The sequence below is a fragment of the Brachycentrus maculatus genome, unplaced genomic scaffold, assembly GCF_059751285.1.
Source record: "Brachycentrus maculatus isolate JH-2025_06_01 unplaced genomic scaffold, ASM5975128v1 h1tg000105l, whole genome shotgun sequence".
NCBI classification, from domain to species: domain Eukaryota; kingdom Metazoa; phylum Arthropoda; class Insecta; order Trichoptera; family Brachycentridae; genus Brachycentrus; species Brachycentrus maculatus.
This window is the reverse complement of record NW_028280859.1, coordinates 3,269,801-3,385,615: the sequence shown is the minus strand read 5'-3', so window position 1 is coordinate 3,385,615 and position 115,815 is coordinate 3,269,801. Positions and strand designations below refer to the sequence as shown.

General features: G+C 33.2%; 7 protein-coding genes and 1 non-coding gene across 18 annotated transcripts; 4 read left to right on the top strand and 4 right to left on the bottom strand.

The window, feature by feature from the left end:
- Nucleotides 1–6,605: 6,605 nt before the first annotated feature.
- TAF1C-like (TATA box-binding protein-associated factor RNA polymerase I subunit C-like) lies at nt 6,606–9,453 on the top strand. The gene is made up of 3 exons (XM_088258927.1): nt 6,606–7,055; nt 7,565–7,774; nt 8,029–9,453. The coding sequence occupies exons 1-3, from the start codon at nt 6,767–6,769 to the stop codon at nt 9,375–9,377; spliced, it is 1,848 nt and encodes a 615-aa protein (XP_088115053.1). The 5' UTR covers nt 6,606–6,766; the 3' UTR covers nt 9,378–9,453.
- A 762-nt stretch (nt 9,454–10,215) lies between these two features.
- LOC148310168 (mitochondrial import inner membrane translocase subunit TIM50-C-like) lies at nt 10,216–17,506 on the bottom strand. The gene is made up of 7 exons (XM_088258997.1): nt 17,273–17,506; nt 16,964–17,147; nt 16,717–16,888; nt 15,301–15,434; nt 13,972–14,197; nt 12,040–12,163; nt 10,216–11,460 (listed from the first exon to the last, which is right to left on the bottom strand). Exons 1-7 carry the CDS (start codon nt 17,412–17,414, stop codon nt 11,270–11,272), a joined length of 1,173 nt encoding a protein of 390 aa, XP_088115123.1. The 5' UTR covers nt 17,415–17,506; the 3' UTR covers nt 10,216–11,269.
- Nucleotides 17,507–17,715: 209 nt separating this feature from the next.
- On the top strand, nt 17,716–20,877 carry RpL24-like (ribosomal protein L24-like). The gene is made up of 3 exons (XM_088259000.1): nt 17,716–17,837; nt 18,406–18,728; nt 20,315–20,877. Exons 1-3 carry the CDS (start codon nt 17,757–17,759, stop codon nt 20,481–20,483), a joined length of 573 nt encoding a protein of 190 aa, XP_088115126.1. The 5' UTR covers nt 17,716–17,756; the 3' UTR covers nt 20,484–20,877.
- A 6,022-nt stretch (nt 20,878–26,899) lies between these two features.
- On the top strand, nt 26,900–28,763 carry LOC148310166 (neither inactivation nor afterpotential protein G-like). The gene is made up of 4 exons (XM_088258999.1): nt 26,900–27,128; nt 27,215–27,398; nt 27,606–27,828; nt 28,486–28,763. The coding sequence occupies exons 1-4, from the start codon at nt 26,991–26,993 to the stop codon at nt 28,619–28,621; spliced, it is 681 nt and encodes a 226-aa protein (XP_088115125.1). The 5' UTR covers nt 26,900–26,990; the 3' UTR covers nt 28,622–28,763.
- A 1,420-nt stretch (nt 28,764–30,183) lies between these two features.
- On the bottom strand, nt 30,184–35,905 carry Zip88E (Zinc/iron regulated transporter-related protein 88E). The gene is made up of 5 exons (XM_088258998.1): nt 35,586–35,905; nt 32,457–33,071; nt 32,162–32,374; nt 31,575–31,731; nt 30,184–30,985 (listed from the first exon to the last, which is right to left on the bottom strand). Exons 2-5 carry the CDS (start codon nt 33,036–33,038, stop codon nt 30,972–30,974), a joined length of 966 nt encoding a protein of 321 aa, XP_088115124.1. The 5' UTR covers nt 33,039–33,071; nt 35,586–35,905; the 3' UTR covers nt 30,184–30,971.
- Nucleotides 35,906–40,588: 4,683 nt separating this feature from the next.
- Nucleotides 40,589–57,552, bottom strand: LOC148310164 (OTU domain-containing protein 7B-like). Of its 3 annotated transcripts, XR_015837433.1 has the most exons (8): nt 56,798–56,945; nt 55,560–55,692; nt 54,297–54,545; nt 52,477–52,666; nt 51,574–51,840; nt 49,997–50,168; nt 43,001–49,056; nt 40,589–41,826 (listed from the first exon to the last, which is right to left on the bottom strand). XR_015837433.1 is itself a non-coding variant. In XM_088258961.1 (7 exons), exons 2-7 carry the CDS (start codon nt 55,684–55,686, stop codon nt 47,572–47,574), a joined length of 2,490 nt encoding a protein of 829 aa, XP_088115087.1. In that variant the 5' UTR covers nt 55,687–55,692; nt 57,389–57,552; the 3' UTR covers nt 40,589–47,571. The 3 variants fall into 3 exon arrangements, 2 of the variants coding, with proteins under 2 accessions (XP_088115087.1, XP_088115086.1); XM_088258961.1 differs by lacking the exon at nt 56,798–56,945 and adding an exon at nt 57,389–57,552 and having other exon boundaries at nt 40,589–49,056; XM_088258960.1 differs by having other exon boundaries at nt 40,589–49,056.
- Nucleotides 57,553–58,320: 768 nt separating this feature from the next.
- Nucleotides 58,321–104,126, top strand: Crag (DENN domain-containing protein Crag). Of its 9 annotated transcripts, none has more exons than XM_088258988.1 (33): nt 58,321–58,532; nt 58,830–58,978; nt 62,683–62,847; nt 63,853–64,180; nt 67,323–67,482; nt 67,789–67,980; nt 68,090–68,191; nt 69,672–69,844; nt 70,539–70,630; nt 72,278–72,399; nt 72,788–72,899; nt 73,603–73,682; nt 74,998–75,162; nt 76,276–76,510; nt 77,884–78,156; nt 78,809–78,885; nt 79,885–80,051; nt 81,886–82,076; nt 82,811–82,942; nt 83,970–84,076; nt 84,264–84,363; nt 85,221–85,329; nt 86,980–87,180; nt 89,227–89,301; nt 90,119–90,205; nt 92,114–92,343; nt 93,587–93,666; nt 94,932–95,111; nt 96,698–96,788; nt 98,301–98,528; nt 100,721–100,868; nt 102,281–102,397; nt 103,291–104,126. In XM_088258988.1, exons 2-33 carry the CDS (start codon nt 58,843–58,845, stop codon nt 103,487–103,489), a joined length of 4,854 nt encoding a protein of 1,617 aa, XP_088115114.1. In that variant the 5' UTR covers nt 58,321–58,532; nt 58,830–58,842; the 3' UTR covers nt 103,490–104,126. The 9 variants fall into 9 exon arrangements, with proteins under 9 accessions (XP_088115114.1, XP_088115113.1, XP_088115112.1 ...); XM_088258987.1 differs by having other exon boundaries at nt 89,215–89,301; XM_088258986.1 differs by having other exon boundaries at nt 83,970–84,085; nt 89,215–89,301.
- TRNAS-ACU (transfer RNA serine (anticodon ACU)) lies at nt 101,170–101,242 on the bottom strand. The gene has a single exon. It is a non-coding gene; the product is annotated as a tRNA-Ser (tRNA).
- Nucleotides 104,127–115,815: the final 11,689 nt, after the last annotated feature.

Genomic DNA, 115,815 nt, shown 5'->3' with positions numbered 1-115,815 from the left:
GGTTGCACTTTATACATAATATACTTCGAGTGAATTGTCAACACCGTGTTGCGTTTACAAATAACTGAATGTAATAGGAAGCAGTTTTATTATTATTATTGATCCATCACACAAATCTGTTATTTATTTCTGTTCAGTTTAAATTTGTATATAAATACATAAACGTTTTGAGTGTGTCCAAATACTTGGACCACAAAATCTGGATTATCTCCAATTGCAGGAGTTATTTTCATATTATTTTTTGACATCTCATCAAAGATGAAGAAGAATATGGAAGTCTGGGCATTTACGGGGCTGACGACCGTCATAGGCTGGTTTAAGTGATCACTTTACACACGTGTAACATTCACCAATTCTACCCATTATTGACGACCACACTACTCAAATTCTCGCTAAAAAAGCTTACAGCTTCTTTACATCTCACCAATAGATGTCTGTTGTGAAGTTCTAGTGATTCAAGAACAAGGTTTCTAAATTGGTTCATATATATATGTATTGAACTTCCGAGAATTTGAGAAGTGTGGTTGTCAATAATGGGTAGAATTGGTGAATGCTACACGTGTGTAAAGTGATCACTTAAACCAGCCTATGACGGTCGTCAGCCCCATAAATGCCCAGACTTCCATATTCTGCTTCATCTTTGAGACGTCAAAAAATAAATACATAAACATAAAAGCTAGGACTAACCTTATGCACTTCTGCTTATTTTAAAATATAAGTATAAATATGATGAAAAAATGGTGATGGAAATTTGCCACACATAGAGAAATTCGTCTGACCCAATGGCGCATAGGGCACCGAGTCCGATTGGCGCAGTATTAACTTGATCGTTAACTTTATGATTTCAAGGTGATCAGTCCAGTGCTTCAGATTGTTAGAAATGGGAGTTATGTATATTATTATATGTAGAGAACTTACTGTATATTTATTACCAAATATTTACATGTTACAGTCATCCGATAAGCTGTTGAATATTGTCTCATCACAGTACTTTCATTTATTGGTTAAATTATGTAGGATAGTTAAATTTTAAGCAAACTTTAAGCTACTCACTGAATTAAATTTAATTTATTTTAAATCTAAATTTAGTACAAGATAAATACATTTTTAATATGGTAATTAATTAACTTGTCAGGGATTTTTTTAACACCCTGTTAAACTATGTTTTATTTTTCCCCTCTTTACGTTTGTTTTTTATTTTCTCAAGAATATGTTACAATATTTTTGTTTTGTTTTTAAATATCAGTTTATTTTTAAGTGAAATATGATGTAAAGAATCGTAGAGTTACCATATTTTCATATTTTTTGGGACACATTATTACATTAATTTATTGCCCGTTTTAAATTATATTTTTACTGTTACATGAGTACATTGTTATTTTTGCTCAACACTATCAGTTATCAGCGAAAGATATTGATAAAAGTCAATTATACTCTAAAATTTCACAGCTATCAGACTTGCAGTCGTAGGCTAGCGTAAAATTATTATGGATGAAAAAATAAACAAACATGTTTTAGAGCAGTCTTTTTCGGCGTACTGATGGCTACTTTAAGTATTACTTGGCCGTGCTGATATTTTAATGATGAGATATCGCTCACTCCTTTCAAGAACGTCATAAATCAAAAAACTTGATTTTTCAGGAGAACGTTTTTAAATTTTAAAAATATAATACAATGTGTTAAGAATAAATATCAAGCCACTTACTGAACTTTTTACTGTGCAACAGATCTTTTTAAGTAAAACCTGATGGTTTTTTCTCCATTTGAAAAATATTTAGTTTATTTAAAAAAATAATTAAACAATACCTTTTCTTCAAAATGCAAAAACAACACTTTCTGCCCTGGAGCGGGTAAATATTAAGTTAAAAATATGCCTCTTTTGCTGGGATATAGTACATTTTCTGGGCATTCCGAAAACATGCACAACTGAAAATTGACAAATTTTGATTTATGACGTTCTTGAAAGGAGTGAACGATATGTTAGAAAAAAAGCATGTAACTGTTGTGAACCCTAGTTATTGTAACGTGTAAATTGTAACAATCTGTCAATATTTGTATTTGCGAAAAAAATTCTATACGAAATTCATTTTATTGGTTTGAAATAAGTTTTACTTTTAATACCTCAACTACAATGACATAATATCCAACAAAATGAGAGGGTCAATGATTTTCTTTTTATCTGTAAATATGGTAAAAGCTCATTTATACATTCCTCGTCATCATTAAGAAGTTCAAACTCGGAAAGTGAGTGATGTCATTGAATGTAGTATGAATTATCAATCTTTTTTGCAGTCGCAAGGTAAATTTCATGCGATATATGCACAACCCGACCCCAAAAAATTACAGACTACACCAGAAACATTTTCAAAAATGTTCATCCTTGAATTAAATTACAAATCTACTTGACAGTGTTGACCTTTTTGTTTTTTTTTTATGAATTTCATCATCTCAATAATTCCTTAAAACTTTTAATAACATGTTTCATTGTATGTATCTAAAGAACTTGATTTTTAAAAACTTTCAGTTAAATTTTCATAATAACAAATCTATCCCTAAGCCTACAAAACTGACTAAACATGAAATCATTTAATTGATCTTTTCCTTTGGGAAAACTGATAGTGGATTTTTAAATACATTGCTATCATAAAAGTTACCATAAAAAAACGAAACCCTTTACTAACATACATATGTATTCGTTCTTATAGTAATAACATCTTCCAATACCAAAAATACCTCAAATACAAAATGCTTATGAAATAATTTGAAGACAAATTGTATATTTTTTCATATAAAGAGGAATACATATTATGTATAAATATATAAAAGTTATACACATAAATAATGATCACTTGGTTTTTATATTTCTGGAGTTGTAAAACTTTTTCCTACATCAATGCATGTTTGATATGAATGTAATAATATGTATTGTATCGCAATCATCCAACTTGATTTTCATGGATGCATTTCATTTTTTTCTGGATAATAATCTCATTGGCACTCGCATTTGCCAACGTTTTATAAAACCCATCATTTGAAAAATTTTATATCATTTTGAAAAACTTTCTAGAAATTAGGTTATTAAATTTAATAAATGTAATGTATGTATAAAATATTTTCAAGAGTAGCTTGTCTCCCTTGTTATAATCTTATAAAATAATACTTTCCGAGCAATATTATTAGATAAAATTATGGAAATAATAATTATTATAATGTGAGTTCGATAATATGCATAAATGAATTGTATCACTTATCTGCGATTAGTTCTCAACTTTTAATCTTTTGGGACACACTTGAACCGCTATACCATATAATTATTATAAATAGTAAAGTCATAATAATTAAATGCACAAAAGTCTTGGTTTTACTTTAATATACAATACATGACTACCTAACAAGTAATGGGTTCAAATGCACTCCTGAAAAAATCATAATGTCGAGTTGTGACGCTAGTTGCAAATGAGCAATTTGAGTTGAAATTTTTACTTGAGTTGAAATGTTTGAAACCTAAAAGCTGTAATTGATTTTCGAATTATAGTAAAAATATTAACTACGGGTATTTAAAAAAAATGATGGCATATTGTAAATTGCGAATGTATGTTTAATTAATTTTATTTACTCAACTACGTACCATTTATAAATATATGGATGTATGTAGTACCAAATATTATTTATTATGGAGTTTGATATACTTTCAATAACTTTTTTCTCCAGTGTATTAAAAAAAACTAACATTAACCAAAAATATACAGTAGCATAAGATGGGAAATTTATGATTCTTCACGAAAATTTTAAAGTATAATTTCCGCCTTGTCACACTTACATTCTACAAGTATATCATTTTTATGAAATAATACTTCTGATGGAATAATTTCATAATGTCTTTTCTATATTCATTTATGTGTTTGTAATTGATAAGTTTAAAATGTCTGCTAGTGAGTTTTTCAGATAAAATGACCCGATGAGTGGGTTAATTTTATTTTTATTTGATTAAATGTTTTTAAAATTAAATCAATGTCTTTATAGAAAATAATCACTTAACATTCATTAGCAGAAAGGTTATTATTGCATAAAAGTGTGTTTTGTGAATATTAGGATCTCGAGATTTGCCATAATGTATAACAAATTTGAAATAATGTTATCAACCCTTTCACAATATGTGTTCTAATAAAATATGTATGTACTAGGTAATTACTATGTATTTGTTTGTCGTAAAACATACTTAAAAAAGTGCCTTCTAACTTTAATTCATTAATAATAATAATAATTTTAGAAAAGCAATAAATATAATCAACTGAAATTTAATGTTTATAAATTAATAAATAAGCCTTTGTTCTATTTATTTTTTAAAAATCAGTTTTTAGTTTTTTTAGTTTTATGTATGTTTCTCTGTGATTGTAAAAGTTTTTTCTTTTCTTTTCATCACCTGTTTTATTGTTATATAATAAAACCTTTGATTGTTATAAATGTTTTTTATTATTTTCTTTTACACACTAATCCTTGGTTCTCTCTCTAGGCGGAAAATAGAAGAAGAAAAAATCCTTACTGATACCATCTGTAGTAAGTTGAAATGATTATTTTTTTGACTTTATCATCAGCTTAATCGGTGAAGTGTCTAACTCCATCTTTAATTATTCCAGAGAGGAAATAGTTAAAATGTTACAAAACGGGTAGTTGCAAACCATTTGTATCTAAAGGTGGGGTTGACCGGAGTCATTTCGTCGTAACGTAAATATTATGTATTACAAAATATTAATCTATGACAAATAATTCATTATTTTTGACTAGGAAACTGTCTAAAGACATTTGTTTTTGCCGACGCTTCAAAATTTAACAAAAATGTGTCGCACTATTATCATTGAATAAATTTGCGGCACAAATAGCCACCTCTTTATTAGGGTGATGCTTCTTAATGTACGATGCAACAGTTTCTCATGCTTTCAGCATTTCTCTTATTGAGCTAGTAGATTGTTGCTCTGCTACTTCCTCCTCCCCCAATTAAAAGCTCACCTCCGTAGTTTCTTGCTGTGAACCACGATGCAACTCCATAAGCTCGTCGATCAGCTTTTGGCTATGTTTTTTCAAAAGCTTTTCAATATCGTCGCTATCCACCTTGAGTCCCGGCTCACAGGTGAATGTCGTGAAAAAAAGACCATTCTCTGTAAACCGTTATACGAATCATCGCTCATTGAGGGAGTAATTTTTTCAGATGATTTTTGCTTACTATGCGAATTACCTGTTATGAGAGGTTCCACTGTACTTATAATATATGGCTCAAATCTTTTTTTTTTTTAAATAAGTAGGTACTTATCTATTTTCGAAATTATTTTGTATTAACTAGCAACACTTAACTAATTCATGGGTGATGTTTCGTCACTAACATTACTCTCGAACGATCTATGACAGCATAAAATTTAATTTGATTAATAAGTTTTAAAAAATGCATGTCATTAATTTTTAAATAAATTTTAGGCATGCGCCTAAAATTTCGAGGGTTTACAAGAGGAAAGATACAGTGGTATATAGTAAAATGTAGTACAATCAAAGTAGAATAATAAAATATTTGTATGCAACTCAATATAAATAAAATAAAAAATAATTTTACAGTCATAAAGTGAAAATTAATGATTTAAATAAAAATTTCTTGCTTTTATAAATTAAAAAAAGGTTTTGATAAAACTTGCTTGAAGTAAATAATTATTTTATGCTAAGAACAGATAAAAATAAAATAAAAGATAGCACGTTATTTAAGAGTATTTTTTTTTCCGTGCTGACAAAAATGTTCAATATAAAATAATTACAAGAACCAAAAATAATAACATTGTAAAATAATAAAAAAAATAATAAAATAATAACCAAATAAATTAAAGAATTCGAATAAATATCCGCAATCTCGCTAAAAATATTATCAATATTTTGTATTCTTGGTAAAGTTGAATATTTATCATGATTCAAAAAGATACAAAGGACAAGAAAAAAATCAGTGCATCTAAAAATTTTAACGGCAGTATTAAATTTGTAAGGTTTTATAAATCTATGAGCCATGCGTATAGTGAAAGGTTTTATAAAGAACAATTAAGTCACTAACAAATATTTTTCTGCAATGTGATTAGTTTGAAGAAAGGTTATGCAAAATTACAATTGATATTACATAAAATACATAGCATAAAATTAATGAATATCAAAATTTCATTTGATATTGTGCTTACGTAAATTATAAGGTATTTGAAATTTATTAATTGCAAAGAAGAAAATGGATATTTTGTGGGATAAACTAAGGGTGTTTGTGCACTACACGGAATTTTACCGTCCGGCAGTCCGGTTTTGAAAAATGAAAGCGATTACGACAGTTTAGCGTGCTCAAATTTACGCGCAACATGTTCACGCACCGATCAAGAGCACCGATCCGAATAAAGATGGACAAAAGCAAAGCCAATCCAAGCCAATAATCGTTTTAAAACGCTAACTGACGTGCCGGACGGTAAAATTCCGTGTAGTGCACAACTCCCTAAAACTCTTTAAATGACTACTTTCGGTATATAAATAATGTCGGAACAGGCCACAGGAACCACGTGCTTCAATTTTTGTTGACATGTTGGTATACTGCTATATCCAAAATTGCTGTCAAATGTCAACAATTGTCAATGTAAACTCGTGAACTGGTAGTTATATAAATTAGTTAGTCTGTGCTGGTAGTCCGCGATCAATGTCATGTTTTTTTTATTAGCTAGCGTATAATAATAATAACAGAAAATAAACAAAGAAAATCATGACAAATCCCAATGCCTTAGGGTTCATCAAAAAGGTTTCTGAAAATGCACCAACTTTTTACCTCCCGCATCATTTATTTTTGTCCCAAAACTTACATTCAAGTTTTGTAAGTGATGATTTTACCGAAACGGCGTACAAACCATTTCCATATAAAGGTACGCTTCCTTCTCCGATTAATTCACCTAGTGCCGAAAAAATAGATGACCTGTACTGCCAATATACCCAATCCAAAGAAAGCTGGAAAAGGAAACTAAATGTTTTGAAAAATGCTCACAAGAATTTAGCAAGTAAGTTTTTAACGCTTGCATATAATATATAATATAATATAGTAGTTTATTTATTGATTTGGCGTTTAATTTGTAGAACTCCATTTTAATTTATGTATTACTTTTTAAATCAAACACATATTTTTTAAGTCTACTTAGTTGTATTTTATTAATAAAAACACATAAAATGTTGTCTCCCATAAATTATTGCTGCACATGTTAAAACTATCACTTAGAATTGTATAGCTACATAAGGACTGTCCATCTGATCTTCACATTCGTTTGAAAATGCCATAACTTGGATAAACAATTGTGTTTTTACTAATAAAATACAACTTAGTAGACTTAAAAAATCTTTGTTTGATTTAAAAATTAATACATAAATACAATAGTTACCTGGTAGTAAAAGACCACGATTCCGAAGTATGAAGTTACTTTTTTCTGAGACATAATTGCTTCATATTGTTGTAATCATTTCCTCTATGAAGGATTTGTTTACTATCTATCATTACATTGATTTAATTTTTTAGATGATAAAAAAATATCACAAATTAACTTGCACTACACTGGAACAGCAAGTATTCCACTCTACTTGTTAAAGTTTACCAGACTCCTTAGAGATGATCCTGACCCTTTCTTTGACAGTAATTATAACTGGTACTTGAGTGGAAAAGGAAATTTAAACATTATAAATATTGAAGAGCAAACACATTTACTTAAATCATCACGGAATGAACTGAGTAAGTATAATATATTTATTTGAAATGCATAAGAGTAAAATAAAAATGATCAGTTAACAGGGTGATAAATCCAGATTTTAGACCGATTGGCTGTGTCCCTTTTGAACTTTTTTTATGCCTGCAAATGTTGAACGATAAAAATTTTTGAGATATAAGTTTGTTTAAAAAGTAGTAGACTTACTGAGTCCAGCGTTTTCTTAAAAACCCATCATTGTTTTCACACGATTTTAAATTAATTTTTTTATTTATTTCAGGTGTACAAAAATTTAACCCATCTCATAATAAAATAATTGAAAGTGAAAATACTGCAAAATTTCATTGCAAAGATAAAAAGATCATTCTCGAAACTATATTTCAACAATGTTTGGAATCAAACATTATAGGACTTCGCCAAAAAAATAAAATACACTTGATCGAATATAAAAACCACTGCCAGAATGGAAATCTCCAGCATATTAAGACCATTTATGCAAAATTTCCATTTACTAGTATTGCATTTGATGATTGTGGCAATGTGATTTATTCCGATGTGAATGGGGCGATACAGATGTATGATATAGAATTAGAGGAGACAACAAATATTATAAATAATGATTCTCAAGAGAAAATAATTAATAACTGGTCTTCAGTCCAGCTACTCGATTCTAATTCTATATTTCATACAAATACAGAATGTGTAAAAATAATTGATAAACGAAATACACAGGATTTGGTAAAAATCTCACCCTTACTTCAAATGGACTGTGATAAGATAATGGCTTCCAAAATATGCCGTCACAACCCTAATTTCATTTACTTAGGAACGATACACAACTTACTCCTCTGTGATATAAGATATTTAAAAGAAAACACTATTTTATCTAAATGGACTCATGGATTGAAAACTCCACCACTTTTCATTAATTGCCAGATGTTTCAAGATAGAGAAATTACAAGCGTTAGTGGTCAGTTTTCGGAAGATGTAACTATTATCACCCATTCTTTAAACAAATCGGCGGATTTGTCAAATAAAAACTCGGAGTTTTATTTTCCGTGGCATCCTCCTAACCTACAAAAAACACTCGAAAATGTGCAAATGGCCGGATTCTGTTTAGATCCCACCGCCAATTTGAAAAAAAGATTACAAATGTCAAGAACGGGGTCGGTATTTTACAATAACTTTCGAGGGAATATAGATCTACTTTCTTTGAATTCTTTAGGAGATATTTTTTGTCAAGAACTTTACTCCAGCCGTGAAAATATTTTAGACGATGACATCAATACAAACCTCCAACGTTGGGCCGAACAATTACTTACAAATCGATTCCCTTTTGTAGTGTCTCAACAGATTAATATGAGTCATTTCCAAAGCTGCATGAAGAGGCCGTCTAAATCAACAGTCGGAAGAGCACCATTTAAAGGTTTGACAATAGATAACAGGAGTTGGAAGCGATCATTGCACGGTTTAAATGATTACGCAGATATGTGGGCAAATGAATTGCTCAGTGTTTGGGAAATTGATGAAAGTTCTAAACAAATTGATGATTTAGTTCCTGCTCCAGTTGATACTAAATTCAAAATTAACACGTGGATGGACCAATTCGCTTTAAGTGATGAAGATTAAGTTATTTAAATAAAGAAAATTTAAATACACATCCGTTTTCTTATTCTACAAAAGAAGTTGAAACAAAACAAAGGGTATTAACCTTTGCCTCCCTGTGATATGTATTTACTACAACTCGACTTTAAAAATGAGAATATCAATATAAAATATAAATTATACGGGCTCAGAATTTTTGTATTCCTACGTAATATACATATTACATAAAAGTATTATAATATAAAGTTATTAATTAAATAATTTGTTAAAAAATCGGGGATAAAATCACCAATACACAACATTCCTCACTGTGTGCGTGCGTGCCGTGCTTTGTGTACACGCGCTTTATACTGTTTCCGTAACACGGCTTGATACTGTTTCCGCCGAGCTCCTTTTTAGCAATGTATAGTTGTCCTTTGGGGTGATTGTCCCGCTATGCCAGCTATGGCGGCTACTTAGATACTTACAGTGCTAACATTACAAAATGGTTACATTTTATCTTCAACTATGGTCAATAAAAGTAACATTTAGGAATATTCATGTTTTTAAATCACATTTTCATGCTTTGTATATACGCGTATTTCGTGGTGCACAGATGGTTCTCCTTTTACAGTTGTGTCGCCACGCTAGCTATTGCTGGAGACTTGGGATGTTTTTTTTTCATTTTTAGATACTTACCAGAGTTAACATCGCAAAATTGTTACATTTCAACTTAAACTATGGTCAATCGAAGCATTATTTAGGAATATTCACATTTTTACCGTTTTTAAATCACATTTTCATACGGTGTACAAAACACCATTGTACGCGGAAGTTTTTCTAGAACCGTAAGGGAATGGTTAAAATAAAAACACATATTATATTATTTATATAATTGATTTATTATTTACATAGGTCAATGTTTGACTTAAAAATGCATTTACCATCTATAAATATGACCCAATTTTAAATAAAAATATATTTGTGTTAAAGTCAACATCGCCCACGGCGAGCATCACCGAGCATCCGAAACTATGGATGGAGCGCTCGGCTCAGCGTACTGACTGCCTGAATGCTCGCATCGTAACGTGTTACGTTACGACGAAATGCTCCAGTCAGTCTCCACCTTTAAACTTTGTAATAATTGTTCATTGCACATGTTCATGTATATAGTCAACAAATTCAATTTGTTAATAAACAGAATACATAATTGGAGACTTATTTATAGACAGTATTATTGCTGTTCAGTGAATTAAGTGTATTAGATTTAACTCCGCTGATATTTCATCAAAATGGATATTGCATAGAAAAAAAAACACTAGTAAAATTACGATTTTGTATGAATATTAACATAGTCAAATTTAAACACAACGGTCACTGAACAGACTGGTTGGTAAACAATCTCTTCACTAGCGAAGGGTCTCTTCTTTGCCGATAACAGAAGAGCTGGTAATATTGATAATCTTATCTCAATGTTATTACTTTTCAAGTCAACACTGAATCAATCAAGTGCAGTGCCCTATACATAATTGGCACTTATGCCAAAATTGGGAAATAAAATGTTTCAGATAAGATTATACAGCAAAATGTTTTCTAATTTCGGACAAATCGGATACATAGTAAATCAATTCTCAGCGGTCGTGAGAGTGGACAATTTTGAAATGCGACGGTCATTGAAGACTGTTTACACACAGCAATAAAATGTAATCTTACAAGAGAATACAGAAACATATGTAAGTCTACTCATACATATACATCTTACAAATACATAAACATTTAACAAATACATGTGTACTATATTTAAGGATTAAACCTTTTTTTCAAATGTGCACTCCTCAACTTTGTGTGTAAAATAAACTTGTAATGATTTTCCGAAAGCATACTATTAAATGCGTATTTATTAGATATACTACACATATACAGACTATGTAAACATATTACTTTCTAAGGAACGTCTTTGACCATTTGCTAGTCATGGGTTGCTGCGCTGCTTTCGCTTCCTTTTCCCTTTCTTCCATCTGTTCCATGAGTCGTCTCTGGTTTTCTCTGAATGCAGCTATCGGATCTTCAAATTGACTGTAGTACACCAGAACCTCCCGGACGTCTTCCACGCTCGACATGGCAATAGCTAAAGAACATTCGACATTTTAAATTGCAATAAAGATAAAATATCATGATGAATATTCAGCGGTAGTTATTTTGTATAATTAATGTTCGAAGCATTAACTTTGTGATTTTTCCCTTTTGTTATAATTATGATAAAATTATAATAAGATATATTATAATTTAATTATAACGTTGAACAGTTTAGAAGCAAACAGCTTCTTCCTCAAGACTCATTTCATTCATTCAAACCCTTATCCTCACCTCAATGGTGCACTGCATCATATAAATGCACTGTTATCTTGATCATTAATTAACACATGAAGGAAAGGTGATCAGCCCTCCGCTTCAGGTACCAGTCCAGGGTAATATTGAATAAATATTAGAGTGAAAAAATAACTTATATTTATTTGAACCCCCCCCCTGGGAATCGAACCAGGGACTGTGGCTGAGCGTGCTGACCATTACACTACAGAGGCGGACACACCCAGTAACAGTGAAATAAAGTGAAAAAAAAACATTGTTTCCACTTTATAGAAGCTTCTTTCACGTCCTATACTTCAGGTATTAATTCATAAATCGATTTCTTTATTAATGAACATACTTTTTAATAGGGCAGTGAGATCTAAAAGCGTTGTGTCGTCATCATTTCCTCTCCATTTTGGTAACCGCAATGTGTTTTGTGGATGAAATTTGGTAGATTGTGCATTCCAGTCTACGACTATTACCTGAAAAGGAGGAAAACAAAGGAATTTATAATTGAATCTCATCAAATAAAAGTAACCAATTATTTTTTGACATCTCATCAAAGATGAAGAAGAATATGGAAGTCTGGGCATTTACGGGGCTTACGACCGTCATAGGCTGGTTTAAGTGATCACTTTACACACGTGTAACATTCACCAATTCTACCCATTATTGACAACCACACTACTCAAATTCTTGGAAGTTCTATATATATGAACCAATTTAGAAACCTTGTTCATGAATCACTAGAACTTCACTAGAGACATCTATTGGTGAGATGTAAAGAAGCTTTTTTTTTTTATTAAGCAGAAACTCTTATATTAGTATGTATGCCCCGTAAATGCCCAGACTTCCATATTCTTCTTCATCTTTGATGAGATGTCAAAAAATAATATGAAAATAACTCCTGTGATTGGAGATAATCCAGATTTTGTGAACAAGTATTTGGACACACTCAAAATATTGTAAAAGTAACCAAGTATTGAAACACGGATTGTGATGCCATTTGCTTAAACCCAGTGCCTCCCAGATATTGCCTTTTTATTTTGGAGTGTTGTAAAATATGTTTGGTAACTTAAGAACAGTCTGAGGAAAATTATCTAGGTTTTTAACTTGAACAAGCGGACAGCAAATAAGGATCATAAAATTAAAAATAAATAAAAACTTTTTATAGTCAATACTAAAAATTGCTTCAAACGATATTATTATATTTAGATGATCTGAATGTATACTGAATTGGAAGATTTTTCTTTTCTTCTTCTGACACTTATTCATACCCAATGGTGGATACTACACTGAATCAAATTAATGCAGTGTTATCTTGATCAATCGTTACATGAAGGCAAGGAGATCAGTCCTGCACTCTAGGTACCAGGGTGATATTAAATAAATATTAGAGTAAAAAATCTCTAATTTTTATTTTAACCTCCTCGGGAATGGAACCCGGGGCCTTTAGCAGAGAAGCCAAACCCTCTTTTTACAAACATTTTTTTAATGATGACATGTTGTTTATAAGAAATTTAATAAAATCCGTACTTGTTTACCGATATTAGCTGATGTGACAAAGTAAAACTTTTTTATTTATTTATTGATTTGGCGTTTAATTTGTAGAACTCCATTTTAATTTATGTATTAATTTTAAATCAAACACAGATTTTTTGAGTCTACTAAGTTGTATTTTATTAACAAAAACACAAAAAATTATATTGTGACAATTGTTTTGCCTTGTTAGGGCATTATCAAACGAATTGTCACAACATAATTTTTTTATGTGTTTTTGTTACTAAAATACAACTTAGTAGACTCAAAAAATCTGTGTTCGATTTAAAATTAATACATAAATTAAAACTTTTTTCTTCTTCTTTTTCTAACCCTTATCTGCACAACCGTGCATAGGGCACTGCATCGTATTGACGCAGTGTTATCTTGATCGTTACTTACATGAAGGCAAGATGATAACTCCTGCACTTCAGGGACCAGTCCAGGGTAATATAAAATAAAAATTAGAGAGTAAAATCACTAATATTTATTTTCACCCCTTCCTGGGAATCGAACCGGGACCTCCAGGACGGTAGCTAAACATGCTGACCATTACACCATGGAGGCAGACAAACGTTTTTTACTGACTACTTACTTAGTTATGTACTACTAGCATTTTATAAAGAAGATACTGCATTGGCAACAAACTAATATTGGACAGCTGCCAAATATTGACAAATTATAGTTTGAAAATAAAATCTTTTTCCTTGTTATATAATAGCAAATAAAAAAGTGTGAAGGATTTGATTACCTTAGAGAGATCTCTATTCAAGTTGTCTAGATTCTTTACGTGTACCCCGTCGACGAAATGTGTCGAATCTCGGAATAATTTGTACGTTATCCTGTTTGAATTGGGATCTAATTGTTCGATGATAGGCCAAATCATCAGAGGATTTTCCGTCGTGAAGATGACAACTTCATAAGCGGTCGAGGCCATTGTTTCTAAAAATGCGTCGAGTCCCGGTCGCTTTTTAAACCTAAAACAATTCAATCAATTTAACAACATAACACTCGCAGAATGACACCTGCTGCACTCCATGTTTGTATATCAATTTCGCTATAGACAGGTTTATTTTAATAAAGCGAAATATTCCAGTTCTTATTTCATTCATTTCATTCAAACCCTTATCCGCACCACATTGGTGCATAGGGCACTGCGTCATATAAACGCAGTGTTACCTTGATAGTTAACACATGAAAGAAAGGTGATCAGTCCTCCGCTTCCGGTACCAGTCCAAGGTAATATTGAATGAAAAAATCACTTATATTTATTTGAACCCCCCTGGGAATCGAACCCGGGACCTCCAGTACGGTAGCCGAGCGTACTGACCATTACACTACGGAGGCGGAGTTCTTATTACATACACAAATACTTTCATACTATTTTCGCAGACCTAAGCAACCTGTTATTAAAATTAGGAATGAACTCAGAAACTCTGTCTTAAAATCCGTAACACTAACCACAACACCACAGTCCGATTTTGCTATGAGAACAATACTGCAACAGATCACTGTCGATCACTACTTTAAGCACTTGTAGTTGTTTTCAAAAAAGCGTATAAGAAGTTTAGGGAATATTTGAAAAGATAAATATAAAAAAATAAGAATAATAAAAACACAAATTTACATTGATAAGCTGAAACATACATGTCATGGAGCCGAATAATACAAAATCAAATGCACTGACTTCAATGTCAATATTTTACTTTGCTTGTTTGCACTTCTACCGGCACATTCCAATTGCACATCCAAATTCTCACTTAAGTTCGGAAATGCATTTCTTTGGGAATGATGTTGGTGATGTTTATGTGATCACGCTCACCTACTTTGAGAATGATGTTGTTGATGTTCATGTGATCACGCTCACCTACTTTGAGAATGATGTTGCTGATGTTCATGTGATCACACGCACCTACTTTGAGAATGATGTTTATGTGATCACGCGTACCTCCTTTGAGAATGATAATGCTGATGACTCAAATAATATAAATGCATATTTAATTCCAGAAGTGCATATGATAAAGTTCTAAATGGTCATAACCCTTTGTGTATAAAAGGTAATAAATATTATTGCTAATACCTCCATCCAGTCTGGTAAGACCAATCAGGGTGTACAAGGACATCAGTGAATTCCAACACTAGAGTATATGGCTGTTGGTAAGGATAGGGAACCGGGTCTGGCAGAAGTTTTTCACGGGAAGGCTCTTTTATCATCTGTAATCATATACCATAAAATATGCAAAGTTGTAGTCAATCTTAGCATTCCACTGTGTATAAATGTATGCGGGCATAGTTGGAATTCCACTAATTACTTTTTCCTTTTTTCTTTGATTGCTAGCTTGGTCTCTGAAACAATCTTCGGTGTGACTCAAGCAATGTATCGAATTTTAACATATCGTAGTCGTACAGGAGAAAGTGACCAACTAACAAAACGTAAAATGTTCAGAAGGGCCATTCAAGTCACTTTTGATTGGCAAGAAAATAAACACCAATGCAGTTAGTCATTTTTAACAAGTCAATATATTATACTTCCAAGTTTCAAATCCTTTGGGATTTTTTTCAGGGCAATATTAAGCTAGTAAGATATCAAATAGTCAATGATCACGCTTTTGTAAAAAAATGCACTTGGTCACTTTCACCTGTATGACTATATGTTAATTATTTCAATATGTTTTGACAACCAGGAAAAAAATAATCACAAGAAAAGACCTTGTCACTTATTTTATTTATAACTTACTATGTATGTATATTACTGTTTTTTTTTTTAAATAAGCTGTGGCCGTGACTAAATAAATAAGTAATGTATCCGTAGTGAAAATTTATTTTGTAAAAAAAAATTTATGAAGATTTTGACCATAAGCACATTATTTAAAATTGACTCAAAACAGCGTCTTTTGATGTCGTTATTATAACGAAATTGTGTTTAATTCAATTGAAAAAGAAGGGAGTGTGATGATGGTTTGGCCATGTGGACCGAATGAATGATGAAACAGATTTACAATGTGAATGTGGCTTGAGAAGAAGCCTGATCATGTACACTAAATCCTTGGAACTTCACAGATTGGTAGCCTGAATAATCAAAGTGTGATTTACATATTTTAAGACCAACCTAACCTGACCACTTTCAAGTATTTGGCATACCTGATCGTGCCATGTTTTTCTCGGTCTTCCTTTGCTCTTTTTCCCCACTAACATTCGCCTCATAAATTTGTTTTACCGTTCTTTCCTCACTCATTCGTTCTACATGTCCAAACCATCTCAACACACCTTTCTTAATTTTATCGATAATGCTTATCTCAGCTTTGCATTCCTTCCTTATTTCACTATTCGCACATCTATCATACATCGTTTTGTCGCACATTCTTCTGAGAGGTCGCATTTCGACTGCATTCAGTCTACTTTTCCCAACTCCATGTTTCACTTCCATACATTAGAGTTGGAACCAGGACTCCAGACATGCAGTACATGTCGGCAATTCTAGCATTAAACATGTCACCTTTTGATAGAATGTCATTTCCTTCCACATTCGTTTCAGGTACTGCTGAATAGCTGGTAACGTAGAAAATTCGTCCTCGATAATCTTGCCATTTTCATCAATCCTTGGGGAACCCATTTCGTAAATAAGATATGCACATGTAGCCGAAAGGGATACACCAATTAATGTGAATCTAAAACAAACAAATCGCATAATCTTCCGCTGCAATTTCGTAGTTCTTCAAGAGTATGGATATCAAAGGATATACCCCATCTTCATTCTCTGCCATGACTTTTTATTTTCTTGTGATTTCTCCTTGGATTCCTTCTCCAATTCGTCCTGCTTCCTTTGAATCTCTTCAGAATTTGGATTAGCTATTGTCGTCTGCGGAAACAATTGCCCTAGCAGATTTGGACCCGTAGTGGTTGAAGTTTCTTTCGCTTGTGGATTCCCTATTTTAAGAAATTAACTTAATCTTACTTCTGTGACAAGCAACACTGAACACTTAAGTATAAATTAAAGCAATAATAAATATAACTATGTGTAATAAACAAAATATTTTATTGCATTTTCTAACCTGTAATATCAGATGCGAATAGCCGGGTAGAATTGGCGGATAAAATAATACCGTTTTTACTAAGAGACTTATATGCGTTACAGCTAAATAAACTATGATTTATATGTTTTCCGGCAAACAATATGTTTTTAAGAGACATCATCGTGTAAATGTGAAAAGTATTATTTAATCTACGAAATAAATAACATCACGAACGACCCCGAATTGATCACGAATTGATCGAAGAATAAATCCATAGATTAGTGAATTTTAAAATAGAATTCCATAATGTAATGTACTAGATACTATCTATTATAAATAATATTGGTTTGTAAAATAGCATCTAGTGTAAGTGCACGTAAGACTATTTTACCATAATTTTGTTTTCATAAAACGAGAATTGTTTCTTGTCCCTATGTGTACGACTGACAGATACAAGTTTTCTTTGTCGTGCTTTATCTGTTCCTTTCTTTCGTGACAAAATTTCACACGGCACGTGTTAAAAATGCGTATCGAAACTTGTTATTTTTGTTCTTCCAGACTTTATCCCGGGCATGGGATCCAATTCGTCAGAAATGACTGTAAAGTGAGTTAACTAAATATCTTTTCTAATTAACGATTTCTTACATTTTAAAGTACTTTTACAATGTCAAAACCTACTACACTATCACAGGCTTCTGACAGCTTCTGACATTTTCCGATTAGTTTGTCGGATTTTCACTATATCCTTCATTTCAAAGCTTGTATATTATAAAAATGAAATTATATATCGGGTTTAAAATATTTCAATGTGAAATTCGATAATGCAAAAAAGATTTCACCATAAGTACGCAATAGAATTGTTTACTTTCAGTTCATTCGTCGAGAAACACTCCCTTTGTACCATGCTCAATACTGAATACGAAAATATAAAAGAAGAAAATTATTTTCGTATAATATTAACCACCATTCATTGTATTTATTTTAAATTATTTAATTTGCTAAAAATTACCAAACTGTATGTACTATTATGAATCATGTCAATAGTAGAATTTGTGACGCCACAAATTCGAGGCATGTAAATATCATGTTTTAAAAATATCCCCTCCATTACTTATGTGAGTATGAGTTGCTTAAACCCAGCCGTGAACTTATTTTTATGTTTACCATTTCAGATATTCAGATTTTGCCGTTCAAAATGTCACGCAGCCTTCAAAAAGAAGAAGAACCCACGTAAGACAAGGTGGACCAAAGCCTACAGAAAGATGAACGGCAAAGAGCTGACCATCGACCCGGCGTTTGAATTTGAGAAGAGGAGACACGTCCCAGTGAAGTACAACAGAGAACTCTGGACCAAGACTGTGGAGGCCATGAAGAAGGTGGAGAGCATTCGGCAGAAGAGACAGAACCTGTATATCATGGAGAGGTTGCGTAAGGGCACACAGATTGAGTTGGAACGTGATGTTAAAGAAGTACAGAGAAACATTTCCCTCATACGGTAAGTTATTTAAAAAAATATATATTTATTAGGTGCCTTAGAAAATTCTCCTCGCCAAAATCAAAATTATGTGCAAGGAATTATAGCATATTTAGTTTATATGTCTTAAAAATGATGATGAATGTGTATAGTCCCACTATCTGCGGGAAGGGTAATTTTACCGTTTCACTCGACTGGTGGTGTTCGGCGGGAAGGGTAATTTTACCTTTTCACTCGACTCATCGTGTTATTGCGTGTAAGTTACTTTTACGCATGACTTTTGATCTCATATCGATGTATACAGTATGGTTAAATGTTATCACTTCTTTTCAGAGATGTTTATCTCTATTATGAGCGAGAATCCCCCCGCAGATAGTGTGTTAATAATAAATATATAAGGTTGATCCCTAAAAACAATATAAAAGATACAACAATACAATAGACACAATGCATTCAATATCTTATATCAATCAAGATTTGTCACATAGCTCAATTATTTGTCTTATTCGTCTTGTCATATTTTTATTCGTAATCCGATAAATCTTTATGTCCATTGCCTGAAAATTTTGTCAACTGCATGCTTTCTTTTGCACACTCTGTTTCCAATTTAAATCTTTACAAAAAATTTAACATACCCAAACCAAATGAAAAACATCTTGTGATGACATCTCATCACGTTTAAAATGGAAAAGGTATTCTCTAAATGCTCCATGACCCGTAAAAATTAGAGTCAATGCATAGTTCAATTTATGGTTTTTTATGAAAATTCAAATGGAAAGTTAAACTAAAAGACAGGCCTGATTAGTTTATTTACCTATGCAGTGGTACCAATATACCCATACATTAAGACACAGTCCTTTATAAATAAGTACCCATATACTCATGTTTGATTTTATCACATGCAGTAAAATATTCCAATAAGTTCAGTATCAAACGAGGTTGTCTTAACTCATAAATGTTCTGACCGTTATCCACGCCCAATGGTGCACAGGGCACTGCATCGTATAGAAGCAGTGTTATCTTGATTGTTAAATACACGTAAACAACCTTCCGCTTCAGGTACCAGTCCAGGGTCATATCAAATAAATATTAGACTAAAAAATCACTAATATTTATTTTGACCCTCTTCAATATATGTATACAAGTAATTTTTGTAATAATATTTAATATTACTCTGGACTGGTACCTGAAGGAGAGCCTAATCACTTTTCCTCCATGTATTTAACAATCAAGATAACACTGCCTTTGTATGATACAGTGATCTATGCACCATTGGGTGCAGATAAAAGTTAAAAGAAGAAATATTGACAATTTTATTCACCGTCCCTAGGGTGCCTAATGTAAATAAATAAACAGTGTCCTATATTTACTTGCACTTATTAGGTTTTACATTCTAGGTATTATTTAATATCATTGATGAATGCCTAAAATCTTTTATACTGAATATAGGCTAATATGTAAAATGTATACATTGCTCATTATATGTGTATCGGGATTTATACAGGCTTCTCAACATTTTATAATTAGAATTAATTTAAAAAAAACAATTTTATTAAGACTACTTCACAAGAGTAAAAAATCTCTAAACCTTTTTATTTTTATTTTAGTTCTCCTGCTGCCGGTTTAAAACAGAGAAAAGAACAAGAAAACGCAGAAATGGAAGTTGAGCCCGAAATGATTGAAGTCATCGACTCAAAGGGACGTAAGAGCCTCATTGAAGCACCAATAGAAGAAACATCCATACAAGAAGATGAAGCGCAGATGATAGAAATTTAGATCCTTTGTTCCTCTTAACCCATTGCACCACTAATAAAGATGACCTTATTTGTTCATACAACACACTATTTAATTTTGACACATTTTTTTTATAACAATAACATTAACCTGTTAACTGGGCGGTCCGCTGTCCAATTACGCAACTTGTAACGGGCGCGAATACTGATTCACTCCGTGTCTTAAATTCATGTTGAGACATGTATGGATGACTAATACCTTAGTTGTTGGAAAAATATACGTCCCACCCGTTCCAGGGGGCAACATATATTTGAAGGATGTATTCATATGTCCTACCCGTACCCAACATTGTTTACGTTTGACGTATTTATGCGTCCTGCTGGTTAACAGGTTAAGAGTAAATTACACACAAAATAAAAAATGGTAAAACATCAAAGCGTTTTTTTGTTGTTCGTAAGCTAGATCATTTTGACTCATCCCCAGGTAGTTTTGGAAGAGTTTGATAAGCTTTAAAGCATTCTGGCATGTGGAGAGCCACCAAGCATTTCTCACATTTCCATTGAGATTCGCTCTTAAAGAAGAGAAAAAGTTCTTCAAGAAAAACATTTTGCATAATCTCGATGGGTTTTGTTCGACTGGATTTGGTGGAATTTATTTATATTATTTCATCTTTATGTGATGAAATATTACAAGCACGACGAGTTTGTTTACGAGTGCGTTTGGTTGTTTTGGAGGTGGATGGACAGGTGTTATAATATCGTAATATTTTATAACAAAAAATGTGAAATAAATGGTGATAATTATATTTTATTATGAAATCAGTAACCGAAACATACTTATTGATGTCATTTTTATGAATAAAATTATTGTCATTCAGTTTTAACGTAAAAAATTCATTTCAAAGGCAAACCGGCTAATCGCCTGCTTTGTGATTCAGTGACAAATTGCCCTTGGTTGGCTTTGTGTTGCAATGGGTTAACTCAAAAACTGATTCCACAATAAATAAACACATATTTGACAATCTCTTGTTTTGTGAATGAAAGTCACATGATTATTGATTTTTGTCTGATGCAATAAACTTTATATTTATCAAGTATTTAATCCACTTAGGGGCTGAAACTTTATGCCACAGTCAGTCTCTAAAGGTACTTTGTCGGAGTTATAATCTGTCTTAGTGGAGCAGTGAAATGTTTTACTTTGAAAGAAAATATTACATTTTCTGTGTTGCGGTTGTTTTTCTTTCGTTTATTTGGCAATACTTTCAGTATTCGCCCATGAGTTTAGTTTCATATGTTGAGCTGGAATATGACTTTATCATTGGTTTGTATACTATCTCTCAAATATTTATTTTGTTTAGTAACAGATTTCAAACTTATAGGAATGAATATGATGCTCCTTTTTTCTATCAGGAGTTAAATTATAATCACTTTTTAAACAAAAATTTTATTTACTTTACTAGTATTCATGTTACTTATATTGATATGTATGCAAATTTTCATTAATCCTGAAATTAAAAAAGTTCAAAAATGAATGTTAAAATTTGTTTGATTTATTCTTGAAAGAAAAGTTCGTTTGAAGAGAAATAAATTGCATTGTCTTCTACGGGTTATAAAAAGTATTTATACAAAAGTAGGAAGAGTCCTTTATTTAATACAAGGATATAAGATCTTGTATTTACATTTGCAGACAGCAGTAATAAAATCAAATCTGTAAAATTATCTACATATGTATATAAAAGGGTTATTTTCTTTATCAGCATACTGTAAATATGATTCTCCAGATTTGAAACCTGGATACGTTACATAAATTTCCTGAACTTCCAACTGACTCAATGTTGAGCCATATTTCATCATTTTGGTGAGTCGACTACATAAATTTAACAAAGGTTTCTTTGGCAGAATGATTTTTGAAGTCTCAAATTTTTGTGTTCTTTCGAATGGACTTGATATTATATCATTAGTTCAAAAAAATTCTGGAAATAATATTTTATGACTTACATATTATGTATCAGAATTTTTTAAACATTGGAAAAAGGTCCAATAAAAAAGGTAAATATGTATAAATGAAATATTTGTAGTCGGAGCTGGGACGGCGGGTTGTGTGTTGGCATCTCGTCTTTCAGAAGATCCAGCCGTTACCGTCCTTCTGGTAGAAGCTGGTGATCAGTTTGGTTATGCATCCAAAGTGCCAATATTACCAACGATAATACAGAAAGGGTCCAATGACTGGTCATTCACTACAGTCCCGCAGAAATATTCCTCTTTTGGACTATATGATAAGGTACCTAATACAATACTCTGTACATCCCACATTCCCTTGATTTTTGTGAGGAATTATAAATAATAAGTGAGAATTACTAGCAATATTTGCATTTTAAAAATACGGGTTTTCATACTGTTTATTTTTTTCAATTCAAACCCTTATCCGCACCCCAATGGTGCATAGGGCACTGCATTATATAAACACAGTGTTATCTTGATCATTAACACACGAAGGAAAGGTAATCAGCGCTCCGCTTCAGGTACCAGTCCAGGGTAATATTGAATAAATATTAGAGTGGAAAAATCACTTGATTTATTTGACCCCCCCTGGGAATCGAACCCGGGACCTCCAGAATGGTAGCCGACCGTGCTGACCATTACACTACGGAGGCGGACATACTGTTTATGGCATATATAAATTTGAATTCATAATCTAATACAAGAAAGATCTTAATGACTTCTTAGATTATTTTTTTATAACAATATAATTTCTTCAATTTGAATTCCTTTTATCAAACATGTGCCTATTAAGTTTACCTGAAAATTGAATTGAACTTAAATATTTATGGGTAGCTACTTAAAACAGTATGTGATACTATACATAGGTGTCTCAACTTGATATCAAAAAATCTATCATTCTTTTTATACTAAGGAAAATGGAAGTTTGAGCATCCTAGGGCTTACGGGTAGGATGTAGCACTATGTTCTATATGAATGTATGCCTTGAGTATAATCATCACTAGCATATATCAAAAGAACACAAATATTCATTAAAATAAAATAATTGAAATATTTTGCTGTTACTATGTAAATATAATATCAACAGAACACGCGTAAAGTTGTGTTCACTGATCATTTGTTTGTCTACTGCACTTTTTAACATGTTTTGTGTATTTAAGATCCAATTTTTACCTCGTGGAAAAGGTCTCGGAGGATCGGGGCAGATCAATTATATGTTACATGGAATGGGATTGCCAGAAGATTTTGACTTGTGGGATAAAATGGGTGCAAAAGGTTGGAAATATAAAAATATTGAATCTCTGATCAACAAAACTTTTATTTCTTCTGAGGATGCTTCATATGTTGACTCCAAGGTATGAATGAAACTGATTCTCAGAAAAATTTTGTGATGTGGTATTTTTTCCTATTAATTTAAACTACTTCAGAAAAGTAACATTGCTAATGGGCACTGACCGAATACACATAAAACTTACCCTGCGCCCGGCCCATTTTTGTGAAATTTGATGTTTTGTGAAGGGTGAAGGGTTAAATTATGAAAATAGTGGGTTTAAAAAATTAAAACTTCCGGTATATATTTGAAACACTTTAATAAATCATCATTGTATGTAATTTTTCCAACATTTGCCTTTATGGAAAGCCACATTGTAATGTTCGCAAATATACCGGGTCTCACTCCATTTTTTGTGCTTTGAACACACCTTGCAGTTTTGACAGGGTTTCCCTTTTTTCTGAGGGAGGTATGGCTATCGGAATATGCTTGGAGATATCCCCTGACAACCTGCTTAGTGGATCCTGTAAGTTCCGCACTCGGAGTGGACCTGGTGACTGCAAAATGTGGTCTCCAGAAGGCAAAAAATTATTACATAAATTATTACATAATCTAGCAAATAAACTAAAAAATTTCTTACTACCAATATTGTTTTTCTTAAATAAAATAAAATAAGAGAGAGAAAACAAAACAGAGCACACATAACAAGGTGAAAGAGTACCTACTTTTTGGACCACTAAATGGCCTTCCTTTGGATGGTATAAGATAAGAATTAGTCCGAGAGGTCCACACCGCTCATATTTATTATATTCAAACACACTTTCAGGCTTAATGATATTACAACCAAGATAATCCGTCTTACCCATGTGTACCATCTTAGCAAAATGTATCAATGATATCATTTGAACTACCCTTTTATCGCACCAGGAATTAAGCAAGATCTGGCCGTTGCGACAAAAAGCATTTTCACACTTTTTTAGGGCATTCAATGTGGCTTTGAATTCGGCTGGTAATCCACGATTTTGTCGTATCGAACCACAAAATCTGATGCTTTTTTGCAACAACGAATCTGTTAATTTTACACTGCTGTAATAATTATCAAGGTAACAATGATAGCCTTAATTATCATATCGCTCACTCCTTTCAAGAACGTCATAAATCAAAAAACTTGATTTTTCAGGAGAACGTTTTTAAAGTTTAAAAATAAAATACAATGTATTAAAAAAAATTATCAAGCCACTTGTTGAACTTTTTACTGTGCAACAGATCTTTTTAGGTAAAACCAGAAGGTTTTTTCTCCATTTGAAAAATATTTAGTATATTTAAATAAATAATTAAACGATACCTTTTCTTTAAAATGCAAAAACAACACTTTCTGCCCTGTAGCGGGTAAATATTAAGTTAAAAATATGCCGCTTTTGCTGGGATATAGTACATTTTCTGGGCATTCCGAAAACATGCACAACTGATAATTGACGATTTTTTATTTATGACGTTCTTGAAAGGAGTGAGCGATATGGGGAAAGCAAACAGCTTTGAATAATGTTTGCAAAGACAGGGTGGTATGCCATTATATTCTCTCTGCCTGCCTCTGTGGGGAAGTTAGCAAAGAGTTTTGATTTGTAAGCAGCCTAAAAGAGGAATAAAATGGTCTATGAGCGGTTGTATTTTATTTAGCCTTTTGGAATCTACGGGATGTAATTTATAGTTTGAGATATGGAGTACATATTTGCAATATTTGGCAAAATCTATTACGGGACATAGTACGGCCAAAAATAAGCATTTCTACCAGAGCGTTAGCAGACCAGTAGTCTCTGAGCATATATGTCCCATAAAAATAAATAGTAGTACCTAATGTTAATTTTTGATAAAATCACATGTTTTTTCAAAAATTAACATTAACGCCACGTTGGTGTCCTATTTTAGACATGCATTATCAACCGCATACGCCATGTTGACGTCCTCGGCTATACACAACCTTGCCTACAAAAAAATCTAATATTTACCCTTCGAAATTTCACTAACAGATGGTAGGAGATATACTTAAGAAATATTTATATATTTATTACGAAATATCAAAAATATAATATTTTTTTAAAAATCCATGTTTTTCATTACCACATAAAGGACTATTAAAGATTAAATTTGCTATTCAAAAATATGATCAAATAATTTGTTTTGGCCCATGAAACCAGTATTAATAAAATATTTGATATTGAAAACAAAATATTAGATAGAAAACCTTTATGTATCTAAGATCAGTTTTAAAAGTAATTCAACATTCTCTTTATTTAGACATTCAATAAACACATAAAAAAATCACAAAAACTGAAACGTATTGTTAGTTAATATGCCTTAGATTATTTCATTATCAGAAGAAAAAGACTTGCCATTTTTTTCAAATAAAATCTTCATTAAAACTTATCAGTCAGAGGGTTAACTTCATATTTAGTTTTTTATATACATAAAAGATTTTAATGATTATTCAATTACAGAATCAGCATATGATACGATTCTCTAATATTGACCAAAAGCTTCACGATATAAATGCAGCATTTATTAAATCTTCCACCGAGCTTCCTAAAAAAGTGAAGATGGAGGTGGATTCATCGAAATATACTATTTTTAATGGACACAGAGATTCAACTTGGAAATCCCATCTTTCACATAATTTGAATAGGAAAAACCTACATGTTTTGACAAATTCTGTAGTCACTAAGGTAACATTTTTCTTTTAAATTTGGAATCAGTACCCAATCACATACATGGTATAAAAACTTGTAATAAAGGTAACACTTTAACCTGGATTATTATTGTTTTTAAGGTCAATTTTATTAAAAAAGATGCTGAGTCGATTGAAATATATAGAAATAGAATGTTCCAAAGGGTTAAAGCTACTAAGGAAATTATTTTATGCTCAGGATCTATAAAAACCCCACAACTTCTCATTTTATCGGGTATCGGACCAAAAGCTTACTTGAAAGATTTAAATATAGAGGAAATTGTACAATCCGAAGGTGTTGGAAAAAACCTGCATGACCATATTAATATGCCTCTTTATATTAGCATTAATAAGCCTATCACAATAACGATAAACAAAATAAAAACCCTGGATTCGTTATTCTCATATTTATTAAAAGGAAAAGGTAAAACAATACTAAATTATTTTATTCATTTTAATCCTTAACTGTTAAATACAATCTTTGTGTATACAAATTTTAACATACATACATATTTAAAGATCGTTAGTTATGTATATTATTATTTTATTTTAAAAATATGTTAATATTAGGTTATCTTACATCTCCTGGAGTTGTAGCCTTTGGAAGGGGAGATGACCACTCTGCTATAATTTTGTTTGCAATGGGGTCCGTGGATGAAGTCGTTTATCGGGAAGTTGTGAATTTCAAACAAGAGGTATGATTAGTCATTGATTTTTTTCACATTGTTGTAAACAAAAGGAGTCAAATGTGTATATATATGTTAATAATATTTTTTTACAGGTATTTCGTTCATTCTTCCCATTTTATGAGGATCCTGATAAGGAAGGAATTATTTTCTTACACACATGTCTTCAGCCGTCAAGCAGAGGATCAATTAAGTTAAAAAATAATGACCCGATGCAAGACCCAATTATAGATCCAAATTATTTATCTAACCACAATGACATCAAATGCATAATAAAAGGTTTGAATATATAACAATTCACGTTTTTATCAAATGTTGTCACGGGAAGTATGAATTAGTAATATAAGGAAAAAATTAAAATATGGTTATGTGTTTGTGTGTATAAACACTATACATATAAATGATGTCCCTTACATGGATTCATATTTACGATGACTATATGCTTTAGAAATCACATATTAAACAGAATGGATGTATTTTTTTCAGCAATAAGACTATCATTGAATGTTTTGCAAACTAAAACATTCAAAGATCTCGGTGCTGCAATACACTGGCCGAGATTGGACGAATGCTTGCATTTATGGTTGGAAGATAATATAACTGATGCATTTTTGGATTGCATAATAAGATTTGGAGGTTTGACGGGGCATCACGCTGCTGGCACGTGCAGTATGGGAGGGGAAACGCCAGTTGTTGATCCATCTCTAATGTTTGTATAATTTGTTAATTAATTTACTTATTCAATGTTCAAAAACTGCTTTCATGCTGTAGTGGTTAGTTTATTTGGCCACATGAAGTCTCTGGTTTGTTTTCTGAGGGTGATAATAGTACTTAATGCCAACCGGAAATTTCCAGTACAATAGCCAAATGAGCCAACCAATACACGGAGGCGGATTTTTTTAACTCCTTTATTTATGTGGTATTACTCTGGGCTGGATTGTAAGACTGATGACCTTGTCTTTACATGATACAGTGCCCTACGCACCATTGAGTGCGGATACGGGTTAGTAATAGTAGTTTTTGGATAATGTTTTTTAATATTTATTTAATATTACTCTGGACTGATCTCTGAAGCGCAGGAGTGATCACCTTGCTTTCATGTACGTAAGGATCAAGATAACACTGTGTCAATACAATGCAGTGCCCTATGCACCATTGGGTGCGATACGGGTTAGAAAAGAATAATAGTAGTTTTTAAAAAATTCACATAAAATGGATAAACATGTAGATAAAAGAACTTTATGAATCTCATCATGGCCAAGTTTTATTCCAATACTAGTAAAAACTAATATTATTATTTATTATAATTATGGAAACACTTTGAATTAAATATGTAAATTGTTAAAAAAAAATGTATTATTTTTAGGGTTCGTGGTGTCAAAAGACTAAGCATAGTGGATGCCAGTATTCTACCTACCCCTGTGAGCTCTCCGCCCAACTCTGTGATAGTCATAATCGCAGAACGAGCAGCTAATATCATAAAAGAACGACATGGCATATAAATGCCATAAAGAAAATATAAATTGATTTCTAATGTTTTTATACATATACACAAACCTTTTTATTTTTTCCAATAAATTATTCAACATACTGATAATTTTGTTATATCTATTTAAAATACAGCAATAAGGAATTTCAGCGCTGCTCAAGATTTTGTACCATATTTTTACAATGGTATTCCTAACGCCATTAGTATCGATCTGACCAACACATGCTCAAGAACTGAGTTAATATTTCAGGTATCTTGTAAAAGGTAAAAATTAATTTGAAAGAATTTTCACTTTTGGCAAAATGAGAAAGTAATTTACTTCACAAAGTCCTGAACGGATACCACTTCTATCTCTCCCATCCACTAAAAGTAAACTAAACTACAAAAGTAATTGTAAAAATACTTCATATATTGAGAACTGGGCTTAAACAAAACTTTTTTAAAGTTTAACAATGTAACACAATGTATTAAAAATAAATATCAAGCCACTTATTAAACTTTTTACTGTGCAACAAATCTTTTTAGGTAAAACCTGAAGGTTTTTTCTCCATTTGAAAAATATTAAGTATATTTAAAAAAAAATTAAACAATACCTTTTCTTTAAAATGCAAAAACAACATTTTTTGCCCTGTAGGGGGTAAATATTAAGTTTAAAATATGCCGCTTTTGCTGGGATATAGTACATTTTCTAGGCATTCCGAAAACATGCATAACTGAAAATTGACAATATTCGATTTGTGACATTCTTGAAAGCAGTGAGCGATATATCAACAAAATTCAAAGTCGTCCATTAATTTAACAAGGTAGTATTTTTCAAAAGTCAATTGAACAACACCTTGTCGGGTCAAAGTCGGAAAAATCGGCAGGTATGTATGAGGAGATGTATGAATGTGGAAGAGGCGAAGAATGTTTGCAAAGACAGAGTAGATGGCATTCTATTTTCTCTGCTAACCACTGATAATACCACCGTATTTAAAAAAATAACCATCTTCTTCTGCCGCTCCCACAGGGTAGTAGAAAGAATAGTATGCCACACCACTCTGCCTTTGCAAACATTATTCGCCTCTTCCACATTCATTCATCTTCTCATACATACCCACCAATTATTCTGACCTCGACCCGACTACTACAAGTATTTGAAATACTTGATCATGCAAAGTTTTCCTCGGTCTTCATTTTCTCTTATTTCCATATCAGCCTCATAAACTTGTTTTACTTTATTTATTTATGGTACTTTTATTTTAATAAATTTACATTAAATAACATGTATTGTTATATTAACAATAAATACACAAATTATAAAAACTTTATGTTACACTTATAGCACCAAGTCATCACAAAAATGCTTCAAGCTTACAATTTAAGGGTGAAGACTGACCGGAGCATTTCGTTGTAACGTAACATGTTATGATGCGAGCATTCAGGCAGTCAGTACACCGAACCGAGCGCTCCATCCATAATTTCGGATACTCGGTGATGCTCGCCGCGAGCAATGTTACGACGTTATGTTACGACGAAATGCTCCGGTCAGTCTCCACCTTAAGACTTGAAAAACACAATGTGAAATATTTGTCATTTTCTTTTTTTCTAAATCCCCCGATTCTCTTCCACCTTTCTTGGATTATGGTTTGGAATAAGCAATACTTTGGATTTCGCACTATGCAATCAAAGTAAATACTAAATTTTTCTTTATTTGATGGATGTCATAAACTCTCAGTCTGTGTGCACCAGTTGCAGGACAGCCTCTTTGTCTATGATGCTGAGAGTTTTCTACTGTAGCATTACATTTCAAAACTTGAATTTTATTTATCATGGGAGTAAAGAGTCCAAGTCTGTACCATCTGTACAGAAAATCAGACCAGGCATTGAGGATTTGAAGCCGAATATAACACAAGATATTCTTTAGTTTCAGAAAAGCACCATCTTGCCATTCCTATTTTTGCCCCAATTTCTTCTACTTGAAGTGATCGACCTGCTCCGTCGGTCAATTGCATTAAAAGTCTTCATTCTAATCTTGGGAATTGGGTCGAATTTATCACAATTTGTGTAAAGTATATTTATTAATCAATTAACCACATTGTAGCCACTCACAGTTATCAACTCTGTTTGGTTTATTGATAACCGTACTTCAAATTAAATATTTGTTACATTGTTCTCCACATTTCCTTTATGTATTACACAAACATTTGCAGTATGCGTATAATCATATAACTCATACATGTCAACACAATCTTCTTTCTGATTGATCAATCAGTCGTATATTCTTTATATCACAGTTTTATACCATGGTCAACATTAACTTAATCAAGTTATCAGTTTAACAATAATCTTTGATAAATATTCAGGTCACAAGATAAAAGTTCCTAATGCTCTGCATCTGAAAAAAAACTCATTTACAGGCCAATTTTCTTAACTACTCTTTTTATTTACGTTTACATAATAATAAAAAAATGCCATGAAAATATATTTGGATGGACCAAATGACAACTGAAGAGGCATTAGGTCAGCAAAACTTGAAACATTGGTCAGCAAAAATTATTAACTCAAATCAAGCAAAGTTGAGTACCTACTGAAAATAGTTGAGTAGACTAGATACTTGAAAAAAAAACATCCTAAAAGTCTCATTATTTGTTACTGTCCATTGACATGGAAGAGAGTAGTATTTAATCATTGGAAGAGAGTATCTTATGATTTGTTTACAAACCCCGTCTGTTCAAACAAACCCAATGTTGTTTACATTCAGTAATTATATTGAATGTGAAAGGCACTTTAAAAGTATTATCAAAATAAAATTTATTTAACACGTTTCAAAGTATTTTAATGTGATAATTCATATTGTTTGTTATATATCACGCAGAATCAAAAAAAGCTGAATAGGAGATCTGATCACATACAGTAATTAAGGATACTTGTTTACAATTACAATTTATATTGAATTAACCTGAAGCCAAAATTTAAAAACTTACCAATGTATTTTGTCATAAAATACATTAAAATGAAACCAAAAAGCGTCGCAGCCAATTGTACTAAGCCCGCTTTTCTGCTTGAGTGGTGCCATTTGGCCCTTTCCCTCGGGAGAACTTCACTTACGGTAACATATAACAAGGTACCCGCAGCCAGCGACTAAAATAATAAATAAAAAAACAGATTTAAAATCAGTTTATTTGGGCCCTAGTAAAGGATGTGACCGAACACTCGAATCGTCAAACATAACTTTATTTTATCCTCTCCATTCATGTATATTTTATATTCATATTTTTTACTTAGAGATTGATAAAATTGTCAACTGTTATCACTTTTAACAGCTTCAAGTCACCCAAAAAGAGCAGGAGTTTTAAATAATATTAATAGTTTTTTTTTAATATTATAAATGAAAATAGAAAATAACAATTGACACTTGTTTGTAGGTCATGGATAGTCAGAAATGATCTTTTTATGCTTTTATAATACACTAATCTTATTAGCACTCTATCAATTTGATGAGTGCCCTGTTCATCATTAGTATGGTTAGCAGCAGAAGTAAGAAGAAAAATAAAATCTAAAATATACATACCATAAGAACTCCCATTGTTGTTTGAGACTGGAGATTTTTAGACTCTTGGACAAACATTCCAATGCCTATTCCAATAACAGAACCAAGACTGAATATTGAAATTACAACAATATGAGAACAAATGTTTCTTCGGCCCGTAGCAGAAATTTCGACCCCGAGGCAGAATCCCACCACCAGTTTATGCGTTGCTACAGCTCCTGCTAGCAAAAGAACCTAAAAATAAATTTTGTTGATTAATTTTCTTAAAGTTTTTTTTGGTTATTTATATTTTTATCCAAATTATTCATATTCATACTTTGTTACCGATGCTCTCTAGCCCGATGGCGAGGCCTTCCAGTATAGAGTGAAGAAGTAACGCAAGCAGGAGGCCTATGGAACCTGCAGAACTACGATTACACGGCTCTTCATGACTAACATGACACGGAGCTTCTCCCAATCCGAGCACCAACCTTTCGTCTCTAACTTCTTGCGCCACCAAATCAGAATTGTCACACGATCCGTAGGACTGGACTTGAGGAGCGGAAGGAAAATGGCTGTGCCCATGTTGATGGTTTAAGTGTCGCCGCTCATTAGGTTCTGCTTTGTCTATGGATTCTCCACAGAGGAAGTGGACTAGTTCATCGACAAAGTAGATCATGAAGAACCCTCCGCAGATAGACAGTTCAGCATATTCTGGGAGGGATTCCCTTGCCTCGGGCAGCATGTGTAGCAGGGAAGTGGCTAGCAGGACACCTCCTCCCCAGCACAGGAGACAGGACAGTAAGAGGGGACACCGCCGCCTGCCCAGTGGACTGAGCCAGGCTGGCAATATTCCAGCCAAAAAGCTCCCAATGCCCAGTGACAGCATCGAAATTATTTTTGCTTCCGCAGCTTCCATTTTGATTTAATTTTACTGTCACAGTAAGTAGAGCTAAAGACATAAAATAAAATTAATTGATCAATATTAAATGCTGCAGCGAAACCGGATTTTCGAATTTCTAAATTGAGTCATTTACTACTGTGCTGGAGGTCCCAGGTTCGATCCCCGGAGGAGGGGGTGGGGTGAAAATAAATATTAGTGATTTTACACTCTAATTCTAACATTTATTTAATATTACCCTAGACTGGTTCCTGAAGCGCAGGACTGATCACCTTGCCATCATGTAAGTATCGATCGAGATAACAATGCGTCAATATAATACGGTGCCCTATGCACCATTGGGTGCAATTAAGGGTTAGAAGAAGAAAAAAATCAGTCACATCACTGCATTGCTTCTCGAACTGTACCAGTTACGCTTTCCCAAAAGGTTAGAGTATAAACTCTGTCTGCTTGCGTATAAATCGTAGTCTTTTTGACTATACAAAATTATAGTTACTTTGAACATAAAGAATAAATCCACTCACAAGTAGGTATATGCTATAAAACTTAAAACGTTGAAGACTAAGTAGGGCCGTGATAAGCGGTGTTGCATAAAGGTGGAGACTGACCAGAGCATTTCGTCGTAACATAACGTCGTAACATCGCTTGCGACGAGCATCACCGAGCATCCGAAACTATGGATGGAGCGCTTGGCTCGGTGTACTAACTGCCTGAATGCTTACATCGTTACGATGAAATTACTCCGGTTAGTCTCCACCTTAAGCCGTAGCTTTTAAGATTTCAGAGTCACTTTGACAAAATGTGATTTTTTTAAATCAATGCATAATACAGCTCCACAGTTTACAATATAAGAGCTGTGCATTCCAAACCAACTAGCTGATAGACGTTTCACGCTTTGATCAGTTACAACAACTGCCACTGGGTAAAGGGATCTTTCAACTCACTAAATTTGACAAACGTTGCAGGCTACATGATATTAAATGCTGTTCCGCCAACAGTGAGAGTGAGATGATCAGTGCCAAATCATTTAAAAAAATTCTTTTCGTTATAAATTAATCACAGAAAGGAGCACCCTAAGAGTATTTTACGAAAATGATGCTACATAAATTGTTTAAAAACATTATTATTCAAATTATTAAAAAGTGCACAAGTCTGTAAAAATGATGATTTTGGTTGCCACCAGTTAGCACATTAAAATGTTTTTTGTTTAACACAGTGGAACCTCTCATAATGAGTAATTCGCATAGCAAGCAAAAAAATGTGAAAAAGTTGCTCCTTAATTTTTTTTCCCTGTTCTGCTTCCATATATCGACTAATTCAAATATGTATTACAATATTAATATGTATAAATGACGAAAAAAAAGGACATCTGTATAAGTCAGTGGCGTGCTATGTTTTTATTTTATTTCATTAGTATTTACATTAATATATTTGGTGGAAGCTAATTCGGCTGTCCAAACGTAAAACACAATAAGGGACATTTTTTGTAGTACTTTTTTTTGCATTTTTAGGCATAGTAGAATCTACTTAGTCAAAAAATGCAAAAAAAACGGTCTACAAAAAAATGTCCCTTACTGTGTTTTGAGTTTGAACAGCCGTATTGATATAAAGCATTTATATTAATAAATACAAATGTCAGTATTACATAGCACATACTTTAAAAAAAATATATGCCCCTTAAACCAGGGATCGAACCCAGGTCAGCATAGCAGGAGACAAACGTTTTCTCAATGACGTTACAGTGACAACCAAAGATTATGGATAGCAAACCTTTTTCAGCCTGAGTGCCAAAAATTTTTTTTTAACATAATAATATAGTGCGTGTCACATGCCATGGAAATAAAAATGCTTTAAATGTTTGTGTACTTCAGATTTTAACTACAAACGAATCGCTACTTTTACATTTATAAGCAAATTTTAACTATAAATCGAGAAAAATAGACAATGCGGGAAGATTTTAAACAATGCCATCTATTTATGCATGAATATCGTCATTTTCGTTTCCGTCGTTTGCGAAACTATTGATGAACGAAGAAAATACACATGGCTATTCAAATATGTTTTTGAATTTTTTAATACTATTTATAAAACTTTTTTGAAATTTTGTATTATCACATATTTTTCTCTCTTCGTTCGCGTGCCATGCAAAATCGTCTCGCGTGCCGTCTATGGCACGCGTGCCATAGGTTCGCCATCCCTGATGTATGGTGACAACTCTACCGAGTGATAAATTTGCTGATGTCAAAATAATATTCACCTGAATCCAGAACCAAGTTAATCTGGACACTTACTTCAAACAGCTGTATAATGTACAAACCATAACCAGGTTTGTTTTTTATTGGTTGGAAGCAATTACATTTATTTTGCAGAAGAAATTTATTAGATAATTAATTTGAAAACTGAAAATAATCTCTTTCAGTGATATTATTTCTCGGAGGACTCATACATATTAGCAGTATGAAATTTACACAAGATAGAGTACGGGTAATCCCAAATAATGACACACACTGACGCTGATATTACAAATGTGAAAAATTAGAATATAATTAATGAAAAAATAATCACCGTTAAACTTGATATTTATCACCGGCGTTTCTAGCACTGAGCTTTAGAAAAAAATAAACGGTAAGGGGCGTACTAGTAAAACTGTTATTAACTTTATATAAAAACAGGCGTAGACATACGTTTTCTTTAAAGGTTTGTCACAAAATAAACTAATTTTGTATACGGTTTCAAACACATTTGTTATCCACTTTATCACGAAAATGTAGTCACTATCACAAACTAAAAATATCCCGAGAGAGTACAATATCATATATCAATGTTTATAATGCAAATGACAAATACGGATAGTATATAGACTATATAATCAGTCACTACGTACTGAACTGTATTTATATCGACGCACAGATTATACTACGGGGTACTACCTAGGCGGGTTTACATTGAGTCAGTTACTGACGCCAGTACTGGCGCCGAGAACTGACTTACACTGTTCACGTAGTCACCAAAGTTTTTATTTCACGGTGCCCACACGCTACAAGGCCCAATGCCCAGCATTCGTTAAGTCGCATTTATGCCACTGGAGATCACCGGAGAGGTCACATGTCTACTCACGCCCGATTTTTTTAAAGAATGGATATTGGATATTTTTTTGGTTTTTAGAATATATAGAAGAAAAAAATCTTATTTTTTAACTCCTTACGTTTAAATAACTCGTTTCTTTTCGAAACCATACAATTATTTCGAAGAAAAACTTATTTTTTCAATGAATTACGTAATATGTTACCTGGATTTAAAGAACATTAAGTTTATTCTTCTTCTTCTTTTTGTAGATCCTAGGGATCTGTTTGTGCCTCCGCATGTCGCTCTTGGGATGTTGACTCCCAGCTGTCTTTCCATCTTGTCTGCCTGGGGGTCTGCGTCCTTCAGGGTTACCTTGAATGGCGATACGTGAAAGCCTGCCTTCTGACATTCTGTTTATATGTTCATTCCAGTATCGCCTTCGTTGTCGTCCCCACCTCACGATATCCTCTGTCTTACACATGCTCCGGATGTCGGTATTTCTTACTCGGTCTCGCAATGTGTTTCCGGTTAAGGATCGGAGAGTCTTCCTCTCGGAGGCTCATTAAGTTTCGACTTAACGAATGCTGGGCCTTTAACAGTTGAATTTTGGCTAGAAAATTCATCGCTCTACAAGAAATCGTCACCCACAAGTCGAAACAAGACTGCTCGAACACCACTTGGGTCAGTTGATAAAAACAAATGCATCGATATATTTGTGTTAGCAAATCATTATTGATGAATCGGAATATGATTTTATCGAGCAGTGATCGGATTCATCAATGCAATACAAACCCTTTGCCCGAGTCAAGCTCGGGCTAGATTGGAACTGGTTAAAGTCAGTGAGGAAAAAAGAATTTTCGAAAATGGCAGAGTTTAATGCGAGTCAATTATTTGTTGAGAAATGGTTCCTATCTGCTATTAGAAGAGTTCACGGATATCATGGATATGTGTTAGAATAATATATATCTTTATTGATTTTACCTAATTATAAGAAATATGTCATCCTTATGGCTTTTTAAACTTCATTAGGGTTTAGTCCTTCCATGTCCATTTGAAGCGACGACACCCTACAAAGCTATGTCAGTGACTGACCAACCACTGATTTTGGTGTTTAGACGATGTCAGTACCGCTAGCGTGGTTGGCGGGGGGAACGGACTGAAAATAAACACTGGGAGTGTTGAAGTCATCACTGACGCAACAGCGCTGTACTGACGTGAAATCAATTTATACGATAGCAATACTGAGTCGGCATTGACTTGCCATGTGTTTGAAGACAGTTAATGACTCAATGTAAACTAGCCTTACATCGACGTTACTGGACGCCACCGCACAATGGTGCCTTTTGCAAAACTGACGGTACAAAATTGATTTAAAAAAAGGGCGTCTACCTCTCTCGCACATGTAAAAAAAACCTTTTATTCTAATCCTGTTCCACGTCCAACCGTGCATAGGGCATTGCATCGTATTTGACAGTGTTATCTTGATCGATAATTGCATGAAGGCAAAGTGATCAGTCCAGGGTGATATAAAATAAATAAGAGAGTGAAAATGGCCCATATTTATTTTGTCCCTTCTTCCTATCGAACCCGGGACCCGGTAGCCAAACGCGCTTACCATTACACTACGAAGGCGGATAAATATGAGTATATTTATTGGAATTAGATTTTTTTAGAATATGTATTAAAAAAATATTTTTATCATTTTTTTAAACTCCCCACCTGAAAACCATATATTTACATCGAAGAAAAACTTTTTTTTTAAAAACAAAAATGCCTTTTTAGCAAATAAATCATTTATGTTAAATAGGTCGTAACTTATTTTTTTTGATGAATTGGATACTTGCGAATACCCCCTTAAGAAAATGTTAATAGCGAAAAAATCTCAAAAAAATGTCCTGTTAGATTTGCAAAAGGCACCATTGTGCGCCGACATAATCGTAGTAATTTTTGTCACAAGTTTCGATAATTTGTGAGTTATCTATAGTATGTACATGTGATCAGCGATAATTCGTACTGATGTGTATCAGACACAGAAAATGCCATACAGTCGTAATCATTAAGCCTTGATTTTAGTTGCCAGATGGCTTGTGACTTGGTTTTGATATCCGATTTTATAATCAAAGAAAAAAATGGCAGCGCCGGCGAATAATGATTAAATGAGTGGGTATGATAGATATTACCTGTATTCCGTAAATAAGATAACGAACATATAATAAAATATCTCAAATTATGATCCCAGATATCGGCCTTGACACACTAGACTTATCTACAAAACCCATTATTATTATTATTTGGCAAATGTATGAAAACAAAAAAAATCTAAAAAATACGATGACTTCTTTAAGGCCTTACTCGCAAACACAGATTTTAATCGGCGGCCGGCCAAATTAGTTAGTCTTTGCGGCCGACCGCCGAAGAGGGACGACTTATATTATATATAGACGTTTATTTGTTTTATTTTGTTTTCTAGCATATATAAATAAAAAATATTTTTAAATATAAACATTTTTTAACTCCTTACCTTCCAATAACTCTTTTCTTTTCAAAACCATATAATTATTTCAAAGAAAAACTTATTTTTTTACAATGTTTTATGAAAAAAAAATACAATTACATAAAATGTTACCTGGATTTAGAGAAAATGAAGTTGCACTTATGAAATGATTTTTTTCTAAGCAGTTAATAATTATAAAAAGTATTTTTTACTATTCAATTTATTAATTTAAATTGTGTTTGGTGCACGAACCTCACAAGACACCACTGGATAAGGAGATCAAAAGAAAAAAACACATTTGGTGAGCATTGTCATGTAATATCATCATTAACATTGAAACAAAAAATATTAGTTTAAGGGTTACAAAAATATTTGGATATCATTTAATGATTACAATTACAAAAGGCACATTCAATATTAGTATGAATACAATCAGGATAGCTTAAATTTTTAAAAGTTAAATTGGAAAAAAAACTATTATTTATTCATTAAAATAATACATATTTTAAAGCAATACTATGCCAAGCTGATAAAAAAATCAGCTTCAATAAGTTGGTGAAACATAAAATAATATCACAGGGTGAACAAAATGAATCATCAAAATGAAGATGTTTTAATTTTTGCAAATGGCATCGTATGTCAATTATATTTGACATTTCTGAACTAGACAGCAGCTCGGCTGTCCAAATTTAAAACACAGTAAGGGACATTTTTTTGTAGTACGTTTTTTTTGCATTTTTGGACTAAGCAGAGTCTACTTAGTCCATAAATGCAAAAAAAATGTACTACAAAAAAAATGTCCCTTACTGTGTTTTAAATTTGGACAGCCGAGCAGCTGCTGCTGTTTACAAAAAGATTGATAAAATGGGCACAAATGCGATCAGCACTGGCGGCATCCATTTGACGGATATCATCTTTTCCACTTAACAGAAAAAATTATTAAGGTTCTTATAAAGATTTCTATTACTCAAAACATTTTTTTTATTTAATAAAAAATGTTATTAAAAAAACAAAATTGAATGATTCATTTTGTGCCACCTAAATCTGTTTGTATATTGCTGCTGTCTAAAACACAAATCGCTCACTCCTTTCAAGAACGTCATAAATCAAAAAACTTGATTTTTCAAGAGAACGTTTTTAAAGTTTAAAAATATAATACAATTTATTAAAAATAAATATCAAGCCACTTATTAAACTTTTTACTGTGCAACAGATCTTTTTAGATAAAACCTGAAGGTTTTTTCTCCATTTAAAATTTTTTAGTATATTTAAAAAAATAGTTAAACAATGCCTTTTCTTCAAAATGCAAAAACAACATTTTCTCCCCAGTAGCGGGTAAATATTAAGTTAAAAATATGCCTCTTTTGCTGGGATATAGTACATTTTCAGGGCATTCTGAAAACACGCACAACTGAAAATTGACAATTTTTGATTTATGACGTTCTTGAAAGGAGTGAGCGAAATGTCAAATATTATTGACGACACTATTTGCAAAAATTATAACATATTCTGATAGTGATAAATTTTGTGCCACCTGTATATACTCTTAGCATATAAACACATCATTGGCATACAGGAATTGATAAAGATGTTGATTTTTTAATTTTGCATAATGTTCAGAAACTTATTTAATTGTCAATTTTCTATTGACGATTATGATATTTGATTTTTTTTATACCAAGGTACCAGAGTACCAAGGTACCAGATAATAAAGTCGTTATTTAAATAAGTTAAAAAGAAAAGTAGTTAATGTTTAGTTGAAAAGAAAAGTAGTCAAGAGATTTTTTTTTATTAAATTCAAATGTTGGTACAGTGATCAAAATTTATAACAGGAAGATAGATGTGTTCAAATATGTAGCAAGGAAGAAAGATTTAGAAATTTTTGTAAATAAAGAAAAAATAAAACAAGTTTAACTTTTAATATTATGGAGGGTCAGCCGAAAAGTTTGCAGATCTGAGAAATTATACTAGAGTAAAGGCAGTATGTCATATTATTTTTCCTTATATATTTTTTAAAGATAAATGAATGCCCCTTTTTTAATGATGATTCAGTCACTATCCCAGTTTAATAAGACAGTTTGAGAATATCTTTAAAATACTGCACGATAGCTGCTATGATATTGTTATTCGGATCTTTTCTTCCGCTGAGATTTTATTGAGATTTGTAAAATGATGGCAATCTGATGATACCATGTCAGGAAAATAAGGTGGATGACTTCATATCGGAAGCCAGAAACAATTAGCGCAGTTTTCACTCCCTGGGTTGATTTTTTCTTTCACCCAGTAAAATACTCGGCTGTGAATTTTTCAGTCAACTCTCGCATACTGTTCCCAGTGTAATATCAAGGGAGTTATAAAGTGATACGTATGACATAAGGTTTGTGACACAAAATCTTAGCATACTGATTTATTAATTCACACTATAAATATATTATATATGAGAAACAAATAAGAAATATGCTCTTTATACATTTACTTCATGAATGTGACACTTTTAAATGGATATTTTTTGTGTTGTGATGTAGATGGAGAAGAAACCAATGCTCAAGAATTTTATTAGAATACAACGATAATTATTACAGATTGTTTATTGAAAAATAAAACCATAATATGAAGAATAAAAGGAAGATGCAATAATGGCGTCTAGTCTAACAGTAATCTCCAAATAATATTCCATTTTATAGTAAGTAAGTTTATTTGGATATCTACTAATTTATTCAGTACATATCTCAAACTAGAGAAACTATTGCAGAGCAGAACAGTGTAAATTTATTTCAATGGTAACACTAACAGTGTTGCCAACCCGGAGGAATGAAAATAAGTAGATGTTGAATGTAATGGAAAGAGACTAAATACCCATTCAATTTACTTCCACAAGTTTCCTCCGCATATATTTTGTAAATTTTTAGATTTGGCTTTACCTCTTCGTTAAGTTAAAATAGTTCAGATGTTTATGGAACTCATTGCTCAATACAAACAATAAAAAAAACTAGTGTATGGAATAATCCATATAAATTGTCGCCATATATTAAAGAAAGAGGATTGTATGGAAATAAATAATATTTTATACACGGCCTTTATCTATTTTGAAAAAAAAAATATGTTTTGCAGTTGCTCAGAAAAGATGGATGTTTCAGGAAACATTTTTGTATCTTTTTTCAGTAATTGGTTCCTTTTAATATGATGATTTCCTTTTAATCTTACTCTTGATTTCAAGCAATTTTAACATTTTCAATATGTCGTTTTCTGAAAAAATTATTAATTGTTTTTAAAGTAAATTTTGTAATTGACCAATGATATCAATGTTGCAACTTTATTTTCCATTTAACCTTCATATTATGTTCACAAAAAAGAAAAAAACTTCAGAATATTAGAATAACTAACAATAAAACAGGTATACCTCACTTAATCCGGGCTTATTAGTACCACAAATTTTTAAAACAAAAAAAATACAGTTTTAAAATAAATCTTTAACTGGCGCCTGAGTGACAGGGGGAGAAAAATATTATCATCATGTATTTATCCCAAGTCACAAAGCTCAATAGGATTCTTGAACCTATCTTAATAAATTCTCCACTTCAGGGCAATTTTCTCTGTAAGTAAATCTATAATAACTAATGCGGAAGTCCCACAAAGGGTTGGCTAAAGTAAAGAATTACTGATCACAGAAAAAATGCCGAAAAGTGGTATATCTTGGTCACGAACACCGAGTACTTTAGCTGATTCCCCAAGGCAAGATAGAAGGAAAGGGTGACATTGGCAAAAGAGAGCTCTCTCGGCTTTGAAATATGAGTGACTGAAACGAAAATGGAGGAGTACAGGAGCTATTCTTGACAAAGCAGGACAGAAAAGACTATGGTGATTTGCCAACATCTGAGGGGCCGGACAGAGCACACAAAGAAACTTGACCATTGTGGAACCGTATTGATTGAGGCAGGACTATGTGAGGTATTCCTCTATCACATATTTTATTAAACAAAAAAATCACACTTCCAGATTCTAACCTTTTAACAATTAATACATCTATTTGGATAAATTGTTACACAAAAATAAGAGACATTTAACATTTAGGGATTTTGGCACCACTCTTTATTATTTGATGCAAAATATCTATTGATAAAACAGTTAACTTTAAAGTCTACTTTACTTTTTCCTTGTAATTTGGCTTTTCTATTATTTATTGTCTATTGTTTAAGTACATGATTACTTAATAAAAATATATTCATAATACAAAAATAGCTATTTGATACAATAGTGTGCTAGTAAATAAAATACAATTGTACTTCTGTAACTGAGATTCTACGGCAAACTTAATATAATTCCATAGAATTATTAATTTTAGAAACATTAAATATAATTTAATAGAGAGATCTTTGATATTTATTTAGAAAAAATACTTCTTGTTATATAATCAACATACGTTTTTATTCTTCGATTGTTACGGTTGGTCAGATGCTGAGGGTAATTTTCTGGTTGAATTTATCCCATTTTTGTACTTTTTACCGACTGCGGAGTCATGTAACGCATAATGTGATACATGGCATTACAACCTAGAAAATGCTATCAGCATATAAATATTTATAGATTAACATTTTAAGTAAACAGGAGAGTTGGGGACAAGCATAGTAGTCTCTTAAGCAAGATTTGCCAACAGTGACATTGCATGAAACTGATGCCAAAATATCACTTTTTTCGATTAATCGATTTGGCAGTCATGTTGTGATAATATCCTTCCAAGTGAAAATTTAACATTCACTCTTGGTAATATCACTTAATTATCATACTAAATTTGTGATGCAACGTTTGATAATGCTGTTGAGTGCATCGAAACACATGTCGCAATATAATGTAATAATTAGTGATATTACAAATATGAAAATTATGATAAAACCTGTAGAAATTATATCAATGTAGAAATTTAGACAATCACCTTCTATGATTTATATGGATTTTAAGATATTTGTTTTTTTTTTTTGGCAACACCCTCAGCAAAAGTACTACATAATACCAAATACCCTTTGTCTTCATTGTTTGTTATGGTGCATTTTTATGAAAAAATATTAGTTACAAAAGCAAACCAAAAATCTTGCAATCAACGACATGGAACATGGTTTAGAAAAAAGTTACAGATTCATTTAAATACATAAAATAATTATTTAGTTAATAAATGATATTCCTGAACTTTTAAATATTACAAACATACTCGTACAATTTGAGTTTTGAGAAAGTAACAAAATAAGGAGTTAACTAGAAAAAACAAAAATACTTTGATTGACACTGACAATTATCCAAATTGTAAAATTATATAGTAATTTCCTTTTCATTTTTGGAACTAAAGTCAAGTAGAGAACTGGTGGCATTTATGAAGGCCTCCAACCAATAACAAAATAATATAGCATTAAACAAGCATTTACCATTTATATTACCAAACGCAATATACCAAAATATGGAGCAAATCAGTAAAGACATCTTTTTTTGGAAGACACAAAAATTATTGGTACATAATGAATATGTATTTTATTTTGAGACAATTCTGTAATTATCAGTTGAATAAGAAGTCTAATTATTTTTTTAAAACACATTGCTGAAAATTAAGAATCATATTGCTTTTGATAATATGTATTTATGTAATTTTACTGAAAGAAAATAAAAGAGAAAACAAAGTTAAAATTAAGGGATACAACTTAGTGCTTTATTATTAATATTTTTTTTTGTTAAAATCATGCAAAAAGTGTGGTAAGGGTGCTAAAAAGAAAATAAAACAAACAAATATAGATTTTTCTTCATCAAATATTCATAAAGGTGATGAAAATTATGAAAAAAATAATACTTTTTATAAAAAATAATATTTTAATTTCAATGTAAAAAATAAATATTAGATGAAATTTTTAATCAAATTGAAAATGAGAAAAACAATTCAATACCTAAAAAAGTCTAAATTACTCATTCTTGATTCAGGCAAGTGATAAAATAATAAGTCGTGGAAAATAATTCAAAACAAAATACTTTGTAACACATAAACTTAAAAACTTATATGTGACTAGATCAAAGTGCTATAAAGTGAATACTGTCAAATATAAATTTAGTACAATAAAAATTGTTCCGAGAGAAATTTCTTAAATTAACAAATCTTTTAAGAAATTACAATTATTTATAATAGATAATTGCTTTTATATATCGCTCACTCCTTTCAAGAACGTCATAAATCAAAAATCGTCAATTTTGAGTTGTGCATGTTTTCGTAATGCCCAGAAAATGTACTATATCCCAGCAAAAGCGGCATATTTTAAACTTAATATTTACCCGCTACAGGGCAGAAAGTGTTATTTTTGCATTTTGAAGAAAAGGTATTGTTTAATTATTTTTTTAAATATACTAAATATTTTTCAAATGGAGAAAAAATATTCAGGTTTTACCTAAAAAGATCTATTACACAGTAAAAAGTTAAATAAGTGGCTTGATATTTATTTTTAATACATTGTATTTTATGTTTGAACTTTAAAAACGTTCTCCTGAAAAATCAAGTTTTTTGATTTATGACGTTCTTGAAAGGAGTGAGCGATATGTCTTAACAACTAAATTGCAACATGTGCAGACGTAACTCATAACATACGGAGTAAAATAAAACTTATATTGGATTTAATAATCCCGCCATAGTACAATATGTAAAATTTGAGATTCTTTTTTTCATTTTAATATTTGCCTATTGGCCTCATAATATCGGTAAATTCAACACATCAAATGTTAAGAAGAGACAAATAAATATTATTTAAAAATTTTCACTGACAAGTTTTTAGAAGTTATTTTAGAAGCAAGGAAAATACAATATTATTATGCGCTGTAATATTACGTTTACTCTTTAAAACCTGGGAGCAAAACTTTGTAAAAATTTACTAATTTGTCTCTCCTGAACATTATTTAATTTTTTTAAATAGAAATATATCGCTCACTCCTTTCAAGAACGTCATAAATCAAAAATCGCCAATTTTCAGTTGTGCATGTTTTCGGAATGCCCAAAAAATGTACTATATCCCAGCAAAAGTGGCATATTTTTAACTTAATATTTACCCGCTACAGGGCAGAAAGTGTTGTTTTTGCATTTTGAAGAAAATGTATTGTTTATTTAATTTTTTAAATAAACTTAATATTTTTCAAATGGAAAAAAAACCTTCAGGTTTTACCTAAAAAGATCTGTTGCACAGTAAAAAGTTCAATAAGTGGCTTGATATTTATTTTTAATATATTGTGTTATATTTTAAAACTTTAAAAACGTTCTCCTGAAAAATCTAGTTTTTTGATTTATGACGTTCTTGAAAGGAGTGAGCGATATGTGTTTTTATTATTAACACAAATATTTCAATTTCATACTATTTCTGTGAGTATTTATTTGAACCGAGAAACTCTGACTTAAGAGTCCGCGACACTAACCATGGGACCACAACCGGACAACGCAAAGATCAAATAAAATTTTCAAAGACAAATTTTTAGAAGGAAGGAAAACACAATAATATTATGCGCTGTAATATTACGTTTACTTTCTAAAACCTGGCAGCAAAATATTGTAAAAATTTACTAATTTGTATCTCCTGAACATTTGACGTTTTTGATTTAGGATTTTGCTTTTGTATCTACTAAAATAATTTTATAAAGCATATCAACTCAGAATGAAGTCAGATTAGCAATAAACGTAATACTTGATTGGATTCCATGCACTTTATGATCAAAATGTTAGGCTGATTGTTTCGATAACTGTGTGATATTCCATTTATTATAATTATTAAAATCATAACCAATATCAGATGGAATAAACAACAATATGAAAAATGACATTTATACCGCATAGCGTTTGGCAGGTACATTTTTTGAGTTATTAGTTCTTTGTTATCTTAAAAATAAATTGTATAACACATTTTAGAGGTAAACCTAAAAGTCTGTAACAAAAAATATCTTTATTTTATTAAAGATTAGCAAAAAAAGTTATACTGCAAACATTTAAACATTTACTACTTTATTCTTGAACAAAACAAAGTTAAGATGAAAATAAATAAAATTAATCTCACGTGAATAAGTAATTTTGCAGTTTCAACTTTATCCATTGAGCGTGTCGATGTATGGCTATTATATTTATCAGAGAAATCACCTGTATTTGAATGAATAGTGTATTACATATTTTTAAATTTAAAAATATAAACTTTTATCAGACATCTCCTTACTAAGCGCTATCAAAGTAAATATGTACATAGACTTTTGCATTTTTAAAATGAGTTAAATAGACTATTTTAATAAGCAGACTTGATATATTTTAACCTTGCAATTAAAAATAGTTTTATTTTAATTTTAATGATACTTCGTCTATCACAACCCTGACAAACCGTGGATAATATTGGTGTTTTCTCAATACATATATCTATGAATATTCATATATAATATATCATTTGCCAGAGTTTGGCTTACCCATAGTTATTCAAATAACATATTTTTTTGTTTCAACCTGAACACCGAGAATATCTACTACAGCAATTTATTTTATTTTATAAATCTCCTCTTCAGTATTTCAACAAATTATCATTTAAGAGCATATAATTTTCCGATCAAATTGTTGCATATGATAAGGTTGAGAAGCAAACGAAAAAGCAAAAAATTATTATTAAGATCTTGATTGTGACATCGTTCATGAGAATTTTAAATATTATACTTATAACAAATGTTGTGGTAACATTTTGTGATATTAAGAGACCATTAACATATTTAAATGTTTTGTTTTATAAACAATTCGAATAAATTGTATCGTTACGATTTAGTTATGATGGCATGTTTTGGTTCATGTCACCCATGGTAGAAAAGCGTAAAATAATTAGCTATAAGGTAAGTTTTAATAAACTACAAGAGGATTGGCAAAATACAAATTCGTAGCTTTCTAATATATACGATTACATATAGTCAATAATGATTATTATATATATATACATGACTGAGGATATGAGGAGGGAACTACGAGTTGTTATATTTAACAGAATCGCAGCATTTCGAACACAGGTAATCTGATAAGGAACTCCCGTAGTACACGCAAAAGGGAGTCCTGCAGGGCTGTACTTGGTTGAATATTTCAGTCGGCTGGTCCGGGGCGTCGGAAGAAGTTTGTCCCGAATTCCAACCCGGCCGACTCGCAGACGTTGTAGTGTGCACTTTGGCTGGAAGCGTGCTCCTTATACTCCTGTCTCGCTTCTGATCTCCCGCAACGCTGGAAAGGTCATCGCTGGATTTATTCTTCCAATTTTTATGTGGAACGGGAACATCTAGGTTGTTGACGGATTTTGCGCACACGAGGGAAGGTTTGCCGGTGTCGTTGTAGAATGTAGATTTGGAGAGATAGAGAGTTTGATCGTTTTTGTTGATCGCCGAAGTGGGCGGCATGCGCCTCACTATGTCGTGCGACTCGGAATCCGATTCCGTGTAGAATTTGGACTTTCCCGTTCCGTAGCGAGGCATGCCGTTGTAATGGTGTCGGCCGGTGGGAGAATGCATGTTGTTGCGGACTTCCTGTTCCTGTTGCCGCTGCTTTTGGAAGCACGTGCTGCACATGTAACTGGTCAGAGCGGTCCCGTACTGCTCACAGCCCGCGTTGACGCACTTCAGGGGGCCCTCTAACATCGCTTGCTCCCTTAACTTTAACATTTCAAAGTGTTTCCTCTCCGTGTCTTGCTTACCCTTGAGCATTTCGGAATTCATAAACCGCCGCTCCGCATATTCCAAGTAATTTTTGACCATTTCATCCTGAATAGCGTGTCTCTTGGCTTTCAATTGGCAACAGAGAATTTTGTGTTTTGGCGATGAAAATATAGAATTTTGAGACGATTTTTTGCTGGTGCCGTTTGTTTTTGCGCCAATTTTAGTAATGGATCCGAGATTCTTTTTTAATTTATTACTCATTGATTTACCTATGCTTCCAAATTGCTTAGCGACCGTGTGAATTTGTTTAGCCGCCTTGCTTTTGCTGTCGAACATATTTTGTTCGGGAAGTTCAGTTTCGTAATTAGGGTTTACAAACAGCTCCGAGAATTTGTTGGTGATGTCTTCTTCGGATAGGTCTATGAGATCGGGTTCCTCTTGTCCGGGGCTACAGGAAGGAGACTTGTAAATGACGTCGAGATACTCCGACAGGAGGTTGATTTGGTCCCGCTCCGTGAGAAGTAGTCTCTGTATAGTTTTGGGATCATTTTCGTCTTTGTTCCACTGGAAATCTTCTCCCGGGTCTACAGAAAACTGAATGGGGAGTAGACAACCGTCCGAGTCCGTGAGGGGGATGATGGAAGATGCGGGGCTCGGCTTTCCCATATCCATGGTAACTAAGGCGGAGAAGTGTCCCATGTCGTACGCCAGTAGCAAGGGAGACTTGTGGCAGTCCTCGGGAGAGCATTCCAGAGGCAGGTACACTCCCCCGAAGGGGATGGGGGCCATAGCCTCACCGTTTAGATCCTAAAACAAATATAAAATGACTTGTAAAGAGTCTCCTTCGCTTCAAACCCTTATCCGCACCTCAATGGTGCATAGGGCACTGCGTCATATAAAGGCAGTGTTATCTTGATCATTAACCGGATCCACGCGGCTCGCATAACCGTATGTGTTTTTACAAGACATGGCCCATACGCGGCTGACATAAGCGTTTGTGTTTTCACTTTGCTCCAAGTTTCGAACCTCAGTTCAACTTGGAGGGATTTTTTCATGGTGTGGAACTTTGGATAAAATAATACGTCAATCCTCGGCCTTATGACATCTGTTGAAATATCTGACTAATAATTTGTAACATCACAAGGATAAATAAAACAACAGATCCCTGATTTTTCATGCGGTCGGTAATTAGTCCGCACCATAATCATGCCCTATATCTGTCTCACTCTCGACGCTACGCATCGCCAGTGGGTAAGAGTGACACACGATGCATGCTTTGATTTATTTATGTTACGATCTAATTTGTTTATATTACGATATATTTCAAGAATAATGTGACACACGTGTATTATAGAGTACCAAAAAGGCACAATGAATCCCATTGAACGTTTTTGTTAAGGAAAATAAATCGTTTCATAACTAAATACATGATAAAAGTAATCATTTAAAAAACGGCGAAATACAGCCGCGCAAGAGCGTCTCTTAGGAACAAAGTTAACGCGTTTAAAAGGTTAACACATGAAGGAAAGGCGATCAGCCCCCCGTTTCAGGTACCAGTCCAGTGTAATATTGAAAAAATATTACAGTGAAAAAAATCACTTATATGTATTTGACCCCACCCGGGAATTGAACCCGGGACCTCCGGTACGGTAGGCGAGCTGCTGACCGTTTCACTGCGGAGGCGGAGGTAAAGAGTACTGTAATCTTATCACGCAGGTTGGTGTGGCAGCCAGGAAGTGCAACATACCTTGAGCACGACGTCGGCTATGACGACGATGGGTCTCCGCAAGGTGTGGGCGAGGGCGAACACGTGAATCTCCTCCAGGGAGTGGTGTGCGGGGGCCGCGCGCTCCACCACGTGCGCCCACTCCGCCTGCCACTCCTCACAACTCAGTACTAGCCCGGCCTGCGTAGTTTGTCTACAAACATACTTCAAACTAAAGTACAAACTTATTTTTCTTAAATAGATATGTACCCTTATCCGCACCCAATGGTGCATAGGGCACTGCAGCGTTGCGACGCAGTGTTATCTCAAAGAAAACACTTGTTTTTATACCACTTGAGTTTTATTAAAGACTACTAGTTTCAGAAGCTAAACTTCCATCATTCAGTCCTGAATAATAACTCAGACCTGAATGATGGAAGTTTAGCTTCTGAAACTAGTAGTCTTTAATAAAACTCAAGTGGTATAAAAACAAGTGTTCTCTTTAATCAATGTAATATGTCTTACCACAAAGTTAATGCCGATACAATTAATAAAAAACAGTGTTATCTTTATCGTTAATTTCATGAAGGCAAGGTGATCAGCCCCGCGCTTCTTGTACCAGTTCAGGGTGATATTAAATAAATATGAGAGTGAAAATCACCCATATTTATTTTGACCCCCCTGGGAATCGAACCCGGGACCTCCAGCACGGTAGCTAAACACGCTAACCATTATACCATGGAGGCGGATATAGGACATTAAATAGATATACATAGTTAAATCTTATAATTTTTTTCATTTAAAGCACCAATATATACAAAAAGAAAAACACATGATTTCTAAAAGTTCTTTCCCTTTCCATAGGTAGAATAAAATGTTAATGTGACAAAGTTATAAATTAACTTTTCTCTTACGGTGCTAAAAACTTCCACGTTCAACAGTGATAAGTATTTTGTACACCATATGAAAATGTGAATTCAAAATGAGAAAAATGTAAATACAGTGAAACCTCTATCTATCGTTCCTCGAATAATTGTTTTCCCGGATGCGTCGTTTATTTCTTCTACCCCGAATTTATTTCATACAAAAAAAAGTCGCATCAATCGTTTCTATCCAACATTTTACCGCATTCATCGTTTGAATTACGCTACATATTTGATATAATTTGTCTGTTTTTTTAACATTTTTTTTTTACATTTTCACAATTTTGTTATATTTGACGACAATATTTCAACGTGTGGGATACAGACTATCAAAAGCTTGTGTGATGGATACAGCAGAAGAGATCTGAAGATCTTTGGGTTCTGTTCAACTTTGTATTTTATTTTATTAGTACATTTATTTACATCCAAAACTTGTATTCTTAACATTTCAACCTACCAATGGTTATGCAATTGGGAGGACGGTATCTTTACTCGATCGTATATCCTTGTGTATTGACTTCTTTACTCCGCATTCATTGTTTTCCCGCATTCATAGTTTATTTCACTAAGTCCCTTTAAAAACGATAGATAGGGGTTTCACTGTATTACTAAATGTTGCTCTTATTGACCATAGTTGAAGTTAAAATGTAACAATTTTGTAATGTTAGGTCAGGTGAGAATTGCAGCGCAGGTTACCTGGTCTGCGTCCACCGCCAGCGGCGGCGCAGGGCGTGGCGCCAGGGGGCGGCGGCCAGCGCGGCGTGCAGCAGGCGCCGCAGGGTCAGCAGGCGGTCGTGGAAGCCCCAGAGGCCCAGTGAGGCGGCGTGCGGCAGGCAGTTGCCGTCGCCCGAGGTGGCCAGCGGGCGCAGGTGCGCCAGCCCGCCGCCCCACCAGTTGAGCCGCCCGCTGCCCTCCAGCGACACCAGCGTGGACGTCTCCAGAAGGTCCTTCTCCAGGAATTTTCTGAGACAGTGAAATATAAAATTATATTTGTTACTATAAGTATTTATTTTATGCTTAGCAATTGATAAAGAATTTCATTTCAGGGAATTATATAAGAAGTTAATGTTTTAAATTGTATTTTTACATTTTAACTAGCGGAAATGGCGGTAATGAGTCATTTAAAATTGAAATTCAATTTAAAAACATTGTAACCCTCATTCGCACCCAATGGTGCATAGGGTACGGCATTGTTTAGAATCAGTGTTATCTTGATCGTTAAATATACAAAGGAAAGGTCATCAGCCTTCCGCTTCAGGTACCAGTCCAGGGTCACATCAAATAAATGTTATACTGAAAAATCACTAATATTTATTTTGACCCTCTTGGAAATCGAACCCGGGACCTCCAGTATGGCTGACTAGCGCGCTAACCACTACACTATGGAGGCGAACGGAATACTACGGAATAAAAACATTAGCTTCTCTATAACGTCCTCTCCGATAATGTGGTACCTTTCTTAGCGTTATAGAGGGATTTACTGTATTTAGTTGTAAAATACACAGTATTTTTATAAATACACAGTAGTAGCTCTTTAACGGCAACGGTCGGTGCCTTTGGTCTAATTCATATTTTTAAAAGAAAAAAAGGAATGCATACCTAAAATCTTCAGAGTAAATGGTGATATCTGGCAAAGTAAAAGTGTATTCCGGAGTTTCTATATAGAACTGTTCACTATTGGTGTTGCTAGAATTATTGGAAGATACATCTTGAGCACACTCAGATCGAACTTTTGACACTATATTTTCATTGTCAGTCGCGCGAGATATTCCTCTTTGTAATTTTTTATCTGAAAACAAAACAAACAAAAATAATTTATAATGTCGCCATGTTATCATTAAAATGAAATTAAAAAAAAATCTTGTCTATGGTAAAATCCATAGAAATAATCAGACTACACAAAATTCAACAGCAAAAAAGGCCTGGGCCCTGGCCGTGGATCGTTTGAAAAGTTAAGTGTATAAAACAAACCCCACGACCATCTATGCACTAAAAAAAATATAAAATTTGAGAAGTTAATGGCATCCCGACGTCACTTCTCTAGCAAGTGGCACGGAATACTGAGGACAGATTCCAAAAGTATGTCCGACGTGACGGTCTACATTTAGACAAAATAATTTTTAAGATGTAAAATCCGCACTTTTTGTCTTTAAAATAGCGCCACCAGCACCTGATAGTTATGAAGTTAGGTTCAGCAAATGCAAAACTAAATAATGTTCGTATTTGGGGTTTAGAAAATTTACATACCATAAACACTTACACTTGGTTAACCGTTAGAGTGCTTAGAATTATTATTCCACTCTAGTATACTTTGCCAAAAGCGTGGACATCTATATATCGATAAAAACGCCAGAGTATTTTAGTGGTCGAGATAATAGGTTATGTAGTGTATGCATTTCTTAAGTTCCAATTCATCAATTATATTCACAAATAAACATGCTTGACTGATTTGTAGTGAAAAATAGAAATATCATACAATCATATATAAATATTGTTCATTATATTATACTTTTGTTTTCGCCCTTACAATGTCTACAGAATTTAAAATGGACCATTTTTTGTAAAAAAGTCTTCGGCAATTTTAGCATACATGTAAGAAAATGTTAGGGCACTAAAAAAAAAAATAATAAAAAAAAAAATATATATATATATATATATAAATATAAATGAATAATAATAATAATAAAACCCTTATCCGCTCCCCAATGGTGCATAGGGCACTGCGTCATATAAACGCAGAGTTATCTTGATCGTTTACACATGAAGGAAAGGTGATCAGCCCTCCGCTTCAGGTACCAGTCCAGGGTAATATTGAATAAATATTACAGTGAAAAATCACTTATATTTATTTGACCCTCCCTGGGAATCGAACCCGGGACCTCCAGAACGGTAGCCGAGCGTGCTGACCATTACACTACGGAGGCGGACAAATATATATATATATATATATATATAAAGAGAAATATATATATATATATATATATATATATATATATATATATATATATATATATATATATATATATATATATATATATGTATATATATATATAAATATATATATATATATATATATATATATATATATATATATATATATATATATATATATATATATATATATGTATATATATATATATATATATATATATATATATATATATATATATGTATATATATATATATATATATATATATATATATATATATATATATATATATATATATATATATATATATATATATATATATATTTGTCACTAAATTAGAAAATAAATGTAATATATAAATACAAGTGGTGCGCCAAATATGAATTTTTAAAGCCAACCAAAAAACAAACATTATTCAGTTCCACAATTGCTGGAATGTCTGTAAAAAACGTCATATTTGGAGACTTAAATTTGCAAAAATATACTTACAATCTATCAAGTCTATAGCATCGGCTTTCTGAAGTATTGGCTTGCTACTGGGAGCTCCGCTGATGTCCACCGTGGCCGGCTGCAGGAAAGGGGAGGAGGACAAAGGGATCAGGGAAGCCACGGGAGACAGGGGGGCCCCATCCACGGTGTCTATAGTACCATCTATCTCGTGGGTGGCTCTCCAGCTGCCTGATATGTTGTACCGAGAGTTCTCTTCATATTTGTCTTTCGAATCAGTTTTGGCCAAGTCTGAAAAATAAGAGTAATATGATAAAACAATGTTATAGTATCTTTTATTTTTTTGGACAATAAATTAATATAAAAATTACAAGATAACACCAGGATAAGAGAAATATGCGAGATCGAAGATGTCGTTAGGCGGGGAAGGCAACGCAGGAGACAATGGTATGTGAGGAGAATAGAACCATCCAGACTCCCTTATATTGTACTGCACGGCCAACCCCAAGGTAGTCGACTTCCGGGAAGGCCACTAAAGAGATGGATTGAAAGCTGGGAATCGACATCGCAGGAGGCTAATCCCTCTTAAAAAACAGGCTACAAGGCCTACACCGAGCAGAAGAAGAGAAGAAGACAAGATAAACGAAACTATCTTACGGAAATCTGTACAAAAATGAGGAAGGTATAAAGGAAACTGCCAATACAGTGGAACATGTGATTTCTTTAGAAGTAGGTGTAACTTTTTAAGCATATGAAGTACTTGAAATGGATCTAAAAAGCATACTCAAACCATGCCATCTATTTTCTCAATATTATTAATATTTAAAGCATTTACTTTGTGGTTAGTCATTTTTACTTATTTATTTTTTTACAAAAACGAATTCCTCTAATTAACAACCAAATAAATTTTACTTATAGTCCATTATTTGATTCAACATCGGTTAAGCAAGATTTGTCAATATACAATTCAAACCCCGCCCACTCCTTTCATCCTACGAGTATATAAGCTGTTTCATTAATATGTTTAACCCTAGTGCATGTTTAACCTCGGCTCGTAACACATGTCTGTGCTGAACCTCTTAGTGCATGTTGGTCTTCGGGTCGACCAAAAATCGCATGTGTTAAACATTTTGTGTAGTTTTAAGTGTGTAAATGGTGCTATGGTGGTGAAGGGTGGTATTATTTGCATGCTGTGGCAGTGATTGTCCTGACAAAGAGACGGATACGTCTCGAAACCGGTAGACATAAAAAACTCGGTGAGCCATCTAAATTAGGATAGTAGAAGAACCGAGACTATGTATATACCTGACATTTGCAAGTATGCCACGAGAGCTGACGTCAGGTCCCAGCCCTGGCCTTGCAGTAAGGAGTAGCACAACTCCTCGGATGCCCCAGTCTGTTTTTTCAGTTCACACACTAAATTAGTTTCCATATTTACCTGAAATAAAAACAAAAAGTTTTTTCCATGACGGTAAAAATGAGTAAATTTAAATTCACTTATAAAATTAATATAAAGACCAATTTACGATATATCGCAACATAATTTTCTTTAAACTCGGGTAACGTTTGACGTAATTGTTTTTTTTTAAACACTGTTTTTGTATTGAAAAAGTTAGTTTTTCTCCTAAATGAATATAATTTTTTGAAAAGAAAAGAGTTATTGAAAGTTAAGGAGTTAAAATAAATATAAAAATATATTTTCAAAATGTTCTAAAAAAAATTCCAATATGTATTTTTTTTAAATCGCGCGTGGAGAGAAGTGTTACTTCTTATGCAGAATTCTATGTTTGCGAGTAAGGCATTAATGATACCTAAATAATAATAGCATTAAAATATAAATTATACAAAAATATTATATTTTTCATCAATAATTTTTAAACTACTTTAACATGCCTTGTAACCTTTATCCACACTCACATAGAGCACTACATCATATCAATGCCATAATATCTTGGAACCTGGAGGAGTTTCTACTCCTTAACAAATCAGCGACTTAATATTTGGAAAATAATACTTTTAAATGTTGACCTTTAATATTTTTACCTATTATATTTATAATTTATATTGATGTGATGTGATGACTAAAAACCATACGAAAAATAAATAGTATAGTATCTTGATTGTTGTTTTTAATTACATGAAGGCATATATAAAAAAAATTCAATATAAGTTTGCAAAAAAAATGGCATGTCAAATACTAAGAAGTAATTTGCTTACTATATTTCCCAAGGTGAAGTGTGCTCATTTAAAATTGGGTATATAATAGCCATGATATAACAATGACCTCAGTATCATTTAAATGAAAATTCTATTAAAATTACCATCACTGTATAATAATTTTGAAGGTAGAAAAGATCCTTTTTTTATTGAAATGTTGATTGTTTGGGGATTAAAAAAAAACAGAGGTTTTAAAATACTAGCATAAATAGAGTTGATATAAAAACTATTATTTTTTAAAAAACAGTGACATCCTCATAGTAAATAGTAAGAATAAGAAGTATGGCTAGTAAGACTGATAACAAATTCGGGTTGGAATCACTCACATCTTTAACATTTAATCCTATTTCAAACAAACACAAAAATATTTTCATGTCAAAATACAGCTAAACGTGAATGTGTTAGCCAGTACTAGGTTTGAACAAATTTTGTGAAGGACAAACTGCTTCTCGTTTGTTTTTAAGGCAAATTTACAGACTACCTAAACCAACAAACACATGGCCTTGTAAGTTATCACTGCCGTCAAGTATCCGCATCGTTTCCTTGGCGTTCTTGGGCGTGAATTATAGTCAAAATACGATTAGTTTACACAACAAACTTCAATATTACGCCAAGTAACTTAATTTAAAAATATTAAATAACCTTGAAAAAATTGTTTACTCATAGCTTATAAATATTTTTTCAAAGGAACGGGGGAAGTTAGATTGGTAACAATCGATTAATGTAAAATATGCAGGTGTGAAATATGTAAACAACGGTGAGAAAGCAAGGAGTTGATATGATTTAACAAAAAAATATTCTCTAAATTTCTTCAATGACAATCTAAAAAGAAAATGAATATCTATGAATAAACGGATTGATTTAATTGAAAAAGTAGTTAAAAGTTGTAAAATATATTGTATAAATAAAATACTAACCGTATATCATGAAAATCTCATCGACCCAACTAAAAATAAATCATTTTTTAGACGAACACGATGAATATTTACCTACGTCTCAACAAAAAAAAATATTTTGACAGTTGAATTTATGTTGGTAACAAGTAGTGATCACTGCACGGAATCAGATTGAGAAATCTACTAAAAACTTTCGAGTAGGAACTGTGCTAGTAGATGAAGAAAAATGAAGGTGACAGCACACGTTAGTTTTCCGAATTGGAATTTGGCATTCCAAACTCGGAATAAGTAATTTTTTGGACAAAATTTTTGGATCCGATCACCACGTTCAAAATGAACTGTAAAAACTCTCTTACATTTTTTGTTTACTTAGTCGTTCGCCTCAAAACTATTCATTTTTTAATCAAATGCATACCTATCAGCATGTTAAAATTTTTTTTCAGGTAATAAAATAACAATTATCCACATTAATTTTATTTGACCAGTGACCAGTAACCAACTACACCAGTCTGATGATGTAGGTTACAACTAAACCCGGTCACTGGTCAAATAAAATTTATGTGGAAAAAAATATATAGTTGTTATTTTATTCTATAAGATGCGGTTTCACCAAAAAATGTCAGTACGAAACTATTTTCTGACAAATTTTGATAAAACATGTAATTAAAACGAAAAGAAACATAAATACTTATTTATTTTCGCTCACTCTCAAACACAAACGTTCAAGATATTATCACAATATGCTATGCGAGTGAGACAAAGATACATTTTAGAGACTAAAAAAATCTATCGTTTCATTCATAATTTTCATTTGTAATAATTTGATTCGTGAAGTAATTTGGAAAACTGACGTGTCAAGCATTAACATCGGATCAAATTTGCACAACACTAAACATGCTCTTTTGGTAATACAGTACGCAGGCTGAAAACCTAATAAAACATCGAAAATATCTATCACATCATGGCTGACATTAAAAGTTGTCATTTTATAGCTGTTTAACAGTTCTTCATTTGTAACAAATTAATTAAATGCAAACAAATAAATACTATTATTTAGAATATTACCTGCTCGATATTTTCTTCGAATACCTGACTGTATATAAGTGATAATTAAGTTGAAAGAATTTTAACGAAGTACTGTTATGTGTCCTCAGTATTATTTGTTGTTAGTATTTAATTGAATTAATTATTTATATAATATTCACAATACTTACATGAAAGTGCGTTAAAAGCTAATTTCACTGGTGAATTCATGTTGATGAATGACTAGATATTTATCTTATTTTGATAAAAATATGAATCTTGTGTCATTTCCTACTTCCACAATTATTATCTTTTCCAGTGAAAATTGTGTTGATGAGTTTTAATTATTTGTAAGCTCAATCATTCATCACATTGATTCAGTTTTTATAAACACCTTGTGTTTAAAGTGAGGTTAACAGGTATCAATGTGCAATTATAGATAATTCTGGAATATGGATGAACGGAGAGTTGCCGATTATTTTGTGGTTGCCGGATTACCGGATCATCCAGAATTACTAGAGGAATCAATATTCAGTGATTCTGGTCATCTGAAGAGTAATGACTCTAAGGCTCCTATTACAGACTTGGGTACGTAATAAACAAATAAAACTTTCAATACATTAGCCAAATTGTAAATTTAAAAAATTGTCCGCCTCCGTGGTATAATGGTTAGCGTGTTTAGCTACTGTGCTGGAGGCCCCGGGGTTGATTCCCAAGGTGGGGGGTGGAAATAAATATAAGTGATTTTACACTCTAATATTTATTGCCCTGGACGGTACCCGAAGCGCAGGAGTGATCACCTTGCCTTCATGTAAGTGACGATCAAGATAACACTCCGTTAATACGATGCAGTACCCTATGCACCATTTGGTGCGGATAAGGGTTAGAAGAAGAAGAAGAAATAAAAAAATCTTGTAATACAAAACCTTTTGTCCGCCTCCGTAGTGTAATGGTCAGCACGCTCGGCTACCGTTCTGGAGGTCCCGGGTTCAATTCCCAGGGGGGGGGTCGAATAAATATGAGTGATTTTTTCACTCTAATATTTATTCAATACTACCCTGGACTGGTGTACCTGAAGCGGAGGGCTGATCACCTTTCCTTCATGTGTAAACGATCAAGATAACATTACATTTATATAACGTGGTGCCCTATGCATCATTGGGGTGCGGATAAGGGTTTAATTATTATTATTATTATTAATACAAAACCAGCCTGAACAGCGCTGAAATAAATTTAAATAATATTTTTAAAACAAAATAACAATGAAAATATATTAGAGGACAGTGATATGTGTATACAAATTAAATAACAACCATGGATGTTTTTACATTGGTATGACTTCCTGAAAATTAAAAAAAAAACAAGATTCAGTAAATATAAATAATGCTTTATAAATAATAATTTTACAGAGTTTGCAAACCAATTAACGCATTGTTTGCGGGCAGTTTTTTCATCATCCTGACCCTAATTATACTCAGACAGTTTGCCGCCTGACCCTCAGTACACTAATCACAAGTAACCGCAAACCCTATTCCGATCTGTACAATGTTTTTTGGCGTCTCTCGCTCCCTTCCAAAAGTAAGCAAATAGACCGCTTATAAGGGTCTCCTGCTTTCTACCAACAGTATGCTCCTGCTCCTCCGTCCAATGGTGCATATGGCACTACTTTAGATTGGCACAGCAGCTCGATCATGAATTCAATTATGCAAGGCCAAGGTTATCAATCCTATGCTCCAAATTTCTTTCAAAGATACTGCTGGCTTATGAGAAAGGAAATAATGGAGAAATAGTTAGTAGGAAATGAAAAATAGCAGTAAAAGGACACTTCGGGTTACATACTTAGAGTCATATAGGCTTCTTCTTCAAACCCTTATCCGCACCCCAAGGGCACTGCATCGTAAATGCAGAGTTATCTTGATCGTTAACACATGAAGAAAGGTGATCAGCCTTCCGCCTCAGATACCAGTCCAGTGTCTGAAAGGTAAAAAAATCACTTAAATTTATTTGACCCCCCCCCCTGGGGATCGAACCCGGGACCTCCAGAATGGTAGCCGAGCGTGCTGACCATTACACTACGGAGGCGGATGAGTTATCTTACCACTAAAATATTTAAAATTTGATATTCCATTTTTATAGTTTACAATCAATTCGGCTGTCCAAACTTACAACACAGTAAGGGACATTTTTTGTAGTAGGTTTTTTTTGCATTTTTGGACTAAGTAGAATCTACTTAGTCCAAAAATGCAAAAAAAAAGTACTCCAAAAAAATGTCTCTTACTGTGTTTTGAGTTTGGACAGCCGAATATAGGACCTTGTTTTATTTGATGCAGTGTCCCATGCACCATTATATATATATTTAATTTTTTGTTGTTTTTGTTGTCTGCATTTGAATAATGATTAAAATCATTTGCCATGAGTAATTGGATATGTCCTAGCTGGCAAGAAGGTCATCTTGTAAATGAATACTCAGGCATACCAAGTAACCACCATTCATGGTGTGACACTCCTCAGTAAATATTGATTACCAATCAGTGCAGCTTATGAAATTGGTACTCATTATATTATATTATGCTGATTTGTTTCTTATTCTGTATTTACATAGCATTTTTCTTTTCTATTTGAAGCACTAACTTTGTGATTTTCCATGTTATAATTTAAATGTTACTTTGTTTTAAAATCACTATAAATATTTTATTATAACTTAATTATAATGTCTACCGGTTTCGAAGCTAACCGCTTCTTTATCAAGGCTGATTATATTTAATTATATATTTTTTTCTTTTACTATCATAAATTTTTATACATTTCAAATTAACAAAATGACATTTTCACACAGTGAATGAGTTTATGAGGTTACACAGTATGAATTTGTTGAAATTAGCTGGCGTCGTTATGCAGAAAGGAACCAGTTTACTAATTTTAAAAATAAAGAAATTAATTATAATATCCTTATTTATTCACTAACTAACATCAAATTATTGATAATAAAATAAAATCAATTTATTCAGTAATTAATATTTATATAACAAACTAATATTTAAAGCGTATACTTATATTAAAAACATAAATTACAAAGTGAGAAAAAGAGTAAAAAAGTGAGAAAAGTAGTAGAATAATCCCGCTTTAGAATACCCCCTAAGACACATGGAACAGATCAATATCCGGCGTGATATTGTTCAGCATAGCGGTAACTCTTCCTACAGAATACCGAAATATGATTTTTCATACTTTTCTTAGTGTAAAAAGACACAGACCGATTTTCACTTTTTAATGACTTTTAATATTAATAAATTAGTTGATAATGCATTCTTTAAACATTACTATCTTAGGGCTACTTTTGTATTTTTCATACATTCCATTCCATTCTCATCCTTCTACCAGCGGCAAATCTCCAAAATAGCAACTTTGTGGGTTCCCAATAATAAATAACATTTTTCTCCTGAACGAATCAATTTGTAAAAACAGGACATATGTACAACTCGGCAGTTTTGATGACACACGTATATCCCACTCTCCTTATCATTCATTACTCACTCTGTATAATACCATAATAATATATTAAATAAGCGATCAAATTTAACTTCCAGTCCATTATTGGAAATATTCCTATCGTGATTCCTTTATATTCTTTCTCTCTCTTTCAAATAATGATAATAATGATTATTTTTGTTCTATATAAATAGGAGACTAGCAATTTCACTTTGATCTACAGTTGACCTGACGATGGAATGATTATTCCGAAACTAGTAGTCATGAAGTAGTGGTTACATGATAAGGAGAGTGTTATTTTATCATATCACAAAATTAACAATGTTTTAAATATACTAAATATACCTCTCCAGCATAAACGTTCCATTTCCCACTAACATCTTAACCTTATTAACCTCCCCTAACAAACTTGTATATAAAATAATTTGTAAATATCTTAAAATTAATTGATATATAGTATGATAACTCACTAAAATAACACACTAAACAAACTAATATTACTAATAAAACTAACCCCACCAACAGGAATACTAAAATAAATAAATAAATAAAATTAAATAAAAATAAATAAAAGTAAAAAAAAACACTTGAAAGTCAAATGTAAAAAGTATAAATAAAGAATAACTCGACACTGGCTAGAACACTCAAGACGGGTGAAAAGCCATTAAAAAGAAGAAGAAATATACTAAATACATTTATATCCATTTGTTTAAAAAATATATATAAATAATTATTAGTTATTTTTTTTCTCAGCATTTTGAGTGCTAAATTTTTTTTTATAATGGATTTTAATTTTCTTCCAGGAATACTCTTTCCCGGTTTGGGAGAAGAGGTCCCAGAGGGTTATGAGCTTCTAGAAACTACGCCAACAGGTTTACCAGCCAACTTAAATCATGGGTCACTCCGTTCGGCCGAATGTTATATTTGCTTTCGGCGTGGGAGAGATCGTCCCCCCCTTGTGGATATTGGTATGAAATCAATCATTTATTTTGTGTGAAATATACTTAGAGTTTATGTAGGCACAAGGTTGCTATTGAAAATTGCACGTGATCCGAAGCGGGTACCAAAAGACCCCAGTTTATATTTATATGGAAATTGTAGTACGTAGCTCGTAACTCGCAGCAAGCTGAGTCACAGATCCCAGATCCTTTCCAGCGCGCTGACTAAGTGAGAGCGAGAGGCTGGAAATTGGATAATAAATTGGTAATACCACATTTATTAGAGTGAAAGAAATAACATGTCGCTAGCAGACAAAAAATTAACATCTCGATATATAAGTACGTAGAAATTGCGGTACCATCTGTTTGTGCTTTCTATCAAAAACAATATTTTGAAACATTTAACAATTTGAAATTTAAAAAAAATATTTTTAGATTTCAAATAATTTAGAGTAGTAGCTCTTACTTAGTATTACTAAAGTTATCAAACATTTTTTTTATTTTTATTTTTTTAATTTATTTATTTATTTATTTTCATAATACATAGATACATTCAATATACATATTCATTTCATATACACATTTATTATACGTATTACGGCTCTTTAGGCATGGCCTGTGTTGAGCCGAATACTAACATGGTAATACAAAATTTAATTTTTTTTTATTTTTAATAATTTTTTTTTTAATGATTAGATTATAAACATAACATACAATACATTCAAGTGTGGGTGATTTCAATCCTCCTGTTCGAGTTGGCTTGGTTAAAATGTAAAGGTCCAGTATATACACGTAACATTCACCATTCTACCCATTATTGACAGCCACATTACTTCAATTTTGGAAATTGTATGTACAGTGAACTTAAAAAAGTGATCAGCCTATGATAGATCGAATGTCCTGTAAGTACCCAGACTTCCATATTCTTCTTCATCTATATTGAGATGTCAATATAAATAGCTCCTAGGTGAACAAACAAACATTTGGACGTACTCGAAATATTATGAATGATAACCATTATAATTATTTGTTCAGGGGTCATGTACGAAGGCAAGGAGCGTCTCATGGCCGACGCCGAGATGATCACCACGTCAACGGGTGGCCGCGTGGCGAATGTCAACAACTCGACGGCGAAGACGTTCATCACGTATCGCCGCGCGCACCGCTCCGCCCCGTGCAACGCGCTCGTGGTGACGGACATCTGCGTCGTGGTGTCCAGCCGCGCCGAGACCTCCCCGCACGCCTTCTGCCTCATCAACAAGAACCTCAACAAGGGCATGATGGGCAGCGACGTGTTCCTCTGCTACAAGAAGTCCATGAACCGCCCCACGCTTTTGTCCTATAAGCCTGAAGTATTGTTTAGGTACGATATTGATTATTTTTATAATAATAATACATATCTCTCACTCGTTTCAAGAACGTCATAAATCAAAGAACTTGATTTTCCAGGAGAATGTTATTAAAGTTTGAAAATATAATGTATTAAAAATAAATATCAAGCCACATTGCTTGGATCTACATATCGCTCATTCCTTTGAACAACGTAATTTATCAAAAAACTTAATTTTTCAGGAGATTATTTTTAAAGTTTAAAAATATAATAAAATGCATTAAAAATAAATATCAAGCCACTTATTGAACTTTTTACCGTGCAATAGATCTTTTTAGGTAAAACCTGAAGGTTTTTTCTCCATTTAAAAATATTTAAAAGAATAATTAAACAATACCTTTTCTTCAAAATGCAAAAACAACACTTTTTGCCCTGTAGCGGGTAAATATTAAGTTAAAAATATGCCGCCTTTGCTGAGATATAGTACATTTTCTGGGCATTCCGAAAACATGCAAAACTGAAAATTGACAATTTTTGATTTATGACGTTCTTAAAAGGAGTGAGCAATATATAATATAATTAAAATATTACTTTGTTTTCAAATCACTGTAAATATTTTTTTCAACTTAATTATAATTTTTTTTTTACAGAGAAATATTTGTTTTTAATTCAAGTTTTACTTAGTTAATACCACTATTTTTTTAAATCTACTGTGACACCTGTTTCGATGCATTCCGCATCATTTTCAAACACAAAATGATGCGGAATGCATCGAAACACATGTCACAGTAGATTTTAAGAAATAGTGGTATTTATTAACTAAAACTTTAATTAAAAATGGATAGATTTTACCACAAAGTGACTGCCGAATCAATTAATAAAAGAAATATGTATTTGTGTTTTATTATTTACAAAAATACTTCGATTTCATACTATTTCTGTGAGCCTAAGCGGCTCATTATTAGAATAGGTATCAAATTGTGGTAGAATGGGTTCGAACCAAGAAACTCTGACCCAAGAGTCCGCGATACTAACCACGTTTACCGGTTAATACTATTCATCAGTCTTGAAAAAGAGCAGTTAGCTTCGAAACCGGTAGATATTTATAGTGATTTTAAAACAAAGTTAATTTTAATTATAAAATGGAAAATCATAAAGTTATTGCTTCAAATATAAATTATAATAATAATACATTTCGGACGGGTGTTTTTTACGTCTGTGGACTGCTGGCGACGGGATTTGATAATTGTGTACATATAATTTTGACCTTTACAAAGAGATTGGTACATAATATTCATATAAAAAAGAAACATGAAATAATTCCTTCTTTTCTGACTTTGAAATAAGGCCGGCGCAGAAGGAATACTCTTCCCGTCCTTAAGCATCAATGGACAGAACAGGTTTAAATACCTTTACCGAGCTTAGTGTGTTAAAATAACAATTATATAATTTTTTCTACATATATTTTATTTGACCAGAGACCGGGTTTCGTCGTAACCGACATCGTCAAACTAGTGTGAGGCTAGATAAAATTCTTATATCATATACACAACAAGAAAGGTGTTGAAAATCATGATTTATATATCGGGTAACTAAAAAGTAACAGTTGCCTATTGGTTACATCTCTAATGAAATGTGTATTTTTTTCATACAAAAATGAGGCTTCTTTATTTTTATTTTTTGTTTAATGATTGCAAAACTGTTATCAGCAAATTATGAAAACCTTCAAATACAGGATAAATATAAAGGAGGTAACTAAATTGAACATTTACCATATCTGTAACTCAATATTTGTTTAATTTTTGTGTTAATATCTATTGATAAAACTTTCAGAATATTGATAAGCCATACTTGAAAAAATATTTTTCTCTTTATTTTTTATATACACTCTTCTTTCTTTATAGTATGCAATTAATAAATGGTTAGCGTTAAGATGCTTAATATGTATTATTGATTATTTTATTAAAATTAAACACTTGAATAAACCACGTTATCGAGTTTTATTTTTATTTACGACTAGTTTCGAAAACGACAGTTGTTTTCATCTTCTGGTACAAATTAAAACAATGATTTAAATTTAATAGTTTTAATTTGTACCAGAAGATGAAAACAACTGTCGTTTTCGAAACTAGTCGTAAATAAAAATAAAACTCGATTAAGTGGTTTATTCAAGTGTTTAATTTTAATAAAATAATCATGTCATTCCACAAAGTTAATGCCGAATCAATAAATAATATTATTGATTATTGAAAATGCAAGCAAATGGATGTGTTAAGATAAAATTAATATACATATCTGGGTAAAATAAATATTAACGTAAATGATTTTTTAATATATATGACAAATCAGTAAAACAATGTATGAGGATTTTGAAAGTCCATTTAATTTTCACGTCAGCGTATTCAAATTAATAGATGGAATTGAATGACGTTTAATCAAGTATGAATTGAAATACATGTTGAAGCTGTGATATACAAATACTAAAATTTTACTGATACTACGATAAATTTTCAAACCTAGCAATATGCTTAACAGCTGCAAATGAAACTACTTTTTCCTGCGGTTTTTTTTTTCTCAAAATAGAAAATTGTAAATTCGTAACAGGCTGTCGGATGTACATATGACAAGCCAACGTAAGTAAGTTTGAAAAAATAACAACTTTTGCATTTAAATATGCTGTTTGTTTTAAGAAATGCTAGTTTTTTTGCTGAAGTTAAGTGTATTGTGTAATTAAAAAAAAAATCTATCATATTTTATTTGTTCAACATGCCGATCTAGATCAAAAATAATTAACATCATCTTTGCATGGTTTCTCAAAGTTTTAAGATTATAATAACAACAAAATAATTAGATTTTAGATTTTTTTAAAGGTTATAAATAAATATTAAATTATTAATTAATACAAAAATAATTTTTTGATGGTCAAAACTCACCCAATATCGCCATCTTGATTTTTCTCTGCGCCCACTCTGTTTTATCGGCGGAACACTGTTTGAATTTAAAAATTAAAGGAATACATTTATTATTAATGTACTTACATTTAGTTTTTTTATATGTATTTTTTAAATATTTATTTTTAATGTGCATTCATTCATTAATCCACACATTATAACATTCATGAATAATTTATTTTATAATTGTGTATTGACTTTTTTCATAACAATTTTCTTTTCAGATATCCGTCCACAGATTATAGTAATTTTAGTTTTCCTACGTCAGTGCCATTATTTTGCCTTCCAATGGGGGCGACCCTAGAAATTTGGCCAAATGAGGCCTCACAGCCAAAACCTGTGTTCTCCACATTTGTCCTCACAGTTTCAGATGCGACAGACAAGGTTACATATTTATTTTATCATTATTTATTATAATTAACATATCAGTCATGAATAAGATATTAAGTTTTTTTCTCCTTAGTAAAACCGTCTCCGGCTTGAGGTTTATCAAAATTCCATATTTAAAAATTAAATCAGACAATCCTCTAAATTGTCTATGGTTTTTCTCTATTGGTCGGTGTTACCTGTCAAAAAGTTAAATAAATTAGTTCTTAAATAAATGCAATATGTATTTTTTTAACTGTATTTTTATTTAGCCTATACTTATTTTTTCTTTATGCATTCTGTACGCAATACTCTTTTTTTTAGGTTTATGGTTCTGCTGTGACATTTTATGAGAATTATGATCATAATAATTTGACAGACGCACAATTAGAAAGTTTATGTTGGAGGAAAGGTATCTCTCAAGCGGAATATTCCATACATGTTAACAAAAGTATCTGCCTACTATCACACTGGCCATTCAGTGACACATTCGAAAGGTGGCTCTTGTACATACTGGTAAGAAAGGACAGTCAATTTGTTTATTTAATTATGAAAACAAACGTTAACATTTTTTTTATAAAGATTTGAATGTGCACACTTATGATTTTATGTTTATTTTTTTTAGGATATGGCATGTTCGAAGGAAGCTTTATCAGTTCCTGTGGAAAGATATATCACCCATTTATTAGAGGAAGTTCCCTTTCCTGAACCGAGAATTTTAATACAGGTATGCAATTAACTGTGCATTTGTATCATAAGGTATGCTTTATAGTAGAAACTCAAACAAAACATTAAACAATTTTAATAATTTTTTTTTACATTTTACTTGGTAAATACCACTATTTCTTCAAATCTATTGTGACGCATGTTGCGATGTATTCCGCATCAAAACACATATCACAATAGTTTTTACTAAATTGTGGTAATAAACAAGTAAAACTTAAATTAAAAACAGAAAGATATTACCACAAAGTGACTGCCGAATCATTTTATAAGGTTTTTTAATGTTTACAATGGGTATGAAGATTTTGCCTCAAAATTCTAAAAATGGTTAAACTTAAAGCAATGTCTTTGAAAAATAATGTTGATGAGTTTTGAAAATAAACGTAGAATATTGATAAAACGGGTCTTGATTTTTGTAATTTTTTTCTTAATTAATGCTGATCGTAATTTTTATTAATAACACATTAACTCTTAGCACTCCTTAATTTCTTGATTACAATTTTTATTACTGTTTTGTAAATCAATTAATTGATTTACATAATAAAAAATACAGAGGAAGACCGAGAAAAACATGGCATGATCAGGTATGCCAAATACTTGAAAGTGGTCAGGTTAGGAGTCGTAATCGGCGGGTGTGTATGAGGAGATGCATGAACGTGGAAGAGGCGAAGAATGTTTGCAAAGACAGAGTGGTGTGGCGTTCTATTCTCTCTGCTTACCCCTGCGGAAGAAGCGGCGTGATGGTTTGTTAGTTTCAGTTAGTTAGATTTACATAGTGAATTTTAAAAAGGGTCTTATGGTGGGGACTGACCGGAGCCATTTCGTCGTAATATAAAACGTTACAATGCGAACATTTGTATAGTCAGTATAGCAAGCCGAGCGACGTTACGACAAAATGCTCTGGTCAGCCCCCACCATTACATTAGATCTGTATTGGAACATTGTAGAGAGCGTTCGTTTTTTGTATTTGTATTATTTTTTAAAATGCGTAAAGCCAAGCCAAAGTTGACATTGGAATTGGCTTGATAAATACAATGATTAAAGAAAACACTTCGTTTTTTACCACTTGAGTTTTATTATAGACTACATGTTTCAGAAGTTAAACTTCCATCATTCAGGTCTGTATAATAACTAAAATATAAAATTGTTCTATAAATAAGGAGAGGGGAAAGTAAGGGGAAGGGGTTAGTCAAGGAACGGAGTTTGAAAACAAAGGAAAAACGGAGAGCAATGGCGAAGAATTTTGAAACAATATATTATTTAATAAATTATTATTAGAATTCAGGTTTTTTTGTATTTCTAAATTTTCAAGATAATTCATAATTTGGCCTTTATATGGAACAAGGTGTAATAATTTTAATTTATGAGAGTGAAATGAGTGATTAGTATCTATTATATGATTTGCAAATTCAAAATTTGATAAATACAATGTCAAGCCACCACTCCACATAAGGAGAGAGTCTCAAAAAGAGTTTAAATTCCAGTTATCGGCCACTAACATGAGCGACCGCGTGGTGCTGACGAGGCGGGAGGACCAGCCCCTGGTGCGGAGCGGCGCCGGCTTCCGGCAGCTACTCCTGAACTTAGGCACCGACAACTGTCTGCTGGTGCTCATGCTGGCTCTCACGGAGCAGAAGATCCTCATACACTCGCTCAGGTCAATTTACACATATTATTGACGACTTGTTTTATTTAAAAAAAAAAATTATAATTGTATGATCTATCATTAGCATCATCATCCTAATTTTATCCGAGTCTCAAGTAGTGTAACATGTTTGGTTACCATACTGGTGGTCCAGTTTGATTCCTAGAAGCATCAATAAACATGAATTATTTTTCACTCGGATATTTGCTTAGAATAATCACTTGATAATCAAGATAGCACTGTGTTAATGAAATGCAGTGCCCTATGCACCATTGGATGTTGATAAGGATTAAAAAAGGGAAATTTAATTAATTACAGTAAAAAATTAATAATTCAAAATTGAATGAACCGAAATTCTTTTTTTTAAACTTTTTTCCATACGCAACTGATGCTTTGCAGTATTTCGAAATAAATTTGTATTTTTTTGTCAAAATATCAGTAGTATATATAAGTAGTTTATGAAATTAGTGAACAGTACGTTTAAATTTTTTCGTAAATTATTGCAATATTCAAATCACCTTTTTTTTAAAATTACTCTGAATTTAATTGTATAATAATGTGTCCTCTCTGGATTTTCTCTTTGGAGAGCACATTTTACAGTAATTGTAAAATAATTATACATTACCGCCATGAATCACGCTATTATGTATGATCTAGCCGGGTTTGAGGCATCGGGGTGTATAATTTTAATTTTTTTATTTTTCAGACCCGACACTCTTACTGCAGTCTCGGAAGCTGTTTCAAGTCTCCTATTTCCTTTCAAATGGCAGTGCCCCTACATTCCTCTCTGTCCATTAGGTTAGTATAATTCGATTAATTGATTCGTCAGTCACTGTGTGATAATATCCATCTATTTTATATTTAATTTTTACTTGTAAATACCAATATGACAATTCAAAACAAGAATCAGGGACCGTGAAGTATGCTCTAACCACTTCATAGATAACAATTGAACGCATAACAACAACATAGAAGTCTTAACAATTATTAACCACTCTACCTTCGGGTTATTTTCAAGTCTCCTATTTCCTTTCAAATGGCAGTGCCCCTACATTCTTCTCTGTCCATTAGGTTAGTATAATTCGATTAATTGATTCGTCAGTCACTGTGTGATAATATCCATCTATTTTATATTTAATTTTTACTTGTAAATACCAATATGACAATTCAAAACAAGAATCAGGGACCGTGTAGTATGCTCTAACCACTTCATAGATAGTAATTGGACGTATAACAACAACATAGAAGTCTTAACAATTATTAACTACTCTACCTTCGGGTTATTTTCAGGCATATTTTTTATAAACAAGCAAAAGAATCACAACGTTTGTTGTCACAAAATATTGTCAGGCATGAAACCTCACAAAATTTTGTTAGTGGATCCGGTACGCATTAAATATTTTAGGAACAGATATCTTTTCTCGTGCGCGTAGGTCATACGGGTTAGCGCGGAATGGCGAATAAAAACCCCGCGTATCACGTACGTTCGTATGTGTAGGGCGGTTAATAGTAATCGTCTTTAACTTCTACATTAGAAATCTATGGAAATATAATCCATAATTCCATAATTAATAATATGACAATGATGACACTGATGATACAACTGTCCTACGAGTGACGTTGTTACTAAACAATCGTAAAAATATGAAATAGAAATAAAATAAGAATAAATAAGATAATCAAAAACTTTCATTATTTGAGAAGTAATAGTAACATTTTTTGGGTTCAAGAGATCACTTAAAGGTAATAAACGCATTGAAACTATGAAATTTTATTTTAATTTCTATTGTATTATTTTCTATTATTATTTTGTTTGTTTGTAAATAATGTGGAGCGAATGGATAGCGAGAGAATGACTAAGAAAATATATGTGGCGAATGTGAGCGAGAAAACAAAGCGAGGACGACTGAAAAAGACTTGGCACGATCAGATCAATCAGAACCTAAAATCTGGTGGTGTCAAATATCTGCGCAATCGGAGGGTATGTATGACTAGATGTGTGGATGTGAAGGAGGCGAGGAGTGTATGTCAGGACAGAAGAGTGTGGCGTTCCATCCTTTCTGCCTACCCCTGCGGGGGCGTGATGGTAGTAGTAATAGTTTGAAAATAAAAATAATACTTGACACTGGCGGAAACATCCTTTCGCTGGGTGACTACCGAATAAATAAAAAATATTAAAAATAATGAGAAAAAAGTTGCTTTAGAAAGCTACTGTGAAGTGATTTGTGACTGTGCAAGGCACTGCATAGTGAATTGTCATTTTGGTGTCGTAATTTTAACAATAGTTAAGTATTCTAGGGTTAAATAAATAGTGGCATTTACAAGGTAAAAATTGAATAGAATTTTTTTTTGTCTCTTGGTTTCGCTTTTACTAACTTGCATCATAGCGCTTTCATTATGACCCAAACTAACTCGAGTTGTCTGATTCTCCAATTTTGCTTATAGGGCTGGCCGAAGTATTGCACGCACCCCTGCCATACTTAATAGGTGTGGATTCTCGATTTTTCGATCTCTACGATCCCCCGCCTGACGTTTCCTGCATTGACTTGGACACTAACAACATAACGGTGAGTCAAAGAAGTTGATGCAACACTACCTTTTGTATTACATATATTAATCAATATTTTAGTTAATTCATTCATTCAAACCCTTATCCGCACCCCAATGGTGCATAGGGCACTGCATCATATAAACGCAGTGTTATCTTGATCGTTAACGCATGAAGGAAAGATGATCAGCCCTCCGCTTCCGGTACCAGTCCAAGGTAATATTGATAAATTATAAGAGTGAAAAAATCACTTATATTTATTTGACCCCCCCTGGGAATCGAACCCGGGACCTCCAGTACGGTAACCGAGGGTGCTGACCATTACACTACGGAGGCGGACATATTTTTATTCATTTTTCCCCCCCCCCCATATTTTCATTCACTTATCATTATCTTTTTTATTTTAGGTCTGTGAAGCCCAGCGCCATATTTCAGCTAAACTGCTCCCTAAAAGGCAGGCACGAGTCTTAAGAAACACTCTGGAATCTTTATATAATAAATTGAGACCACCTGGAGGCGGTAAGAACTTTACAAATTTCTTAAAATCACCTCACATATAAAGTTCTTTAATGTTTAGACACTATTAGCCCTTACTGGTCCAATGTCGAATCTCATTCGACATCAATTTTTTCCACTTAGGTCCTATGTCGGTCCTATGTTATTCGACATTTTTTTCATCATTAGTATTATTTATTTAAATTCCAAGCTTACATTTTTGTCACTCTTATCTATTACAACAGTATGTGGAGCAGAGGACAAAAGGTTTTTCCAATTGGAATGTAACTGTCTATCTAGATTTTTTTTTTAATTTTGGGGGACCGGAAAGGGTTAAGGATTCTTTATTGAGAGTTTGGACTTGAGGGATGTAGAAAAGTGGACCATAAAGTAAGAGTTTGAGAATTTATTATTTTTTTTATTATTATGAAGTCTATGTCAGGCGTATTTGGGTAGACGCTCGACTGCGAAACTGGCGTTGCGAGTTCGATTCCTGCCAATTGCAAAATAAATTCAAGAAAGATTTATTTTCAATTGGTCTGGGTGTTAGTGATGTATTTTTCACATTTGCCTCACCTATCCTTACTATCCTACCTGCAGACAAGCCTCTAAAATAGAGGCTTTGCGGGTTATTCCTTTTAAAAAAAGGTACGTTTATTTGTAGAATAAGTACACCACAAATAAATTATTGTCAAAGTGCTAAATCAAAATTATTATTTCTTTTAAGGTGGAAGTCACCATCATGGACATTATAATGGAGAACCTACCACAAGCTTAGATAGAGATTTTCAAAAACGAAGAAAAGAGGTTTGTTTTACTTGTATTTTTTAATACAGTATTGGTGATCAATTATTTGTTTATTTTTATTTATCTTATTTATTTATTTATTTTATTTTTTAAATTCATAAACAATCTTATTTTTTTTATTTCATTCTTCATTATTTCAATATATCGAACATAAACAGCTATTGACGATATGAGAGTTAATAGTTGTCATCAGCTGATTGATCATAGAATAACAGAAGAAGTTTGCGATTGAAAGTGTTGAAAGAAATTCATTTTAAAAATCAATTCCTAAAATGTTATTCATGAATAGAAGCAATAATAACTTTGTTATAAAATCACTTTAAATCTTATTACAACTTATTTATGATGTCGATCGGTTTAAAAGGAAATAGCATTTTCCGCAAAATTACATAATTTTTAGGATTGTTTAGTCTTGAGAAAGACGCTATTTGCTTCAAAACCGGTAGACATTATATTTAAGTTATAATAAGGATTATAACTTTGGAAATTTTGATTTTATAATTTTGTTATTTTGTAAGTTATAAAATAAAAAATCACAAAGTTAGTTCTTTAACTATACAAGTAATAATATTCAAAATCAGGGTTCTTTAATATAGGCTTTGATACTTATTTCAGTTTTATGCAGTGTTTTCCATCCCTTTAAAAATTGTACAAAAGGGGTTTTACTCTCATTAACCGGATCCACACGGCTCGCATAACCGTATGTGTTTTCACAAAACATTCCCTGTACGCGGCTGACATAACCGTTTGTGTTTTTACTTTGCTCCAAGTTTCGAACCTCAGTTCAACTTGGAGAGATTTTTTCATGGTGTGGAACTTTGGATAAAATAATACGTCAATCCTTGGCCTTATGACATCTGTTGAAATATCTGACTAATAATTTGTAACATCACAAGGATAAATAAAAGAACAGATCCCTGATTTTTCTTGCGGTCGGTAACTAGTTCGCGCCATAATCATACCTTATATCTGTCTCACTCTCGACGCTACGCATCGCCAGTGGGTAAGAGTGATGCGTGCTTTGATTTATTTATGTTGCGATCTTATTTGTTTATATTACGATATATTTCAAGAATACGATATATTTAATGTGACACGAGTGTATTATAGAGTACCAAAAAGGCACAATGAATCCCATTGAACGTTTTTGTTTAAGAAAATAAATCGTTTCTTAACTAAAAACATGATAAAAGTAATCATTTAAAAAACGGCGAAATACCGCCGCGCACGGGCGTCTCTCAGGAACAAATTGAACGCGGTTAAAAGGTTAAACTCCAGCAAGCATTGTTTACTAATATTTTCTCTTAATTTCCAGTTGGCCCTTGAACTGGAAATTCAAGGTGCTTTCTTAAGATTCATGGCATCTACGCTGAAAGGATATCGCACATTTCTACTGCCCATCACCAAGGCGCCTACAGTCGGTACTACGGACCCTCAAGCTCTCTTTCAGCTCCAAGCATTTTTGCGCTCCCGGGATAAGGTATTTATACTTGACCTAAAATTATATGCATCTGATTGAAAAAAGTTTATCAATCCGATAGGTGTTATATTACTGGAATTTATATTACAAAATTAGACATTTTATATATTATCACCTGAATGGAGAATTAGCATATGTCCCATACAAGCCAAGTTTTTATTCATGTACTAGTTAAGTGTACTCAGTCTGGTTAAATGCAAAAGAAAAAAGTGCATATAAAGCATGAGTGTATTTGGATGCTACATTATGTCAAAATTTCAAAGCAATAAAGCGGTTAATATTTTTAAGAAATTTAAGATTTTGAGCAAACGACCATTTACATTTTTCATTGTAGATTGTGTTCTACTTATAGATTTTATTGTTTAGAAAGTTCTTAACTCAAACAAATAGATCTTTAAACACTAAGACTTTAAATATTTCAAAGAAAATACTTCTGTATGATTAACCTGTCCAGGAGTATGGTTGTATATGTACGACCAATACAAAACATGATTTATGATGTGATTTATATAAAAACATGTTTAAAACATGATTTATGTCAAAATTATCGATGTTTTGATGAATCGTGTTTACTGGTGTAAATGTTTTTTTTTTATTCAAGAAAATATGATGCTTATAGCAAGGACTATGGTATAAAATTAAAAAAAGTAAAAAAATATACTTACACATAAAACTCACTCCTGCATAGGTTAAGAGAGTTCTCTTTCGAAATTTCAACTGCCTTCCCTATAAAATTTACTTATTATTGCATTTAGGATAGCTGCTTTCAGGTGACAATATTTTTGTTGAAATGAGTGATGAAAGATGTATGTATGTATATAAGTTGAGGAAGTCTGAAGTACTGTTCTATGCGGTCCATATATGCTATGGTATGTACGGCTCTCCAAATTTAAAATACAGTAAAGGACATTTTTTTGTAGTAGGTTTTTTTTGCATTTATGGACTAAGTAGACTTAGTCCAAAAATGCAAAAAAATCCACTACAAAAAAAATGTCCGTTACTGTGTTTTAAATTTGGACAGCCGTGTACTCCTGTTTTCCAAAACTGCCTGATTAATCAATCAAAAAATGTTTTTACTACATATGAAATAATTCATTTGTGTTTTGTCCCCAGATGAATCAAAAGTTCTTTTCGCTCGTGATGAAAACTCAAATGTTCATCAGATTCATAGAAGAGAGATCGTTTGTGTGTGACGGAGATCAGGGATTGGCATTCTTCGATGAGTGCACCGAGAGAGTCAGCGGATTGGATGATGTCACCACTCAAGTGCGGCTCTTGGATATCGACATGGCGGCGCATAGTTCTGAGAGGACTGTTTTCGTCTTACCTCCGGATAATCCTCACCCTGGTAAATAAACGCATTTTAACACGTGTTTTTAGAGTTGTGCCCTTGGGATGTTGAATTGGGTATTTACCAAGTAATATTTACGTTGAAAGTGGATAGATATTACCTCAACATGACTGCCGGATCAATTAATGGAAAAAGTGATTTTTTTATGAGAATTCATCAAGATAATGTTATTTACTAATATATAAATATTTCTTGCACAGAGTACCAGCAAAAAATCCTTTTTTGCTGATACTTAGTGGCACATTTTATAAACTTTATAAAAATCAATACTATACAAACTTTGTTTTTAACCACTATTTTCCCAACTGGTTTCAACACATACCTTGTTTTATTCAGGGATGGATAAGTCATAAACATTTCGCAGATATGTTAAATTAAAATCATAATTAGGTAAGTACACGGGATAAAGAAGAGGATAATTTATTTATTTATTAATTATATCTTAGTCATACAGGAGAAAGTAGCCAAGTGCATTTTTTTTTACAAAAACGTGATCATTGACTATTTGATATCTTACTAGCTTAATATTGCTCTGAAAAAAATCCCAAAGGATTTTAAACTTGAAAGTATAATATATTGACTTGTTAAAAATGATTAACTGCATTGATGTTTATTTTTTGCCAAGCAAAAGTGACTTAAATGGCCCTCCTAAACATTTTACGTTTTGTAAGTTGGTCACTTTCTCCTGTACGACTGTGATATCTTAAATTTTGGTTCAATACCTTTTATTCCAAAATTTCTGAATTACGCAGAGTTTTGAATTAAAAAAAATTCTAATAAAATAGTATATTTATTATGTAGCCCATTCAACATGTCCACACAAAATTCTAATTACTTTTCTCTCATTACTGCTCATCAGTGGCTTTTTAGAAAATGACCATTCAACAAACTAGACAAAAATATCGAAATCCTTTAGTACACAACCATGATACACGATTTTCGCACAACGAAGGTTTGATAGTCCCAAGAATTAATAATAAATATGGGAGTCGAACACTGCAATATATCGTTTCGAATATTTTTAATTTGTTGCCGACGGATGTTAGAGGTCAAAATAAAATATGGAACAAAGGCAAAATAAAGGAATGGGTAAATGATCAAGAGTTAATTTTATGAAAATTGTAAAATGTTTATATTCTTATTTTTTTTCTCTTTTTTGTGTCTATATTACGTTAAAATCGTTAAAAATAATAAAAATTTATTAAAAAAGAACTCCACCGACAAGACACACAAGGTGGCTTGGTGGGTCTTTGCAAAAAAAAAAGATCTTAATATGTATAAATTGTGATTGAAATAAATGTATACAAATTTTAAAAAATTAAAAATAAATATTACGACTAGACGACTTATGAATATACTGTGTCCGCCAGGCCAGACGTACAAGTACGACAAGTTCGACCTGGACCCGTCGCTGATGGCCATGAGCGTGGAGGTGCAGAGCAAGGAGGGGCTGGGCGCGAGCGCCTTCCTGGAGAGCGCGGAGTCAGGCCCCATGGCGCGCCGCACGCGGCACGAGATCCGCGCCGCCCAGCTGCTGGCGCTGCGCCTCGCCGCCTCGCCTGAGGGCTGGGCGCGCTGCCTGCTCGGCGCCTGCTACAGCCTCTACTTCATCTTGCTGCCCTGCCAGCTGATGCTGCATCCCGGTAAATTCCGTTAATTACAAATTCAACAATGAAAGATAAACTGGCAGTAAGCTACACCCGTCTCCGTAGTGTAATGGTCAGCACGTTCAGCTACGGTTCTGGAGATCCCGGGTTTGATTCCCAGGGGGGGTCAGATAAATATACGTGATTTTTTTCAGTATAATATTTATTCAATATTACCCTGGTCTGATACCTGAAGCAGAGGGCTGATTACCTTTCCTTCATGTGCTAACGATCAAGATAACACCGTGTTCATATGATGCAGTGCCCTATGCACCATTGGGGTGGGGGTAAGAGTTTAAAAAATTAAAATTGAATTGCGAAAGCTAATCGGACAGTACACAACGCAGTCCTGGTTCCGACCATAATGTATGGAAGTGAAGCAAAAGAAGTATGAAAGTAGACCGTCAAAATGCCATCATTTTGTACTTTTTGATTTTTAAAAAATCGATATATTTATATAAATAATATGAAAATTCAAATAATTGTTGCAATTTTCTTAGCATATATTTTCTTTACCTTGTAAATTACGAGTTATCCTTGTTTTAGTTGATAAACTATGTATTACTGTGTAACCTTAACCCTGTCCTAAATCTTTTCAAATCAAAGGAATCAATAAAAAAACATGTCTGGTTTTATTTTATTTTTCTAGGGAAAGAACACTCGCTGCTTCGTTACGCTTATGAATTGTTGGTGAGAGCTAGCAAGCTCAAAGTTCCCTGCGATGAGGTAAGCACTTTTTTAAATTTATTTATTTATTTTTTAATAAAAAGTGAAATATTTGTGTTCCTATTATTTACAAAAAAAAAATCAATTTTATACTATTTTTGTGAGCCTAAGCGGCTTATTATTAGAAATAGGTATCAAATTGTGGTAGTGGGTTCGAACCGAGAAACTCTAACTCAAGAGTCTGCGACACTAACCACGGGACCAAAACTTGACACAATTTAATTTGATTGATTTAATTTTCATAGTAAAAAAAAGGACATATAAAAATCTTCGACCGCACAGCCATGATACCCACTTTACCCACAACGAAGGGTTGATGGTCCCAAGAGTAAACAATAATTAAATATGGAAGTAGAAAACATATCGCTCACTCCTTTCAACAACGTCATATATCAAAAATTGTCAATTTTCAGTTGTGCATGTTTTCGGAATGCCCAAAAAATGTTCTATATCCTAGCAAAAGCGGCATATTTTTTAACTTATATTTACCCACTACAGGGCAGAAAGTTTTGTTTGTGCATTTCGAAGAAAAGGTATTGTTTAATTATTTTATTAAATATACTTATTATTTTTTAAGTGGAGAAAAAACATTCAGGTTTTACGTAAAAAGATCTGTTGCACAGTAAAAAGTTCAATAGGTGGCTTGATATTTATTTTTAATACATTTTATTATATTTTTAAACATTAAAAACAATCTGCTGAAAAATTAAGTTTTTTGATAAATTACGTTGTTCAAAGGAGTGAGCGATATGTAGATCCAAGCAATTTCAATTGATTGTCGGCGGAGTTACAAGAGCAAACAAAAATATGGATCAAAGGTAAAATAAAGGAATGCATCAAGAGATTTGGTGGGTCTGTGCACTTATTTAATTTATATATGTATGTATATGTACACATATACTTTTAACAAATAAAAGATATTCCATGTTTTTTTTTGGATAAGTGCATGAATGTAGCCTCTCGGAATGTCCCTCAAGATATCACTGCGTGTGCCTATAGGTCTGCTACCGAGTGATGATGCAGCTGTGTGGAGTGCACTCGCTGCCGGTCCTTGCAGTCCAGCTCCTGTTCCTGATGAAGCGCAGCGGAGTCCAGCCCAACGCCCTCACCTACGGCTTCTATAACCGCTGCGTTCTGGAAGCGCAGTGGCCCCAAGACATGCCGAGGTATGAAATTTGCCTTTGGTCAGAATTTTTTTCAAAATTATATGAACTGCCACTGGTTGGTGATTTTTTCGTTGTTGATTTTAATGTGCTCAATCGGTTTCATATAGAGTTTAATGAAAACGAAATGAAATGGATAGAAAAAAAAGTGTAAAAAATATTCTTCTTCTCCGTCTTATTCCTCATTGCTGAGGATTGTGAGTCTTGCAGAAGCAATGACTCTCCTCCAGTTATCCCTTGACTGCGCTACACGTAGCGCTAGCGTAAAAAAATATAAAATGACTTAAATTTGAAATGGTATTGACCCTTAAATAAAAGTGTATAGGTATATTTTAGACTATGTACTAGATTGAATTTTTTTTACAAGAAACAGCAATTGTATTTTTTAGCGTAAATATTATATGTACTGTTTAGCCATTTAAATGGAATAAGAGCATTTTAATAACACAATTACTTTAATGGTGTCTCAACTTAATATGAAAGAAGGTTGAAATCTGAGCATCCCAGGGCTTACGACCTGGCATTTGGCTGGCTTGAGCGATTAAACTACATCATTCTTGAAACCTGTATATATGCAATGGTCTTAGAACCTTCCGCATGTGCTTAAGGTTTTCGATACATTTGTGAAGTATGGCTGATTGTAGCGCCATCAGCGCTCAGTGGTCCATCTTTCTTTCCACTTGTTTTTTTCCTCCTGTGTTTTAGTGGCTAAAATACAGAATAATGCTATTTATCTATTTATTATTTATTTATTTATTGGAAATCAACAGCCATTAACAAAAATAATATAAATATACAATATTAGGAGCCGATAATGAGGCTAATTACTGATTTCACATTTTATACAACAATATATAATATATATAACAACAAAAGTATATAATATATATATAACATATATATAACAACAAAATATATATATAACAACAAAATATATAATATATATATAACATATATATATAACAGTATATAATATATATATAACAACAAAAGTATTGTTCACGTTCCGAAATGTAATACCAAGTCATATCAAAATTCTTTCATTAACAGAACCTGTTATTTAATTAATAATAAATATGAGAATACAGATATATTCAATATTACACTACAATCCTTTAAGAAAGAAATTGAAGAATCCTTTAATCTTGAAAATAGTATGTAATTATTATTGCTTATTTGTATATATATATGTATGTGCACCGTGTACCTATGTGCGCATGCGCATGCATATCACGTTCATGAAATTTAATTTAATTATGTTTATGGAAAAAATAAGTTACACTACTTTTCATTTAAGGCACTATCATACCAGTGAATGGTGTATGCATTTCTACATGTAATTATGAACATTGGTGTGTATGCGCACAGAAACAAAAAGGTACCTTCCTTATTTGTAACAATTATGTTAAAGCCTGTAATTGGACATTACAAATATTACTTAATTGAATGTATATTTATGTTATACTAAATTGTCTGTTGGCCTTACAATAAATAAATAAATAAATAAAAAATAAATAAAACAAGAAAGAGTAAAAATACTATTAAGTTCAAAATAAAATATGTATGCCTGAAGTGGCGCGTGGTGTGGTCTGGTGTGGTGTATTGTATTAGTGTATTTTGTGTTAGAGTAAAGAGTGTGCAAGGCCTAGAGTTATAGTCGTGAATTATCCCTAAGCCGAGTTCCAAACATGCTTCGCACATTGAACCCTATACTGAATCCAATGCTCAAAACATAACCAAGACCTCACTATTAATTGAGTGACAGGGGTGCGAACAACTGTTTAAGAGCAGCTACTATTTTGTACTCGGTTCATTTATGTTCACTGTCTGTTCTCAGTGGTTCCCAATTGCTGTGGAACAAGCTCCGCGTGACGGTGGCGGGCGCGGCGCTGTTCCGGCGTGCCGGCGCGCGCAGAGAGGCCCGGCGGAGGGAGGGCGGAGCCCGGGAAGGGGACACGCCCCGCCCTGCCGCCGCGCTCGCACGGCCCGCGCAAGACACGGCCGCCAGCAGGACCAGCCTAGACTCAGGTATGCAGAGACCAATTTCTATAATTGATTCGGCAGTCACTTTGTAGAACTCCATTTCAATTTATGTATTAAATGTTAAATCAAACACTGATTATTTGAGCCTACTAAGTAGTATTTTATTGTTAAAAATCAATTTTGTTACAATTGTTTCGCCTAGTTATTATGGCATATTCAAATGAATGTGAAGATTAAATGGACTGACAGTCCTTATATAGCTATACAATTCTAGGTACATACTTGGGCAACAGTTTCAACATGTGCAGTAATAATTTACGGGAGACAACCGAGTACTAGTTTGGCAAAAGAAAAGCAGACTGTATGCAGTCGAAATGCGATCCCTCAAACGAATGTGCGGCAAAAAGATGTATGATAGATGTTCGAAAGAATGCAATGCTGAGATCAGCATTATCGATAAAATTAAGAAAGGTGTGTTGAGATGGTTTGGACATGTGGAACGTATGAGTTAGGAAAGAATGACTAAAAATAATTATGTGGCAAATGTAGAAAAAAAAGCAGAGGAAGAACGAGGAAAACTTGGCACAATCAGGTATGTCAAATACTTGAAAGCGGCCCAGTCAGGAGTCGAAATAATAGGCGGGTATGTATGAGGAGATGCATGAATGTGACAGAGGCGAAGAATGTTTGCAAGGACAGGGTGGTATGGCATTCTCTCGTGGCAGTCATGGTTAACTGGTTAGTTAGATAAATATAAAATCTAAATAATACTTGTTCAGGTGGTTGGGGTACAGGGGGAGATGTCCCGCAGATGGAGGAGCACTGGAGTCGTGCTAACGCAGCCACAATACTGCGCTCGGGCACGAGGCACCCTAACCGGATATCTACTGCGGCGGGACTTCTAATAACAGGTCGGTCTGGCCCCATATTATGTCTCTTTGAATAACTTAACATCCAAGTGATTCTGAAAACCAGCTACGACTTATGCAACACTGCTTATCATGGCCCTACTTAGGCTTCAACCTTATAAGTTTTATAGCCCATACCTTCTCGTGAGTGAATTTATTCTTTATGTTTAAAGTTACTATAATTTCTTGTAATTCTTGAGTGAAAATTCTAGGCAAAAACACTCGCTATCTCTCATTCGTATACATATATGTACTGGCTGTAAGCTTATTCATATGTAAAATTAAATACAAATTATTAGATTCTTGTGAATTGGATTGACATCTCAACATAGGTTTAACATTTACCATTCTACCCATGATTGACAACCGCACTACTCAAATTTCGGATGTTGTATATACCCTTCGATTGACACCTTCTTTCACATGTAATTTTTATTTTATTTAACAGAGACTTTCATAAAATGTATGAAATATTTTTCCCAAATTATTTTACATACCGCGAAACATCTGATAATGAGATTTTTTACCAGTGACCAAACACATTAATGTTTTGAGTGTGTCCAAATCTTTGTTCACAAATCTGGGTTTGTCCTCTTATATATTTGCCTTGAGAATTATTTAAACCTTTGACATGAGTTATTACAGTTGACATTTAAATAGTCGAAATTTCTGCAGGTTTTGTGAATTTCTTTCTGAAATTCTATCATAAAATTCCTCAAATATACTAGTTTTAGGCTTAAAACTTGTTTCAACTTAAAACCCTGATAGTTTAGTCATAATTGTTTTGAAAAAAATTAATACTTGGTCTCTTTTTGCAGTATCCTCACTGTTCATTTTTCATAAATTATAGATTTGATCTTGTTTGATTTGCACCCCCTAGTCTGCCAAAACTTTAGTAAAAAATTCCTTAAGACAGATTTTTCTTATTTAAATTCTAAAATATGTTTTTTTAAAACATACGTCTTAAAAATTTGGCTTTCTTCACAGAAACCAGACAGCATAATTAATCTCATTTTTAATTATTCAATAGGTCTCCCATCTGATCCTGATTTGACCGAAATTGTCCGACATCGATCAAATAGCTTAGGAAGGGCCGATACCAACAGCTGGTCCAGTACTATAACTGATAAACTTCAGGTAAAAAAAGTAATAATCTCAGCTAATTTTTTTATACTCTCAATATTCTCAACTAATAATGTTATACTTTCAATATTGTCAACTAATAATGTTGTACTTTCAATATTCTCAACTAATAATGTTATGCTTTCAATATTCTCAACTAATATGGGGAAATATTATATTTTTGACAAATTTTAAATTTCAGACACCTCCAGACACCCCCTCGGAATGCCTTCGTTTGTTGAGATCGGAAAGCTTTGCTGGTGATGCTCAAATGTTAGACAAGTTGCAGAAAATCAAACTTAGTAAGTTTTACACCAAATGTCTTCTTTAACCACCCTACCTTCGGGTTATTTTCAGGCATATTTTTTATAAATAAGCAAAAAAATCACGTTTGTTGTCACAAAATATTGTCAGGTATGAAACCTGACAAAATTTTTGTCAGTGTATCCGATACGCATTAAATATTTTTGGAACAGATATCTTTTCTCGTGGGTCATACGGGTTAGCGCGGAATGGTGAAGAAAAACCGTGCGTATCACGTACGTTTGTATGTGTAGGACGGTTAAATTTAAAACATGTATATTGCATTTCATGTTAATATGTGTATTGCGAAAAATTCTTCTTCTTCTCCTCTTATTCCTATTGCTGAGGGTTGTGACCCTTGCAGAAGCAATAACTCTTCTCCAGTTATCCCTTGACTGCGCTGCACGTAGCGCTCCAACCACTGAGGTGCCTGCTGCTGCCTTAATTTGATCGGTCCATCGTGTGGGGGATCTTCCTCTCCCTCTCTTTCCCTCCAGGCTACCGATCACAACTAGTCGTTCCAGGCTATGCTTACACGCGCAACGTGTCCAAAGAACTGGAGAATCCGTCGGGTACAGATATTGGCCAGAGATATTGCGAAAAATTACCTAAGTTTAAATTAAAATTAAAGGCCTTGACATGACTAAATTCTTCGTCTTGGTCACTTTTCGCAGTATGCTCGTGGTTAGAGTCTTATTCTTCCTCAGACCCTCTTTCAACCCATGATATTAAGTGTATTCTTCTATATCACCACATTTCAAACGCTTAAATGAAAGTAGGGATTGTTCTCGTATTAAGTAAGTATGAACGAAATGAAAAAAAAAGTTGAATAACATAATTTTTCTATTTTTTGTAGCAACAATTCCCAAACTTCACAGTGGGTGCTCTAGGAATTTAAGTTTTGCCGAGGCAAGTTCTCACGAAGAATTAGATGTTGACGATGCTGTTAAATCATCTCCTCTAAGGTAAAAAAACAAACCAAGGTATATATTCATATTATGACAAAGCTAGTCGTTGCTTATCCTATTCATATATAATTTTTTTTCAGTAATAGTTTGTTACTTCAGATAAAAATTATAGAAAAATTGCCATGCTTCGGAAAATATTTCAAAATTCGGATACCTCCAATGATTATTTGAAAAAGTTTGATGATTCTCAATTACTAAAGATATTTTCACTGATAAATGAAATAATATTAATTTTTTGCCTTTTCAACTTACGAGTTGTTACTGCAATAGTTTTGCTAGAGTTTCCGAAAGCATTTTTATCATACACCTCATTCGAAGTATTATTAGTAAATAGTACCTATTTGAATAAGTGTGGCTTAAAAAATATTCATTAAGAATTTGTAATACTTGAAGGGGTGAAAACCAAATGACAAATGGGTTGAATCTAAATTTAAAAAATATATATATTTATTACAATCAATTTATAAGAGTTTCAAGTAACTAACTGTATGGGACATATACAATTTTTTTTACACATTAATCATAAATGAGTGTTCATTAATATTTTTCATATTTAAAGCATTAATTTTGTGGTCTGACATTTCAGTAAAAAAATAACTCTGTAACTGTATATAGACGCTCACCAATATTTAAGTCAACTTTTTTATATAGATATATCCATATATTGGGCAAAGCAATCTTTAACCTTTCCTTCCCGGTGATATGTATTTACTATAATTTGACTCTAATAATGAAAATATCAATATAAAATATAAAAAATGCGGGCTCAAAATTTTTGAATTTCTCCATAATACAATCACGTATTACATAAAAGATTTATAATATAAAGTTATTTATTTGCTGCGAAGTAAATAAATAATTTGTGAAAAAATCGAATATAGAATCACTAATACACAAATGTTTCCCAGTGTGTGCGTGCTTGCCATGCTTTGCGTACAAGAGCACACGGCTTGATACTGTTTCCGCTGATCTCCTTTTAGTAGCGCACAAGTCCTTCGGGGTGGTTGTGCCGCTACGCCAGCTATGGCGGCTACTTGCGATGTATTTTTTCCCCGTTTTCAGCTACTTACCAGAGCAAACATTACAAAATTGTTACATTTTAACTTCATCTATGGTCAATAAAAGTAACATTTAGGTATATTCACATTTTTCCCGTTTTTAAATCACATTTTCATATTGTGTACAAAATACATATGACCGTTGCACGTGGAAGCTTTATTACCGTAAGAACGCTTGTGCACTACATGGAATTTTACTGTCCGGCAGTCCGGTAAGCATAAAAAAACGGATGATTGGCTTTTGCATTTGTCCTTCTTTCTCCGGATCAGTGCGCTCGATCAGTGCGCGTGAATTCGATCACGCTAAACTGTCGTAGTCGCTTTTATTTGAAAAAACCGGACTGGCGGACAGTAAAATTCCGTGTAGTGCACAAGCGCCCTAAGAGAAAGGTTGAAAACATAAATCTATATATTTTTAAAATCAAATACATATACGAAAATAATACCTATGGTTTTCACTCCTTCAATTGAGCTGTTGTATTTAGTCAATATATATATATATATATATATATATATCTTCCCAAACCTGACTCCTCGCTTGTAGAGATGAGCTTGTAACGCTAGAAGTGTGTGCGTATGCATTGTGCAGAACCTCTCCGCGCACGCCCGTGCTGATGGACGACCCGCTGGGGGCGCTGCGCGAGCCCCCGCCGGCCGCGCGCACCGCCCCGCGCGCCCCCTCGCCGCCGAGGGCCAAGCACCCGCTCTCGGACAACCCCGTCCTGTTCCGGCGGAGCGCCACGCTCGAGGACGTGCCCAAGGAAGCCTCCGACGCGTCCGACACGTCTGCGTTAGTTGCACTTCTTCCTACCGCTTATATTATTCAGCTTAATTTTATGTACAGTATAATGAATTGAACATTTTAACACATTTCGGACGGGTACTTTTTACCCTTTCAAATTATTGGCACATATTACCATGGAAATGCGCCTGTGTGGGGCGCATGAAAACAAATTTCTAACGAGTGTTTTTTACGCCTGCGAACCGCTGGCGACGGGATTTGATAATTGTGTACATATAGTTTATTCAGACCTTAACAATGAGATTGGTAAATAATATTAATATAAAAACATGAAATAATTCCTACTTTTCGGACTTTGTAATGAGGCCAGCGCAGAAGGTAAAAATAGCCTTCCCATCCTTAGGCATCAACCGACCGAGCGGGTAGAAACACCTTTCCCATCCTGAATGTGTTAATACTCAATAATGTAATGGTTAGCGTGTTTAGCTACCGTGCTGGAGGTCCTGGGTTCGATTCCTAAGGAGGAGTGAAAATAAATATTAGTGATTATACACTGTAATATATATTTAATACATATTACCCTGGACTGGTCCCTGAAGCCCAGGAGTGATCACGTTGCTTTCATGTAAGTAACGATCAAGATAATGGCAGTATGGAAAAGTCTCTTTAAAAAAAAGTATATATATAAATATATATATATACATATTCTGTTTTAATACAAATGTTTTAATTCAATACTATTTTCTAATATTAGTGAGCTCAATGGCTTCTGTTTGGAAATAAGAAATAGTTATGGCAAAGTAGGAGTTGAACCTAGAGCCTCCAGTTTGCGACACTAACCACAACACAACTCTCAAAATCTTTTTGTATAACGATAATTTTTCATTTTAAAATTTTTAATTCTTTATACATACTTATTTTCTAGCTTGTGTAGTCTTGGAATAGCTCAACGTTGCCAAAAATTGCTTTTGTTTTTCTCACAGTGAAATATTATATTTGGGCACATTTTTCTTGATGGTACAATCCGCTAGACTATTATGCAGGAGATGCTTGTTAATTCACAATCTTTTTTCAATATAAATTTCAATCATGAATACTATTATTATTATTTTTAATCTGTTGTGATGCGTGTTTCAATGCATTCCTCATGAAAAATAAGAGAAACCAATTGCAGAAGACAAACCATTCTCTACCATCGCAATGCAAGCTGTCACACATCAGCTCAAACAAATTAATTTTTTTAGCATTCAAAATATGGAATTGGTGGGTCATCCGTCATACAAACCTGATTTGGCACCCAATGATTTTTTCTTATTCCCGCATATCAAAAATAAATTGCGAGGCCAACGTTTTTCGACACCTGAAGAAGCAGTTGATACGTTCAAAACACATATTTTGGAGGTGCCTCAATCGGACTGGAAAAAGTGTTTAGAAAATTGGTTCAAACACATGCAAAAGTGTATTGACCTCCAAGGAGAATATTTTGGAAAACAATAAAGCCATTTTCGATTGTAAATATTTGTTTTTATATTCTCAATATTATTAATATTTAAAGCATTTACTTTGTGGTTAGTCATTTTTACTTATTTATTTTTTTACAAAAATGTTAATAATATTAGTATATAACCACTCACTGAGATTTTTATGTCTACCGGTTTCGAGGCGTACCCGTCTCTTCGTCAGGACAATCACTACCACAGCATGCAAACAATACCACCCTTCACCACCATTTACACACTTAAAACTACACAAAATGTTTAACACATGCGATTTTTGGTCGACCCGAAGACCGACATGCAATAAAGGTTTCAGCACAGACATGCGTTACGAGCCGAGGTTAAACATGCACTAGGGTTAAACATATTAATGAAACAGCTTATATACTCGTAGGATGAAAGGAGTGGGCGGGGTTTGAATTGGATATTGACGAATCTTGCTTAACCGATGTTGAATCAAATAATGGACTATAAGTAAATTTATTTATACTTGTATATCTCAAAACTTAAGTAGCAACCTACGTAATAATATGCAAATTTGATATCGTGTTCCCAATGGCCATCTAGATTGGAGTATTTGTTTCAGGAAACTTCACAGGAGTGAGACGGTTCCCACGGCTTCCATGACTTCTGGTCTCGCCAGCCTGGGAAACTCTCTGAAGCTCAGCTTTGGGTAAAGAATGGCTAACTTATTCCTGACTCACTACAATAATATGATGTGATATATTTCCATTGTATGTGTTTGCAAATGCATGACTTTCCAATTATTCTAACATCTATTTTCATGCATCGATTATATTTTCATTCATTCGCTACATAAATTAATTTTTTGCATTTTTATATTTTCAATTTATAACGCACCATTTTGTTACATATTTTGGTCTATATTTTTAAAATCATTATCTTTAAATATGAATTTATATTCACCGAGTAGTTTTCTATGCCACAAGTCAGGCCCGGGGTTCGATTCCCACCCTGTCATAACTTGATTTCCATTTTAAAATACAGGGCACTTAATCTTACTTTGAAATAATTGTTGAATATTATTATATTCTTGTATATCATAAGAATACACTAAATAATTGATTGAATATTTTTCAAAATAATAAATTTTATTGTACTACCAATTTTTACTATTGCAAAAAAGTCAGTTTTATCAACCTAATTTGTGACTGAAGTAAAAACAGATTGTCAGAATATGCCTTACCATCATATGCATGTTAATTTTTTGTAAAATTTAAAAGTCGCCTGAATTTTTTTCACTTTGCCACTATGAAATTTACAATCAAAATAATGCTTAATTGAAAAAATGCAATATCCAAATTTTATTTTGTAGATTAAAACGCTTTCGCTGTTTTAACACGCATTTTTGCTGTTGACGTATGGAACGTGGATGACTGCTTTCCGTTTTTCATTTTTTCAGATTTTTTTTTTTTAATTTCATATTTTTCTTTTTTTCAAATTGGTGTTGTCATATTGATGTTTTGTAGCCGTTATTCGCCGGGCCGTCTGTCACTGAGAAAGGCCGACATGAAGTTGTCCAAACAAATTATTGAGAATGCCATCACCAACTTTAGGTAAGTCATCAAAAACAACACAGGGTGTTCGGAAATATTCTCTATGTTGGATAGATAATCTGCAATGGCAAATAAACATGCAAATAAAACAATCGACACATGGGACATACACTAGTCACTTTATTAAATCAATGTAATTTGACGCGGGCTATATTAGATCACATTGAAAGAATTATGACAGAAAATAATATATAATATTTTTGTAATATAGTGACATCTATCCGCTACACAGCAAAGCACAGTGTCGGGTTGTGGTCCCGTGGTTAGTTTCGCGGACTCTTAAGTTAGAGTTTCTCGGTTCGAACCCACTCTACCACAATTTGATACCTATTTCTAATAATGAGCCGCTTAGGCTCACAGAAATAGTATAAAATTGAAGTATTTGTGAAAATAATAAAAACACAAATATTTCTCTTAAAAAAAAAAAAAGCAAACCCATCAAGAAATTACATATTTAAGATGTGTTTTTTGTATAGTTGAAGGTAACCAAAATGCACAAAAATGTGTATACCGTTACAACTTAAGGTTTCTGAAACGCACAAATATGTGCACACTGCCGCAATATGAAGTTTCTGAAATGCACAAATATGTGCACACCGTAAACAATATGTTAACGAAGATTTTTGTTAATTTAAACCTAGATGTCGCCTATGAAGTTTATTCTGAAGAAAATAAAATTTTACTGTCACTTGCAACATTTACTATTCTTTCCTAAAGTGATCACTTAAACTAGCTAGTGACAGGTCGTATCTTTATTATATTTTATTTTTACTATTTTCAGTTGAATAGCCACGATGATTGTTCATCCCGTTTGCATGATCTTTGCTTTCAAACCAAATCTGTGCTGATGGTTTTCATGATATCGTCTTTGATACTTCAATATGTCGTATGCCAAAACTGCATTTTTGTAATATTGCATCGTAGTACTCAGAATTGTCAGTCCTACCTACAAACAAATTATCGTTGTCTTTTAGTGAGTAAAAAATCCGATTAAACAATATTATTTTCCTTAAATAAATATAGGTGTTATTTTTTTTTACCATGAAAAAATTTGTTTTACTAAAAATTACCCATTTGGATATGACATATTGAAGTATCACTAATGATTTGCAATATATTGTTTAGTATTTTTAATATTTTCATGCTACCGAATTTCTTTTTAGTATTTTATTTAATTTTTGAAAATCTGTCAAATAATTTTACATTAGATTTCTAATAAAATAATACTTTAACAATTAATCATTACATTTTCTTCATTCAGATGAACTCATTCATGAACATATTATAGTCACCTTAAAAATGTTTTATTATTTATCAAAGTATATTTTGTGTCATTTGTATACATTTTGAAATATTTTACTAAATTTCCTGAACTCAACGCCAATCATTTTCTGGATAATTTTACTATTCCTCAATATATTTGAATGTATTTTTAATATATCAATAATATTTAGATTATATTATTAAAAATCATAATAAAATATTTATAGATGGCGATGACATGTTGATTTGGAGCTGAATAGTTGGTACTTTTATTTAAATATTCTAAATACCATAATTCATGAATGTCTTGAAAACGTTACCGCTGTGCGGTAGGATCTACGATCATAGATACAAGTTTCAAGAATTAGTGCAATATGGATGTTCAATAATGGCCAGAATGGTGAATGTTACACAAGTGTATAAGTGATCACTTAAGCCAGGCAAATGCCAGGTCGTAAGCCCTGGGATGCTCAGACTTATACCATATACATGTTTCATATCAAGTTGAGACACACATAGAAAATTGACATCCCATCCGTAGAGTGAATAATCCAGTGTCCCATATAATAAATAATAGTAATTTCGTCTAAGTATTCTTTTCATATTTCTTCTATGCTATTTTGAATGAAATGTTTTGATTCCCAGTCCCGGGGGCATCACCGGCAAGAAGTCTAACGAGCTGATCCAGGGGGGCATCAGCAGCCTGAAGTACGCGGCCACGAGCGTCGCCAAGAAGTTTGACGAGATCAAGGAGGCCATCTCCGCCAACTCCACCCCTGTGAAGGGCGGGACACGCGGGACCAACGTTGGGGACAGGGATACGCTAGAGGAAGAATCATCCGAAAGGGAGGGCTCCGGATCACTTAACATCGATGGTAAAACCTAACATACATGTCGCTCACTCCTTTCAACAACGTCATATATCAAAAAACTAGATTTTTCAGGAGATCGTTTTTAAAGTTTAAAAATATAATAAAGTGTATTAAAAATAAATATCAAGCCACATATTGAATTTTTTACTTTGCAACAGATCTTTTTGGGTAAAACCTGGATGTTTTTTCTCGATTTGAAAAATATTTAATATATTTAAAAAAATAATTAAACAAAACCTTTTCTTCAAAATTAAAATACAACACTTTCTGCCCTGTAGCGGGTAAATATTAAGTTAAAAGTATGGCGCTTTTGCTGGGATATAGTACATTTTCTGGGCATTCCGAAAACATGCACAACTGAAAAATGACAATTTTTGATATATGACATTGTTGAAAGGAGTGAGCGATGTGATATTCAACCGCTTAATGCTGGGGTTTTTTTTGTCCTTAAGCATCAATCCTCCAAACGGGTTAATATGTGTTTCATTGACATTGCGTTGATCTTGATACAGACTACATTTCGTTAAACTAGAAATACTAAAGCTAATACACAAAAAGTAAAAGTACAGTTAAATGAAACTCATGTTCAGAATACACCTTTTGTCGAAAGAAGTCTGTAATTTTTTGTAGACACTACTAGGAAAAAATAGTTTTTCTGTAGTTCTCTGTAAATACTGTACTGCTTCAAGTGTGGCAGCAGATGTCTCTCGAAAATGGAAAAAATGAGAAAGTGTTTGGGCAGCTTTCATAGCTAATTGTAGCAATAGGCAAATTATTTAGTTGCAACGAAATCTTCGCTAATATTCATCGACGATAAAACCAGGTTTTTGATAGCGGTAAAACATACAGTTTGGCCGGACTTGCTAAAATGTGGATTAGTATGGATTCTCCAGTTCTTTGGACACGTTGCGCGTGGCAACGAGGATATCCTGGAACGACTAATTGTGATCGGTAGCCTGGAAGGAAAGAGAGGGAGAGGAAGATCCCCACACAATGGATCGATCAAATTAAGGCAGCAGCAGGCACCGCAGTGGTTAGAGCGCTACGTGCAGCGGAGTCAAGGGATAACTGGAGAAGAGTCATTGCTTCTGCAAGGGTCACAACGCTCAGCAATGAAGAATAAGAAGGAGAAGAAGCTAAAATGTGACATTTTATCCGAATTGACAGAACAGTCGAGGCCATTATAACCGAGTTCCACTGTATTAAAAAACTGATTATGAAGCAATGTTATTGGGTTTTTTTCTAGGTGGAAGTGGCGCTCCGAGTGAAGCAGACTGGCTCCCTTCAAACCTTCCTGATAATCTCTATCCTCCAATAACGCAATCGGTAACTACATACATATATCAAATTACAATAAAATAGCTGTAAGAGGCGTCTATGTCTGCACAAGACTATAAACTGCACAGGGGGTGGTCCCTTCTTTACTCCCACCCTAACACGCTCGGACCGCACGCCACGGCGTAAGTACTTACTAGTATAGTGCGTATATAATCTTTGTGTAGCGCTTTCAAGCGGTAATCGGGCCGCAACACCCGTGGACGAAGGTACTGGAGGGTCTCGGCGGATTTTTTCATAGTATTATTTACGTATTTACATATTATTACATTACAATCATGAACATTAACGTGGCCGACCCTGAAAGTGAAACTATTTCTTTATTAAAAGGGTAGCATTACCTTACCAAATTACATTTACATTATAGAAAAGTCCTTTTCAGGACGACTGTTATATACAGTAAACCTACCTATAAAGTCTAGATAGGTACCGCGTTATCGTAGGAAACTTTATGTGGGGTCAGTTAAAAACATTAACCCCTTTTAATGTCGCCTCCGATAACACGGTACCTATCTCAACGTAATTGGGGGTTTACTATATATAAAAGATGACGTCGCTAACAATAGCTATATGACAGGAGCCGTGGCGTAGTTGGGTAGACGCTCAACTGCGAAACTGGCGTCGCGGGTTAGATTCCCGCCAATTGCATTATGAATTCAAGAAAGATTTATTTTCAATTGGTCTGGGTGTTTGTGATGTATTTTTCACATTTATCTTCACTATCCTTACTTTCCTACCTGCATATAAGCATCTAAAATAGACGCTTTGCGGGTTATTCCATTTAAAAAAAATTAAAATAATTATGGTGGATGTGCTTTATAACATATCTTCTTCTTCTTTCTGTGCCACTTCTAACAAAGATCGGCGATCATCATGGCTATCTTCAATTTTGATGCTGTAGCTCAGAACAGAGATTTGGTGCTTCTGCCAAACCATTGTCGTAGGTTTTTCAGCCATGATGTCCTTCGAGTTCTTCGCCCCTCAATCTTTCCTTGTATGATTAGGTGGAGAAGACGATATTTTTCATTTCATTCCGAAGTACACCAGCTTTCTCTGCTTGATGGTTGGTAGGATTTCCTTATTGGTATTCATCCGTCGGAGGATAGTTTGGTGACCCGATCACGCCATGAAACTCGCAGGATCTTGCGATAGAGATCCATTTCAAACGCCTCTATTCGGTTTTCCAGTGCCTGTGTGAGTGTCTATTATTATAAATTATTTTTAGTTAAAAATCTAAATGATGTGTTTTTTCGCAGGAGCGGCCCGACTCCAAGTTCTGCGTGCGAGTCCTGATGACCTCGTGCTCCCAGTGCCACAACTGCCTGGCGCTGCTGTACGACGAGGAGATCATGGGCGGATGGAGTGCGGAGGACTCCAACCTCAACACTCGCTGCGGAGCGTGCTCCAAGCACACCGTGCCGCTTCTCTCAGTGACGGTACATTTTACCTATTTATTGTAACTGCATACAGTTGGTAGAACTCCATATTGAATTGTCGGGTAATATATCCAATATTAAACAAGGTTTATTTGGTTGAGTTCTACATTTATTTATGTATATTTTAATACGTGACGCGTTTCGTCTTCTTAGGACATTATCAAACACTGACTGTTAGTGTTTGATAATGTCCTAAGAAGACGAAACGCGTCACGTATTAAAATATACATAAATAAATGTAGAACTCAACTAAATAAACCTTGTTTAATTTTGGATATATTACCCAACGTTTCACCTTATTGACAACTCAAAATTTGACCTTTCTTCAAAATTATATTGAAATATTTTTGGTGTAAAATATTAATCCTGGTACATATTATTAGTCAATATTCGTCCACCTCTCTACTGTAATAATCAGCACGCTTGGCTAACGTACTGGAGTTCCCGGGTTCGATTCCCAAGGGGTGGGGTCAAATAAATATATGTGATTTTTCACTCTATTATTTATTCAATATTACCCTGGACTGGTACCTGGGTTTTTTCCTTCATTTGTTTACGATCAAGATAACACTGCTTTTATATGATACAGTGCCCTATGCACCAATGGGGTGCAAATAAGGGTTTGATATGAAGAATATTAATCCAGATTATTTTAAAAAAAAATCATTTTTTGTGTTTAATGCAAAAATTATTATATCTATGGTACTTGTCTATCTCTAATTTAATTTAATTTATTCAACTAATTTTCAGTAACACCCGAATAATTTGAACCCGTCTTTTTTTCTTTGGGGTTGCATTAATGCCAGGATTTAAAAAAAATATTTTTTATTTTTTTATTTCTTTAGTTAGCTTATATTACAACTAATACAAACTGTTATTTACGCTTTATTTACATCATATATATATTTACATCTTACAGTAAACAAAACATTATTTTTTTTTAGATTTCAATGACGATAATGTGCCATCAAGTCACTACTTACTAACATTGAATAAAATATATGAACTTGGATTATCATGATCACTATTAAATATTGAACACATATTTTTGGAGGTTTCCTTGCCTAAACTTATTACATCCTCCCAACATTTTAGCCACCGAAACAGGAGACATCCTCAGGATGCTATGATCCTGAAACTATAATGGCAGAAAAATACTGTAGGAAAAAATAGTACTGTATGCAAGGGTTATAACCTAAAGAATTGTTAATTGATTTGGCTTTTAATTTGTAGAACTCCATTTTAATTTATGCATTAATTTGAAATCAAACACAGATTTTTTGAGACTACTAAGTTGTATTTTATTAACAAAAACAGAAAAAATTAATATTGTGACAATTGTTTCGCCTAGACAATTATTAATTTTTTATGTGTTTTTGTTAATAAAATACAACTTAGTAGACTCTAAAAATCTGTGTTTGATTTAAAATTAATACATAAACTAAAGAATTGTTATATAAATTAAAATACAAACTTCACCAAAATTGACAGTAATCAACAACTTCATATCAAATTTGTGTTTTCTTTTCCATTCTTGTTTGTTTGTATTTGTTAGATTCTTATTTTTACATTTTATTTTTTCTCAGGTCTTGCGAAGAGAGGAGAAAACTCCAGAAACTATGAGCGTCCCGTACTTAAATCCATTAGTATTAAGAAAAGAACTCGAATCTATTTTAGGTAAGCATATTTATTTATTTTCTAATCTTAATACAGTAAAAATTCCTAATCAAAGGGATCAATATTCTAGAAATATTTCAAATTAACACACTTCAGACGGGAAAGGTATTTCAACCCGGTCAATCGATGCTTAACTGTGTAGAATGAGAAGGATATTATAATTAACTTACAAGTGATTGTGTAACACGGTGTTTTGTGATATTATTTAACATTTATTTTTATTTTTTATTATCGTGCGATGCTTCGAATACTGGAAGCATTTTTTTTAGTTATAACTTTTATCGTTATAAATACGTCTCTACCTAATTAAAATTTATATGGCAATGACGAATAAACAACGATTCTGAAAGCAAAAATGGTGAAAGTGACCATTACCAAAACGCGAGAAAAGGAATAAAGTCACACAATTTTGATGTCCCACATGCAAAATACATTTTTGTTCTGATCTCTGCTTTGAAAATTTTCACACAATTTCAAAATATTAATCATGTCCGTTTTTTGATATAAACATTTATTTAAAATATTTATTCTAAATTTCATTTTAATTTACATTTATTTTTTAATAAAACGCGTTTAAAAAAAACTGCGCGCACGCGACAAATAGACTTTACGACAGCCGCGTCTTCTATACGGCCGCCAAATTTTCTGCCGCGAGTCCGTAAATGTTAATATTTTTGTGTAAATACACTATAAAAACATAATAAGTAAAGTGAATTGTGTACTGTGAACATCTCTAATGGATATTTATCCGAACGACTTCCGAAAGTTTCACTACAAAAAATAGGCAAAATGTGTTTTTTTTTGTCAAAAATATTATAATGTAAAATAATCCAGCACGGGACGGAAAGTTTGACACTCGTAATTGAGCAGCTTAGAGGTTAAGGATGGGGAGGGTATTTTTACCTCCTGCACCGGCGTCATTTCGAAGTCAGAAAATAAGAATTACACATTTAATGTTTTCATATGAATATTATGTACCAATCTCTTTGTTAGGGTCTTCTACTACAGGTCATAATCTTGGTATTACGAACTTCACGGGACTAAAAAAATATTTCGCTATAGTGAAAATTCGTTACATTGGATGTATAGGATTTGACACATTTTAAATTTATTTTATCGCCATATTATATGTACCCACTTACGTTAAATTGCTGTTACACTACACTCGATCTTCCGGCCAGTGATCAATACAATATAGGTACCTACCTAGTACAGGACATGAGAGAAATGAAACTATGATTTTCAAATTGTGAGACTTTATTGGAAAAAAATTAATTTATAAGCAATAAAAGAAAAGTGAATTAAAACGCAAGTTGAAATATGTTTTTATTTTTTGTTAATTTTTTTTTTTCAAATTTTGAAAAAAAACTTCGCTATCCCGATATCGGCTTCGCTACATTGAATTTTGGTTTTTACCGGGGATGAATTGCAGATTCGTTATACTGGATATTTTGTTACTTCGGTATTCGCTACAAAGAGATTTTTTTATTGTATGTCCACTTTTATTTCCAGCGCATGATGGAGATTCGTGCTTAACCGACCCCAGGTTTATAGACGAACATCCCATCATATACTGGAACCTAATCTGGGCGTTTGAGAGGGTGAACATAACAAGTCACCTCTCTGAATTGCTCAACCCTCGCTATAAGAAGCAGTTCCAGTCTCGCTGCGGCCAATCTATAGAGATCCTTAATAACAATCACCTCTCCAAGGAAATATCCAGAGAAGATCTCAACGAAGGTAAATACTATGAAAAATTAGCTTTATGATGAGAGATTTCAAGAAAATGTTATACCAGCATGCAAACAACACTATGCACCAATACCATAGCACTATTCACACACTTACACCTTCATAAATTATGCTTTACATGCACTTTAAGTTGTTTGTGGTGAATATTAAACAGTGTACAAATTAATCACTTGAACCAGTCAATGATAAGTCATAAGCTCTGTAAATATCCAGACTTCCAAATTCCCATCTCAATAGACGTCATCTGTGTTTTGATATCATTAAAAATCTTTCAGTTTCATAACAGTATTATTTTAGAATCTAACTTAGCATATTGTTGTCAGGGTTCTTTTTTTCATCAATCCCGACACTGTTACCACAAACCCAATTCCAATTTGTACAATGTTTTGGCGTCTTTCGCGCTTTACCAAAAGTAAGCAAATAGAACGCTTATAAGCGTCTACCGCTCTCTACCAACAGTACGTAAAATACGCTTTTAAGCGTTTCCCGTAAAAAATGTGTTAATACGTTAAATTTATTTTGGCACCAATAACTCAATTTTCGATTTTGGTAGATAATCTACGTATGCCTTTGAAATAAAAATAAAAATATCAACTCATCAAAAACATGTTGCAGATATGGGTTTACTGATATTATCCCATTGCACCACTAATAAAGATGACAAAATTTATTTTTTAACATCTCCTCAAAGATGAAGAAGAATATGGAAGTCTGGGCATTTACGGGGCTGACGACCGTCATAGGCTGGTTGAAGTGATCACTTTACACACATGTAACATTCACCAATTCTACCCATTATTGACAACCATACTACTCAAATTCTTGGAAGATCTATATATATATGAACCAATTTAGAAACCTTGTTCTTAAATCACTAGAACTTCACTAGAGACATCTATTGGTGAGATGTAAAGAAGCTTTTTACTAAGCAGAAACTCTTATATTAGTATGTGAGGTCCGAATCCTGGATTATAATCACACACATGAGAAACACCAGAAAATACCATTTTCATTTTTATTATTAAGCTTATAATTTGACCAGATAATTCATTTACAACATTAATTGTAATATTGTAAATGACAAAATTTGTTCATACAACACACTATTTAATGTTCACACATTTTTTTACTACAATAACATAAAAAAATGGTAAAACTTAAAAGCATAATTTTTACACACACAAAATAAAAATGGTAAAACATAAATGCATAATTTTTGTTGTTGTTCATAAGCTAGATATACTGATTTAACCGAAATATACTTGTAATGTTTTAATGTAAAAAAATCACTTCAGAGACAAACTGGCGAATCGCCAGCTTTGTGAGTCAGTGACAAATTGACCTTGGCCGGCGATTCGCCGCCTTTGTGTTGCAATGGGGTAAGTGTGTCCCGCAAACAATATAAGATATTTTCCATATTCAAAGGCAAAAGAAATTTTTGTGTAAATGTAATACTGCCCATGTCCGCCTCCACACAAAATAAAAATGGTAAAATATAAAAGCATAATTGTTGTTATTGTTCATAAGCTAGATATACTGATTTAACCGATTTATACTTATTTATGTCATTTTTATGAAAAAAGTTATTGTCATGCCGTCGATTTGCTGGCTTTGTGTCGCAATAGGTTAATTCCAATCTAAGCAAGAAAGAAGATTCAGCCTACTGTCCCATCCCGTCTTTGGTTTAGGAAAATTTCGATGAACAAGAAAGATACATCCACCATTTGTCGAATGAGGATGGGACATTGCTGCACGAGAGAGCACCTTGCGAGGATTGGTGTCTTTGACTCCCCCATTTGCGAGTGTCGTTTTGAAGAGGAAGACCTTAACCACATATTCTTTGTTTGCCCAATAAATGACCAAATGCCAACATTTTTTTAAACTCTGGCCCCGCTTATTCCCCTCCCTACAGATATCCATCTCATCCTGGCGAGCAGGAACCCAATTATGTACAGACTTTTAGTTGTTTTTTTAAAATTGAATGGAATAAATTTATAGTTTAATAATCAGTCTTATCATATTTTTTAATTAAGTAACAATATTCAATTAATTTGACATTGGCAAAAGCAATGTATTTCATATGCAACGCCATTCTATATTAAAAAAAAAAAAGAAGAAAGAAGATTAAAACATAACCTCCTCTGTATGTCGGTAATGTTGCATTGCAGATACTGTTGCAGGTGAGGTGGGCATCCAGTGCCTCTGGGACAACCCTCGGCTGCACGGGGAGCTCGGTCCCGCCCTGCGCGCGCTCTGGAGGCCCGCCCCCGCCCCCTCCAGCCTCGTGTCCGCGCTGCTCACCGACCACACCACCACCTCCCCGCACAGGTGCCTGCCTGCCTTTTCATTATAATTTGTACCAATAATTCCGTCATAGGCTGGTTTTAGTGATCACTTTACACACGTGTAACATTCACAAATTCTACCCATTATTGACAACCTCTCTTCTTCTTCTTCTCTTCAAACCCTTCTCCGCACCCCAATGGTGCATAGGGCACTGTGTCAAATAAACGCAGTGTTATCTTGATCGTTTACAAGTGAAGGAAAGGTGATCAGCCCTCCGCTTCAGGCACCAGTCCATGGTAATATTGAATGAATATTACAATGAAAAAATCACTTATATTTATTTTACCCCCCTTGGGAATCGAACCCAGGACCTCCAGAACAGTAGCCAAGCGTGCTGACCATTACACTACGGAGGCGGACTAAACGCAGTGTTATCTTGATCGTTAACACATGAAGGAAAGGCGATCAGCCCTCCGCTTCAGGCACCAGTCCAGGGTAATATTAAATAAATATTATAGTGAAAAAATCACTTACCCTTCCCTGGGAATCGAACCCGGGACCTCCAGAGTAGTAGCCGAGCGCGCTGATCATTACACTACGGAGGCGGACAACCACACTACTCAAATTCTTGGATGTTCTATATATATGATCCAATTTCGAAACATTGTTCATAGTGATTTAAGAATTTAACCATTTTGGTGCTGAAATTGAGTGAAAAAACACTGATGTTTTTTGACCCCCCGGGAATGAATTTCAATTTTGTTCGCCTTATGTAGTGGTTAGCACAGTGGTTCTTAACCATGTTGGAGGTACCGAACCCCACCAGTTTCATATGCGTGTTCACCAAACCCTTAATTGGAAAAAAATATTGCTAGATTAATATATTCCTTTCAAATAGATCTATTAGATAAAAGAATATACCGTACGGCATATCATTTTTCAAAATATGTATTTGATATATTCCTTTCAAATAATATACTAGATCTATTAGATAAATGACTATATCGTATGTCATATCATTTTTCATAATATTTGATATATTCCTTTTAAATAATATACTAGATCTATTAGATAAATTGATATATCGTATGTCAAATCATTTTTCACAATATTTGATGTATTCCTTTCAAATAATATACTAGATCTATTGGGTAAATGAATATATTGTATGTTGTATCACTTCATCATCAAGTTTGCTGGAAGACAGTGGATGGGGACGGCGCAGGATCGGGAGGAGTGGAGGCGGAATGGGGAGGCCTATGTCCAGCAGTGGACCTCAACGGTCTGATATGATGATGATGAAGTCGGGTGTGTGTTTTGAGCTCCGCCGAACCCTGGAGACTTACTCACCGAACTCCTGGGGTTCGATCGAACCCAGGTTAAGAGCCACTGGGTTAGCATATTTGGCTACAATGCTGGAGGTTAGATTATATCGTGATGTTGCGTTCCCGTAGGGTGGTGCAACAAGTTGTGGACGGGATCAGCAGTAACGACCTGACGGACTGCCTGCGCAAGTTGCAGCAGTGGAGGAGTACTACTTCTCCCCACGGGAGATTTCATTCCCTTTATAGGTAAGATATTTTATATTATTTCGAGAAATAAAAATACTTTGTGTTTTGATCCACTCACATTTTTATCAACCAACTAGTTTCGGCAATAACCTGTTGCCCTCTTCAGGGTTTAATTTATGACTGCCCTGAAAACCCTGAAGAGGGCAACAGGTTGTTGCCGAAACTAGTTGGTTAATAAAAATGTGAGTGGATCAAAACACAAAGTATTTTTATTTCTCTAAATTATATATCAATATGATCCACAAAGTTAATGCTTTGAATATTCAAAAAAAGTTATTTTATTTTTTTTAATTAAAGTTTTACTCAGTAAATACCACTATTTCTTAAAAGCTATTACGACCATTCTAATTCCGCATCATTTTCAAACACTGTGTTAAGTTAAGTGTAAATTTTAGTGATTAAAGGTTATATTTTCCTTGTAATCCTAACATGTTTATCATTTGCTTCTCATTTTTAACTACACCAAAGCATAATTTGATTTACTCACGCAGAAAGCACATGTAGCATCCTTAAAGCAATGGATTGTTTACTAAACATTAATGTTACTATTCTCTGTATGTACATATATGTAGGCTGATGTGTATTATTGTCATTTCCCAAATTTAAAGGCATGAATTTGATTAAGGATTTATTTTTTTGGTGAAATATCTTTTTATAAAAATATATTATCAAATCTACACCAAGTTATTTAGCTACGATTGTTTTCTCTACATTTCATCATGCCTAATTCTCAATTAACCCCTAAGCATGTTGTTTATCATTCGGTTAAGTTGTAAAATTTTATGTTATTATATTTTTGGCAAAGCTCAATCAACAGCGGATATAATTTTGAATTGTATATTTTTATGAACCTTTTTACTTTAAAACACAGCGTATAATTCTGTTTGGCTCAGGGACGTGTTATTCCTGGGCATCAGCGAGTTTGGTCGCCAGAACCTGGACCTGGTGGCGCTGCAGCGCGAGTACACGGCGGCGGCGGGTCGCCTCGGCGCCGCCGGTAGTGCCCTGCGCACCATCGACCTGCCTCCCGCGCCGCCCGCCATCTGCTGCCGCCACTACTTCACCCCGCTGCACCTCACGCCGCTGCACTGACACTTGTGACAATAGGCGAGGGACGCGACCCCGACCTATCAACCGACAAGGTAGCGACTTGTATCTAAATCAACCGACAAGGTAGCAACTTGTTTCCAAATCAACCGACAAGGTAGCGACTTGTATCCAAATCGACCGACAAGGTAGTGACTTGTTTCCAAATCAACCGACAAGGTAGCGACTTGTTTCCAAATCAACCGACGAGGTAGCGACTTGTTTCCAAATCAACCGATAAATCTAGAAAATTTGGTGGTGGATTTACAAACTTGTATTTATTTTGGATGTCAGTGACAGGGATATTGAAAGCTTTTAAATGTAAATTCACAGTAAAATCGGGATACAATTTTGTTTTGTTTCACATTTTCAATAAATTTCGCAACTTAGTTAAAAAAAAATTGCTTTGCAAGAGGTCTATCAGGAAGCCTAGATAGATGCTTCTGTATCAGATCTGGGAATGCGGTTGGACAGCTTTCAATCAAAATCAACCGACAAGGTAGCGACTTGTATTAAAATATTCTTGAGAAAGATTTTTGTTTAGTTTCTTTCTAGCTGCCTTAAAACGTACGCACTTTGCCGTTTTGCCTTTTAAAATAATGTTGTTTGTGTAACATCTGCGCCTCCCACACACAAAAAAAAACTTTTCCGTAATTCACGTATTTTAATAATATAATGTATTTAGTTTATTTTATTTTTTTATTTCACGATGGGTTCCATAGTTAAAGCACCTTGAATATAGCTCTTGATTGAGGTCACTGGTGCCCCCCATGGCGCTGCAGTCCAACACAAGTGAGGTCACCGGTGCCCCCATGTTTAATTTTATGCTCACTACGATTCATTGAGGCAGCCGCTTACTTGAGTCAAATATCTTGATCTGGGTGGGTCTGGATTAAGTGGAATCCACTGTATTCTGTATGTACATAAATATAATAATACATTTGTTTACTGATAAAACTCTGCATCATTTTATACTATCTGTATGACACATAACGAGTGTTAACTTGAAACTGAAGATACAATATGTATAAAAAGTATTTGCAATGTGTATTCACTAGATATACAAGATAAAATATGTAATATTAATTTGGTATACTTTTTTTATTTCTTCAAAAAAACGTACAGGAAAAACTCGTTAATTCATGTTTAAAAGCACCAACAAAAATCTTTTCTTATTGACAAAATTATATAAATAGGTAGGTTGTTTTTCTTTAATTTTTTAGTTGGTTTATATGTATTTTAGTTTAAGAATACCTTAGAACGGGGCTTTGAAACTTGAACTTTGATGTGTTACTTGAGCCCAGTACAAAAAAATATTTAGATCGTGGTATCGATCGAAGTATTGTGACAATAAGTGTCACCTGTCAGGGGAACAATGAATCAATGAATTGTAAACCAAATACAGATTTATTTATTTTTTTGTACAGAGCTCAAGTAACACAACAAAGTTCAATGCCCCGTTCTACGGCATTGATTTTTTTTTTTTGAGTTTATAATACTTAATTGCTCCCAGCCTAAAATGCCGCCATTTAAAAAAATATATGTATATATACATATTTTATAAAAAATGCATCCTTTATTTTCAATATTGAAGATTTCATATAAGTTTGTCCTGCAATTGGTTTATCGCTATTAAAAGTTAGGTGCTCAGTATTTTTGGGACCAAAATAACAATTGTTTTTAAATTATCATATTTAAATTATTGTTATTTGAACTAACCAGTTTTTCCTGTATTATTTCTCTGTTAGTAGGTATAGAACATTTGTCTGAGCAGTGACAATACAGTGTTTTTAGGGTAACTTTATTAAACAAATTCTAAATCAATTTTCAAGATGTTTCGGGAGCCAAAAAAAATAATTGGGTGAAGAAGATTTTTGCTCGAATTTATGTTAAGTTTTTGGGAATTCGGGGAAATTAAATACACCATATTTCAACTAAATATTGGGACATTTTCTGGGTCGCTGGGACACTACTTCCAACAAAGGTGACATGTCCCGATATATTGAAACGAATGGGAACTCCATGATATATGAGTGTTGCGTGTTTTTCTAGTGTTAGATTATCGTTCTTCATGAGAGCGATATATTCCCTGCAGCCCTCCATTTGTAATGCTTTTGCAGCCATATTGAGTTGTGTTGATTTAAATAACAATATGTTGCGATTAGTTTTACCCTGTAAATCCACGGTGATAGGGTTACTGAACTATGAACTAAACAGGAACATGGGTCCTGTTTATGAGATTATTGCTAATATGTATATGTAACTCTAATTTGTTCAATTTTCCATTTCAAGCCTATGTACATATCTTATTTTATTAATAAATACATATATCATATTTTTATTAAAAAATTAATGCCTGTTTTTTTTTAATATTTTTCTGTTGATAATAATTTTGAATTTTTAGTATGCATACCCATGTTAAATCTCTGTTAAAGACATGTATATATTTTTTCAATATTTAATATTGTGGATTAATTCATTAAAATAAAAGAATACAATGTAAGTGATCAAATTAATACATGTTTAAAGTATTCCAATAATCAAATGAAGGTACATGAATGGTATAATAATATATTTATTTTACAATATCTGTTTAACTCTCGACCCCCATTTAATTTATATATTTATCAATAACACATCGCTCATTTGGTGCAACAATGACGTAATTTTTTTTAAAACAAGTTAAATATGTCAAAATGTGCGGAACGACTATTTACATAGGGAGAAACATGGACAGAATTGACTTTGTGGTGAAATGCTGCGAGATGGCGCGAGTGTCATTGTAGAATTGAGTAAAATGGCCCCATTTCTGTTGCTACGTCTGAATGGCATCTCGTGTAATATTTCTAAAAGTGTAATTACGCCATTGTTGCATCAAATGTGCGACATGTATTGTTTGTAGACAGTGTAAATACAGTTTTTAACCTTTCCGGGAGTACAACAATTGATGTCCAACTTTCTCTGGAGAGTGGGTTCTTTTTACATGAAAAATTTTTTTTTCTTTAAATTGATAAGGGTCCGCCAAATAACTTTTTTTTTTTGAAAATGCTATAAAAAAAAAACTACTGAATATTTTCTCAAATTTCTTTTTTTATTTATAAGTACAATCCTTCCGGTTAATAATGGAAAATAATTTCATTCAAATGGCTGCCTCGGCTGGCCATGCAGTAGCCTACACGATCGGTCCAATTTTTAAGCACATTATCGATTGTGTGCAGCTGTATTTCACCAATGGCTTCACGAATATTGTCCTTTAAAGCGTCAATTGTCTCTGGCTTGTCGGCGTAACATTTATCTTTGAGGGCACCCCACAAATAATAGTCCAACGGTGTCAAATCGCAGCTCCGAGGTGGCCAAACGACATCAGCTCTGCGGCTGATAATGCGATCTTCAAAAACAGGGCGCAAAACATCGAGTGTAGCTTCGGCTGTGTGGCACGTAGCGCCGTCCTGTTGAAACCAAATGTTGCCAATATCCTCCTCTTCAATTTTTGTGAACAAAAATCCGTTCAACATGGCCCGATAACGATCGCCATTGACTGTAACGGCCACTCCTTGCTCATTTTCAAAGAAAAATGGCCCAATTATGCCTCTGGACCAAAATCCGCACCAAACAGTGACTCGTTTTGGGTGTACCGGCTTTTCAATGTATGCGTGCGGGTTTTCTGTGCCCCAAATACGACAATTTTGCTTGTTTACATACCCGCCAAGATCAAAATGAGCTTCATCCGAAAAGATGATTTTTTTGGCAAAATCGGCATCTTCTGTAAGTCGATCGCAGGCCCACTCAGCGAAGCGAAAACGCATTGGATGGTCAGTTGGCTTCAACTCCTGAACCAATTGGACTTTGTATGGCGTCATACCAAGGTCTTTATGCAAAATTCGTCTCAATGATGTCTCCGAAATGTTCAATTGTTGAGAACGACGGTGAATTGATGTTGATGGCGCTTCACGCACACTTTCTGCCACAACATCGATATTCTCGGGTGTACGCACTGTTTTTGGCTTTTCACGCTTTGGTTTATCGATGAGGATGCCAGTTTCTTTCACTTTTTTCACAAGATAACGAACATACGGAGCTGACGGTGCTTCTCTTCTTCCAAAAACCGTACGCAATTTTCGCACACATTCTGCAACATTACCATGATTTTCAAAGTAATGTCGCAATATTTCCCAGCGTTGTTCAAGCGTATACACAACCATATTCGCTCAGCGGAAGGATAAAACTAATTATCTGTCAAATCAGACATGAGCTAAGTGTTACCATTCACGAAATAAGCACTAGTTGAAAAAAAAAACTTTAGATGGCGGACCCTATATTATGAAGTTAGAAATTATGTTCAATTATATTTTTAAAAACACCTCGGAAAATTTTTTCAATTATGACAAAATTACACACAAATATCCATAGATGTCATTGCTATACAAGTTAACACCTCTTGGAAATATTTTTCAATTATGACGAAATTACACGCAAATATCCACAGATGTCATTGCTATACAAGTTACATCATACTAACTGACAGACGGACTTCAACGTTCATTAACGTCGATACTCCTGTAAGGAAATTTCGCACCGACGTTCATTTACGTCCATACTCCCGGAAAGGTTGAATATTAAAAAAAAAAGTATTACTTCTCATTAATCCTCATTGGATAATGATCTTTTATACACCTTATACATACATAGATTATTAAAACTGATAATGAAATAAAAGATAAAACATGCATGAAACTTCTTTATCAAGTGTATATTTATGCATTCTAAGCATTTGATGTGATCAAATTCTTTTTCCAATCATATCTGTGATCAACATTATGAGTAATCAACAAAGTTATATAATTATTTCCATGTTACTTGAATTATATAATACATATAATCCATCGTCAGCTGCCATATGTATAACGAAACTATAGTGTGTAATAATTAAATGGGATATATTATTTTTATTGCTGTGGTAAATTAGGTTGTTAAACTTGTTGAAAATTCAACGTAATGTATAATGTACCTATATTAAGTTACAAATGTATGTGTCTAAATAATAAACGTAAATTGTATAGCAGACTTCCAATTTGCCGGGTGCCATTTGATTAGAACATTCACAATGATCTGTTATAGAAATGTGTCGCTTAACCTTTTAACCGCGTCAACTTTGTTCCTGAGAGACGCCCGTACGCGGCGGTATTTCGCCGTTTTTAAAATGATTACTTTTATCATGTATTTAGTTAAGAAACCATTTATTTTCCTAAACAAAAACGTTCAATGGGATTCATTGTGCCTTTTTGGTACTCCATAATACACTTGTGTCACATTATTCTTGAAATATGTCGTAATATAAACAAATAAGATCGTAACATAAATAAATCAGAGCCAGATCGTGTGTCACTCTTACCCACTGGCGATGCGTAGCGTCAAGAGTGAGACAGATATAGGGCATGATTATGGCGCGGACTAATTACCGACCGCAAGAAAAATCAGGGATCTGTTCTTTTATTTATCCTTGTGATATTACAAATTATTAGTCAGATATTTCAACAGATGTCATAAGGCCAAGGATTGACGTATTATTTTATCCAAAGTTCCACACCATGAAAAAATCCCTCCAAGTTGAACTGAGGTTGGAAACTTGGAGCAAAGCAAAAACACATACGGTTATGTCAGCCGCGTATGGGGCATGTTTTATTAAAACACATACGGTTATGCGAGCCGCGTGGATCCGGTTAAACTCACATCTTAGATTTTTTTCAAATATAAATTTATATACCAATGGTGGATAAACAGACCCGTCCATCCGGTAAATTATAGGTCTGCTATATACATCAATACCACAAACTTTACAGGTTCCTGTTTGTAAAATCATGATAAAATTCAATGTTACTTTGTTTATTTTTCTGTCAAATTGTTAGATTTGTATCAGTGCTAGAGTTGGCAACGTTTAAAGAATAATCATTGGTACAAATTCTAAGGAAAGCAATTCTAGCTACGATTTATATTTGTATGTATTCTACATTTCGATTTTTACAAATTGAGTTTGTACTTCCTTTAAAGTTTGTTATATTGATGGTGAACTGCTGGTATAATATAATGCTCTGAAATAAAAATTAATACGAAATTGGCTATAGTAAAATAATTTATTAAGTTTTTAGTTAATAATTTATGTGTAAGTATGATTACTAAAACGCCTTACTACTATAAGTGCAACACTGTTTTGAAGCTTATTTGGATGTATTTATATGTGAAGAAATGCAAAGCATATTGCAGATGTGATAATTTCGGAGCGAATAAAACCTTTGTATAAATAAGTACGGAATGTCTTATTTAATTACAAAAATATATATTGTGCGTAGCTGTTAAACAGTTGTTGAGAAGTTGTCTTATGAGCGATTATTCAATAATATTCATGACGTATTCAAATATATTCTCTAGGAATTTTTATTCAGTTTCTATTTTCCGATTAAAACATTTTCAATTTCATGCTATTTGTTTTAAAAATTGTTAATACATATTAGATTATTTTATTAGATTTTTTTGGATTTTTTATTTCTAAATACAGTAAAAATGTTTCTTTAAAATCAAGTGTACTCTGTGTATATTATTCCATTATTTTATCTATAATATGCATAATAATAACAAATATATATTTTTTCATAAAATTTGTTTTATTATTTATCCAATCCATTAACCTGCTTTCCAAATTATATTTATTGATTTAGCAGAGAAGTGGGTAACAAAACAATATTCTTCTTCTATCCAAATTTGCTCCCTAGGTGGAGCTTATGGCCAACACGATGACATCTTAACACAGATGAAGAAGAATATGGAAGTCTGGGCATTTACAGGGCTTAGGACATAGACTGGATTGAACCCATGATCGCCGACCACATCACTCAAATTTCGGAATTTGCATATACAGTGAAACCTCTATCTATCGTTTTTTAAGGGACCTAGTGAAATAAACTATGAATGCGGGAAAACAATGAATGCGGGATAAAGAAGGATATACAATCGAGTAAAGATACCGTCCTCCGAATTGCATAACCATTGGTAGGTTGAAATTTTAAGAATACAAGTTTTAGATGTAAATAAATGTATTAATAAAAAAAAAATACAAAGTTGAACAGAACCCAAAGATCTTCAGACCTTTTCTGCTGAAAGCTGAAGCTTCTCTTCCCACACGTTGAAATATTGTCGTCGAATATAACAAATTTGAGAAAATGTTAAAAAAACAGACAAATTATATCAAATATGTAGCGTAATTCAAACGATGAATGCGGTAAAATGTTGGATAGAAACGATGGATGCGATCTATTTTTGTATGAAATGAATTCGGGGTAGAAGAAATAAACGACACATCCGGGAAAACGATTATTCGAGGAACGATAGATAGAGGTTTCACTGTATATCCTTTGACACATTCTTTCACATGTGAGTTCTAGGCAACATCTATGGTTGAGTTGAGTAAACTTTTTATTTAGGAGAGACCTTTAAGAAACGTATGTAAGATTCTTCACAAATTGTTGATAAAAATATGCTTTCTAGTTATTGTTGTGTACCAACCACAGATTACATCAAGTTTTGACATTTATTCTGCCCCTGAATTTGCCCTGAAAGTCTTTCATTACTATGCCACAATACAGATAACTCTTCTGGAATGTCTATCAACACATTTCGGACGGGTGTTCTTTTACGCCTGCGGACCCCTGGTGAAGAGATTTGATAATTGTTTACATATAGTTTAGACCCTAACAAAGATATTGGTACATAATATTTATCTGAAAACATGAAATAATTCCTTCTTTTCTGCCTTTGAAAGCAGGCCGACGCAGAAGGTAAAAATACCCTTCTCGTCCTTAAGCATCAATCAACCGAACAGATAGAAATTTCTTTCCCGTTCTTATTGTGTAGAGCTTAATTTTTCTAAGAGCCTTCTGGATGTTTTAATATACATGTGATAACACAGGGAGGCTCCCTCCCTGTGTTATCTGGAATGACAGAACTATCCTATTCTAATCCAGTGGGTTCATGAGCTACCCTGCATCGTTTCAAGCTTTCTGAGATCGACAGCTGTATGTGTATACACGATGATGAGACACCTCAAGATGTCCCTCACATGCTTTGCCTCCATTTCAGCTTCCTAAGACAACAGCTGTAGGCGCGTCGCAGGAGCCTGGGTGAGGACATAACCGACATCAAATCCCTGATAGTTCATAAGAAACTCTCACGAGAGGTAGTATCATGATAAAAATAGTGAAGGACATTGGTACCATAAACCAAGCTAGGACACAAAATGCGGGACCCTCTTCTAGTGGAACGGAAGGTCTGTTGACGATAATCAACAGTCCGCCTTCTCCTGAGGAGTTTTACGTGGTTTCCTTCCAGAAATGAGCAAATGCTGAGAAGTTCCTGATTGGCCCGCACTAGATTATCCCTCCTGTTCCTCCTGGAACAGGAGGGATAATTTAGTGCGGGATAATCAAGATTAAAATAAAACATTTTTTTTAGCTAGAAAAAACATCCATCAAATGATCTTACTTACTTTACTTTACATGTGGCTCCGGTTTCTTCTTCACTTCCATATGAGTTGTCTTATGGAATTAGAGTCTTGGCTTTTCAAAATCAGCTTAACATTGTGATTGTTTGTTAACTCGAATATAAATTGTTACTATAGTTCACTGGTTCTTAACCATGTTGGAGGTACCGAACCCCACTAGTTTCATATCCGCGTTCACCGAACCCTTAATTGGATAAATTGCTATTGCTAGATTGATATATTCCTTTCAAATAATATACTAATAGATCTATTGGATAAATGAATATATTGTACGTTGTATCACTTTTCATAATATCGTACAATAAGTTGGGTGTGTGTTTTGAGCTCCGCCGAATCCTGGAGACTGACTCACCGAACCCCTGGGGTTCGATCGAACCCAGGTTAAGAACCACTGCTATAATTGAATCAAAGTACTGAGATACTTCCATATATGGGATATGATACAAACTACGCATGATGGAATGTTGTTTTATGTACACTAAAAGAAAAAAATATGTGCATATGCTCGGCCCACAGGTTGGCCACCAGTGGTGTAGTCCTAAATAAAAAAAGTACCGGAGCGCACTGCCACCCCTATGGTGAAGTGAGGGGGATATCTTTTGATTATCTCTTCTATTGCATATATACTTCAACATCATTAAATTAATCTAAAATTCTCTCTAATGTTTGATGTTTAGCCATATCCAATCTTTTTCCAGCGTTCAAGTGCGCGGTGGATCTCTCATGTTCCCAAATTTTATTTCTTAAATTTTTGTATAATATTTTCATAAAATTAATTAACTTTGTGTTCACCACTTTTTTTTTATTTATACAATTTAACCTACCGGTTTCAACAATACATTGTCATCATCAGGGTTTATTTTAAATCAAAAACATTAAAATACTCTCACCAAAAACTTCCACACACATCGCTCACTCCTTTCAAGAACGTCATATATCGAAAATCGTTAATTTTGAGTTGTGCATATTTTCGGAATGCCAAAAAAATGTACTATATCCCAGCAAAAGCGGCATATTTTTAACTTAATATTTACCCGCTACAGGGTAGAAAGTGTTGTTTTTGCATTTTGAAGAAAAGGTATGGTTTAATTATTTTATTTAAATAAACTAAATATTTTTCAAATGGAGAAAAAACCTTCAGGTTTTACCTAAAAATATCTGTTGCACAGTAAAAAGATCAATAAGTGGCTTGATATTTATTTTTAATAAATTGTATTATATTTTTAAACTTTAAAAACGTTCTCCTGAAAAATCAAGTTTTTTGATTTATGACGTTCTTGAAAGGAGTGAGCGACATGTGTGTCGAAGTTTGATAATGACAATGTATTGTTGAAACCGGTAGGTTGAATTGTATTATTAAAAAAAGTGGTGAAAACAAAGTTAATTAATTTTATGATGATATTATAAATTGTGCCACAAAGTATCTGCGGAAAACATTCAAGAAAATTTAAAATATATATTCCTGACCAGACCGGAGTGCTGCTCCGCTCAGATAAAAAAGTGCCAGTGCTGCTCCGGTGCACTCCGACCCGACTACACCACTGTTGGCCACCCTTGCCTTAGACGAATGTGACCATACGTCCTGTTTTTAGACGAACAACCTAATTTTTTCATATTTATATTATTTATTGCTCTTATTTCCTTTATCAACATTATTTTTCTTTTTATTAATACTTAAAAACTATGAAAAAATATGTTTTCTTGAATATATGTACATACTATTATGTAAAAATTGGTAGATGTCCCGTTTTGAGGACAACAATAAATGGTCACGTTATGTATGATAGATGATGGAACGGTAAAATAAACAAAGAATGCAAGGCTGAGATGAACATTATCGATAAAATTAAGAAAAGTGTGTCGAGATGTGATGTGGAATGAGTGAGTGATGAAAAAATAATAATAATATAATAATAAAACCCTTATCCGCACCCAAATGGTGGATAGGGCACTGCGTTATATAACGCAGTGTTATCTTGATCGTTTTTACACATGAAGGAAAGGTGATCAGCCCTCCGCTTCAGGTACCAGTCCAGGGAAATATTGAATAAATATTACAGTGGAAAATCACTTATATTTATTTGAACCCCCCTGGGAATCGAACCCGGGACCTACAGAACGGTAGCCGAGCGTGCTGACCATTACACTACGGAGGCAGACAAAAATGATGAAAAAATAGTAAAACAAATTTATGAGGCGAATGTAATTGGAAAAAGAAGCACAAGAAGACAGAGGAAACCTTGGCATGATCAGGTATTCAAATACTTGAAGTCGGTCTGGTCAAGAGTCGAAATAATCGGCGCTTGTGTGTGAGGTGCGTGAATGTGAAAGAGGCGAAGAATGTTTGCAAAGACCTGAGTGGTGTGGAGTTCTATTCTCCCTGCCTACCCCTGCGGAGAAGTGGCGTGATGGTTACTTAGGCCCTTTAAAAGACTTCAGCATTGGTAATTATAAATAAACGAGACCAAAATTATTGTTTTCAAAAGATTTATTGATGAAAAAAATTGATGTATTATCAATATATCTTATACAAATAATCTTACATATTTTATTTTCCTGGTACAACCAGAAGTTATACATACGGTAAAAAAATCAGCCTACCAGAGATGCGTTGCTTTTAGTTTATTTATTCAGCTCTGTACTTGTTTTATCTGATTAAATCTATGTATTATTGAAATGAAGTAAAATATATGAAAAATGAATTGAGCTGATGAAACTTATTTCCTAAAATAACAGAATACAAAACTGTTCTCAAATTTATCAGTGCTAACCCATTGCAACACAAAACCAGCCAATCGTCAGCCAAGGTCAATTTTTCACTGACTCGCAAAGTCGGCGATTCACCGATTTATCTTTGAAGTGATTTTTTTACATTAAAACTGTATGACAAAAACTTTATTCATAAAAATGACACAAATAAGTATATTTCGGTAACTGATTTTATAATAAAATGTTTTATTTTGTGTGTAATTTAGTCTTAGTTTTATTGTAATAAAAAAATGTGTTGTATGAACAAGAGTCCGCTTCCGTAGTGTAATGGTCAGCACGCTCCGCTACCGTACTGGAGGTCGCAGGTTAGATTCCCAGTGGGGGTCTAATTAATATAAGCGATTCTTTCATTCTAATATTTATTTAACATTACACTGGACTGGTACCTGAAGCGGAGGGCTGATCACCTTTCCTTCATATCTTAGCGATCAAGATAACATTGCATTGATATGACGCAGTGCCCTATGCACCATTGGGTATTAAGAATGGAAGAATGAAGAAGATGAACAAATTATGTCACCTTTATTAGTGGTGCAATGGGTTAAATTGTTGTATGAATTTTAAACAAAAATTTGAACACAAGCGCTTCCACGTAAATTAAAAAAAATAAAATTTTCTCACACGCTTTGCAAAGCAATTTTCAATTGTTTAGACGAAATTTTAATATTGTAAAAAATTTTGAGGAAAGTAAAAAAAATATATATTTCGGTTCAATCAAATTATATTTATACAATTCAAAATACATTATGAGTATTTAAAAGTACAATATTATGTACAAATGTGCGTTATCTTTTATTGAAAATTTAATGACAATAACTAACAATTTGGACATAAAATACTTGCTGCGCTTTATTATAACTATTACAAACAAATTCAAATATATATATGTATATATATATATATATATATATATATATATATATATATATATATATATATATATATATATATATATATATATATATATATATATATATATATATATATATATATATATATATATATATATATA

Bases quoted from the DNA above. Each gene is read 5' to 3' on its own strand.
- LOC148310168 (XM_088258997.1), bottom strand. From the start codon at position 17,414: ATGATGTCTCTTAAAAACATATTGTTTGCCGGAAAACATATAAATCAT. The intron at 16,889-16,963 runs GTATATCCTTTG...TGTTTGTTTTAG, and splicing joins TGGCAGAGAATGAAGATGGG to ATTCACATTAATTGGTGTAT. The intron at 12,164-13,971 runs GTAATCAAATCC...CCTCCTTTTCAG, and splicing joins TGAATAGAGATCTCTCTAAG to GTAATAGTCGTAGACTGGAA.
- RpL24-like (XM_088259000.1), top strand. From the start codon at position 17,757: ATGCGTATCGAAACTTGTTATTTTTGTTCTTCCAGACTTTATCCCGGG. The intron at 17,838-18,405 runs GTGAGTTAACTA...TTACCATTTCAG, and splicing joins TCGTCAGAAATGACTGTAAA to ATATTCAGATTTTGCCGTTC. The intron at 18,729-20,314 runs GTAAGTTATTTA...TTTTTATTTTAG, and splicing joins AGAAACATTTCCCTCATACG to TTCTCCTGCTGCCGGTTTAA.
- Crag (XM_088258983.1), top strand. From the start codon at position 58,843: ATGGATGAACGGAGAGTTGCCGATTATTTTGTGGTTGCCGGATTACCG. The intron at 72,900-73,602 runs GTAAGAACTTTA...ATTTCTTTTAAG, and splicing joins ATTGAGACCACCTGGAGGCG to GTGGAAGTCACCATCATGGA. The intron at 102,398-103,290 runs GTAAGATATTTT...TGTTTGGCTCAG, and splicing joins AGATTTCATTCCCTTTATAG to GGACGTGTTATTCCTGGGCA.
- LOC148310166 (XM_088258999.1), top strand. From the start codon at position 26,991: ATGTTAATATTAGGTTATCTTACATCTCCTGGAGTTGTAGCCTTTGGA. The intron at 27,129-27,214 runs GTATGATTAGTC...ATTTTTTTACAG, and splicing joins TTGTGAATTTCAAACAAGAG to GTATTTCGTTCATTCTTCCC. The intron at 27,829-28,485 runs GTTTGTATAATT...TATTATTTTTAG, and splicing joins GTTGTTGATCCATCTCTAAT to GGTTCGTGGTGTCAAAAGAC.
- LOC148310164 (XM_088258960.1), bottom strand. From the start codon at position 56,845: ATGAAAATATTTTTGTGTTTGTTTGAAATAGGATTAAATGTTAAAGAT. The intron at 55,693-56,797 runs GTGAGTGATTCC...TTTTTATTTCAG, and splicing joins TAGGATTAAATGTTAAAGAT to GTAAATATGGAAACTAATTT. The intron at 50,169-51,573 runs GTAACCTGCGCT...GTATGTTTGTAG, and splicing joins TGGCGGTGGACGCAGACCAG to ACAAACTACGCAGGCCGGGC.
- Zip88E (XM_088258998.1), bottom strand. From the start codon at position 33,038: ATGGAAGCTGCGGAAGCAAAAATAATTTCGATGCTGTCACTGGGCATT. The intron at 32,375-32,456 runs GTATGAATATGA...ATTTATTTTTAG, and splicing joins TAGAGAGCATCGGTAACAAA to GTTCTTTTGCTAGCAGGAGC. The intron at 31,732-32,161 runs GTATGTATATTT...TTATTATTTTAG, and splicing joins CAACAATGGGAGTTCTTATG to TCGCTGGCTGCGGGTACCTT.
- TAF1C-like (XM_088258927.1), top strand. From the start codon at position 6,767: ATGACAAATCCCAATGCCTTAGGGTTCATCAAAAAGGTTTCTGAAAAT. The intron at 7,056-7,564 runs GTAAGTTTTTAA...TTAATTTTTTAG, and splicing joins TGCTCACAAGAATTTAGCAA to ATGATAAAAAAATATCACAA. The intron at 7,775-8,028 runs GTAAGTATAATA...TATTTATTTCAG, and splicing joins ATCATCACGGAATGAACTGA to GTGTACAAAAATTTAACCCA.